Source organism: Xiphophorus hellerii, chromosome 12 (genome assembly GCF_003331165.1).
Source record: "Xiphophorus hellerii strain 12219 chromosome 12, Xiphophorus_hellerii-4.1, whole genome shotgun sequence".
In the NCBI taxonomy this organism is placed as follows: Eukaryota; Metazoa; Chordata; class Actinopteri; order Cyprinodontiformes; family Poeciliidae; genus Xiphophorus; species Xiphophorus hellerii.
The window spans coordinates 17,995,496-18,124,830 of NC_045683.1; the positions used below are offsets into that span (position 1 = coordinate 17,995,496).

The 129,335-nt window shown below is 38.4% G+C and overlaps 9 protein-coding genes and 1 long non-coding RNA gene across 11 annotated transcripts; 5 read left to right on the forward strand and 5 right to left on the reverse strand.

The window, feature by feature from the left end:
* Positions 1–8,760: 8,760 nt before the first annotated feature.
* rgmb (repulsive guidance molecule BMP co-receptor b) lies at positions 8,761–19,761 on the forward strand. The gene is made up of 3 exons (XM_032578208.1): positions 8,761–9,292; positions 13,497–14,038; positions 17,154–19,761. The coding sequence occupies exons 1-3, from the start codon at positions 9,175–9,177 to the stop codon at positions 17,910–17,912; spliced, it is 1,419 nt and encodes a 472-aa protein (XP_032434099.1). The 5' UTR covers positions 8,761–9,174; the 3' UTR covers positions 17,913–19,761.
* Positions 19,762–24,421: 4,660 nt separating this feature from the next.
* On the forward strand, positions 24,422–33,513 carry erap2 (endoplasmic reticulum aminopeptidase 2). Its single transcript, XM_032578207.1, has 22 exons — positions 24,422–24,537; positions 24,786–24,863; positions 26,040–26,398; positions 26,509–26,695; positions 26,770–26,939; positions 27,018–27,156; positions 27,235–27,369; positions 27,464–27,584; positions 27,668–27,822; positions 27,932–28,045; positions 28,132–28,263; positions 28,557–28,688; positions 29,714–29,782; positions 29,861–30,036; positions 30,138–30,217; positions 30,304–30,487; positions 30,577–30,733; positions 30,818–31,002; positions 31,701–31,862; positions 32,401–32,541; positions 32,755–32,836; positions 33,125–33,513. The coding sequence occupies exons 3-22, from the start codon at positions 26,229–26,231 to the stop codon at positions 33,269–33,271; spliced, it is 2,838 nt and encodes a 945-aa protein (XP_032434098.1). The 5' UTR covers positions 24,422–24,537; positions 24,786–24,863; positions 26,040–26,228; the 3' UTR covers positions 33,272–33,513.
* Positions 33,514–33,917: 404 nt separating this feature from the next.
* On the forward strand, positions 33,918–52,195 carry lnpep (leucyl/cystinyl aminopeptidase). Its single transcript, XM_032578282.1, is given in 24 exon segments — positions 33,918–34,328; positions 36,604–36,698; positions 37,850–38,052; positions 39,306–39,417; positions 39,500–39,757; positions 39,846–40,036; positions 40,206–40,344; positions 41,956–42,090; positions 42,225–42,345; positions 42,438–42,589; positions 42,673–42,786; positions 42,880–42,996; positions 42,998–43,012; positions 43,846–43,980; positions 44,807–44,961; positions 45,037–45,125; positions 45,210–45,393; positions 46,061–46,217; positions 46,415–46,599; positions 47,578–47,739; positions 48,430–48,442; positions 48,444–48,571; positions 48,684–48,765; positions 49,466–52,195. Coding segments are annotated over 24 exon segments (3,102 nt in total). The 5' UTR covers positions 33,918–34,300; the 3' UTR covers positions 49,598–52,195.
* A 5,782-nt stretch (positions 52,196–57,977) lies between these two features.
* On the reverse strand, positions 57,978–66,182 carry slc14a2 (solute carrier family 14 member 2). The gene is made up of 10 exons (XM_032578283.1): positions 64,678–66,182; positions 64,193–64,264; positions 63,939–64,110; positions 63,545–63,734; positions 63,299–63,427; positions 62,575–62,767; positions 62,278–62,425; positions 61,385–61,519; positions 61,175–61,224; positions 57,978–61,098 (listed from the first exon to the last, which is right to left on the reverse strand). Exons 1-10 carry the CDS (start codon positions 64,726–64,728, stop codon positions 60,727–60,729), a joined length of 1,512 nt encoding a protein of 503 aa, XP_032434174.1. The 5' UTR covers positions 64,729–66,182; the 3' UTR covers positions 57,978–60,726.
* A 6,732-nt stretch (positions 66,183–72,914) lies between these two features.
* Positions 72,915–79,588, reverse strand: LOC116729558 (gastrula zinc finger protein XlCGF8.2DB-like). Of its 2 annotated transcripts, XM_032578192.1 has the most exons (3): positions 79,039–79,588; positions 78,268–78,352; positions 72,915–73,081 (listed from the first exon to the last, which is right to left on the reverse strand). In XM_032578192.1, exons 1-3 carry the CDS (start codon positions 79,208–79,210, stop codon positions 73,048–73,050), a joined length of 291 nt encoding a protein of 96 aa, XP_032434083.1. In that variant the 5' UTR covers positions 79,211–79,588; the 3' UTR covers positions 72,915–73,047. The 2 variants fall into 2 exon arrangements, with proteins under 2 accessions (XP_032434083.1, XP_032434082.1); XM_032578191.1 differs by lacking the exon at positions 72,915–73,081 and having other exon boundaries at positions 77,014–78,352; positions 79,039–79,574.
* On the forward strand, positions 73,030–75,117 carry LOC116729556 (oocyte zinc finger protein XlCOF6.1-like). The gene is made up of 2 exons (XM_032578189.1): positions 73,030–74,919; positions 74,955–75,117. Exon 1 carries the CDS (start codon positions 73,057–73,059, stop codon positions 74,299–74,301), a length of 1,245 nt encoding a protein of 414 aa, XP_032434080.1. The 5' UTR covers positions 73,030–73,056; the 3' UTR covers positions 74,302–74,919; positions 74,955–75,117.
* An 859-nt stretch (positions 79,589–80,447) lies between the features above and the next one.
* LOC116729557 (zinc finger protein 570-like) lies at positions 80,448–82,966 on the reverse strand. The gene is made up of 2 exons (XM_032578190.1): positions 82,695–82,966; positions 80,448–82,151 (listed from the first exon to the last, which is right to left on the reverse strand). Exons 1-2 carry the CDS (start codon positions 82,891–82,893, stop codon positions 81,226–81,228), a joined length of 1,125 nt encoding a protein of 374 aa, XP_032434081.1. The 5' UTR covers positions 82,894–82,966; the 3' UTR covers positions 80,448–81,225.
* Positions 82,967–83,737: 771 nt separating this feature from the next.
* On the forward strand, positions 83,738–84,664 carry LOC116729560 (uncharacterized). Its single transcript, XR_004341172.1, has 2 exons — positions 83,738–84,079; positions 84,500–84,664. It is a non-coding gene; the product is annotated as an uncharacterized LOC116729560 (long non-coding RNA).
* Positions 84,665–87,845: 3,181 nt separating this feature from the next.
* On the reverse strand, positions 87,846–91,797 carry LOC116729555 (zinc finger protein OZF-like). The gene is made up of 2 exons (XM_032578188.1): positions 91,430–91,797; positions 87,846–90,122 (listed from the first exon to the last, which is right to left on the reverse strand). The coding sequence occupies exons 1-2, from the start codon at positions 91,431–91,433 to the stop codon at positions 88,588–88,590; spliced, it is 1,539 nt and encodes a 512-aa protein (XP_032434079.1). The 5' UTR covers positions 91,434–91,797; the 3' UTR covers positions 87,846–88,587.
* Positions 91,798–97,088: 5,291 nt separating this feature from the next.
* LOC116729559 (oocyte zinc finger protein XlCOF22-like) lies at positions 97,089–100,309 on the reverse strand (the record flags this gene model as incomplete). The annotated part of the gene is made up of 2 exons (XM_032578193.1): positions 97,089–99,312; positions 100,183–100,309. Coding segments are annotated over 2 exons (1,107 nt in total), but the record flags the coding sequence as incomplete, so codon positions are not given.
* Between the last annotated feature and the right edge of the window lie 29,026 nt (positions 100,310–129,335).

Consider the following 129,335-nt stretch of genomic DNA (forward strand, 5'->3'; position numbering starts at 1 on the left):
GATTGACACGGTGCAGGCGTCTAAAACACAACCATTAGATCTATAATGACTTTGCAGCCTAGTCCCAACAGAGAGACAACACACACACACACACACACCTGCACGCACACCCACGCCCACGCACGCCCACACACACACTCACACAAAAATCATCCCAGCCCCCCGAAATCGTCTCTGTATTATGCATTCCACCCATCTGCCTCTCCGTGAGCGCTCTATCCCAAGGGGAAGAGATGGGAGGAGAGAGGGAGGAAAAGAGAGGAAGGCACTCACAGCTGGATTTGGGAAGGATGGGGGGAGATTGGCGTTCAACCCCTCTCTGTGTCTGCCTCCCAATCTGTATGTCTGTCAGGTTTTCAAGTTGAAGGAATGCAAGGAGCTCACCTGTGTTTGTGTTTCCTCTTTACAGACAGGTATGAGCATATGGCTGTGGCGTATGAGTGATTTATAGTTACCTATAGCTTCTGTGAATATGTGTGTGTGGACAAAGCTATGTGTTTACTCCCCGAAGAAGGCAGGAGCAGAAGATGTAAGCTAACCATCTGTAGGTTAAAAACACCCACAAGGCTTAAGGGGGTGCACATGTGTGTGCTTGCTTTAAAAGAAGAACAATAAAAAAAGTAACCAACTTTAATTCGTATGGGTAATTGAGGTGTGTGTACCACTGGATGAGAGTAGAGAGTCAAAGAAAGCAGAATCACAATGATGTTCCTGTTTTTATGTGTGAACCCTGAAGAGGTTCACACATAAAAAAAAAAAAATGTGTTTTTCATCACTAGATGATTGTTGATAAAATCACAAGACTTTGGTTCCTTGAAGCTGGCAGTGAGTGACAAAACAAGTTTGAGTACAGAGCGAGCTGGAGGCAAGAAGGGAGAAGTTTTAATAGCACGTCTTTTGTCTTGCAGCTGCCAAACATTCAGCCTGAACCAAACCAAACTGCAACCCCATGATCCTCATCTGCCCTATTACATCCTTCAGCTGTTTCCGTCTTACAGCTCTGTGTGTGCAAATGCGGACGTGTGTGTGTGTGTGTTTGCTCAGGGAAAACAAAGGCCTCGTTGTGACTGCGCTGTCAGATGCAGCTGTGTACGCTTCAGATGTTTCTGCACAAAGGATTAAGTGAAAGACGAGTGAAGTCTTGAGGTCTACAAAACAGGACTGATGCAGAGTTTAATAAAATAAATAACTGTGTCCATAAAGTCTTTTAATCTCACTCTGTGGTCGGAGTGCTGCTCCTGCAAATCATCAGTTTATTTTCTTTTTGTCAAAAAGCAAACCCGCCGCATGCTAAAAAAGGAAAGAGTCTCTGGGGACCAAGGATACTTTCCATGTCAGGTGTTTCTGATACTGCTGCAACTTAAAGCCACATAATTTGAATAAAAATGAGCATTGAAGTGTTCATTATTGGACGTGTGACTAATAGAAGAAATCAAATGCCGATACACTGCTTCAGCAAGATGAAGAAATAATTTAATTTAAGCTATTTGATTTTATTAACACTCTTTTTTTTTTTTACTTGGTACCTTCCAAGCACCAGGTTGGACTCTTTGTTGCTTTTCTGTTTCTCACAACAGATTCAGAAGCATTTATTCAGACATTTTTCTCTAAACCTGAGATAATGGCTTCCCTCAAAATCTGAAATTTTTTATTGTTATTGTACTGAAGCAAAAAAAATCGTTCAGTTGCTGAAACTGTCATTTGCACACCCAGAATATGCAACTTTAAATCCCAAAAGTGCTTGATTAATTTGAGGTCTGTTGACTGTGGGGGCCATAGGAAAACAAAGAACCCATTCACATGTTGCATTGTTTGGCAACAATCACCATCAATGCTCAAAGTCACATAAAATTGTTTTTCTTCCCCCTCCTGATGCTCATTTTGAACGTCAACAAATTGTTTTCAGCAGGTTTTGGATGTTTAAATACATTGAGGTGTGATTAAACACATATTTGAACAGGAGTATGTTTTAATGTATGTTTCTTAAAAATTGAACGATCAATATCAACCAGGTAGGCATTTTTTGTTCGTGGTTTCTGTGACTTAAAGCTGCTTTATGTGCCTGCTGTATTAAAATCTCATTATTGAGTTGCTGCTTTGATCTGTTGGGACTTTAGACTTCTTTATGTCCTATGGTGTTGAGCACCATAGGATCATGTTGCCTCACTGTGGATCAGGGTTGTTCAAACACACCCCACAGATGTTTGATAGGATTCACATCTGGGAAGTACGGAGGTCGAGTCCAGGCCCTCTGCTCTTTTTCCATGGTCAAATCTTTAAGCAGTTCGATGCAGAACATTGTTCTTCGGTCATTTGCACATTGCACTGCAATGCATTTTAAATGTCTTAAAACATTTTCAAACAGGGGCGTAAATCCCGGAGGGAATCCCGGGGGGGGGAGAAGATTGGGGGGAACCCCAGCCCCCCAATCTTGGAAAAGTCTAGAATTGTCCCTCCCAAAAAAATTATTGAAAAAACGTTTGCATTTAAATAATATCAATATAAAAAGGCAAAAGAAACAAAGAACGAACTAAATCTGCCATTTATCTCAGAAAAAAATAAGAATTAATTTTTAGGCCCCCCCCTACCACTATTAGAACAATGGTTCAGTCCAAAGTGTGGGCTGACGGCCTGGAGTGAGGAGCTAGCTGTTAGCTGTGGCTCTGCAGCACAAACATAAAACCCTCCAGTAAGTAAATACTTACAGCAAAAGACATGCAAACCTTTTATTTACATTCACTGCTCTATAAGAAGAAACACATTAACAATAAAGATCAGACTGCAGTTCGTTATTTCATTACTTTGGCTGAGTCTTGACAGGCTGCCTCATTAGCAAAACTGCTACACTGCTGTATAGACTTAAGCTTTTTATGTCAAAGGTAGCAAACATCTCATTCATATTTAGCTCTTTAACTTTTAGTTAATTAGAAGAGTTTGAAACAAGAGGGACGGGCTGAGCAAGTGGCTCTGTGTGTGGGAGCCGAGAACAGATAGATAAAAAAAGAAAGCTATGCCTTTATTTCTCACTGTCTTCAATGTAGAGCCTTTAAAACCACAAAATGAAATCTGAATATTTTTCTATATAAACCCTGGTGCTTTAAGTGTTACGTTTAAGTTATAATACCCCCCCAGATATTCATGTCTATCTACCTGCTGTTTCTCAGTCATCCAGGACATGGTAAAACAAAAAAAAGCTTAAAAATAAAGCAACTTAAGTTATAATTTAAACACCCCATAACTTGTATTGAGAGGAATTACAATAAATCAATGTTTATGAGGAATTTTATTAAGAGTAGTTACTCATTAAAGCTTTTTTATTTAGAACGTTACACTTTTTGTAAATGTGTAGCAGAGCAACATCTAAGCAACATTTGAATTTTAGTTTTACTTCTCAACAGGTTGCTTACTTAGAAAAACACATTTGATGTGCATTACTAGCAAATCATTTTTGGTCCTGCAGCTTGAATGTGGTTTAAAAACTTTTTAAACCACATTTTACATTACATTTCACTGTAACCTTGCTGACCCCCCCAAATTGGTCTTCAGAAATTTTCCTGTTTATGGTCCCCCCCATTAGTGAGATGGGATTTGTTTGTTTTCAAACCTAAAAATGTAAAATACAGCTGAAGTAGCAACACTGATGCAACATGTACGGATAAAAGGGGAAAAAACTCTGTAAACTGTGGTGTGTGTGTTTTGTTACGGTCTTTGAGGGTGACGGAGAAACATTATTGTGATAATCTCTATGTTTCTCACACGGATCTGAGTTCTCTAAAGAGCTTAATCATTTTTATTTTTTTAGTTTTCCCTTTCTGGAACGCAAATCCAATGGAGTAAATGTTTGAGGACACAGGATGGCGTGATAAGATCCACTCAGGTAAAACACAAGACAAGCTTGGTCCTAGAGAGCCATAGCTATCAAACAGGCTATTAAAGGATGTTGTTTCCACTCACATTACTGCGGGCTTTGATACTTTGATGTTATCTGTCTGATTATCGTCTTACATCAGGAATTTAACCCCACACACCTGCAGTGCCTCCTTTTACTTTTACCACACGTGTTACTGTTCAGGTGGTTGAGTGCTCTGTTGTCTCACACCGAGAATGAAAAGATGGGCTGTGCAACTTAGCGCAATATGTGGGGTTGTGTGAAATAGCAGACCTAAGAGCAAAGTGTTTTAGTATTTAATTTATTATTATAGTTTATTAACATGTGTCCTGCCTCTTCCAGTGGCTGGTCCTGAGTTTCTCAATGTCAGGATCTGTGTTTTCTGTGTTCATTTAGAGTTTTTTGTGTCCTTGCGTCTCTTCGTTGTCCTGTCCTCCCCTTGATTGTTCCCAGGTGTGTCTCGTTCTGTCGTTACCCTCCCATGTATTTAACTCCACCTGTGTTCCTTGTGCCTCGTCGGGTCCTCGTCAATTATTCGTCAATGTAGAGTCTAGTTTGTCGTCGTCAATGTTCAGTCTTGTCCTGGTCAGTGTTTCCTTGTGCCTGCTGCTTGTTCCTGGATTTATTTACCATTAAAATCATCATTCGTTTTCATCTTACCTGGGTCTACAGCGTCTGCCTCACCAACTCTCACCACGTTTCATGACACTCAAAAGGGTTGGGGATGACCAACCTCTCCTTCTTATCAACTTAATTTTGTGAAATATTGAAACTTGAGTCAATATTGATACCTTAGGTTGTCCACATTGTTCAGACGTTGTTGATGGAAAACTCTTAAAACACGAGAAGCTCTTCTCATTAAATCTTCCATTTTAAAGGTCTTTCAAAATCCCTGTTTAGATTTTTTCTGAACTTAATTAATAGACTTTTTTCTTTTAGCAAATGGTCTTTTGCAAGAAAATTCTGCTTTTGCGATCCACTTTTTTTTTTCAAACTAATGATGCAATACTGAATGAATCACTCCACCTTGTCCAAACTCAGCCTTTGATGTGTTTGCAACAATTCAAGCTGTTAACATTTGCACACCCACCACACACACTCAGACAACACACACAGGTGCGTTGTGGAATTGTGCAAACTGTTGAGCGACGGTCTGTTTGGAGTAGGGGTGGAGTGAGGGGGTGAATACAGGTGGAGAAAGGAGGCAGAGGTGTGGAGGTGAAGACAAGCCCAACGTTCAGAAACAGACTGTCTGTGTGTCCGATGGCAGCAAATCAGCACGTGAGGTGATGCATAGGGAAGGGGGGTGTTGTTGGCATCCTCTGCTGCCTTGCCTCAGCTGTGTAAAACTGATTAGTTAAATTAGTACAGAGTATCGTATTAATCTTAATGAACAGGGCATCATTTGTTTTCTAGGTGTCTGTCCGTTTAAGCAGATGTGTGATTAGAATCAAATGTGAAATTAGTGCTGATTAATAGCATCATACATATGCATGTAATTGAATTAAATCCTTTGTGTTTAATGTGTGTGTGAAATGTTCACCTGTTTTTGTGGGGTTTTTTCGGAAGTGAGCTACTCAGCTTGCTGACATGCTGGAGAGAGAAAATGTCAATCTGTCAGATCATGGCTTGTTTAATGCAGGCCCCAATATTTGGTTTCCAGGATTTACAGCTGGCTGGCAAATTAAAGTTAAACAGCACTAAGTGTCTCAGCAGGGTGTCGGAGTGGACCACCAGGAAGCTCAGGCTGCTTTTACTCTGCTGGAAAGATGAACACATTTCTTTTATATGACACCCAAGTAGATCATTTATTGCCTTTACATGCTGTTGCTAAAACTAATGGATACTTTATCATATCTAAAATTTCCATGGGCTTGGTTAAAGGTAAGTACTTTTAAAAGATTACAAAGGAAAGACTTGTAATGACCTCTGCCACATGTGAAAAGTGAAATAATGTAGCATTACGCCCAGACTGACATACATTGGAAGGTGCAGTGCTGAAAGTTTTCAATATTTATCTGAGTATATATCAAGCTGCTGTTTTGTCTGAGCAAAAGGATTTTACTGCTAGCAATACTAGCAAGTCCAGGCAGATTCCTCAGACATTGTCATTGTCTGCCACATCAGCTCTTAGCTACTCAGACCCTCCTCAAGAAGACAACAATCTTCTTGGTTATGTTCTAGTACACTTTAATAAACAAACAAAAAAATAAAACAAGAGCGATACAAATTTGGCCCGCCTGCACAGGTGGTTGACACAGATGGAGACTTTTTATTTTTAATTTGGGCAAAATGATTATCAACAAATTGCAATGGGAAATGACAAATACACACATTTTACTAAAATGTGTGTATTTCTCTCTCTCGCTTTTTTGTAACGAGTAACTAAACCACACATTGAAAATGTATCGGAGTAAAAGTACGCAATTAAGTTCGGAAATATAGTGAAGTAAAAGTGAAAGTCATCAAAAATTTTCATACTCCAGGAAAGTATGAAGTACTCCAAAATATACTTAAGTAAAGTAGTGAAGTATTTTTACTTCGTTACTATACAACACTGCATTTTAGAGATCAATAGGTTAGATTAGGTCTCAAATACAGAGCCCAAAATTTCCAAACTCACTGACACTTTAACTTGATGACTTTGTTTAAGTAATGGTTGATTTCCAATCAAAATACTGGGTCTTGTCCTCAACCCTGAGGTATAGGCCAAAGGTTTGTTATTAGATTAATCAAAATAAATGATAGTGTGGATGTAAACAGTGTAATGGAAATCATTTTGTGGATAGGAACACATTGCTTAACACTATCTCTTGTCATTTTATTTATTCTACAAATTTTCCTAATTTTCTCATTAAAATGTCGTAGTTATTAGTTATTTAATTAAAATAATACAAATAATAACCTGACATATGTTTTATTTAATAACATTCATACCTTGAATTATTCCAGATTTGTTTGAAAGTATACATGAACATAGACATAATTTCTTTACACACTGACACACACATGCAGCCTTGTTTGCTGGTGAGATCAGAGAGTACTGCTGCAAACAGGAAGCAAATATAATCTAATAGAAGAGGCTGTTTGAGCTTCACACAGCATCTCCTCTGGCCACACTTACCGTGAAATCTCCACGAGCTTTAAAGTCACTCTGTGTGTGTGTTTATTTTTTTTACTGACATGCAGGAAAGAAAAAAAAAAAGAGTGACCAAATCCTTTGCCGGCAGTGATTTGAGTTAACATGCTGGTTGTGAGTCACATCAGAGTGAAACTAGTTGGATTTGGCTCACATAGACGCTCATAAACTATCAACTACAGAGAGGCTTTATTTACTGCAAAGACACAAGTTGAGCCAGGACGATAAAAGCAGAAAACAACCCTGAACGCACACACACGACACACAGAACCAACACAGATATGGACAATATATGGTGTGTAAAAGATTATCTAGGACTTCAGAAGTTCAGGGCTCCCTTTGATGCCTGACCTACTTTATATCCGTTAGTTGGGTAAGTTTTGGCACAACTTCAAGCCTCTGTAATAAAAAAACAAAAAAACATTTCATAACACATCCTAAAACACAGTGTGAAGTTATTCATTTATTCTTTAGAGGTAACAATAGTAAGGTAAAAGGTATTTCTGCATGTATTCAGTATCTGCAATGATCTCTGAGTGGTGTTTACACTGCCTGTGTGCCCTTTGGCAATCCTTTTGACTTGACTTTATGATTTATGAGGGGTGGCCATGTTGACTCTTTGGTGTCCCCGTCTCAAAGAACTTCTCTCATAGTGTGGATCATGAGGAGGAACATATTTTTTGTCTGCAATTTGTTCCAATATGATTTAATCAACAAACAAAAATATAAAAATATGTTCTTAGTGATGTAAAAGTAAACTAGTGAACTTATTTGGCTCCATAAATGCATCAAAGCCTTAAAGCAGATTATTATTAAAATAGGAATAAATTATCTTAAATTAAACTCATCAGAGCTGAACCAAAGCACTGTACATCAATTATACAGATTGAGAAATAATTTAAGTTTTTAAGATTTTAACCTTGTGTACCTGGAGTAAAGAACATTATATTGCAATATTGAAGTAATCTGTCAAGACATCAGCCAGGATGTTGAAGATGGGTCTTCATAATGAACAATTTCTCCATTATAGAGTACAATAATACCAAGATAGAAAGCAGCTTAAAGAAAACAAAATCTATTTCTACAAGTGGCCGTCACAAAGCCCTGATAAAATCTGAGGGCAAAGCAAAAAAGGTGTTTAGAAACAAACTTGATCAGTTATGTTATGAGAAATGAGGGCAAGCTACTTCAAACTATTATGAGAGACTTTTGGAGATGCTGTTTTTATTTTCCAGTAGAACTTGGCACCTGCTCTCTTTGCCAAAACTACCTGCTTTAATGCCCAGGTGAGCCAACAAACTCACCTGACCTATAAACCACAGAGGGAATATGGAGAAGAAGAGGAGCAGCGCATATATTGTACAAAAGATACATTTTGCAGTAGGTTGACATATTCTGTATTAAAAGTCTTGTTCTGTTATAAGAATATTAACAGAAATAGTCCTGAAATAAATCACTGGGTACCACTGAGTTTCAATATTCCAGTTGAAGAAATTAACTGTTCAATGATATTCCAAAATTATTGTTGCGTGCAATACTGAAATCATCGATTGTCACTGTTAATACTGTGAGTCTTCTCTGCTAAAGTTGTCTCCTCTTGACTCAGGGTAGGCGGGTTTTCCGCCAGCAGGGTTTGGTTGATTCTGTATTGATTTGTTGGAGAGCCAGAGGGGGAGGGGGGCGAGGAGGAAGAAGAGAAGGAGGAGAAAGTGAAAGGGGAGTGGAGTGGAGAGAGTGGAGGAGAAATCCCTGTTTGATGAGGGGAGGGAGAGATGTGATTGTTGGGTGTCGGAGAGGAGGGGAGAGCGATCATAATCAGAGAAAAAGTCGCACCGCCGAGCCAGCGAGCGCTCCTAAAACACGTGGAAGCTGGGAGAAAAGTACAAGTGTCGTCGGAGGAAAGTGACTTCGCACTTTGTTTTCTTTTTTCTCCTTCAGCCTTCTCTTCCTTTTCCTCCTCCTCCTCCTCCGCCCTGCATTCCGCGGAGCAGCTGTGCTTTAATGCCCCTACGCACCCGAGAAGGAGAAGACGGAGAAAAGAGTGAGGAAGAAGAGACAGAAGAGGAGGTGAAGAGGCCTGGACACCACCCGTCCCCGCTCCCTGGGACTCTGTCCACTCTCCCCTCCTGGCCCTGCATGGACGGGGATGGGGAGAGCCGGATGCTGTTACCGCGGGGCTGAGCGCCTCGCGTCCCCGTCTGCGGTGCGCCGCTTCCGGCCGCTGCTGCTGCTGATCATCGGTCTCTGCTGCGGTGCTCACATAGGTAACTAACCCTCTCAAATCTTTAGGTCAAACCCGAGCCGAATCTGTCATTTTACACTTTACTTGCGCACTTCACTGTATTTTTAGGCAACTTTACATTATAGCACTTCATTTCAGTCCGCGCTTTATTAAGACTTCCGATAATTTATGAGTTATTAAGCGTTTGTAAGCGTTTTGCGTCGGGGCCCAGCACGACTACTGCCTGACAAAGGCTCTCTCCAAAGCGGCAGTGCAGCAGTCTGAGCCCGGATCGAGTTTCTCCTCCTCTCTCCTGGGCCGTCATTCTCCTGTCTGCCCCTTAATGGCTCATGGAGGAGGGGAAGAGAAGGGGGAAACAGGGCTGCTACCTCTACTGCTGCCCATACATAACAGATGTATTGAAATCCAAGTTAACACCCAGTCTGTAGTGTTGCTGGACATAAAGCAAAAAACACAACAAAGTGGTATTTAATTCTAACTGGATCATCTAGATTGGAGAAGAAAGCATTAAAAGTAATCAAAGATTCATTTAGTTTACCATTATTATATTTAAAGTTAATCTTTTATTGTGGAAAGTGTTTAATTTGCACATATTTGAGCTGAGAATCAAATGTTCACCACAATCTAGCTTTTCGCCCAGCATTTTAATGTCTTTCTGTGTGTGTGTGCAGAGATTGTTTTGGCTATTTTTTGGCCAATCACACCTCCTGCATGTAGTTTAACGCTGCTCGGCAGCGGGACAATCCCCCACTCTCTTTCTGCACACACACTCAGCCCTGTGGAGCACACAGAGCCCAGCTTGCTTGAAAACCCTCTCAGCACCTCCTGCCACACATGCCTCACCGGGAAAGAATGTGTATTATTTGGTTTAGTGAGACAAACAGAGCGGTTTATTTGCTAAAAGGTGTGAATAATGTTTTGTTTGTGTTATTTTTGTTGAGACATATGTCATCGACTGACAGCTGTACGAGTGTTTGCACAGGAAAGCAATGAACGTCTGGATTAGTAGGAGCTTTTGTTGGCGGGGTTTAGGTGAGTGCGTGCTGGTAAAGAACGTGAGAGAGCGCTCACAACAAGGTGATCAATAAGCACTTCACAAGCTGTTCCTTCGGCCGAGAGAGAATCCCAGTAGATCAGTTTTTTATCTCATCTCTGCAGCTCAGAAAAGGTTAAGAGACAAAGAACAGATAAATAAATTTAAGTCTGGGTCTCCTGACCTCTGTCTGATGGTGGAGAAGCTGCCTCGGGATGCAGGGAGCTGGTAACCTGAGGCCGGGCCAAGTGCAATAATAGAAGAAGTAAAGAAGAAAATTGAAAATACTAGAAATATAGAGATATGGGTGTCATTCTGCAGAAGGTTCTGACTCCTTTGTTAGAAACTGTGTTGCAGGGGGATAATACAAACAAGCCTCTGAACACATGAGATCCTTACATAGAGGTTTCTTTATTCTCCTCTTAATAACATTTCTTTTCAGTATTCACCACCTTTACTGGCTTTAGCGTAAGTTCCTTATTTATATGCATAGATTGGCTTTTCTTTTGAAAGAACAGCTATGAATACCTAATAAGATTACGAGAATCCCCCGAGAACAAAGATAAGATAATTCTCTTTAATAAGTAACCGTAGATAGTCGGAACATATTTAATTATCACATGAAAATCTCCTTATGGAAACCCAGAATCCAACGACGGCGCTTCAGTGACTCATTTGGAACTGGTGCAAACTTTTCTTCAGAGGCTTCAGTCAATTGAGTTAATTGAATAAACAATAAAAGATGATTTTCCCTTCCGTTTATATTTATATTTATATTTGATCAAATATAATAAGGTAAAATTATGGTTCCAGAGTAAAGTGGGAAGTGTCTTTTATTAAGATTTATAGTGGGAAAGTGTTTGGAGTTGATCAGTCAGGCTTACCACACCTGACTTTAAATGCCGTTGTTTTTACTAAAGGGCCGTTTTCAGGTCTAAAAGCTACACAAAAGATGTCTAAAGGCAGAAGTTTGAGCTGCAGAACAAACAGCCTTCTTTGCAAGAAAAAACCCCTTTAGCTTTTATTTATCATAGCTTCCAAACCTTAAACCATCTGAATGAGACTGGACTCCGTCCCCTTAGAGCCCTTGCAGCAGCGTTCGGGTGCTGCAGGTCTGATAGGAGGAGAAAGAAGGCAGGCATTTGGACAGACACAATGCAGCCTCAGTGCTCAGACGGTCTGTGCAGCCTGTGCGTGTACGTGCGGGCATATCTCAGGGTTGGTGTCAGTATTTAACAGGCAGGGGAGAGATTCTGAAGCCTGCTGTGAGTGGGGGCTTTGCATCTGTACCCTGATTTTAAATTGCTTAAACTCGGAGCAGCACTGCCCTCACATGGTGGGACACAAGTGCTTCACACGTCCACAATCTGTGGAAATTGTGGATTTTGCTAATTATTAGGAATAATCTCTGTGTGAAACTGATGGAGGGTGCCTATTTTTGCCTGTTTTTTCTTCCTTTGCTCAGATATCAGAGTCATACCACCATTTTTTTTCTGATGATTGCTTGTGTTTGTGTGCAGCTGGCCCCCTCTCTCACCTCCCTCTCCCTCTCTTTCTCTCCGGGCTAATCTAATAGGAGCACGCCGTGACTGATGCATTAGGTCTGGTCTCTAATCTCTCTCTGGCTCTAACTCTCCCTGTACATCTGATGATCAGTGATACAAAAGGCTGTTTTGACCCCCGTTCCACTTGGAAATGTGGAAACAGATATAAAATCATGGACAATTTCAGACCAAGAAATCAGTTCCCGATGGTGTGATGGTGAATTTTTGATCATGTGTTTATTCTTTTTAAAGTGAGGGTTACAAACACACAACTTATCGAAGTTTCCATAAATCATGACAATACATGGCATTCATTCCCCATGAACTTTTTCTCAATTTGTCACGTTATGGCCGCAATCTTGAGTGTTTTATTGCAATATTTATGTGGCTGGCCAGCACAAAGTAGCACCTAATTGTAAAGTAGAAGGAAAATTTCACAACTATTAAACATATATGGTGTATCTGCGTACGTAAAAAATGGACCATATTTTTCAGATTTCTGTTGAAAAATTGTCCAAAAACATGACTAACAGACATTTGGGCTCAAATAAATTCTTTTCAAGTTTCTAGGTGAAGACATAGAAGGATAATTACCACCTATGCTTGAATAATCTCAAGTTTTCTGAAGTAGTCTAAATTAGACTTAGGTCTAGGCTTTGATTATGCCATCCTAACCCTGTATGTTTAGTGCCAGTTTAAGGTGAACTCGATGACATGCTTCCCAGATTAGTTAGTTCAAGTTCCTATCAACTTGCTGATTGTCTCCCAACAGCATAATCCTCCCTCCTCCATGTTTCAAGATGGCGATGATGTGTTCAAGGTGATGTTCAGTGTTGGACCCGAGGTCAATAAACTACATCTCTGTCTCCTCTGATAAGAGCACATTTGTTGTGTGTTCTCCTTTAGCCTAGCGCAAAGTTCAAAACTGGCTTTTTATTGCTTTCTTTTAACGTCTTTCAAACTCCTACCTATGGCTCTATTTATGAAGTTCATAACTAATAGTTGTTCCCACCTGAGCTGTAGATCTCGGCAGCCCTTCCAGAGTTACCATGGGTTTCTTAGCTGCATGGTATCCTGTCCGATTTTTATTTGTAAATAGTTTACAGTAATCATGTTTCTTTCTTTTCCCCACTCAAAGTAAACATTTCTTTTTGTTGTTCTATTATATTTACATTATAATTTATGGTTAATGTGACAAAATGTGAAAAAGTTCTGGGGTTAGGAATATTTTTGCAAAGCTTTGTACATGCAGCTTACCAGCTCTTTCCTTCTCCATCTCTCTGTAAAACTGTTTTAAACTCTTCTTGGCTCTCCATGCAGTATTATCTCACTACTGGAATGAAGTTGCTTCATCGTTCCTGTCTGGGCGCTCTTTGGTTTATTACACTTTAGGTTTATTGCACTCACAAAGCGGCAGTACTGATTGATCAAGACTTTTAATTGGCTGCTGGTTCTTTTTCTTCTTTTATTGGGTTGGACTGTAACACCGTAGAGCTTTGCGAGTCTAAGATCAAAGACTCACACCAACCTTCATAAAAGATCAGGTTTAGATCTAAGTGATCAGACATTTATGGTTGGCTCGCTAATGCAAACATATTCATTTTGTCTTTTATAGGGTACCTCTGACTCTCTTTGTTTGTCCCGTTCAGGTCAGTGTCAAGTGGCTACCCCCCAGTGTCGGATCCAGAAGTGCACCACCGACTTTGTGTCCCTGACCTCCCACCTGACGCCCGCTGTGGATGGCTTTGACACCGAGTTCTGCAAGGCCCTGCGCGCATACTCAGCCTGCACCCAGAGGACAGCCAAGGCCTGTCGGGGAAACCTGGTTTTCCACTCAGCCCTCCTGGGCATCTCAGACCTCATGAGTCAGAGGAGCTGCTCCAGAGATGGTCCAACTCCCTCAGCGCACCCCGAGATCCCCCTTGAGCCCTGCAACTATCACAGCCGCACCCAGCACACCCACACACACTCCCACTCCCACTCCCACTCTCACGGCCATGGTCACAGCCGCTCTCGGCCCGGGTACTTGTTCTGTGGGCTGTTTGGAGACCCGCATCTGAGAACATTTAAGGACAGCTTCCAGACCTGTAAGGTGGAGGGTGCGTGGCCTCTTATTGATAATGACTATCTGTCGGTGCAGGTCACTAATGTTCCTGTGGTTCCTGGTTCCAGTGCAACTGCAACCAACAAGGTGAGAAACTTTGAAAATACGACTATCTTGTGTGTTTTTCTTCAGATTTTTTTTTCCTTTGACCATTAAATTTTAGATAGTTCTGATTTCTCCAGCAAATTTTTGTTCCAGCCTTCCTGCCATTAGCATTAATTATTTATATCAGGAGCAGACACAGTGTCACACTGTTTGTCGGAGAGAACAGTTTTGTAAAAGAGTGCTAAGAAATATTTGATGACAAAGACAAAGTGATTACAGGGTTAGCATTTTAAACTGTGTTTAGCATCTTCTGCTAGCACTGCGACATTAGCTGAGACTCCAAGAAGGGTTCCAACATTTCCAAGTGTTATATAAACAGACAGATGTTGAAATAATAGTAATAAAAAAGATAAACAGAGCAACTTTTTCATAACACAATCTACTGATTTTCTTGTTCACTCTTTGGCTCTCTAGCAAACTAAATGAGCTTCAACTTCCTTTAAATTAGCATCTTACAACTTTGTGCTTTGTCTGACTTAATATTGAAAATGGGTACATTTGAATGTTCTAACCTCAGTAGCAGTGCCCACACTGAAGAGTGTTAAGTACATAATACAGTCCATTAGAAAAAGATTGGATTTTTTATTTCCAGCTCAAACCCAACTCTACACATCTGTAATATCCTGGTATTTAGAGAAAAAAATACTAAGAAAGTGAGGCAGACTTAGTTTTTTTCTGTGTGTGTTTGTTTTTATTTGTCACGTTTCTTTGCCACACAATAAGAAATCTTATCAGTGGGAAACCAGAAAACACCCTTGCTCTAGTTAGCTCTCTTCCAGACTCCCTTTGTGTGTCTCTGGCTTCCACAGGCACACAGGTGCAAAGCAAGCGTCCTCGATCTTGTGACCGCCTCTTGTGACTGCAGCAGTGCAGCAAACCTAACTTGGTTAACGGCTACATATAGCCTGACCGCTAATTTGGCGGAATGAGATGCGTGAAAGGAGCCACTGTTTACTTACAAGCGCATTTGGAAGCATTTGTGTGTCTATGTAAGGAAATATGGGCTCTATAAGTTCATAAGTAGCACTCCTTGCAGTCAGCTTAAAGCTCTGTGTGTGTTAAAAGGTCCCTGTGCAACAGCAAAGATTTACGTACACACATCTGTTCACAGCACTGCACGGAGGACGAGCTGCACAAGGTGATCTTTGTGGTGTTAAAGAAGCAATGTTGATGTTTCCCCTGATGATTTGCCCTCTCTAGCTTAGTGGATAGCTTTAATTATTAAAGCACATGCACACACACTTATTCACCAACAAAGTGGCATACACTCGCGCATGCAGAGAGAGCAAAAAGCAGGTTTTTTACACTTCGCAGCTAAAGGTTTGACCTTGTGTCAGAGGTGGGGCGAGTTATTAGTCACGACTATTAGACTCGAACACACACACAAACACACATTTTCATATACACCCACATTAACAGCCCTCCAGGCTTAATGGGCTGCCAGGCCTCATTCCTCACGGCTGTCATGTGAACAAAGCAGCCATTCACCGGAACTATGATGCTGGAGCTAACCGTAATGCTCACACACCACACCCTGTATCCACCGCTGTGTCTGCACACCCCTGGAGCGTGTGCGCGCGTGTGTGTGCGTGCATGTTCATGTGTCAGCATGTTTTTATAGCTGTGTCAAATTACAACTTGTTAGAAAGTCATCAAGTCGTTCCTGAAATATTGTGAGATGATTGTGGCTCACTGTCTATGGATTCGTTTTTCCTCATTTGAGTGATCAATGCCAAATCGAACCCAATATTTAGAATTTTTTTAGGTTTTGATTTGATTAGTTCAAAAATATTTTAAACTAATTTTATTCTGGAAAAAAACTAATAAACAACAGACACAGACAAAAAAAAATAAAAGAAAGAGTTAGCAAATGTGCACCAAATAAATCCTTGACAGTAACTACGCCCACAAATTTGACCTGATTCATGTTTATATTAAACAGGAAATTTAAATCTTTTCTTTTGCTTGATGTCAATCACTGCCAAGCTGGACGAGCTCAGGGTCAGTTTGACCTTTGACAATTTTGTACGTATGCTCTGCTATTTTATTGCTTTCTACTTCCATTTTGTGTCTGTAAACCCCTGCTAATTTTTTATTTTAGTTACATATTTTCAGGAATTACAGAGTTAAATTGTGACTACAATGGTCAGTCTCAACACTCTCTAATGCTATTCATTTTGACAGATTATGACCACAGATCAAACCAAACTCTAGACAATCTACTGCTGATTGATATTATGTACTTTTGGCAAGCGTCCACGTTTTCTAGTTGAAGCCTTTGAGTAAGTTACAGAAAATCGGTAAAGCTGGTACAATATGCTGCACCTGTTTTATTCAATTAACTTGGTTGGTGAAAAAGACCCAAAAAACGTGTCTAAAAACGGAAACAGTTGAAAAGACCTCTGGGTGGCATTTATTGTATTGTGTCGTAGCATATCATAGCATATTGTAGCATATTGTAGCGCATTGTCTTGTATCGCATCATTTATCATTTATCATTGATTGTGAATTTTTTTTAATCATTATAAGAATTAAGGTTTATTGTTGGCATGATAAATTTCAAATAAAGATGGTAAACAGAATAAATGAAAAACTGAGAGTACGATTGGAAATGTTATTTTTGCTATTTCCTCCACTATTAGTTCCATGAGAGTATCAATATGTTCAACATTATGGATAAATGCAGTTTCTGTGTAGAGTTCACTGATATAAATTATACTTTTTACAGCAAGTGGCGTCCTGGGGAAGCCTATTTCAAATGCAAATATTTTTCAAAAACAACATCAGTATTTGTGCTGCTATTAATGCCGTGGCATGCAGTCACAGCCATACAGTTATAAGTAATAAGTAAATAATATTTTTTAAAATCTTTATCACTATCAGAATAGTACCACAAAATATCATGATAATATTCTAAGTCCATATTGCCTACCTGCTCCCAACCACTGCTGTTGCAGAGCAGGTGGCCATACCAGAGAACTCAGATCAGTTACTAGTCACATCATAGAATAATTTGACAGGAATGACTCCTCGAATTTGTCACTCTGATTCCGAATCTTGACAATGCAAACTATTTCCCTCCTGTTTCTCACTGTAGATCACCATCATCTTCAAGCCTTATGAGGGCTGCACAGACCAGAGGGTCTACCAAGCCGTCACAGACAGCCTCCCTGCTGCCTTTGATGACGGAACGGTGAGCAGCGGAGACCCCATCCACACCTCCTTCGGGGCTGACGGTGTGGCCGGGAAGGTCCGGGCTCTGTGGATCTCTGAACGCAGCCCTGGGCGCCACGTAGAGCTGCATGCTGGCTACATTGGTGTAACTGTAATCATTCGCCAGCTGGGGCGCTACCTGACATTGGCCGTGCGGATCCCAGAGGAGCTGGCTCAGGCCTACGATGACACCCAGGACCTGCAGCTCTGCCTGAACGGCTGCCCCAGCAGCGAGCGCATCGACCAGGCAGGACACCTCCCTTTGCCGCTTTCTCCACCTGCACTCGGCCTGCAGCAACAGCAGCTGCACCGGCCCAGCTACGCCTCACAGACGCAAGCATACCCCCATGGTGCCACACATGTTTTTGCCATGGACGGGGCAAAGGAGCGCTGCAGCGAGCAGCTGGAAGTCCTGGACATCTACTTCCACTCTTGTGTGTTTGATCTCCTGACTACTGGAGATGCTAACTTCACATTAGCTGCACACAGCGCCCAGAAGGACATGGAGAGCCTTCATCCACACCGGGACAGATGGAGGATATACCCCCGCGGCTCTGCAGCTTCTTACTTCCACTCAGACTCTCAGCTTATCAAAAAGCTCGCTCTGCTCCTGCTGTGTGCTCTGAGCGTTGTATTCATGTGAGAATGGCAGTCCCTGTGAGCCTGAATGCATGTAGGCCCGAGTATGTGCACTACAAAAGGAGCTTAGAGAGGATTTGGTTAGCTGAGCACTGATACTGAGCACTGACGCAGAAGAAAGCAGCACGGGGAAGCCTGGCAGTACTACCTGCATTTCACCTGGCAGAGTCCGAATCATCGAATGCAACTGACAATGAGAAAAATTTTTCCGTGTGGGTGAATCATCTGTAAATAGTTAATTTTTCTTCCTTAAGTGCACAGTGTGATCGTGTATAGATTGTTTTGTTTATGTAATTTTATGTGACTTTTTTTAAAATACCTCAGTCAGAGGAGGTTTGTTTTTAACAAAAGCACTTTATTTTAACATTTTTTACACAATGCCAGTCAGTGTTTGTTTTCTTTTTCACTGAAAACCAATAACTATTCAAGTATTGGTTGTTCCTTTTTTTTTGTTAGATTTTTTTTGGCTCCTCTCAGAATGAATTAAATTCAAGGAGCTGCCATTGATGCTAAAATGAACCATTCTTCCAGCAGCTGATCTGGGTCAGTCAGCATCTCATCTAAAGTCATTTAATGTGAGCTTTTCTGTTGAATGTATTAGGTCTGTTGTTGCAGCAAACACCATCAGTACTACTTGTTTGTTATTTGATCCCAGCTGTGTGTGTGTGTGTGTGTGTGTGCGTGTGTTTGCAGGAGTTTTGGATGTTTTTTAACAGCTGATGAATGTTTGCTTTATTTTATGTGACTCACATTAGAGTTGTTTCAGCCTCTTTGCCAACATGTAATGATTTTAGTGTTTTGTTTAATCACACTACATAAAACAGCTTGTACTTTCCTGTAAGTAAGAACTTACCTTTCTGAACTTTCTTGGAACTTGTCGAGCACTTTCCCCAAAACTTTCCAAGCTCGAACTCAAAGTGTACTTTCTGGAACTTATTAGGCACCTACTTTCAACTTTCCTGTAGGATTTCAAGGATTTACCTGATACTTTCCTGCAATATTCTTGAAACTTACTGATTACTTTCCAAGAATTTACAAGTTTAAATTATTTTGCAAGTTTATTTCTGAAACTTACTTTCACAACTTAGCTATATTATGAGGAGACTTCTTGGTATTCTCCACAAAACATCCAGAGTAAGTTTCAGAGAGCAAGCTCTGTGATTCTTGGGGTACTTGGTAGATTCCTGGAAAGGAACCAGTAATATTATTAAAAGTTCCAGTAAAGGCCCTATCATGTACCAGAGACTGACATATGTCACAGGAAAATACAGACTGCATTACGTTGCGCTACCCGTTTTTGTTTTGATTTTTACCAAAGACAAATGGCATGTTATATGTACACATGAATCATGACTCCCCACCAAACCAGCACCTTCATCCCCCCTTTCTAAAACTTGGTACTGTAAACCAGTTAATCCTGCAGCAAGATGCTTCATATTGGGATAAAAGTAAAATACTTGAGGTATTTCAAGGATCTTCAGATCATGAAATGTGTCTGTGTAAGCACTGTGATGTGGGAATCAATGCCTTGTAGAATTTTCTGCCCCATCGAAAATGTAACATCCTGTATATTTATTCCCAGTTTGATCCATCAGCTTTAGTTTTAGCCATTGTGTGAACTCCTTTCTTCATGTGAGTGTCGGTTTGGTGAAGAGTGACTGGTCAGTGTTGAAATTCCTTAACTTATTTATGAACGTAGTGTCCTGTAGAGGATGTTAAGCTCCATATTCTTGATGTTGGATAATTATTTAAATAAAATGTCAGATGTGATTGTGCTGCCACCTAGTGGCACTCCCTTGCTACGTCAGTGTGTTACTAAGAGCGCTAAAAAACTACAAGAAAGGAAGAAACAATGTGTGTGCTGGTCTTTTATTTAAATATGATAAAGTCAAAACAGTCATGCATTGTTTAATATTTATAAATTTGAACTATATAATCAGTAGCATAAGGCTGCTGAGCTGGTTGTTAATGTCATAATAAACAAAACCTCTGCAGTCCATGAGGTAAATGTGACAGATTTAGATTTAATGGCCAGTTTCTTCTGCAGTCCTGGAAGGGTAATGATCTAAAACACATTTTAAACATTAAATCACTGCTCATTAAACTGCAAGATATTGAATAAAACGGAATTACACAAAACGTAAAAACAATAACAAAGGAACACACACATATAGCCAGTGCTACAATAGCTTAAAACTTAATCATGCTTTTGGAAAAATGCACAAACACAAGAGTACACCAAACATTTCAGACATATGTTTCCTGGTGTAATTTTTCAAAAATATAAAAATACATTGAATCTTTTGTAATTAAACCATCTGAAAGTTAAACAGAAATTCCATTCATTTCTATTTGTTAATTTTTAACATGTTTTTTCATATCTTGTGACTTATTAAAACTAGACTCAGGAGCTCCACACACATCTTGAAAAGTACACAAGAAAATGCAGGCATTAATCCACCTGTGTGAGGTTATGTTTCGATCAGATACCATCAGACTTGGCCTCACAAACAGGCTCTCGTTTCAACTGCCACAGTCAGAAACACCTGGGATGTGAAAAAAAAAAAAAAGGAAAAAAGGCGCCACTACCGATTCAAAGCAGTAAACTCCTGAGGATTACTTCTTTTGTTCCTGTAGCTTTCCCCAAAACTCCCTGTAAACCGTCTTCGTGAAGTCAACCATAAAGGAATGGAACGCTCCTTTCTTCTTCAGGCGTAGAAATCATCTCAGAGTTGACAAAAGAAGAAGCTTCAGTTGCTCTGGTTTCTTTTCAGCGTCACATTCTGTATCCAAAGCTCTTCTTTTCCAAATATCTAAAAAAAAATTGGAAATATTTTTGTTGAGATTTTTTTTCTCTCTTCATCCGGAAAAACAGATATAATTCACCAGGAACAGCTGGATTAACACAGAGACTTAGTGGTTTCTCTCTTCTCTTCATAAATAAAAATACTAGGTTTCGTTTGCATTTTGAAAATTGGTAAAATTAAACTATTTATAAGTTCTACAATAGTTAATATAGCCACTAACTCAATAACAGTGCTGCTGTTTTACCACATTTTTCTGAAAGAAATAAAATACAAAGGGTTTAACACCTATTATGATTAAAATAGCAAAAGAATGCAGTCTTAATCAAAAACTTAATTGGGATTACCTTGTAAACTGAAACTGAATCAATAAATTCAAGAAGGGTCCAAACCCTAAACTTCTTTTTTGAAAAAGGTTTTTAAAAAATGTTCCCAAGGTCTTTCACATCATACCTTTGACACCTACAGTAGCCTTTTAGAGGCAATAAATCACTCAATTTATTGCCTCTAAAATAAATTTGAAGTACAATGAAGTTTGGATACAGTTGAATTAAACCATTGAAACTTTACATAAAAGGGCAAAACAAATTAAGATCCTAATTCAGAGGCTTTATTTTAGTTCTTTTCAAAATTGACCAGACCAAAGGAAACCCTGAAGTGGAGATACTCAATTGTTAAAATGGCTAAATGTTCATAAATGAAGCTTATACTTTGGGATCTGATGTCTTGAATCGCCATTTGTTACATGCAGTGGTGGCTGCATGTGGGATTTCCCCCCCAGTTCAGGTTGCTGCTGAGCTCCGGTGGGTTAAGCAGACCCAGCTGGTTTCACTCTGCCTCTTGATGAGCAGAGTATAAGACTAGCTGGGAAACTGACTTTCAGGGCCTCTTGGCCAATTGGGCAGCATGTGTGCTGCAGCTTTGTGGTGCTGTGATTGAGGATTTTGTCTACTAGAAACCCTGGTTTTTGCTGTTATTCTCCCCTTTCTTTTCTTTTAGGTTCTCATTTTCACCTTTGAGACTTCTCCGGATCCCCCTTAAAGAATAAACCCTTTAATTTTACCCTCCTGGTTTTTGTCTCTTAATTTTTCCCTGGTTTATCTATTGTTACAGCCCCCCTCCAAAACCCCTAGACTGCCTTGGGGATGTAACACCATTGCTTTAATCTATTATGTCAAGGCAAAACTACCTGCCAGTGGCCCAGCTGCAGGAGTTGGGCATATTTGGATTTCACAGCATAAAAAAAAATTAAGAATAAATACATGAATGAATGGGTGCTGGGACCTTCTTGCATACAAAAGAACGTATTCCTCACTTTTAGATTACAAAAACCATCAAAATAATGAGTTTGGCCATTATTGAATTCACTGATTAAAATTTCCACTCTTTTCCATTAAATGTGATGTACTTCTTATGAAGACTAATGTTATAGTGTCCTGTTTAATGACTCACTCTTACCACTTAACAACAAGATAAACAGTCATTAGTGCATCAAAGACTATTATCTTCATCAGAAGGAGCCGCATATACAGCACAACCACAGCATTCGTCCTCACAGCAACATCTGGAGATCAAACCAGATGTAAACATGTTGAATCTGCTTAGCACACCAGCAAATTATCAGTGAGAACCTTTCACAATGTTTTACCTTCTCTCTCTTCATCACTGTTGCACATTTCATCTTCACCTTTAGGAATAAAAGATTTGGAAACTAACTCAAAGTGTTGTTGCACCAAGTTTATGACAAAATCCACTCAGAATTACCTGCTGAGGTGATGCAGTGTCTTTTTTTGGCTTTTGAGTGTTTCTTGCGGTGCACAGAGCAGCTGTAGGACGGCCAGTTGCTGGTGACAACCGTGATCATTGCCACAGCACTGTGGCCGCGATGCTTCCTGGTTACTGCGCCCTTGTATGGAGTGATGTTGGTGTACTCCTCATCAGAGGCTGACCTCCAGCTGATCTCCAGGTGACCTCTCCTGAAGTCACTCACCACACAGACCAGCAGGGTCAGGCCAAGCCTCTCCCCTGAGAGATGGACTGGCGGGGCCAGAGAAGCCAGCACAGTACCCTCCACCCCTCCTGAGGCAGGAAAAGGTCATAAAGATCAAAAAAAGTTAACTAAAACAAAACAAGGAAGATAAAGGAGGATGCAAGAATGAGTGGCACAAGCTCAAAACATGTCCCTTAATTGCAAAGATGAAGAAATTAATGAAATAATAGTTTTTGTAGAGCAAAAATCCAAGGATTAAAAACAGGCAAAGACAAACTAAATAAACTCTAAGCATTGAGGAAATACGAATAATTAAGAGTAAACTTATTTTAGGTGACATTTCTTTGAAGATCTGAGGAAACATAAATGGGCTAATAATAAGGAGATATTAGAGGGAAAATCCTTCAGTGACAATGAACACAAAATTGAGATGCTCAGAAGCAAAGTCCTGATAAAGAGCCTCACCAGTACAAGAGTGATAAAATGAGTAAATTAATCACAATAGAAGAAAATAGATGCATACAAAAAACTGTGAAAAATTAGTAGAAATTCAAAGCAAGAGATAAATAAAACTTAAGATATTATTGGACTAAGTGAAGGTTAAATTATGATTGCTTTATTTAAATAAGCAACGCTAAACACCAAGTCAAAAATAAATAAGTCTTAATTTTGCTTCATGAAACATCAGTGGCTGTTCCCCAACAATGTTGCCTCACCACAACTTTTTGTTCTTACTTTGGGATAACAACTCTATTAAATACATACAGCTGAATAATAATTTTGAACACCATTAAAAGCATCTTAAAATCGATTCCAAAAATGAACAATTAGTCAATGCAGACTTGAAAATTGGCGCAATGTGATACCGCTACACTTAATTGTGCATCAAACATTATCTCTAAAAATAAGATGCACAAAACACAGTTTTGAATTGGCTAAATAATGTAGCACAAAGAGAGAACACTGTAATAAGCAGCAATACACATTTCTGCAAAAACACATCGTATATTTTTTTTGTTCACTACATAAATCAATCAATCAAATTTTATTTGTATAGCACATTTCAGCAGCAAGGCATTTCAAAGTGCTTTACATCATATCAAACACAGAAACACAATGCAACATAGAATCAATAATCAAAACACAACATTAAGTCAAGTTCCATCAATAAATTTGTAATTGATTACGTTTCAAATACAATCCTAAACAGGTGGGTTTTTAGTCGAGCTTGCATCCATAAAAGGTTTACCTGTTACACTCCTACTGTGTTATATGGAACAAAATACCTATTGCTATTTTTATTCTCACTCACGCTCACAATCACACAGTTTAAAACGATGTAGACAGCATTTTAATGGACTTCTGGCATAAAGAGGATAGTTAAAGGTCTTACCTGTCCATAGATAGATGATATGAAGATAAATGAGTCCTCTGGGTGGCTCAGTCATTTCTAGCCTGTAGTCAATCTGACTTTTATGAGCCCTGGTCACTGCTTTCTGTAGGCGTGAGTTTGTGCGTGTTTGTGTGCCTTGTGTGCGGGTGCATTAAAAGAGGGCTTTGCCAGGAGCGTTGCATTGTGGGGGATTGGCATGTCTCATTGTTGTGACCTTATACTAACAATGGAAACTCCATACACCATCCCAACACACACACCCACACCCACAAACCCCAACACCCAGAAATACAGACGGAGGAAAGGAGAAAGACAATATAACACAAGTTAAACATGTCAAGCGGTGTTAGGATTCATTAAGCTACAGCAAAGTGAGGAGAAGGCATTAGGAATAATACTGAAACACCTGGACAACCGCCTGCGTTTGGCTGTTACATCTGAGGTGAGATAATATCAGTAACACCTGCGCACACACACACACACACACCCACACCTACACACACACACACACACACACCGGTCTGCAGAACAATAAATATGAGCACATAATTAATTTGGCTTCTTTCCACAACAATTTTTAATTTATAAGAAAACATTGTTGCCTATATCCTTACATCTAAAACTCCTCTATCTCTTCTCTCTCACACACACACACCCACGCACTCATATAAGCAGTTCTTTTATTTTCAGTGGGCGGCATCTTAGAAGAGAAAGTGAAACTGAACAGCAGGAGCATCAAGGAAGCATGATGAAGCTAAACTGATCGAGGTAATGCTTTTTTTTTTGGTAATTCTACAAATCTCCTGCAGCAGGAGCAGAGATAAGTTCTAGCTCAATCCTAAAAATGTATTCAGGCTGTGGAAATATCAGAGGCTGTAACTGATAGCTTTAAATAGTAAGTTTGGTACAGTGCAGCTTTAAGTCTGTTCCGGCAGCTGCTGTCACCTTCTTCCCCCTTGCTCCGTCCTCTTCTTTGTTTCTGACCACATGGTTCGTTTTTGCTCACATGTTTGAATCTCTTAAAGGAAGAGACTGGCTATGGTCTGTTTTTCAGCCGAGCTCTATGTGCCATAATTAACTGAGCATGTGCTCAGTACGGCCCAGTTATTCTTAGCAGTTTTTTTCCACCTGCTCCAAGAGAATAATTTAGTCTACTTATTTTGGGCACTCAGAAATTTGTTTCATAGCTACACAAGTGTCCAAAGTAAACAAAATATCTAATACTCATATGTTTATGGCACCATAGTTAAGTTATGTTTTGTTTATTTTTTTGTAATGTCACTTGAAGACAAATCAGGTCAAGTCACATCCAGTCTTACACACAAAAAAATAGTTTGGTGCATTAAAATTGCCTAATTTATTCAAACATAATCCAGTCCCATAGTCCAATTTATGACACGGTCCAGGGCAGATCATAAAGTAATCCGAAGCAAATATGTGGAGACAATGGAGAGGAACATTACCTTTTAGCAGAGCCATGCTCCATGTCTGACTGAGGGTCAAGGAGACAGGAACAAGATGCAAAAACAGAATGAGTGATTTTCTTTTGAAGGAAAGACTGTGTACAGTTAACGGCTGCAGTAGCTATGTAAATTTCTCTGACAAGGAAAGAAAGACAGCTAAACATGTAAACACTGAGCCAGGAGTTTTTTCTGCAGGAAGGAAAAACACAAAATCAATTCTGTTCTTTCTTTGGTGGAGCAGGAGCTTTGCCACAGTGTATCCTACTTTAGAACAGTTTGATACATTTTCCATAAACTTGTTCATAAATGTAGCTTTTTATATCTTTACAATCTTAATGTCAGTTCACTGAACCTCCTCTAAAATAGTCTGAAGTCCTCAGAGAAGAGAGGTTTGTTACGACAGTAAAATTAATACATGTACAGATACATTTTATTTCAAGAGACATATTTTACTTTTTCTTCCATTGTTTGTATCTTTCAGGTTCAGGAGAAGAATCCCAGAGGATTGGCCATTTTATTTTCATTTCATCAACCATTGATGTTGGGTGGTCCTTCCCGTGGTTGACTCCAGTGTTCGGGTTATGATTAAATGAGTTCAGAGCTAAGAGTCGACCTGTCAAACGGGTTGGCATCATTTTAATCAATTTCGTTCACAAACATTCCCTTAACAATGATTCCAGTCGGGCTTTTAGTGCTGCTGGCTTTCAATATTCATCTGGTTGGGTCTCAGGCCTCTCAGAGCTCACAGCAGGTAGCGAGTCCCCCCAGTCCCACGGCAGAACCATCTCCTCTGGGTGATGGTAATCTGTCCTTCCCCTGGAGCCGTCTTCGCCTGCCAAGGTAGGCTCTACATTTTCTATCGCCACACTACAGAAACAGATGGGAAAAAAAAAAAAATCATCCGTATTTTGACTAACTCACTAATTAGCTGTCATGTTTCTGTGCCTCAGGTACATTGTTCCTCTTCACTACCACCTGCTTCTGCACCCCAACCTCACAACTCTCAGCTTCACTGGCACTGTGCAGATCCAGATCGATGTCCAGAACAATACAAACTGGGTTGTTCTACACAGCAAGGGTCTTCAAATCTCAAAGGCCACAATTTTAGACCAGAATCTTAATCATCTGTCTGATCAGGTAGTTGTAAATATAAGGGAGGATAAATTTTATTTACTAACTCCTGTTGGCTTAACAATCTTCTGCTGTTTTAGGTTCTTCCAGTTCTTCACAACCCTTCCCATGAGCAAATAGGCATTTTTTCTCCACGGGTTCTCAGCAGCGGCCAGAAGTATTTCTTGTACATAGAGTTTGAAGCAGAGCTAGCAGAGGGATTTTACGGTTTCTATAAAAGCACCTACAGAACCAGTAAAGGCGAGACCAGGTGAGAATAGGTTTTCTGTTTCTCAGCATCATTGGAAAACGTAGCCAGCACACACTGTCTGCAACAATCTATTTTCAGATACCTAGCTTCCACTCACTTTGAACCCACAAGTGCTCGAAAGGCATTTCCTTGTTTCGACGAACCGAGCTTCAAAGCCAATTTCTCTGTGAGGATTATAAGGAGCCCAGAGTATATTTCTCTCTCCAACATGCCAGTAGTGAGTGCTGAATCTTTGAAAAATGTTGCTGATGTTGATTGATGGAAAAAAAGACCTCAAAGTTCTCCTGGGTTTCAGATCAAGACAGTACAACTGAATGGTGGCCTTCTTGAAGATCAATTCGCCCCGAGCGTAACGATGAGCACGTACCTTGTAGCTTTCATCGTTTGTGACTTCAAGTCTGTCAGTGCAACAACTTCGTCTGGAGTGAAGGTCTTCATGATCCTCTACCCTGCTGTCACTTTTCTTTTTCCTTGAACTGTCTCAACCTTGAATTCTGGTTCAACAGTTGGTTTTGATTTCATAGGTTTCCATCTATGCTGCGCCTGAGAAGTGGATGCAAACCCACTATGCTTTGGAGGTTGCTGTAAAAATGCTGGACTTCTATGAGGAGTACTTCAACATTCGTTATCCTTTGCCCAAACAAGGTAACCAATAATAATTCCTTTTCTGATTTCTTATGTATAATCTGTTACTTTTGTTTATTATTACATATTGTTTTCTCTTCCAGATCTGATTGCCATTCCAGATTTTCAGGTTGGTGCAATGGAGAACTGGGGCCTGACCACCTACAGAGAGACCAGTCTTCTCTATGATCCTCTCACATCCTCCATTTCTGATAAACTCTGGGTTACTATGGTTATTGGTCATGAACTTGCCCATCAGGTGAGAACATAAAAGTGCAGATCAATGATACATAAGAATCATTGTCTAATGTTTCTTAGCTAGATTTGGACACGGAATTTGAAATTAAATTTAGTGGTTTGCCCTGCAGTGGTTTGGGAACTTGGTGACCATGGACTGGTGGAACGATCTCTGGTTGAATGAAGGATTTGCCAGATACATGGAGTATATTTCAGTGGAGGCCACCTACCCAATTCTCAAAGTGGTAATTTTTTAAATTCTTGACTAATAGACCACAATAGGTCCCTAAAAATAAGATTGATATTCATGTTATCTAACTTCTTCTGGCAGGACGAGTATCTACTGCACACTTGTTTTGTAGCAATTGGTCTTGATTCTTTAAACTCTTCTCGGCCTATTTCGAGCACAGCAGAGAGCCCTACTCAGATCGAAGAAATGTTTGACACCGTTTCCTATGACAAGGTACAATCTCTCTGTTTAGGTCACAATTCATAAAAGCCCAGAGTTGAGGATGTGGCAAACACAAAAATAACAAAGTAATAATTTTCATCACATATAGTTGCCTTAATTTGCAACCATTAAGGCAACTATTTTGAGTTAAAATGTTCAAATGATTTGAACATAACAGTAAAATTATTAACATGATTGTATTTGTTACAAAAACACTTTGTACATACTTTGAGAAAACAGAACATCCACACAATTTCAGGCTTGGCGTGTCATGAAATCTCATATTTAATGTCTAAACTCTTCAGGGAGCATGTGTCCTGCATATGCTGCGGCACTTCCTGACTGAGGAGGTGTTTCAGAGCGGGATAGTGCGATACCTTCGCAAGTTCAGCTATGGAAATGCCCAAAATCAGGACCTGTGGGACAGTCTATCTAACGTAAGGCGCCATGTTTTTTTTCTCTTTTATTCTGTGATCTTAAGGAACAGCTTGCTAAACAATCACCTTTATGAAGCAATGCTGTGTGTCTGTGTCATTTTATAGTTACAAGAGGACAAGTTTAGATTTGCAATTCTGCTTTTGCAGTTTTCTTCTTCATGTAGAAAAAAACATACATACATTCACTAGTTAGGATGAAATCCAAGGTACTGCTACCACTCATTTTTTTTGTTTACTAAAGCAAAGCACTTGATTAAACTACAAAAAAATAAAAAATTCTTAAGAAGATTGTGTGTCTCAACTGCACTGATGTTGCATTGTCTGTATGTGGCATCAAAGTACAGCTTGATTTTGAAAAAAATGTGGAAAACACTGATGTAAATCAAAAACCATCTTGGATTTGCAAGCATTTAAGAAGAGTAGAAATTCCTTCTTTGGACTAGAATCTACTAGTTGTGAGCTAAATAGAAGCTCAAAAGTTAGCATCAGTGGTGAATATTGAAATGCATTAGAGCAGGTGGCAACATGAACGTCTCTGAAGACATTAATAGTATGTGTGCCTTCAAAATATGTCTCATATTTACCAACTTCTCCCGACATTGTGGTAACTCTGGGTGTGAATTTGCATATAACATTTTCATCAACCAACAGAGGGACATATTTCAGTCTACATGATTTACAAATGTTATTTTTTATTTCAATTTCAGTGGCAGATTTTGTCATTAAAACAATACATTTTTCTGTTATAAATGGAAAAAAATCTTCCCGTGAAAGTGGCACTTTTTTAATCCATGTTAATAAATTACAGACTTAAAGCAAGCTCCTATATCTTGTTGAAGAGTTTCTTATAAGTTTTGTCTTATTGAAAGTGTACTAAGATATTTCCACTAGAAAGTAGACAAGCAAATACTTTAAGATTTTGTGTTATTGTAGTGTTTGCAAGACACTGGCAATGTTATTCAAATTATCTCCATCCAAAGTGAGATATGTCATAAAAAACATAAATCTTCTCCATCATTTTTCAGACATGTTCAGAAGATGACTTCACCTCAGGCAAACACTGTTACAGCAGTGACCAGGCCTCCAAGAATGCAGTGAGTAAAACATCCTGATGTTACAACATTTACACAATATTGTGTTTGCTGGAACTGACAGTTTATGTCCTCCTACAGTATCTGTTTGCAGGGGAACACCTCAACCTGACAGCCATGATGAACACTTGGACTTTACAGAAAGGGATTCCTCTGGTTACTGTAACGAGGAAGGGGCCTCGACTGCTTCTTCGACAGGATCGATTTCTGAGGACAGTTCTTCCCTCTGATCCTCAGTGGCAAGCTGTACAACAAGGGTAACTTCATAACTATTTGTAGCTTAATGTGCCGTTCTCAGTTTGGGTTTATTTTGTAAAATGAACACAATTTAAGGTTTACATGCATCTTTTTTTAATAGGTTCCTTTGGCATATTCCTCTGACGTACAAGACTGATATTTCCAGCACCATCCACAGACATATGATGACTTCTCCCACAGGTAGGAGATAAAAAAGCATCCAATTTGAAATTCTGTTGGTTTTAATTTTGCTTTGTAATTACTCAATACTTCCTCTTGTTATATAGACAGTGTACACATTGGAGAAGAAGCCAGCTGGGTGAAAATAAACTCAGATATGACCGGCTATTACGTGGTTCATTATGCTGATGATGGTTGGGATGTGATGGCTAAACTACTGCGGGAAAATCACACAGCTCTGAGCTACAAGGACAGGACTCACTTGATACACAATGCATTTCAGCTGGTCACGTAAGGAAGAAAGTTTGCACGTTTTAAATAATAAAAATACTGTATGCTTGCAAAAAAACTAAAAGTGTTTGTTTTCTATCTTTGTAAAGAGCGGGGCATCTCCCACTTAATAAAGCTTTGGACCTGATTGGTTATCTACAAGTTGAGAAACACACAGTGCCTCTCCTCGAAGGACTGGCTTATCTGGAAGTTTTCTACCACATTATCGAGAAGAGAGATGAGCTCACTTTAACTAAAAACCTGGAAGTAAGAGAGCAAAACATAAAAGTATTTCCTAAACTTTGTCATCAAACATTATCTGAATGTGACTGTTTTCCTGTCTCTGAGCAGAAGTACATCCTGCAGTTTTTCCGTGCCGTCATCGACCAGCAGACATGGAGTGACAGCGGCACAGTGTCTGAGCGACGCCTGAGGTCGGAGGTCTTGTCTCTGGCTTGTCACCTGGAATACCCGCCCTGTCTGGAGCGTGCAAACCAACATTTCAAAGACTGGCTCCATTCCAACGGAACATTAAAGTCTGTTTGAGTTGAACTATAACAAATGCTATTCTATACACACCACTCACTTTATTAAGAATTTCTCAGAGATTTTGGTCCATATTGACATGACACTTTATCACATTTGCTCTGGATTTGTGGGTTGCATATGCGTGATGTGAATCTCCTTTTCCACCACTGAAGGTGCTCTGTAGGAGTGAGATCTGGTGACTGTTGCTGCTCAGGGAGAACAGTGACCTTAATGTCATGTTGTTAGTTTGAGAGGTTTGAGGATGGTGACATGGTGCAGTATATGTGTTAAAGGGGTATGGACAGCAACAATATTCAGGTTGGCAACCTTAATAGTCGACACAAGATAGAATGGAACATAAAACAACATGCTTTCATGTTGTTCATGACAAATTATGGCCCTAAAATCTGAACATTTCAGCTAAATCTAACACTCATTAGACCAGGCTTCCAATCTATTATTGCCCAGTTTTGCATATATTTGCAGCCTCGGCTTCCTCTTCTTACCTGACTGGATTTGCACCTGTTAGGGTCACAGCTCCTCAATATCCACTGCTTCTGTGTTGATACGTTTGCATTCAAATATGGTACTCGGCATATATTAGTATTAACAAGTGGCTGTTTGAGTTTCTTCTGCTTGACAATCATGTTAAATTCAAAGTCACTTCAGTCTCTAACTTAACTGTCTGTGCTTTTGTTCACTAAAGCTTACCTACAGATGTGGCAGAGACGGTGTTCTCAGTAGGAGCTCAGGATGACCATGGCTGGACCTCGCTCCTAAATACGTACAAGATTTCCCTCTCTGAAGCCCAGAAAAATAAGATCCTCTTTGCTTTGGCAACGACCAAAGACACAGACAAGCTGCAAAGGTGCTGGAGGGCTTTTTCTTGCTTTGTTTTTTAACTGATTGTGCTGCCATCATGTGGCAAAATAATTATGCCTATCACTGTGCATCTGCTTAGGTTTATATCAGTGGTCCCGAACCCTGGTCATCAGGGTCCACTTACTTGCATGTCTTAGATGTGTTCCTGCTCCAGCACACCTGCCTCAAATGATTGAATTACCTCCTTAGCGGTGTGCCTTGTCTGCAGCAACAAGAAAACACCTAAAACCAGATTTTGAGGGTTGGTGTCCTACAGCTTTTAGATGTGTTTCTGCGTTAAAACACCTCAGCCAAATAATCAGATCACCAGGACTCCAGAGAACCTAACTGCATGCCAAGGAGGTAATTCAGTCATTTGATTCAGGATATAGGACCTCAAGGCCTGGATTTGAAAACCCCTGACCTAAAACATGCAAGACAGTGGGCCTTGAGGACCAGGGTTGGGGAGCTCTGCTTTAGAATACACAAACGTTATGTAAGGCTTGGTGTTATAAATGCTGGTCTTGTGTATATTTATTTTGCAGACTACTGGCAATGGGTCTGGAAGGAGAAGTGATCCGATCACAGGACCTGTCTCATGTTGTTTGGATGGTGGCCCGTAATCCGAAGGGATATTATCTCGCCTGGAACTTTGTCAAACAGAACTGGGACACATTGGTTGAAAAGTCAGTATGACTCATTTTCAAAACATGTGATGCCATCAAGGTGCCCCTCTTGTTTTTTTTTCTAGGAACTGCTTGTTGCCCATCAAGCATCTCAGATGAATGATCTCTAAACCCGTCTGCAGTACAGTCCATTATTTGCTGGAGCAGACCTGAGTTTATTAGTCTTAAGTTTTTGGATTTCTGAAACATTTCTCCTTTCTTTCTTATATACAGGTTTCAGTTAGGCTCCACCTGCATCAGGACCATGATTGTTGGGACCACAGGGCAGTTTTCATCTCCAGAGGAGCTCACTCAAGTAAATTATACCTTTGTGTATTATAGAATGTGATAGCTTTATTTTAAAGATTATTATTTTATTTTTTATTATTACTTTATGCAGATTTTCATGTTAAATTGACTTCAGATACAAAGCAATTCCAATTAGAAATTGGTCATTCTGTGGGAAAGCATTTACTTGGACTGGTCCCTGCTGGAACTTGTTGAGTCTGTCTTGACTATAATTCTTGAACATAAATTAAGCTGAAAACTTGGTGTGAAGCTACTTATTTAAGTAATTTGTCTCTATATGTGTGTTGTCCCTTAGGTGCAGTTGTTTTTTGAATCCATCAAAGAGCAAGCTTCTCAGCTGAGAGCAACACAACTTGCCTTGGAAAATGTGCAGAAGAATATTCGCTGGGTTCAGAGGAACTTGGAAACACTAAGAAACTGGCTGAATGAGCAGATGAAATGACAGCTATCTGGGGAGGAAAAAAAGCATAAAATATTTTGAGAATTTTTGTAAGTGAAACCTATATTTTAGGTAATGAAACAGTTTTGTAAATGGGAAATTGTAAATGTCTGGAATGATTTTTGTTAGAGTACAAGAGTTATATGGTAGATGACAGGCTGTGGGTATCATAAACATTTTGTTGCCATTGTGTTTCAAAGAGAAAGCAAAGTTTAACAATTAGACAATAAATGGATTCACTACAACGTGTTGCATCTTTTTGAGTTGTTTTAACTGGGGTTTATTTTTTTAAAAGCAAAGGCACTCGAATTAAAGATGAAAACTATAAAAATAGCAATATTGAAAAAAAAATAGCATAAAATAGGAATGATCTCAATTAATGTTCTGCTCAAAGATGAAAAATGATCAAATGTATGTTAAATTAAGCATAAACAAGTGTAAAAACTATATTCTGTATTGATCTTTAATTTTTTACAATTACCTGCCTGCCACCAGAGGTAGATTGTTACATAGTCTTGGTGGAAATGGACGGTAACCCACTGTTTGTACGCAAACCCTGCAGATGCTAAACAAATGCATTGACCACTCTGGTACATTTGTATGTATGGCGCTCTAGCTCCGCCCCCTGATAGTATCATCCAATTAGATGTTAGCCCTGCAACTTGACGGAACGTCGTCAACAACTGGTCAGGATAGCAGGAAAAGAGTCATTTAATCCAACTATAGCTAGCCTAACACGCAGAACTGAGGTTTGTTTTTGCGTTTTTAAGCAGCAAAGTACAAAGACAAATCTATTCTGCTTACCCGTTTTCCTTAACAAGCCAACCATGATGGGTAAAGTTGGGAGCGGCTAACGTTAGCCGTCTGAATGCTGTTCAGCCTGTGACAGTGGGGGGAGGCTGCTGATACCGACTGTGAGCCTGCGGCGGGTTGTGGCTAGCCAGAAAACATCGCCTCGGTCGGACGTCCTTGAACGTCCAGAGTTTTCCCAGTTATTTCTGGACAAGAGGGAGTTTTTCCAGATAAACCACCATGGATTTGTTTGACAGTAACACTGCAGGTAAGAACGGAGGACGGTGAGTAGCAGTGTCTTTAGCTGCCACCAGCAGGCCAGATAATGACTGTCGGGTCAGTGTGCTGCGGTGACACGATGACAGCTACATTGACTGACTTTGCTGGATGCTAAGCAGACATATTTAGATATGATGAGCTAAACAACGTTGTGATTAGGATTTATAAGGTAGCTTATTGGGAAAAAAAACAAACAGAAACTTGTTTTCCTGTTCAAAGTGAAAGCACTGCTGCGGTGTTTACTCCTGTATCTACTCAGGTTGAAGCCTATTAGTTTATAACTGGAAATGTTCTGTAAAGAGTTATAAAAGAGTTTCAACCCACTTATGTTGTCCCTGGGAGTTATTAAAGCAAACAGTACATCAGCTATAAAGCAAACTGTGAAGCAGTCAAATCACAGCAGTTCAACTTCCCTATTTTGTCTCTATCAGATCTTAGTTGTGTTTGTCTCTTTTTTTTGTTGTTGTTGATACAAGAGCAAACTTGTATTTCACAATCAGATTTTTGATCAGACAGTGAAAGAATGTCAAAACAAAACTCTAACTATATGCCTTTCCTCTGCAGCATGTAGTGTTTATGTTGTGTACTCATGAGCTGAACATAGGAACAAACTGTAGCTACTGATCCATACGTAACTGTGGGTTATTGCAAAAGTAACCATACCCTTCAAGGTTTTCCACATTTTGTCACTTTAAAACCATAATTTTTAACATATATTGGAGGTGATTTTATTTTAGAAATAAACACAAATGTCGTGTGTTACTGTAGGGAAAGGAAACACCTCTCTGTATAGCTGCTTCCATCGTCTCATCAACTCTTAACCAACTTCCTTGTCTCAGCTCAAGGCCCTACAGCATGATGTTGCTGCCACCAGTATGCATTGCGAAACTATACAGTCATGTGTGTTGGTGTATTGCAAACCTCTCTCTTCTCCAAACAAAATGCATCATAGTTTGTGGTCATAATGTGGTAAAACGTTAAAGCACCATGAATACGTTTGCTGGGTTTGACAGTAGGGTAAAGATGCTAAATGTTTTGAGTAACATGAAAGCCACAGTCAGCAATATGGGCCAATATTACTGCCGCATATTTACATATTTCATTTAAATTGGTGATAAGAAGCCTATTCACTCCCTGTCACACTCTCACAAACATGTCTTTGTGGTTACATTTGTTGTATTTTACCGTGATAACGTAGCAATACTGCAAAGGTGTTAAAAGTGATGGCCTCCATAGCATATTGTGACTGACTGGCTATTATTTTTGTCATAAACTCTTCTGGACATTACACAGCACTGAACTACTTAGCTCCTTGCCTATTAATAGATGTTCATACCACAGCAGCGTGGTCCAGACAGAGCGACTGTGTTGAAGTCATGTCAGAAACACTATAACTAAGCAAACACAGACTCAGATAATACTGCTTTCACTTGCCTTGGCTGCTGACATATTTTTGTGGAGGTAAACGCTGTGTTTGTCGTCATCAGCCTAAAGTGAACTGCGTGTCTTAAGAAGGTGTTTACACTTTCTGCTTTCCACTGGCATCCATCAGATATATAATACAATGCACTGCTCATCACCTACAAAAGCATGGCTAGATTGTCAGGACATAGTGCATAGTATCTTAGTTATGGAGTTATTGAATTAGGAAGCTGACCATGCTTCTGATTGTTTCACAAATTACTTTGGGAGTAAAGAGTCTGTCTGGCTGAAAATGGCATGCATTTAGTCAAACAAAGCTTTATTCTTTTCCTGTTGCTGAAGATGCATTTTGGTTTGAGGAAGTGAAGGTTTTTTCTGTTCAGCCTTTGCACATGAAGAAACAGAGACGGTGAATCTATTGCTTGTGCTTCAGCAATCGAGGCGTAGCTGCTGTACGCCTCTGTAGTCGCTCAATTTTGTGGCAGCTAAATAAACCACCTCGGTGAGATTTGTTCAATGATAGCCATCTTATTTATATGGGAACTAAAATGTCTGTGCAGGCTGACAAACCTGTTTTATTTAGCAGGGGGAAGAAAGGTAGAAAGTGTGCTAACAGGAAACTGTAAAAACGCAGAATCAAGTGTTTATATTAATACTGCATATACAGTATGTCACCATGTTATGAGAAAATTCGCCCCTCAAAGTCTGCAAACATAAACAGATCAAGCTCACTTTGTGCCGATGTAATTCGACATTTGTATTCTGCTCGGGTATACCTCTCACAAGCACAGCTCAATTTCCCGTTTGAGAATCACTTGTTTTCTTTTCTTTGTGCTTCACAGAACGAGCTAACCTGCCGAGGAACATGATCGAGAACAGCATGTTCGAAGAAGAGCCTGATGTGGTGGATCTGGCCAAAGACTCCAACACATTTCCAGTATGCCGGTTCATATTTTCATCATTGAAAACAGTTAAAATTGCACAAAATTGCACATTTCATAACATGATCTAGTTGTTACCAAACAGATGTGCTGGTGAATATGATGAATGTTTGTAACAGTTTGCAGAACCAAACAGCATAATGCCCCCTCCTATTGTTTTTTTTTATGCATTTACACTGAAACTCGATCCTGTGTTGCCTTGCAAAAACTTTCATACTTCTAGTTTGTCACTTACAACAAACTAGATAATCAAAATATTTTCTTTGGATTTTACGTGAAAGACTAACACAAAGATGTGCGTTCTTGCAAAGCAGGATGAAAATGATACCAATGTTGCTTGTATGTCTTTTCAACCCCACCCACCCTCCGGGACAGTACTTTGCAGAACTATGTTTCACAGTAAGAGATGTAAATCTTTTAGACTCTAGAGAGTGAAGTTTTTCCCCTTTCTTGTTTGCAAAACAGCTTAAGCTCAATGAGTTTTGATTGGAGACGTCTGTGAAGATCAGTTTTTAGGTCTCTCCACTGATTCCTAATTGGATGTATTCTGTACTTTGACTAGGCCATTTTAATACAAGAATATGCTTTGATCTAAACTACAGTTAATGTTCTTCTCTCTGCTCTTTATTTCCAAGTCGTTTGCAGTATGCAACAGGCTTTATTCCAGGATCAGTTATCTAATGAAACCAGTTTCTTTGTCCCTGCTGAAGAAAGGCAGTCTCACAGCATGATGCTGCCACCACCAGAACTGTCGTATTTACACAGAGATTAAATTGCACACAGGTGGAGCCTTTTTTCTACACTGCTGGCATCTGAAGGCAACTGGTCGCACTGGATTTAATGTCAGTCAAAGTAAAGAGAACAGAAAACCTTTAGGATTTTTATTTGTTAAACTTTCTTAAAATCCATTCCTACTTTTCCTTCCACTTCATATTTAGTGCTCATTATGCTGGTCTGTCACAGAATCCCAATAAAATAATGTGTAGTTTGTTGCTGTTATGTGGAAAAAAATAAATAAATACATAACAAAGGCAGCACCTGTAATTTAGTTATTATTTTTATGTGTCCGTGCCTGTTGTCTTTCCACTGTTAGTTTACACTGGAAGGCATTTTTTTCTGAATAATCACACAGTGATTTGTCCTGTAGACATTTCCCACTCTTGACCCGGATGAGGTGGCATATGAGCCTCGCAGCTCACGGTTGCTGGTGCGTGGCCTGGGAGAAAACGACATGGATGATGATGAAGAGGACTGCGAGTCTTCTGCACGTCTCCTAGGAATGTCCTTTATGAACCGCAGCTCTTCTCACAGGTCCAGCTCGTCCCCTTATGTCAGGCAATCTCCACCAAGGTAACACTCAGCTCTTTGCTGTTGATATCTTAAATAATTTCTTTAGATTTATTATCTTCTCTTAGGAGTTAGTCATGGTTGGATCCTGGGATATGTCATTGTTAAGTGAATGTTCATTTCTTTTTCAAATATCTGTATTTGAAGTGATGGTTAGAGATGCACGAAATGTAATTTTGTGTCCAATTTCTTGCAGCAATTTCTTGCTGTCCAGGGAGTTTTGCTGATTATGTCTTTAAATACATGCCTAATATATAAGTGAAGATTCCCACTTCTGATCCGGACTTACTGTTTGAGATTACTTTATCTTCTACTAACTGCTTTTTTACGAAAACGGCTGTAATTCATACAGTTTAGTTTGAACACAGGCATTTTATTTGACTTGTTGGCAATTACTTCAATAAATAGAGATATTGATTATGAGTTTTCTGGCTGACACTGATTTCAGCCAGTGTCAGCCTTCTTTTGAAGTCTGACCTGCCTATGTCATAGCAAACACAAAGAGTGCCTCGAAGTGCATGCTGTTGGTTGATGCATTTATTTACCAAAAAGAGTGGGACTTCTTAGTTTTTATGCACTTATTGTCTTGGAAAGAATATTGAGACTTTCTAAAATTTAATCTGCCAATCATCAATCTGAGCCGATCGAGGAATAACTGTCAGACTCCGAGCTCTGAGTGATTTATTGGTGGGTCTCTAGTAATGAAGCTTACTGAATATAAATGGAGTTGAAGTTGGATCACTAAGGTGTTAAAGGAAAATTCTCCCAAGTAAATGTGTTATATTTTTTGTTATAACGGTAATAAGTAGATTAGTAAGAAAATGCACGGTTTTGATTTAGCTTTCTTACAACAGGATCAAAACAACAAAGTGCTTAACAGTTAAAATATAAATAAATAAATCATGGAAAAATGTAAAGCATGTGATAAAGTTATCCCGTCATCAGGGCTTTAAAGGAGTAAAACATTGAAGTCAAGTGGATATAAACTAAATGGCGAGCCAATGTAAAATGGCTAAAACAGGATTTATATGCTGTCTGAAAAAAAATATTATTCATTATTAGGTTATTTATTAAGTTGACATAATATTTTTGTTGTCTTCCATGTGGGTCGTAAATTTTTACAGCTATTTTAAACCGTTTAAGACATCTATGCAACTAAAACACTGTTCTACTTTGAAAAATTTCAATCATATGACATACACATATGCACTTCAGTTGATTAAAAAGGTAATATTGATATTTATTTTTGTTTTCAGGTCATGTTCACGACCCTCAGCTCGTACAATGGTTGTGTGTGTGTTTGTCCTGGTGATCGTAGCCTCGTTGACCATGGTGCTGTACTTCCTACCTGGCTGCACCTTCACCAAGGTAGGGAGAATAACTCTTAAGAAGTATACACATTTACCTGTTTGACTCTCTGGCTCACTCTTTAACCTCTATCCTTCTACAGGCTGGTTGTCCTCAGCCAAATAAGACCACACCCCTGGAGCCAGTCTACCCTAATTCCACAAACGGAGAACTGTTTCCATGGGCCGAACTCCGACTGCCTCACAGCATACGACCTCTCAGCTATGACCTCACCTTCACCCCCGACCTTGACTCCATGACCTTTACCGGCAAAGCTGCCATTGAAATGTCTGTACTTCACAACACAAAGCGGATTGTGCTCCATGCTACTAATCTCAACATTACCAAAGCTACGTTTAAGGTTGGGTTGAAAGGGGATTGGTTAAGTTATTAACTTTGGACTTTTCTCTTTCCGTCTTGTTGCTTATTGGACACGTCTTCTCTTCCAGCTGGGCAGCGGGCAGGCCCGTGACGTGACTGTACTGGAGTACAAACCCCGACAGCAGATTGCTGTGAAGTTCCCGGAGGAGCTGAAAACAGACCAACAGTGTGTTTTGACATTTGAATACAATGCTAACCTCTCACACAGCTACGATGGTTTCTACAATAGCTCATATACTGATCAATACAGAAACAAAAGGTAAATTTTATGAATAATATTTGTGTTAAATTTATTCGTGGAGGACATTTTGTTAATGTCTCTTGCTGGGACACTAATGAAGGCTATGAAGACCACAATAAAAAGCATGTTTGACTTTTCTTATTGATTTGAAAACACGTGCCTAATAACCTTCATCTTCTATTCATAGAGTTCTTGCAGCAACACAGTTTGAGCCGCTTTCAGCCAGGAAGGCCTTCCCTTGTTTTGATGAGCCGTCTTTCAAAGCCACCTTCCTGATAAAAATCAACAGAAACCAAAGCTACATGAGTCTTTCCAACATGCCTAAGGTATTGTTCAATTAGTGATTTACCTGTAAGATAAAAAGGGTCCAAGTAGAGTGCTCTGCTTCCATTTAAAGGAAGTGAAAAATGAGATCAGTAACTCAGATGAAAGTCTAAATTGAATAAGAATAAGAGGAATTTAACTTAAATGCAAAAATCTTCTTAAATTTACTAATTTAAAACAATTTGCTAAATAGTGTCAGTGCATTCTGTGTGTGATTCTGGTTCAATTTGAAGTAATTCATATTTATGTATAAAACATTTTAAATTAGAATTAAGTTGTTTGTTATAGTTTAAATATTTGTGTGCTTTCTGTCAAGGGAGAAATATTAAGAGTTTTAAAAATAAGCCCAACACTTGGCGTCATGTCTCATAACCCCACATAAAAAAGTCTCTGCATCTTGCAGCACAGAAAAAACCCCCATAAAAATATAATCCAAATTAATCCTTTATTTTATACATGAGAACTTGTTGAAATTCTTCTTTTACCACCACCTACAGGTATGATTGCCTCAAATTGTTATCCTGCAAGAGTTTGACGTGTTCAGATGACTTTAGTTGGTTTGATAAATCCTGTAGTTTATGATCCCTCCATGTCCAGTTGTTCAGTGTGTGATCCCTGATCTGAGTCATGAAACAAAAATCTGCAGAACCAGTCTGCTTGTTCAAAAGCCAATTATTTCTAAATCCATGAAGATGGCAAAAGTTGTGTAGTTTATCTCCATTTTTCCAGTTTGCTTGAAACAATGACAACTTATATTTTTTTTAGAATTATAAATTGTTACAACAGACAGAACTCAGTTTTGTGTTGCATATGTTTTGTTAAACTGCTTAAAAATCCTTTACAAGATCTACAGTTAAAATCAGTGTTTATAGACTGTGTAGATAAACATAACCGTATTTTCCTCACTGACATTAACTCAAAATGTACTTTTCTTGTTTCAGAACATTTACAATTACCAAACTTTTTTATATTTGCTGAATGCCAGAATAATGAAAGACATAATTTACTACTTTGCTCGGGTGTAGGTATTTACATGCACTAGGATTAGTATGTCTTTAAACAGTTTGGGAAAGCTTTTTAAAGCTGATGAGAACAAGTACCAACATGGGCTGAAAGGCCACCTGGTGATTAAAGAGGCCATTACTCAAAACACAACATATAAAACAGATTAGTCATGGGAGACATGTCTCCTGGTGGGATAAATCAATAGTTTAAATGTTCCCATGAAGCCCAATGACCATTGTTATATTTGAGGAAAAAGGGGAAAACCTGTGGCCGTGGCAGCATCATGTTCTGTGGGTGTTTTTTTTGCAGGAGTGACTAATGGGCTTCTCAACGTAGATGACATACTGATAACATTTTGTGGAAACCTTAAGGCAAAATTTTGGCACATCAGTCTGAAAGTAAAAGCCCAAGCCATACATCCGGCTGATGGGTTGTACCAACTAAAATCTTTTTGTAGTGTGCACTACTGTCTATGCAATAAATAGACAGATTTGCAGCTCCTCATGTGGACACAGTTTTTATTTCCTTACTTTCTGATTTTCAAAACCACCTTTATTTCCCTGCATGTTGGCCTTGTAGTTATTTAACTCTAGCACTCTGCGTTTCAGGCCAAAACCACACTTCTTTCCAGTGGCCTTGAGCAGGATGAGTTTGAGAAGACCAACGTCAACATGAGCACTTATCTGGTGGCCTTCATAGTTGCTAACTTCACCTCTGTCAGCAGCAGTGCTTCAGGAACAAATGTAGGTTTACAAATGGCCATGTTTGGCTGTGGGTTCAAACCATAATCATCAATAATTAATTTGAAAACATTGCTTTGGTGTTGTATTTTACTTTGTGTCTATTTGTGATGCATATTCACATCTGTTGGTTGTAGGTCTCTGTATATTCTGTGCCAGATAAGAAAGAACAGACTGGCTTCGCTTTGGACACAGCTTCCAAACTGCTGCAATTTTACAACAAATTCTTTGAGATTGAATACCCACTAAAGAAACTAGGTGAGCAGAACCACTCACCTGTACAACTTTTATCTTTCTACACCTTTTTGTTATCATCCTGTCACACTTTTGCTTCATTTCTGTTTTGTCAGACTTGGTGGCCATTCCTGACTTCCTGGCAGGAGCCATGGAGAACTGGGGGCTCATCACTTTCAGGGAGACCACCTTACTGCTGGACAACAACTCCTCCTCTTTTGAAAAACAAGTAGTAGCCTCTGTAATAGCCCATGAGATCGCTCATCAGGTAGTTATTTTTATTTTTATTTTTTTTTGACACCAGGAGCAGAGTGTGATTATGTTTGGTTTGCTGGTCCATCTCTGTTTCAGTGGTTTGGAAACTTGGTAACCATGAGCTGGTGGAACGACCTGTGGCTCAACGAAGGCTTCGCCACCTACATGGAGTACATGTCACTGCAGGAAATAATGCCCAGTTTTGACACTGTAGGCTTGAACATTTGACCTCTGTGTACATAATATTTCTGGTGGATGAATTTGAGAACTTTTTCAATGAGTCTTGCTTGAATTGTTTTGCAGGGTTATTTATTCCTGACTGTGCGGTTCAGAGCCCTGGACAAAGATGCGCTAAACTCCTCCCACCCTGTGTCGACAGAGGTTAACACGCCAGAACAAATCGAGGAAATGTTTGACTCAGGTCTCCTATGAAAAGGTACAGCTTTGAGTGTTATATAAAATACAAAAAGGTCTTTGACCAAGATTTCTTTGTCTTGCTTCCAAGAAGAGTTCACTTTTTTTTTGTTTTCATGTCACAGATGTTCTGATCTGTATTTGATTGGGCTTGCTAAATGTTTTTTGCTTTTTCTTTAACTAATTTTACACTTATTCTAAGTTCAGAACCTGATAATCAACAGAATAATATACGTTTATTGTGTTAGATCCTTAGGAATATACATGTTAATGTGTTTAGGGATTAATAATCTCTTATTACTCTGATAGGTCACTTCTTCTATTACATTTAAAAGGTAATAAAAGACTTATCTCTCAAGTTTTTGCTGGATTATTTTCCAGTTTCTTGAAGAGATGTCCTTCACATATTATTCATCTGCTGTTGATGCTGGCTTTTTACCTTATGCTGATTCTTTGTCCTCCATTTGCCTGCTTTCCTATTTTTAAGCCAACTCATCACAATTTGCAATTATGTTTAATTACTTTAAAAAAAAAGTGAACAGGAAACTGTTTAAAAGCAGCCAAAGTTCAAAGAAAAACTATAAAAAATGTTTAAAAAGCACATAGAACTATTGAACAAGATAACTTTTAAAGATTACCAGAAAGCCTGGCTTCGTAAACGCAAAGTATAAAGATACATTAGGGTAGTTTATAACTTGTTTAGTTTACTAGAGGCTCCGTGTTCTTTTGCCAAATATTCATATCCAATTTCTTACTTAAGAGAAATTTCTCTGCTGGACCTCACAGTCAGCTGCAGCTGTGGCTAATGATCCATCTTGGTTTTAATTGTTGGTGTTTTGTGCCTCTACTCTCCAGGGTGCTTCAATTCTCCTGATGCTGAATGCATCACTGCCAGAGGAGCAGCAGTTCAAAAAGGGCATTATTCGGTATCTGAAATCATTTAGTGGATTAAATACAGAAACGGTGGACCTTTGGAACAGCCTTACACAGGTATGCGTTTGCCTATACATGGGGTCGATATGTGCACGGTTATTTAAATGATGTCTTAGTGGGTAATCGATTGACTCTTATCCTCAACATGCATGTCCAACATGGATACATCTAAATTTATTTCATTTTCAATGGATGCATTAACACTGAAAGCTCCCATTTCAGTTTGCAAACACAAGTAGTAGATTTTCTGCTGGATTTAAAACTGGTACTTCTGTCAATTTGCCTGCAGCTTTTTGCTTTTATCAGTCCTAAGTTGATTAAATATTAACAAATGAGTTGCTTTTAGTGCTTAAAAAGAAAATAAGAATGAACAGGTTGGCCCTTAAAGAAAAACTGGAAGAGGAACGTAAAAACCTCATCACTGCATCTCTGGTCAGAGATCTTTGTCATCACGTCTCTTTCATGCAGACCGAAAACAGTACTTTGTTTCCTGTAACAAGAACCCTTTTTTGTTAGTTTTACCATTTGGAATAACTAGATTAGTTTCCCAGGAGCTTTACACTTCATATACATATGTTTGTCATGTGAAATATTTGGTAATGACTTTTGCATAATATCTCTGAGGCTTTGAACTCTGAGCCATCAGTTTACTGATTAGGTGTCTGCAAGCGTAACGTTTCCTTCCTGCTGCCTGTTCATCACTTATTGATCCTTATCACCCAGTTTGGTTTTAAACTAAAGCTGCATTAGAGGATCTTGAACTCTGTTAGCAGATGTTTGATTTTTTCCTCTATTTATATATTCACCAAAATCTTAATTATCATTCACCTGTAACACTTCAAATAACTCCTTCTGTCATTTTACTTATTTCCTGCATGTTGAGGTTTCCAACCCGCGTAAGAATATTTCTGAGATGATGAGTTCATGGACATCACAGAAAGGCTTCCCATTGGTCACTGTGAGTCGCAAAGGCGACATGGTGACCTTCTCCCAGGAGCCTTTTCTGCTCACATCTGACAACACCACAAAAGCACCCAGGTGAGTTTCATCAACACACTCATCAGTAAGAGAAATGCAGCATGAAACCCAACGGTGCTGCGATCTCCATTTCAGACAGTGGAATATTCCCATCACATTTGTGAACGACAGCTGTAGCTTGGCCCCGGCGTGCAGACAGATGTTCAATCTGAGTAAAAAGTCAGGTACAGTGTAACGCTTAACCCTGCCGTAACACTCTCTGTCACATTGTTTTGGACTCTGCAATGACAAATGTTTGTGTATCTCAGAAAGTTTAAAGGTACCAGAAAGCGTAAAGTGGCTAAAGTTGAACTACAAGAATACCGGCTTCTACATTGTCGACTACGGACACGATGGTTGGAGTGCTATTCATGACGCTTTGTCCGAAAACATCAACGTTCTCACAGCTGAAGACCGAGCCTCAGTCATACATAACATCTTTGCTCTCTCCAGGTAAACATCTGAATATTGTTTTCTTACTTTGTGAGTGCACCAAAATAAATTATGACATCAAATAGTTAATTTGCTTCAGTAATTCAAATGATGAAAATCATTGTCACAGAGGTGATCAGTCTTTGCCCGTTTGGCTTTAACTGCGCACCTCAGCTCATCTAAATTATAGTTACTGATCAATCAAGTGCAGATATACCCTGGATCATTCAGACAGGCATTGTTACTTTTGGTAGGGAGGGTAGATGTCAAGTCTTAAGTCAGCATGTCCATATACAGTAACTAACATTTCCTGGTAAATGCCTGCGCTGAATTTGGGCTTGATAAAACACAGCAGACCAACACCATCAGATGACTTGTCTTCCCAGATAAACACTAATTGTCAATTCCTCCAGAATCTGTAACCTTGATTTACAAATTAAAATTTAATTTCATCTGATAAGAGGGCTTTGAGCGCCTGAGCAACAGCCCAGTTTTTATTTTTTACCTATGGTAAAACGTGTCTGCTTTCTCTGGTTCAGAGTTGTGTTGATTTACTTGAATAAATTAACATTTCAGTGATGTTCTACATAGCTAACATGCATGCATAGTCTGTGATTAAATAAGCAATTTTACTCCAATATTTCACTTCAGTGTTCGATCTTTTCTCCCTGCTTTGTTTGGTCGTTAGACTGGGACGTGTCCCTTTTGTACAAGCATGCCAGCTGTTGAGCTTCATGCCTAACGAAACGGAGACGGCTCCTGTGACAGAAGCTCTGCTGCAGCTGAACAGCATCTACAGGCTGCTCGATAAAAGGCAGGAGTCTGACTTGGCAGCTCGAATGAAGGTACTTTGCAAATGAGTGCTTTGGAAAGTCAGTTGGTGTTTAAATTTAATCTAAACAGTAAAACAAATTTTTTTTTATTGTCATCCTGAAATTTAAAGGATGAGCACTTTAAGTTATAAACTACATTACTTTTGTAAAATAAGTCCAAATGTTGCTGTGGAATCGAGTTATTTATTATTTTTTTCTCTATGCAACAGGATTACATTCAGCATCAATTTGGTTCTCTGATGGAAAGTCAAACCTGGGAGGAGGAGGAGAGTCTATCGAAACAGGAGCTGCGCTCAGCCCTCATCTCAACGGCCTGCGCTCTGAATAATGAAGGCTACGTTGCCAAAGCCAAATCCCTGTTCAAAAACTACACAGACTCCAATTTTACCAGCAAGTAAGTAAAGAACTCAGGAACTCGATCACGACCACGACAAGAAACGTGGTCGTGGTTTGTGATCGCTTCACAAAAAATACCTTAACATCCTTTTGCAAACAGAAACAGGCTTTTAATTTTGTAAGAGTTCAGAAAATGTGTAATGTTCAGAACAGAGGACCCGAAATTTCAGCCAGACAGAAAATTGAAAAGCAAAGGGTTTATTGATAATCAGGTGTGGGACAGGCGACCACCAGCACTAGGACAGGAACCCGAGGGCAGAGAACCAGGTTAGTGGGTTTTAATCTTGGGTGTCAAGGCTCAATAGAGAAAGCCACTAACCTTCTCAAGGTGCTGTGGAGAACACAGGAAGGTTCCTGGTTCCTCAGGAAAGTGGTGGTGAGCCATTTTCTCAGGGCTCGGTTGTACAGAACACCTCTGCAAGATGGAGACTGAGCCAGAGGTTGAACACTGGTAGCAGGTTATGAGCTCAGGGGAAATCAGAATTCGGAGGTCAGGGGACAGGAAACAGGTCAGGCATGTGAAGACAATCTCAGGCAGACAAACCCAGGGGCGAGGCAGAGGTCAAGAGGCAGAAACAGGGTCGGGTCCAGAAATCAGAAGCCAGTGAAGTATCCGACGTGGGCTAGGCAAGGCAGGGAAATCCAGGAGACAAGAATTGTGATTGTGGTTAGGCAAAGGAGGTAACGCTGGATATCTACTCACACTGAAGGCTTTCACAAATCTGGCACCATCTGCCTGCGGAGAGCTGACTAAAACTGCTGGTGAACAGGTGGATGACATGAGCCTGATTGTGCTGCAGCGCAGCAGCATGCAGGTCAACCAGATGAGCCTGATTGGAGAGGTGAAGGCTGAGGAGAAAAACAAAGCAGGCAGACGGGCCAGAATCATGACAAAATGTGTGTTAGTAGGAAGAGGAAAGCAAGAGTCCTAAAAATAAGTATTCTAATGTTTGTGTTTTCATATTTACTTCTGTAGGATCCCAGGTGATTTGCAGCAAGCTGTGTTTACAGTGGCTGCTCAGTCAGACGACAGCTGGCAAACTTTGTTCACCTTGTACGCAACTACCACCAATGATGCGCAGAAGCGAAAGATGCTAAAAGGCCTGGCATCCACTCAAGACCCACATCGTATTGCATGGTAAGGGTCTGTGTGATTTTATATATATTTAAGCTGAAGTTCACAGCAGTTCTTTAAAGTCTTGCACATTTTACTTTATAAACTTAGACTTATTTGGATTTCATGTCATAGACCAACACAAAGTAGTGCATCATTCTTTAAGTGTAAAAGAAATGATTAATGGTTTTCAAAAATCTTTGCTTGAAAATCATTTTCCTTTTCTTTGATTCTGCTAAATAAAATCTAGTGCAGTCAGTTGTATTTAGATGTCAACAAATTAGTAAATGGAGTCACTCTGGTGGAGCTGCAGAGAACAAATCGGTTCACATCACAACTATTGCTCTTCCACTCCACAAATCTGACCTTTATGGACAAGTGATGAGAAAAACATTGAAATAAAGTCGAGTTTGGAGTTTGCCACAAGCAACAAACATGAGGAAGTAGAAGGTCTTTTGGAAAGATGAAACCAAAACTGGACAGTTTGTTCTATATACAAAACAAGACAGAACCAAGTCTACAGCAGTGACAAGAGAACCGGGTCAGAGTTGTCAAGGAGATAAAAAGAAACTCAGGCCAATCCTGGAAACAAAAGCTTTTTGCTTATTTTTATTCCTCTCCCAATATCCTTCTTTACAAACATCGTGTTGCATTGTGGTCTCACTTAGGGTTGCATTGTTTGCTGCTAAAGTCTCTTTATTTTGATCTGTGCAGGATTCTCAAGGCCAGGTCTGAGAGGGAATATCATCCAGACACAGGAGCTGCCTCTGATCATCAACACTGTGTGTAACGGATTTGCTGGCTATTTGTTTGCTTGGGATTTTATACAAGTAAACTGGGACCGCCTCATAGAGAAGTAAGTCTCATCAGATCCCTGTCTTAAAATACATCCCAGGATTAATTTACCTGCTAATTAAAGGATCTGGACTTCTGAGTATCATTATAGCTTCCTGTGCTTCTGGCTGCAGGTTTCCTGTGGGCTCCTTTGCCATTCAGACAATCGTCAAATCCACTACCTCCCAGTTCTCCACACAGGTGCATCTTGATCAGGTATGTAAATATTGGAGATGTACAATATGGTTTCATGAGATTGACAAACACAGATTAGCGCACAATTGTGAACCGGCTCTGTTCTGATACCCTGAGATAAAACCAAGTGTAGCTTATTGGCTTCACAAGTCACTTAATTAGTCATTTTTCTCTGGTGGGATCAGAGTTAAAAGGGAACCTGTAGATACTGCAAAATACTTGACTGGGGTGGAAGTTTAATGACCCAAAACACACAACCAGAGCTACAATGAAACTGTTTAGATCAAAGCAGATCCACGTTTAAGATTGGCCCAGTCAAAGCCCAGACTGACGTACATTTGGACTTTTATGGCAGTTGTTGTCTCCTGTTAATCTGACTGTGCTTTAGCTATTTTTGCAACGATGATTAGGTAAAAATGAGTAAAGATGTTTGTAGAATTATTTTCAAATTCGGTAAAAAGAAACACAAAAATACTTCCAGCAGTGTCTGATTTACAAAGTGTTGACTCACTGTGGCTAAATGCATATTCACACCACACTCTTCAGGGGTTTTAATTGTTAAAACCATGTATGAGATACATTTATACCCTACTTGTTATGTTGGTCTGAGTTTTGAGTTTGTAATGTGACAAGAACAAGTTCAAAGGATATTAATACGTTAAAGTCTGTAAACCTGCTTTGAATGACTAAGAGTCCTTGGATCACTGTGTGTCTCTTGCAGGTTCAGGCGTTCTTCTCCAGCCTGAAGCAGCGCGGCTCTCAGATGAGGAGCGTGCAGGAGGCTCTGGAAACCATCAGGCTGAACAAACGGTGGATAGAAAACAACTTAGAAGCTATGAGAAAATTGTCTTAGGAAGGTTAAGTCAACCTGAATCCGCCCCGATAGCGAGCAGGTGGGGGTGCATCTTCAAGACAGCAGCAGTGTTTGCACTATTTTTGGACTCTGTCCCTTAACTCCCAGTATCCAGATCAGAGCAATAATCAAAAGCTCCTTCTGGATGAAAGGTTTCTGAGATGAGTCCTGTCAGTTTTACTTGATAGCTCAGGGTGGTTCTAATTGTCCGTCTGATTGTTGTCAGACTCACCACACACTCCTTGTGTTTTATGCTGTCGACCAAACCTCCTCCGCAGTTCTCATCTAAACCTTGTGCTTTATTAGACAATCATGGTTCAAAGATTGAAACAGACCTCCTTCGCCCCTGCTGCGTCTCAAACACCCAACCATTTAGGCTATAAAATATTTCAAAACATCCGATTTTATGTACGAAGACGAGGCGGCGCGACGTTCCTCAGCAGTGCGGAAATAAGAGATGCAGTTTTGTGAAATGGATCCCCATCACTCCTGTAACTAAAGAGTTTTGCCATGTTGATGCTAGTCAGGCTAGTTGATTAATTGATGGTTTAAAATGCCAAACTGTTTTGGTATCAGTTGAATGTAGTAAGAAACCTTCCCACTGTGTGCAGTAAAGGATGTACTGAAAACCAGTGCAGGTTTAAATCACCCAATGTGTCTTACAGCAGGTGAGAGCAGGCAGCCAACACTGGAGCCAAACGGTCTCTTTATTTAGTTTCAGCTCTGATCCACCTGTTTTACTCTACTTTTGTTGCCTCTAATCTCTTCTTTTTTTTCTTTTTTTAGTCCATACCTGTGTAAGGCTGTAACAATAATGTAAATACTGTCAGCAATGTGCTTTTGGAAGTACTATTTTAGACATATTGACTTTTAATATTTTACAACTTTGATATCTGTTGTGTTTGTTTATAGTGTAAAGTTTTATTTTGAGTCCAGGTCAAAGCTTTTTTTTTTCTTTTTGTTATTTTCATATTTCCTTACTTAGACAACCAAAAGGAGGTCGTTTGCTGATGAATGTTGTGTTACAAGGGCTACTGTGCATATTAGAGATATCAGGCATCTGTGTTTATCTGTCGATACTTATTGATAATTTGTTGTTTATTAGTCTAAAAAACGCAGAGGTTGCGTGTCACTCCTCGGAAGTAGTTATTTATTAACAGTCTTCACATGTGACTCTTTGTTTTCTGAAATGTTGTTTAAAGACAGATGCATGTCCAGAGAGGTACTTTCTTCAGATTCACTTTCCTGTTACGTTTATCATGGTTTCATTTTGTTTCACACGTTAAAAACGGTGGAGTTACGTAATACTGAGTGTCATTTATGCCCACAAAGGCAACTCAAGATATCTGTGAAATGCTCCTCCTAATGGTACCTTTTGGACAAGGCGATTCGATGAAACCTCTGTTATTGATGGGTTCTGTGGTGCAAAAGGTTCTTGAAAAGTATGAGCTTTGTAGCATTTTCCAGATCTGGATAAGTAAAAAAAAAAAAAAAAGGAAAAAAAAAAAGCTTGATCTTACTCTTTTTCTTTCTTACATTTTCAAAACCAACCAATTGACATTTATCTATATTAAATTCCCATGCTTTTGTCTTTGACTTGCCAAATTACATATTTAACATTTTAGCCATGGGTATCTTGGTTTTGCATAGTGAAGAATTATTATTGAACTCCCTGTTTGGTCTCCAGACAGCATTAAATTCAGATTAAACTGAACCAGTGGTTCCTAAACTGGGTTTAAAATATTCAACAAAGCACAATAGCTGATATTTTTTATAGAAATCTCTTGAAACAAAATGAAGACACCAATTTTTTTTTTCTACTGTGCTTTAAGTAATCTGTTTTTAGTCTAGGATTTTACATTATTGGAACCGTCCAAACATTTTCAAAACGGAGCTGATCGAAATTAGTCCAGATCCTACAAATGCATTATGCTTATGTTACTCCAAAAATCAGTGTTTGAGCCTACAGATAACATGTGACGACTATTCAACGGGTACAAATAGATTTGTAGTAATTTATTTAGAAATGTAGAAAAGTCAAGTCTTTAAAAGTGTGAAGTTATAAGTTTCCAAAGTAGAAGAAATTAAGACAAAAACAAGTGACTGGATCAAACTTGGTAAAGCATCTCATCACAGTTTAAATCTGTGTAAAGATTTTTAATATTTCAGCCAATTATTTTGTCCTCTCACTGATTCTACTTGCTGGAAGGATTTCGTTCAGTTTTGCTCAGATATCTTTCTGTTACGTAAGAGCGCCATGCTCGCAGTGAAACTGTAAAACATTTTGTTTTTGCACTGAGATGATGTCCTTCCATATCCTTTCAGGATTTTATTGCTTGAAATCTGCACAGATTGTTCAACTAAGCTACTTAGGAAAAACATTTAAAATTGAAAGAAATTGAAAGGGAACTCCATTTTCATCAGTCAGATTTTCCCACATTGTTCATCTGTCCTTTTTTTTTTTGTTGCATTGTTTTTTTCTTTCTGTCAAAAACTGCCCAAAGTTTAAGTTCCTGTGCTTTACAAGCCTTTTTCATGAAGCAAACTGTTTCATTTATTATCATTATTGACACTCCAAATAAAGCTAATTTGAACCCAGCTCTTCTTTAGTGACTTTCATTGTACAAAACCAAATGTTTATTGTAAAATATAAAAGAAAACTACATATATTTACATGTAAATATGATCACATGCATATATTCTTTCAGTATAAGAGTGTTTTTAGCATCACTGTTGAGATTTCTTCTTGACACTACACAATTTTTATATCAAATTCTTTAATTGAGCGATTTTTAATTATAATATTTAAAATTGGTTTAATTTGCTCATCTTTTCATGGCTTTTCCTTCAGGTGTCATTAATGCATTGGACATTTTATTATTTACAGATGTTCAGCACATTGTTACTGATTTTAAGTTGGTTTTATTTATTTTCTGTGTTTGATGTTATCACACTGATCTGCATTTACCATCCTTCAGAAACATGCTGGTTCTGGTTGGGGTTAAATAGTTTTGCTTTTCAAATCTACTCGCATCACTTTTGCTTATTTCACATGCAGTTGTAGCCAATCCCCTTCACTTCAGGTTTGATGGGATTTTTCTAAATTAAATAATTTAAATCAGAAATGTAAATGATGTGAAAAATTTCTATGTGAAAGCAGCAGAACCACAGAGTAACTGGATACAGAGACACATCAGAACATATGAAACATCAGAACCACAGAAGCCCTGTCAAAAAAAAACCCCAAAAACATTCTGTATCTGAACAGTAGATGGCAGCGATGCTCCTAAAAGATGTCATTAAGTTTGGAGTAATGTAAGTTGGAAGCATTTTTGAATTGTACCAAATGCGTTGACCAGCAGAATAATCATAAATGGTGGCTTTTGTTTATCTTTTACAACAGTAGATAAAAGAGAAACAGCTATTTTAAAAAAAAATAGATGAAAAGAGCTGACCTTGAATATTCACTAGAATGTTGAAAAAGTCCTCTGGTGACATTAGATTAAACTTAATCATTTAAATTCATATGGCTGAACTCCTATTTTTTTGTTTGAAGGATGAGCTTTACTGGTCTGTCTAAACTGACCAGTAACGCACAGACCAAAGTACCAGCTCCACTGGCAGATTATTTCGCTTATTGCAAGAGATTTTTGCTGTGTTAAAAGTGAATTAGCACTTTTTCTTTAATATTAAGAAATTACTGACTTAAAACAAGCTCCTATATCTGGCTGAAAAATGACTTGTAAGTTAGTTTTGTCTTATTTCAAGTGTACTATTTGCTCTAGAGACTAGATAATAAATACTTGGTAAGATGAAACTCCTGAATTAATTTTATTTGTTTCAGTTTATGTAAACGTAAAATGTTTTAAGTGAAGTTGATGAAGCGTAAAGTAGCTATCCTATTAATCGCTTTGAGATACTTTGAAGACATTTTTCTCTTACATTGTTGAAGACTTATGTCTTGTTTGAGAGCGTTAGCCTTTGACTCCACATCTAGATATTGTGCTTGACCTCATACTTTGAAAGCCACTGCTGACGTGTTGACATTCTCCTCTACACTTTAAAAAATATGATTAAAGATAGCATCTTGACCCAAATGATTAGCCCAAAGAGAACATATCACACAAATCAGTTGTAGAGTTAGAACTGCAGAAAAACTAAACTTGAGCACAAATATTCATTCACTGATTCGGAAAACGTCATCCTAATTTTGTGTCCTGTCTTTGGCGTTTCAGACATTTGAAAAGATGGCTGCCTCAAGGCCGACCCAGTGCTTTTGGGGCCCCTACACCAACATTTGAACACCAGATGCTTCATCATGTCTAGACTAATTCATGTTTGCAGCGTACCTGATTTCATTATCATCATTTGTACTTAACTTGCATCATGCCAGGTGATCAGGTGATTAAAAATAACAGATACGATGTTAAGTAGGGCAGCGATGCTGCAGCGCTTCAGATTGCTGATCTCACGTGATTCCTGATCAAAAGAGATTAGCAGATTCCAATTGATACCAGAGATTTCCTCTCTTAAATTACAGAGCATTTTAGTCATTTAAAGATGATGTGGCAATAATCTGACCACTGTTTAACTTAATAAATCCAAAAACCTAATCATCATGCTTCCTCAGTGGCAGTCAGAGCAGATCACCTTTTCATCTTTATAGGATCTTGTAAAAGTGTTCATTTGAATTTAAAAGTGTCTTAAAATTTAAGGCATTCCTTTGAGTTCTCAGAAACACCAAGCCTTGTAATATGTGGAAGAAAATAAGTTTATAGGTATGCCTAGTTTGTTAAATCTACATTGAATAAATTCACAATTAAAAATAGACCTAGGCCTCTCAAACAGGTAAATATGTTCTGAGTCAAACCATTCCATCATAACCATGAGTTTATTGATCGACTGGAAATGAAACGTGCTTTTAAGCCTTCCTCAGCCTCTAAGAAGCTGCTTCTTTCTTAGGTCTATCTTGTGTTCAGCTGCTGCACTTAACTTCCATATAGGCTTGTCAAAATATTCAGGACTGAAAACAAATGCATGCTGCAAAGCTCAAGATTTTATTCTACAAAAAACAAAAGAGAGATCATGCAATTTTATAATTTTCTTTCACTTGTGTTGTTCTCTATTTGGTGTTGGTCTTTCATCCATTTGTCCTTCCTTTCGGCTTTTGGTGACAACCCTTGTTAGAAGCACAGCAGAAATCCAAACAATGTGGATCATCATCACCATCACCAGGTGACGCTGACACTGGCACACAGTGTACCGTATCAGTGGCATTAAATCAGATTATATCTTATCAGATCAACCTGCACGACGAAACGGGACTGGTGTGGAAAAAAACAGTCTAGGAGGATTTTTTGATTGGAATAAAGTGAGCAATATGAACACTAACTCTTTTTTATGAACTGAAACACAATTAAACTAGATTTGAATGTATTTGAAAACATTTCATTGACTGAAAAGTGATGAATCTTCAATTCCAGTATGCCCTGAGAAAACTTTTTGTGAATTGGTACAACGGTGACTTCCACATTTATTTTCACCCCTGATGTTTCTTTACACCCCTCAAATTTTTGCCACATTACAAACACAAACATCAATGCACTTTTGCATTTTCATGTTGTGCAGAAAGTAGTGCGCAGTTTTGAAAAGAAAGGAAAATTATATGTGGACACAATTGCAGGTATTTTAGGATCTTTACTAGCTTTACGTATCCGGACACTAAGTTTCACACTCTAGCCATCTTTACTTTAGCTCAGGAAAGCAAAGAAAGAAAATCATCCTCACAGCATGATGCTGCCCTGCCACCTCATTATTATACTGACTATATGGGTTACACAGACGTAAAGTTTTAGTTTTGCACCACACATGAACCTTCGCATGTAAGCCAGGACATTCAGTGTGTATTCTGATTAGTCTTATCAGTTAAATGACTTCTAAAAGTGATTAGCTAATAGATGTAATTTGTGTCTGATCCAGACTACAACAGGCTGCATCATTTATATATTTATTTCTACCAAATATTTTAAGCCACAAGTTATTTTTGTTCCATTTTCTGTTGGTCTAAGACATGAAATCACTCTAAAATATATAAAAGTTTTTGTTTGTAGTACGACGTTTATTTAAAGGTTTCCCATCCCGTGCAGCTTTATAGTGACTGAGTTTTTTCCTAATTCTGTCAGTACATCTTTAGCACAGAGCTCATCATGAAATGCTGTAACCAATATGGTTTCAGTCAGCATGACTGTCCAACTGTAGGCTTGTCAAACTGCCTTTTCCACTGGAGTTGTATAAGGCTTCCACGAATGTATGATAACCTTTGTCTTACATGCATCCCTGGATAGTGCACCCAGGTAACAGTTTATACTTTGTACTCATAAATTGTGCAGCAGCTTTGCACTAATGGAGTTGTCTCTTCCAATCATACTCAGGGTTTTTCTGTAATGGCATCACATATTTCATGTCCATGTAGCGAGGGAATAAAAAGCTCTCATCTCGACTGGTTGGGCAGAAACGAGCTCCTAATCTGGCACAAGTCTGCTAATTGAAATAATAGAAATGATCAGTATCCTGATCCAACGGCATCACTGCCAACAAACCATAAAATCATAAATTCTGCTGAATGAGGTCCTATAGTTCCCCAAAGGAAGCAAACAGCTCTGCAGTGTCCACTCTGCGTCATGAAATCCTGAAAAGATATTTACTATGATTACACAGATGACCACAAAGGTTATGATTATGATGCTTATGTGGTGTTTATCATATGAACATTACAATTCTGTTGACATTAAGTAGGGTTTTAACATTTTAGTCCTTTGTGCTGGCTAACTGAAGAAAGGAAATTGACACTTTATTGGAGTCAAAACACAGCAAACACTTTTGTCGCTCATGGATCCAAGTTGCTTTTAAACAACTCTGTCATACAAAGTGCTAAGCAACTATATCTGTCCTGAAAAATGGACACACTGATAAAACTTAATTTATAGTCATCAATTAAACCAGCCTCTTGATGTCACTTTGGACTTTATCTGCTCGTCGACAGCCGTTATGTAAGCTGAAACTGCAAAACCTGATGCTGTGGGATAACCAGGCTGTCTTATCCATCTAGCCTCCTTTGCTCTTTATTCAACAGCACCTAAGAATAAAGTCTTTCTACTTGAAGACAAGATAGTAATGTTTCAAAGGATGAATCATAGTCATGTTGAAACACTTGTAAAAAATTATCCAACCATTGCTGTGAATCGAAATGGCAGACGGATGTAAGAGTCAGTTGACAGAGGAATGACACTTGTTGAGTGTGATGTAATCTCTCTGTGAGCCGTGTGACTGAGAAACACTGCAGTTTTAATACTGAGTTTTCTCCAAAGGCTTCTGGAAGCCGCTGGCATGCTGTGTTCTGATCTTGTCTGGCACTTATCACATTTTTCTATCTCAAATGTTTGGATTGACGAAGGAGGCGCAACAGGTTTCCATAAAGGTTGCTGTTGCATAGTTTCACTAGAGCGAAGCTTTTACCTGCACCTGGCACAAAAGGTGTGATCTTGTGAGGTTCCAGAAATTTGACAAACATGTGTAAATCACTTACATAACATCGACATACGTAACGTCAACTGACAGGAAAATGAAAATGTAATTTCCTCAAATGCAGTCATTGTCGACAGTAATGCTGAAGCTGATGGATTTTGCTATATGATCATGCCTGACCCCATACAGAAATGAGGTTTCTTTAGCTCACTTCTGTGTTTAGACATGAGCTAAAGATTTAGGAATTTTTTTTAGGGCAAACTTAGGAGGCATACAGAAGGAATCATTTTCTCCTCAGTTTTTGGTCTCAGTTTTTTGCATGATTTTGCTGTTTGTCGACGGGAGATGTAGCAAATATGCAGAGAGAAGCTGCAGCTTTGAAGCTTCATCTTAATCTAACGTGTAGATAGTGAAAGAACAAGAGAACTAGAGATGTAATGTAAATTACACCTCTAGTAATTTACGTTACTAGAGATGTTGTCACCTAACATGCTTAAACAGAGTCAAGATTTTATCAAGTTGATTGCCTAACTAAAGTTTTAAAAAATGATATATTACTACTGTAGAGTTATTCATAAATAATCTTTTTGTTTAAGCCTTCCTAAACTTTCAGTATTTAGCAGTTATTCAATCTTACTTTTTCTTTTGACTGTGTATTAATAGCTTGAATAACCAAATTGAAGCTATTGAAGCCAAATCCAGTCTGCTCTGACTTGATGGGAGCAAAAAAGGTCAAAATTGACCACAGTTATAAACGCAGTCTAAAGTTTTTGATTTGATCTTCAAATTCAGCCATGAGGAAATTCATTTTACATGAGCAAAACCAACAAAGTAGAAGAGGTTATGTGATTTTAAAAAAAATTAATGATATATGTGCAGACCTGGAAGAGACATGCCTCCAAAGACTTGCAGCAGTACCAGCAGCAAGAACTTCACAGGCACAGGCAGTTTTTTTTTTTTTTTTATTTTATTGCAAAACAATAATTTAAAAATAATAATTTTCCTTATACTTCTGGATTGGGCAGTACTTTGATGAGCATCTATCACATAAAATCTAAATAAAATAATACTGAAGTTAAAGTTTAAAAAAAATATGAAAACCTTTAAACATCCAACAAGTTAATCCATGAGTATCCTGATATCCATGAGTGTCAGGAGTCTATTAATTGTGTCTTGCTGTAATACAAACATTCTTTGATTAAGAAAATGAAAACACTAAAGGGGCTTGAGAAACAAATTTGGAGTTAGGCTTTTTTTAATTTCAGCACTTCAGTGTGCTGGGCCTCAGATCATATTTAATCCCATTCTCTGACCATTTAAATCAGGAACTGCAACAGTCTCTGGAATCTCTCAGACTCGTTGTGCAAGTCCCCTAAGCCAGATTAATAAACGGACAAATCTGCTTTGTGTTGCAGTGAGCAGGGTCATATTTATTTACATGTTTTTATGCAGTCATGGGGGCCTCTCAAAAATTTGCAATGCATCTTGTGACTAAACCTATAATAACATAAAGTAACTCTGTGTTTAAAGTCACATCATGATGACTAGTTGCAACCAGGCAGAAACTTATCTCTTTGTGAGCAGAGCCAAAGCTTCAACTGATTTAGGTGTGATAGAAATTTAATGGGGAAGTACAAACATTAAATATTTAAAGTTTCGGGTTCATTCTCAATGAACGAGCACAAACATCACTGGAAAGGATAAACCAATAAGAATAATTCATCAGTGTAAAAGAGTGAATCATTCTTACCAAATAAAAGCTTAATGTGCTACATTCTAAAAACTTGATCTATATCTACACTTTGACTGGGCCATTCAAACAAGTGAATAAGCTTTAATCTAAACCAACCTGACGTACACTCACCGGCCACTTTATTAGGTACATCTTGCTTGTACTGGATTGTTGCCTTCAGAACTGCCTTAATCCTTTGTGGCATTGGTTCAATAAGGTACTGGAAACATTCCTCAGAGACTCTGGTCCATATTAACACTACGGCATCATGCAGTTGCTGCAGATTTGTCGGCTGCACATCCATGATGCGATTCTCCCGTTCCACCATTTCCCAAAGGTACTCTATTGGATTGAGATCTGGTGACTGTGGAGGCCATTAGAGTTTAGTGACCACATTGTTCAAGAAACCAGTCTAAGAGGATTCATGCTTTATGACATGGTGCACTACCCTTTGGAAGTAGCCATCCGAAGACGGGTACACTGTGGTCATAAACGGATGGACATGGTCAGCAACAATACTCAGGTAGGCTGTGTCGTTGACACAATTGGTACTAATGGGTGCCCAAAGTGTGCCAGAAAAATATTGCCCACACCATTGCCTCACCACCACCAGCCTGAACCGTTGATACAAGGTTCATTTAACATTTCAGTGTCACTCCTGTTTCATGTTGTTGAAGCCAAATTCTGACCGTACCATCCAAATGTCGCAGCAGAAATCAAGACTCATCAGACCAGGCAGCATTTTTCCCGAACTTCTGTTGTCCAATTTTGGTGAGCCTGTGTGAATTGTAGCCTCAGTTTCCAGTTCTTAGCTGACAGGAGTGGCTCCCGGTTGGTCTTCTGCTGCTGTAGCCCAGCCGCCTCAACGTTCGATGTGTTGTGCGTTCAGAAACGCTCTTCTGCATTGGTTGTAACGAGCGGTTATTTGAGTTACTGTTGCCGTTCTATCAGCTCAAACACATCTGGTCATTCTCCTCTGACCTCTAGCTTCAACAAGGCATTTGTGCCCCCAGAACTGCTGCTCACTCGATCTTTTCTCTTTTTCGGACCATTCTCTGTAAACCCTAGAGATACTTGTGCGTGAAAATTCCAGTAGATCAGCAGTTTATGAAATACTCAGAACAGCCCATCTGGCACCAACAACCATGACACATTCAAAGTCACTTAAGTCACCTTTGTTCCCCATTCCGATGCTCTCTTTGAACTGCAGCAGATCATCTTGGCCATGTGTACACACCTAAATGCATTGAGTTGCTGCCATCCAATTGGCTGATTTGACATTTGCATTAATGAGAAGTTGGACCTAATAAAGTGGCTGTTGAGTGTAGTTCTGACTGTATATTTAGTCATTGTCCTGCTGAAAAGTGAACCTTCCCCCTAATCTTAAGCTTTTTGCAGCCTCTAACAGTTTTTCACCAGTATGGTGGTGAAAATATCAACGGGGTGGTACGTTCATGACAGTAGACAGCATTATATTTCCTACACGCTTAACATTTCGCATATCAGAAACAGAGTTTACATGTTTTTTATGGCTTTGTAAACAAAACAGCTTTTCTTGTGCCACTCATCCACAAAGACCAGCTTAGTGGAGTGCACAGCTAGTTATCCTGCTGACAGAAATTCCCTGTTTTTGAAAACACCAAAATTTATTGTTCCAAAAAAAATTACAGTGCAAATAAAAGCTTAGCACCCACATTAAGACAAGTGTATACAAGAAGTACTGGTTGCTAAATTGAACATTACTCTTAAAAAACAATATGAATATTGACAGCAGAATAATAAAAATATATATATATTTACAACTACATATTTTTACATTATTCAAACATTTCACTCCTTATTTTCACATCTTCACTATTTCCAAGAATATTGTTCAGACATAGTCAGCAGGAACAACCTTGGTGGAATTATCTTCTCCGTTTGTTCTTTCCACATTAACGCCCTCATCCATTTCAGTACTGTTGTTGTTTTCACTTTCTTGTCTCCCCTCCTCTATTCGTCGAAGTTCCAGTTTTAATTGCTTTTTGTCATGCAGGGTTATCTCAGCGTTCAGCTGCTCCTGACTCTCTCTCGCTGCCTTCTCTGCCTTCTCCTGCTTCCTCAGCCTCCAGTAGAAGGCCAGGTTTTTCTCAGGGTAGGTGACTTTGGCCAGCGGGAGCTTGAATATCCTCTTGGTCCCCGTCGTTAGGAGGAGGAAGGTGAGGGCAGACAGGCAGAAAGGCCAGGTGCACGCCGGCAAACCCAGCTGGAATACATAAACAGAGTGTGAGATACAAATAAATGGCAAATCAAAATCTGTTGGTGCAGATCTCTATACCAACCGTGGACATGACGTTGGAGATGGCTGAGCCAAGGTACGCGCAGAAAAAAGCTGCAGAGGAGAAAAAGTCTTCAAATCCCCGTGATATAACAAGTGTGATTATCAGAACATATCAGAAATACCATATCTACGCTTGACTCGGTTTCTTACAGTTAAGTGACGCACCCACACCTTTTAGATGGAGGCTTTATCTTGGTGGCTATCTACTCACCACATGTGATGGCGAGCAGGTGCACCTGCCAGGTGAGAGCGTAAAACATCCCTCCTACAGCGATGCAGGCTAAGACGCAGTTGTATCCCCAGAGACCAAAGTAAATGTCCTCAAAGGGAGCTGATAAAGCCAGACCTGTGAGAAGGAAAAGAAATACGCAAAACTCAAAGAACCGGAAACAATAAGTCAAAAGAAAACAGTATCAACTCAGAGTTCTGCTAAACTTAATATTTGCCCTATATGTTCTACTGGATCAATTACAAGCATGGGGGTGGCAGCATCATGCTGTGTGGCTGCTCTCTGTTATGTCAAACTTTGTTTTATTTCAATCAATCAAGCAAGCAAGCAATTTTATCCATGAAGCACCCTTCACGTTGGAGGCAGCTTGCTGGAAACACAAAATAACGGGTATTTCTGAACTGGGTTTGAACCATCCAGGGTCACATTCTGTAAATACCAGAGTAGTGAAGTAAACTCAAACTGGTGGGATCCTCCCTTTTGCGCCCTCTGTAAGAGGGCTGGTGGATATTAAAAGCAATGTACTTTCATCTTTTCTTCACTTCCCTGGACTAGCTGGGGGAGTCATTGCTCATATTCTTTGCTTTATTTCTTAATAAAATAATATTCAAAATGCATTTTGATTCGTTCTTGATTGACTCAGTGTTTCAGCTTAAGTAAGACTTATTTATTTCCTCAACATCTCCTTCAGCAGAAACTGGGAAGTTAATCGGCATTATTGGGAAGACAGATGGAAAAGTATAAGGAAGCCTTTTGGGAGAAGCTAAAGATTTGAGATTGGGATATTGTTGTCTTGATTCACAAGGACGCAAACATAATGTGTGGTTGATTGTTGCTGCATTAGCCTCAATAGAGACTTTGTTCGAATCCCTCACCTGACACCATTCCCACAGCAGATCCCAGGACAGCATGGACACAGGTGATGGGTGAAGAGATGAAGAGGGAGATGATGAAGATCCCTCCTGTCCAAGGGTTGTCGCAGCCATACACCTGTCCTATTCCCACTGGTATGGACCTGAACAGCTGAAAAGGAGATAAAGAAAATATATTTTTCTAAAGCATTTCAAATGACAAACTTTGCCTTTAAAGATAAACACTTGAAAAGTACTCTGCAACAGATACAGACACAGAGCAGAGAAAGAAACAGAGGAAAAAAGGAGACTGCTGCTGACCTTTGCCACGTCGATTTCAGACCAGGTGATGTTGGGCAGCTCTGAGCGTGGCTGGATGAGGACTTGGGGGAAATGGTGGTTATAGTGGCCTGTGGCGACCATGTGGAGACACACCAGGATGTTGAACGGCAGCGTGAACACCGGCAGATCCCAGCGGGTGTTAATAGATGCCAGGGCACTGGACACAATCGGGCTGAAATAAAGCAACCCAAAACATCCTTTGTTAAAAAGAATCAGGCTCGTGAGGAACATCTGTCTGCTGCAAACCACTACAAATCTATTAAAGCACCTAAAGCGCTGTCTTTCTTCATCACTGAATGAAATAGGGTTAAATATACAGCTGCATATGAGAAATGAAGAGACTGCTGAAGTTTTCTGAAATGAGAATATCTGCATAACAGTAATTACATTATAGAGTTTGTTGATTTCCCATATATCCACTTAATATTCTTGTTAAGGAGGTCTGCTCAGGTGAGGACTTGAACCCAAAGCCAATGTGAATGATGAGTGGACAGCATGCTAACACGAATTAAACCAGATGCAAAATCCAGGTCATTCCATCAAATGTTGATTCCTAAGTTAAACATTTTGATTGTTTTTTCAGCGATAGGTTGCAAATAAAAATGAAAAGTATTTGGATGTTTTAATATCTTGAAGTTGTCTTTTAATAATTCTCAGGGTTGTTTCAGAAAGTTGAAGCCTGCATGGACACGCCAATGCTTACCACATCATGGACATGAAGATGTTGGGCAGCAGAAGCCACCAATACCAGTCACCTGCATTGGAGAACACAGCCATCAGGAGACCCACCAGGATGCCGTTGTATCCATAAAGTCCTGCAGCTATTGCACTCCTGAAAGACAGTAACCCTAACTGATCACTACTGTTCATATTTTACTTTACGTCACTTAAGTACTTTTATTTATATTCCCACATAATGACTTATTCCAGATTAATTTTACTTTCTCACCTGCTTTGTTGCAGAATGAGAGCAGAAATTGTTGCAAAGAGTGTCCCCACGAAACCATTGAGGGCCCACCAATAATTTTGCAGGATGAGGCCAGCAAAAATGACCAGGCCACTCAGAGGGTTGTTAACAAACATCACTTGAGCTGCTCCACGCAGGACCCAGTCCAGGAGCTGCAGCAAAAAAAACTGTTCTGAAAGGAAGAAGCACAAACTAGTTCATTACCCCAATGAAAGGTTGGACAATTATAGATTTAGACTTGTAAATGTTTGTTAGCTGTATCTCAGTTTTTCTTATGACTAGATTATTCTAACTTTCAGAGCAGTCTGTGGACCATTTTGTTCTTCAGCACTGCTCTGTTTTTAAAGTTAAGGACTCTGTGTTAGGTTTGACTTACTCTCCATCCATTTTCCAAACACCTCCATGTCTCCTGAGAAATAGGACACCCCCTTCAGGAAGTGGGTCCAGGCCCTGTGCAGGCTTGCTGGTCCTGCAGGCCCTGATTGGCCCTCCACCCTGTCTTCCAGGGAGGGGTTGTTCTCATGGCTAGCCATGAGAGGATGGAGCTCCTGGATTTAAATAATTGCACACATTGCTTCTGTCATTACAAACCAGGATTATTAGTGAAATTAAAGAAAAATACAAACTTACAGTAAAGACTGGAGAAGAAGAGCTGACTGGAACAGGTGTAGAAGAGGAGCTGCTGATATTCTTCTGAATATCCTAAGTAAGAAAAATGACTTTTAATATTTGAGTACAAAACCATTAAAAGCTTTAAAACTAAATATTGTCAATTCAAATGCAAGTTATTGTTTCAAAGCAGAAATAAATTGCTTCATTATTTTATTTACTTCTGTCATACCCAACCTTTGTACTCATCAGGTAATGATTGATTTGTAAGGGAGTTTACACTCTGTGCAATGTAAAAATTGACTTTGGTAAATTTTTTACATTAAAGATTTTACTGAAAGCACAAATCAATTCATTCAAGCACCAGAACAAAGAGCCAATTGTTTTCTCTTATTTTCTTTTAATACTGGCTCTATTAAACAAGTCATTTTATTTGTATTTCGATCATATCTAACTGTTTTGGTACACAATGCAGATTTCTGCAAGAATTTAAAAAATGCTCCTACCTTTGTGCAGTGTAATCCAGTCATATGTCCCAGAACAGGCTGAGGCTTCATGCACTCCCAGCTTCTCTGGAGCAGCACAACCAGAGCTACAACAGCTTTTATGCAGAAAAGACATGAGAGAAAAACTCCACCTCTATTTCACACCCACTCTTGGAAAAGTTATTATCTAAGTTCATTTACTTAAGAGTTTATTTGAAATGTTATGTTTTCATATCATTATTCTGTGTATTGTTTACTTGGCTCCTATCTTTTGTGGTACATTATTAAGTGTTTTTTGGATGTTTGCCTGGAGGTTAGAAACATTTACACATTTCTGTGTTAACAGCTTCCTGATGAAGCTGATTTGTAACGGTCAGCCTTCAGCGGCATTACAGTTGATGACCACAATAACTCTCCTTACCAACAACTACTAAAAAATATGTTAATGTCTGGGTTCCACCCACACATCGCTAAATGGATTAGAAAACATCTAGTCATATTTAACACCTCCACCGTTCAAGAGTTAATGGAATATGCACGTCATGCTGAGAAACATGCCAAAAAAGGAGGAGGAAGTGATAGTGCAGAAGATGCACAAATTTTCTGGGCAGATCCCACCTCTGATCCAGAGGAAGTGTTCTCATTTCAAGCCACCCGACCTCCTCAAGGAAATAGAGGTGAGTTCCAGGGGGGCAGGGGCGGCCCACGGGCTTGGGGGTTTCTCGGTTTAGATATAGAACACCACAAACAGAGGAGGGATGCTGGATTTGAGGGTCACCAGACCACTGGTCTAAAGAATGTCCTAATCAGAGACAGGCTCCATACCATAGAGGAAGGGGACGAGGTTGCAGGAGCGGTTTACGACCTTTTCAAGCGTGACTAGATAAACCAAATGCCACAGATGAGGTTTCAGGCCCAAATTGTGAATGTGTATGGGGCATGGGAACTGCTAAATGGATTGAAAGAAAAGCCATATGTTGTTCTGACTGTCCATGGTCATCCTGTGACCTTCTTATGCAACTCTGGAGCATGTAAAACTTGCGTTAAAAACAGTGTAGGGCATAAATCCTCCAATACCCCTATATTTGTAAAATCAGCAAATGGTCAAACCTCACAAGAGTGGATGTCACTCTCCATCGACATCTGTGACCTCCAGACAGGATAAAGGCTGCAGGCCCCTGTTGTAATTCCACCTAGCTGCCCCATTAACTTCTTAGGGCGTGACTTCATGGAAAAATTAGGTATTGCAATTTTCCCTAGAAAGGGAGGAATGAAAGCTATAAGAGTTGAAAGCATTATGGCCACACTAACTGAAAAACCCTGTGTATTACGCTCTGCAGCTGCCATTTCTTAAACAGATAAATGAAAAAGTGAACTCTTAACCAAAGCAAGAGAGTCTCTGTCTGTCCCTGTTGATGAAACACCATTAGCTGAACTACGTGTTATCATGAATGTGTGTTTAACACCAGATGAAAAGTATGCAAAAAAATTCTTAAAGCAGGAGCCAGTGATTGTGGCTACAAATGCTGGAAACTCATTTGCACCAGCATCTGTGTTTCTGCCCACACAACACCTATCCTCTTACTGCCTTCCATGGGTCCCACATTTATCTTGGCTTACAACTGATAACACACAATGGAGAGACACAGGCCCTCGCTTAAAAGCAGCAGAAATTACATCTGATTTTCTGCCCTGCCCCCAAAAGGCAAGCTGGATGTACAGACCAAGTACAGAGCTCTGGAGAATGTCATACAGAGTTCTCTTTGATGCAGAACCAAAGGTTAAAGACTTGCCCAGACCCAATTTAGATTCTGCAGTCCTACTATCGCAGTCTGATGAGGATGACCTACAGACTCTGCCTAAGACCTTATGGTCCACAAGGCCTGACAGATGTAGGACTAATTACTATAGTGGAACCTGTCACCATTACCCCAAAATCACAATGTAGACCAAGAATAAAACAGTACCCACTGAAACCGGAAGCACAGGAAGGAATAAAACCTGTTATAAAAGACCTTTTGGATGCTGGAATAATTAGACCATGTCCTGACTCACCATGTAACACTCTAATCTTTCCAGTACAAAAAGCTGATTGGAAAACATGGCAGATGATCCAAGATCTCCAGTGCTGTAAATGCAGCAGTTCAAACTCGAGCCCCAAACGTTCCAGATCCACACATATTGCTTAATTCCCTAGACCCAGAGAGCAAGTTTTTCACCGTGATCGATTTAGGTAATGCTTTTTTCTCAATACCAGTACATCCTGACTCACAATACTGGTTTGCTTTCACTTTTGAAGGTAAAAAGTATACTTATACATGCTTGCCACAGGGCTTTGCTGACAGTCCAACTATTTTTACACAAGCAATCATGACTTGTCTGGAAGGTTTTACCCCGCAAGATGGCAGTCAGGTCCTGGTGTATATAGATGACCTTCTCATAGCATCCAAAAGCTATGAGAAGCATGCAAAGCAGATTCTCTGCAGCTTTTACATCACCTTGCATCTACTGGAAACAAAGTCAGCAAATCAAAAATACAGTGGATTCAACAACAAGTCCGTTATTTGGGACATCAGATTTCTGAAAATGGCAAAGAAATACATGATGAGCGAAAATCTGCAATAGCGAATGCTCCTAAAACCCGTAACAAAAAAACAGATGATGGCTTTTTTAGGCCTCTGTAATTATTGCAGAGCCTGGATCTCACATTTTGCAGAAAAAACACAACTGCTACTTAATCTCATTTATGAGACTCCCATGGCCATGTCTGATGAGATAACATGGACACCTGAAGCTGAAAGACAGTTCACAGATCTGAAAACAGAGCTTATCTCATCCACAGTTCTCGCGCTGCCTGATTACAGAAAGCCCTTCATTCAAACTGTTGATTGCAAAAATGGGTTTATGTGCTCAGTCCTGTTACAATCCCATGGAGGAAAATTAAAACCTGTTGCATATTATTCCAAACGGTTAGACCCAGTTGCATCTGCCCTCCTACCCCGTCTGCAGGCTGTGTGCAGCTGCTCTAGCTGTGGAGAGCTCAGCAGAAGTGGTTTTGTACCACTCACTCACTCACTCACTCTGTTGGTTCCTCATGCTGTTGATGTGCTGTTGCTGCAGGCGAAAATGACTTTCCTGTCACCTGCTCGACATCTCTCCTACACAGCACTTCTGCTTTCTCAACCTCATTTAAGGATCCAGAGATGTACTGTTCTTAACCCTGCTACTCTCATTCCTACAGACGGTGTTCCACATGACTGCATGGTTGAAACTGAAAAGTGACAATTATCGCGTCCGGATTTGTCCGACGTTCCGCTAACTACGGGCGATGTATGGTTTATAGATGGTTCCTGTTCTAAAAATCACAAAGGGGAGACTCAATCAGGTTATGCAGTGGTGACCTCTACTGGTGAAATAGTTGAAGCCAAACAGATTAAAGCACATCATTCATCCCAGGCTGCTGAACTAATTGCGTTGACTAGATTCTGCGAGTTGGCGCAAGGCCAAGATGTAACTATTTACACTGATAGTCAATATGCATTTTCTAGTTTTCTTTTTTTGATAAGCAATGGGAATGATCACTTAGTACCACTTGCTACACTTCTGTCATCTCTACTCCAGGCTATACGTTTGCCATCTAAGTTAGTCCTTCTCAAATGTGCTGCTCACACTAAAGGGACTGATTTAGTGTCAACCGGTAACCGTGATGCAGATGACACGGCTAAACTAGCTGCTACAGGCGCTTTTGGTATGTCAGAAATATATCATGCAACATCACAGGAACTTCTTATTGACCTAGAAATTCTCCTATCACACCAACAAACTGCTCACCGCGCTGAACAACGCTCATGGCTCAGTAATGGTGCTGTTATGAACACAACAGGCCTTTACACACAACAAACCTATCCTTCCCAAAAGCCTTTTTAATGCTGCAGCAATCAAGACTCATAGCAGTTGCCATGTGTCGACAGGTGGTATGGTCCACATAATTCAAGAGGTATTTTTCAGCGTTTGGTTTTAATGTATATGCTAAAAATTTATGTAGAGCATGTACAATCTGTGTAACACACAATCCACAGGGAAATATTCGACCAAAAAGGGGCCAATTTCCACAGCCGCAATATCCATTTGAGACAATGCACATGGATTTTATTGAACTTTCTCAAAGTGGTCCCTATAAATATTGCCTAGTGATGATAGATGCTTTCTCTAAATGGGTTGACTGTTGTCCCAGCAAAACATGCAGATGCACTAACTGTAGCTAAAGCAATATGCAAAACTATCATACCTAATCATGGTATTCCACAAAAAATCTACAGTGACAATGGTCCACATTTTGTAAACCAAGTTATTCAGATCAAAGATGCCAATTGTTTTCTCCTTTTTTTCTTTTTTTTAATACTAGCTCTCTTTAACAACTCCTTTAATTTGTATTTCGATCATATCTAACTGTTTTGGTACACAATGCAGATTTCTGCAAGAATTTAAAAAGTGCTCCTACCTTTGTGCAGTGTAATCCAGTCATATGTCCCAGAACAGGCCGAGGCTTCATGCACTCCCAGCTTCTCTGGAGCAGCACAACCCAGAGCTACAACAGCTTTTATGCAGAAAAGACATGAGAGAAAAACTCCACCTCTATTTCACACCCACTCTTGGAAAAATTATTATCTAAGTTCATTTAGTTATGAGTTTATTTGAAAGGTTATGTTTTCATATTATTATTCTGTGTGTTGTTTACTTGGCTCCTATCTTTTGTGGTACATTATTAACTGTTTTTTGGATGTTTGCCTGGAGGCTAGAAACATTTAAACATTCCTGTGTTAACAGCTTCCTGATGAAGCTGATTTGTAACGGTCAGCCTTGTGCCCTGGTAAGGGCATGTCCACAGAAGGTTCCAGAACATCCTATTGTAGAGGTCTCTGATAAATTGTGTGACTGTGTGAAAAAGCCCAACCTCTTTCCTTGTAATCATAATAAAAGGCAGTTGGGGACTGAGAGTTGACCCCAGACAGTGTTTGACAGCAGTTCTCTACGTCTGGCTCTGCTCACCCTCTTCTGCAGAAAAGCAATTTATGTCTCTGGTTGATTCCTTGCAGGTCAGGAACTAAAATAGACCCAACACCCACCTCGTTTTTTTTCTCGTGCTCATCAATGACGGGATAAGATAACCTTTCACTGTTTGTTAATCTCTGACGACATATAATCTTCTAATTTCAAAAAATATTTTTTTCTGACTTCTTTTACTGTGAGCAAGGTGATTATGAATGTATGGCAAATTGCTACCAGTATAGCAGAGCTGTAAAATGTAACCAGATGAAACAGATTTATTTTTTGCAAAGCAAATTAATACATATTTAAATTTTCTATTTAACTAACAAATATTACAACATTTCCTGAGGTATACTGTCGCTAAGTCCTTCTCTACTATTTATCTACGTAATTTTACTGAAGAACTCCAAAAAATTCAGAAAACTCACCTAATCAAGTCTTTTTTTTTAATAAATGAAAACAAATTAAATAAAATTCATGAAGACTTATGCCTGGCATATTATAACACAAGACAGACAGTTAACTGAGTGAGACTTCTGGTGTGATTAAAAGAAGAATGAAGTAGAAACAGGTCCAGTGAAATACATCATACGTCTCTCGATCTTTCCAGGAATATTTCTAGGAAGCTGTTCCTCATGAGCAGCAGGCAAGCATTTGATGTTTTTTATTGTGCAATTAGAATGAAAAGTATTACTGATAAGATTAATTTAATAAACTATATAAATAGAGATCACTATACTAAGGACTGTGAGAATCTGTTTATTTCTAGAATGTGTGCCTATTAGTAATGTCTGCAGGAGGAGATAAGCATGCCAAAGTGGGAGGAGAGGCCAGCCACTCCCGGAGAGCTGGCCTGACAGAGAAACACCCAATCTATCTTATTCTTCCATGTATCCCATACTGCCAGAGTTGTATTTTCAGCAACAAGTTGTACGTTTCTTTATAGTTATTTTCTAATTTGATACATAAAATGTATCATTTTTGGCTCTCTGGACTTGAGTCCTTCTATAGTCATGACAGTAACGGCATCAAATTAATCTTTTCTCCCAAAGAAATTCCAATTTTCGAAAACTTTGAATGAGTTTGTATGGTTCTCAGTCCACATCTGCCACAGGTTGCATTGTAGACTCCCCTGATATTCCTCCATGCAGGTTGTGGGACAACATGGAAGAGGTTTCCTGAATCCACCAGACCAAGAAACACCAAGTACAGTGAGCTCCTCCCCAGACTCCATTAAATCTATTATCATACAAGTAATCCAGCTTCTGCAAAGACAACCCAAAATGCCAGTTACTCAATTTACTTGAGTAACTTTTAGAAGTGTTTTACTGTAATGTTCTTTTTGCTTTAACTTGTGTAATATTATTATGGAGTATCACTATTCTTAAGTAAAATTTCTGGATACTCTACCCACTTTCCAGTTTTTGTTAAAATTTTATATGAAAAGAAATTTATTTTTTTTTAAATATATTTTGCCTGCTTTTGTTTTGTAGTTGTTATATGAATTATTTTCTTTTTGGTCCTTGAAATACCCAAATATTCACATAATTTTATATCTTGGGCTGACTGGTGATGTAATTTTTAAACATTTAATAATTGTTTTGAGCGTTTTTAGTTTGTTTGGTGTTTTTTTAATGACTTGTTACACTTGAGTAATTTCTTGGATGGCTATTTTTTTTTACTTTTACTTTTATTTGAGTAAAATATGTTAAAGTAGAACCACTCTTCCTTGAGTAAATTTTTTGGGTACTCTACCCCCTCTGTAAAATGCATGAATATTTGAAGAAAAGTTGCCACACGCCGTGTTTTCCAACAAACTATGTTCCATTGCTTTGATGCAAAGAAGGAAAAAAATCCTGATACCAAACTCCAAACTGTTGGTTGGTCAAACTGATACTGACATCTTGCAGAGAGGACACAGCTACACTGTGTGCACAATTATTAGTCAAGTCTTATTTTTGAGGATTACAGTATATTAATGCTGCCTAATTATCCGCCGCGCACTCCCGCCCAGTTGGTGGCGGTAGTGCGCCCATAAACTGGTCTGACAGTAGCCGGAAGAAGGCGATGAACGACAATAACAACAACTATGGCGGCTGCGGGACGGCTCTGTACCCCAGGTGTCCACTCAGGACATTTCCATTTCCCGTGTGGACAGCAAAGTTGTTTTGGAGCCACTTATCTGAAACCGCCGACAGGGCTGCTGCTTCCGCTGAAGAAGGCGATGAAGACACGCAGCCCAGCTGAGTTTCCAGGCCGACCCAGTCCCGAAGCAATGCGGTGAGTCGCTGGCTAACTAGTTAGCGATGTTGAATGGTTAATATGGGCCAGAAAAGAAAAGGTTTGCATAGAAAACTTTAATAAGTACACCGCTATGAACTCAATCACTTTTTTGAGATTGTGTTCAAATTGTCATGAATGATCACCTTATGCATGAGTTCCATCACAAAATGTTCACATCCGGACTTATGAAAGCAGTTGTACAGCTTAACTTTTTTTCCCCTTCTTCAAATCACTGTCCATAAAGGTAATGTTCACTTCTAAATGATTAATTCACTATCTGATAAACAAAATGTTTCATTTGAAGCAGTAGTGTACAAGAATTGTAGATTGCTAAAAAGTTGTTGAAAGCAATTCATTTAAGAACATTTTAAACTTCAAACTTCTCAAGATAAAATAAATGAAATAACGTAAAATCTTAGTGCAAATGTTTTAAGGATTAAACCGTTTTGAATATCTTAAACTAAATATTTCATTACAACTAAGCCAATTTTCTTAGCAAGAATTATTTCTGACTGGATATCATTGAGGGGAAGTTTTTCATTTTCAATATTGTTGGCAACATTGAACTAGATTATCATCCTGGCCTCATGTGATGATCCATCGTGTTAAAAAGTGAAGGTCTGCCAAGAACAGATCACCTGCTGCTGTGGTATGAGACACACAAACCACATAACTAAGTGTTTTAAAAGAAAGGAATAACTTGTCCTTTACATTTAAAATAAAGCCCAGGTGAAGAACTATAATCCACCAGCACGAGTTTATAGCATTAGAAGATGTTTGCTATAAATGGATATCTGATACTTCTGATTTTTATTTCTAAAGATGTAGTCATGTATGTATTCATTGCTTACTGGACATTTTGAAGATTCAGTGGCTTCCAAATCATCCCTTTTTTCTATGAAATAAGAACTATGTTTTTGTTACAGTCACATTAATCATTACTTTTTATTCTTTCGCTTGTCCAGACCTCCCTCAACGCAGTGCCTGAAAATAAAGCGAACTTCTCACTGATTACCAGTTCTACAACCAGACAAGAAACTCCCAAAACAGACCAGGACTTCAGCAAATATGGAGAACCACTGCAAAGCACAACCTGCATGGGCAAAAGAAGAAAAGGAAATATTAGAATCTCTGCGAATGAAAGAAAATTATGGAGAACTGGTGCCTCTTTTCATTAAAGAGGAGCTAAAAAAACTAGGATCACAAATAAAGAGTGAACAAGAAGAAATAGAACTTCAGCAGGTAAAAGAGGAACCAGACCCTTTGCAGATAAAGGCCAAACAAGAAGAAATAAAACTTCATCCAATGAAGGAGGAGAGAGCAGAGCCCGAACCTCCACAGATAAAAGATGAACAGGAGGAACTCAGTATAGCTTTAAAGAAAGAGCGGCTAGAACTAAAACAGCTGACTGATACCTGTACAGTGAATACCACTTATGAGGAAAGGGACCTCTGGGAACCAGATTCAAACAGGGAGCTTCTTCTCGAGATATCTTTAGAACCTGAGAACAAAGATCATGAAATGGGCAATGATGAAGAACTGAATCAAAGTGAGAGGTGTCAGAAAACCATACATCAAGATGACAATGTAAACAATCCAAACACAAAACGATTGACGAAAACACACATGAATGATAATTTGTCTTCTTGTAAAGTATGTGGTAAGTTATTTGCACGGTCTTATTTGACAGAACACATGAGAATTCACACAGGTGAGAGGCTTTTCTCATGTGCTACCTGTGGAAAAAATTTTATTACTGGAAGTAAGTTAAAAATTCACATTAGAACTCACACGGGTGAGAGGCCTTTCTCATGTTTGACTTGTGGAAAAAGTTTTAGTGATAGAGGAAATTTGTCAAAGCACATGAAAACTCATTCAGATGAGAGGCCATTCTCATGTTTGACTTGTGGAAAAGGCTTCACTAATAAGGGAAATTTATTTCAGCATGCAAGAACTCATACAGGCGAGAAGCCTTTCTCATGTTTGACCTGTGGAAAAGGCTTTGCCCAGCAAATTCATCTGAATGACCACATGAGAGTTCATACAGGTGAGAAGCCTTTCTCATGTACAAACTGTGGAAAAAGTTTCAGTGAAAGAGGAAATTTATTTCAGCACATGAGAACACATTCAAGTGAGAAGCCTTTCGTGTGTTTGACTTGTGGAAAAAGTTTTACCCAGCAAATTCACTTAAGTGATCACATAAAGATTCACACTGGAGAAAAGCCTTTCTCATGTTTGAGCTGTGGAAAAAGTTTTCGTCGTAGTAGTCATTTGACTGTTCATATGAAAACTCATCCAGGTGAGAATTTATAAGTCATAAGATTTATTTTTAACAATGGAAGTACCAGATGTGAAGTACTTCATAGAAACCTGCCTTCTTTGGATTTAGGCTTTAGCCAATAGTTGCTGGTTTTCTCTAACATATCAAAATGTTAGACTTTTGATCTGGTCCACTCAAACAAACATGACCTCCAGGGTTTGTGTTTAAAACTAAAATTAAATAAAAATTTAGGAAATGGTTATTTTGGCTATACAACTTGATGTTATCTTTTTTTACATTTAGAATGTAGTTAAAGTATTTTTGATAAAACTAGTTTTATTGAAAATACAGCATCTTAGTAGATGCTCGGAATAGTTGTTATGGTTCACACTTCAACTTCTGATTGGTTGAGCAGTATCTCTTGATAACTTGGTACTGTGTAGTGCATTATCTGGGTGATCTAAGTCCATAATCCCAGTTGCACTTTAGAAACCATCAAGAGAATTTTGCCTCAAAAGGTCAGAGAAGACTTACCAGATTTCAAAGACTTAATTGAATTAGTTGATTTGTCTGACCTGTCCTTCCAGCCAAGTGAGACATACATGGGAGAACAGAACGTGAACAGATAAGTAAACAGCTATATTTGTATCTGGTGGTTCTGGTTGTGTCTGGTTTAAAACTTTACTTCTAAAGTAAAGTTTTATAGGTTTTTTTGTTGTTGTTGTTTTGGTTTTTTGCTGTTTGTAATTTTTTTTTTATCAAAACAGGTCTCTCATGAACATTGGATCTCAACTGGACAACCTGTATAAATAAATGCCAAATTAATAAAAATAATAAAGCAGGTAATGGAGCACAGAGCTATGTCTAGACTTTGATCTTCTCTTTCTCATTGGTTTGTAGATTAGTTTTTCTACAGTTAGCAATTTTTGTTTCTTTTATTAAATTATTAGGGAGTAAGTATTAGTTTAGAAATGTATTTATTTTTTAATTCTAACAGGAAGTAACTCTTGTTGAATTTTCTCCAAAAATAAACGGTCAGTGTTGGTGTTGATTAAAAAAAATGTAAAGGTGATAAATCTCCTGAGTCTTCTTTAATGTGATTAGGATCACCTACAAGAAACTTAAGCACATCATCTAAGAAAATTATTTATTGTATGGTATGAACCCCCAGAGGAACTGATGTTGCTTTACTGATCATAGAATTGCACGAAAGTCTGGTAGCAGGTGTTTTCTATTGACTTGATGTTTTTAAAGGATAGGTGGCTAAGGTGGCATCGGTGTCTGATCAGAGTACTTCCAATTAAGTAAGCGATTAAAAAAATAAACGTTTCCTATTACTTTTAGGTGCATGAAATACTTCTTGAACTTACACTAAGCAAAGATATTTTAAAAGTATTTACAGAGGAGACCTCTCAGAACTGACACCAATTTTACTCATGGTTGCAGAAAATGCCAATTATGATACCAGGTGACTTTCTCCAATGAATGAAGTCAAGCTGGTCACTATAATATCAAGTTTTAAATAATTGCAGACTTCACAGATGTGAGCTCAATCTTCGTTGAATAATTTTATGCAATGAAATATGTTTTTCACTTATAAACAGTACAAAAGGTTTGGAAATCTGCAGACTATTTCTGTTTACAATAGACCAGCTAAATGATGAGATGGTTTCTTTTGCCCACACTAATAGTTCATTTTTTTCTACATAAATTCATCAGGTTACGTCAGTTCAAAAATACATCATAAATGCCAAAGGGTAATTAAATACTTGGCTTTAAAGCTCAAATCCCAAAAGATGGCTTGTGTTACTCTGACAATATTCAATTGGAGAGAAGTCTGGATTTCATCAGCTGTGAAAAGATCCATTGTCTAATCTCAACAGAAATAATTCCCTTTTATATGCGTCAGTAAAATTGTCTTCTTCAGTCAAACAAGAAGACTCCAGTTCAGGAATCTGAGAGAGATCACATTGTATTATAGAACATACTGTTTATAAGTAAAGAGGCCATTTGACTAACGCTTCTCATGTTTATTTCTGCAAATGGACCTGATTCTGATTATACATAAATTTGAGGGATCAACAGTTTCCAAAATATTTTCAATTGCATTAAGTCATCAAAGCGAAGTGGTGTTTTTAATGGTCACATTAATAATCAGTTTTGCCTTTTTGTCCATCCAGATTTCCCACAGTGTCTCAATGACCAACAGTTCTGTAATCAGGAGAGACACTCTGGTTTGGACCAAGAAAAACTACGACTTCAGCACATGAATAAGTTTCAAAGTGAACAAGAAAGTTTGGTAAACATCAAGTACAAGAGGGAAGTAGAGCCAGAAGACAACCAGAATAAAGTGGAAGGTCTGGGAAAAAAACAGAACAAGATGAACAAAGATCCTCTTGCATCAGGAACTTTGCATCAGCCTGGAGAACGAGCAGCTTGAACTGAAGCAAGGGAATTCCTTTATGGTGAATCCTACTTATGTTGCATGTGGAACCAGAACCAAACAGGGGACGACCCCTTGTTCAGATCTACTGTGTATATCAAATGGTCCTGGAATCCCATAGAAATACAGGGCTGGAGCAAAAATAAGATGCCTCAGAACGAGAAAGGTCCTGGTGAACATGTTGATGATGCTGAAGTAAAAAACAAAAGAAAGCAAACGTGAGAGTAGAGTTCTCTACGTAGTTCAAAAACTGTCAATATTCTAACAGCTAATTTTAGGAACTTTATCACAAAACATTATATGGATCAATTACACACAGACGGATGTTTGAAAGACTTTATTTCTGTTAATTATGATTTTCCACTTACAGCTTATAAAAGCATGGCATTTAAAATTAGAATATTACATCAGATCAATAAGAAAGTAATCCAAAAAATTTGGGCTTATGGAAAAGTATATTTAATACCTGCTTAAAGGTTATTTTCAAAAATACTTTTAATCTGACAACAGGCCTCCTCTGAATAAATATTCTAATTTATTAAATAGTACAGTAGTTTTCTGATACTGGGATTATCACAAAACTAAACCAGCTCACCTCTGTGAATTTTCATATGAACAGTTAAATTACTTTTTTGACAGAAACGTTTTCCACAGGTTCTACATGAGAAAGGCTTCTCACCTGTGTGAATCCTGCTGTGGTGAAATAGACTTCCTCTTTCGCTAAAACTTTGTCCACACGTCAGACATGAGAACGGCTTCTCCCCAGTGTGAGTTCTCATGTGACCAGACAAACTACTACTTTGAGAGAAACTTTTGCCACAGGTCAAACATGAGAAGGGCTTCTCGCCTGTGTGCGTTCTAATGTGACGAGTCAAATGGATTTGCTGAACAAAACTTTTACCACAAACCAAACATGAGAACGATTTCTCACCTGTATGGGTTCTTATGTGCTTAGTTAAGTTTCCCCGTTCACTGAAACTTTTTCCACAAGTCAAACATGAAAAAGGCTTCTCACCTGTGTGAGTTCGCATGTGCTGATTCAAGTAATTCCGAGCAAAAAGCCTACCACACACTTTACAGGGAGACAGATTATCATTACTGTGTGTTTTCTTCTGAGTTTTTACTTTTTGATACCCTACATTGTCACTGTGACCTCTGATTTTCTGACGCCTCTTAATTAGCTTCAGTTCTTCATCTCTACTGGATCCTGAGTCTTCATTTTTCTTTTCACTCATTTCCTGGATTTGGTTGTGGGCAAAAAGTTGGTCGGAGTTTGGATCTGGTTCCCAGCAGTCTCCTTCTTCATAAGTCGGATTCACTATGATGGCATCAATGTCTTGTTTTTGTTCTAGCTGCTCGTTAGTCAGGCTGATGTAGACTTCCTCCTGTTCATCCTTGATTCTTGGTGGTTGTGTTTCTTGCTGTCCTTTTGTATAAAAACATTCTTGTTCCCCATGGCTCTTTTGCATCTGCAGAGGTTCTAGCTCTTCTGGTTCATCTTTTATCTGTGATACTTCAACATTTCTCTGCTTCTCTAGCATTTGCTCCTTTTCTAGTCTTTCTAGTCTCTCTTTACTTCGCTGACGGTTCTGGATTATTTTGTTGCAAACCGGGACTCCTCTCCTGGTGGTAAGTGAGAACCTCCTCTTCCTGTGGGAAGCCTGAGGGAAGAGAAAGAGCAGAAGAAAAATACAAAGGTGTGATTATCCTAAATACAAAAAAAAAGTTTTATAGGCAATAAAAGCCTCTCTAATCTCAAGGATGCATTTGAAATAAGTATTATTACAACATTATACATTCTAAATATTGATGACCCCTTCATTCTTTACAGTATTTTCACCACATTTTGACGCTCACAGTAGCACAGAAAAGCAAGGTTATATTGAAACCCAGTGTATCTAAGTGGTAAAGTTTCAAAGCAGTTTCTGAAGGAAAATGGTGACTTCCTATTATGTAAGCACATGCAATTTCCATAATGCTTTTGTCTAAATATTTTATTGGCTCTGTTTAATCACCTGTTAAAATTGGTCTTGGGTAAAATTACCTATTGATTCTATGATATCAGGTGTTAAATGAGCCAGGTTCTTCTGGAGGTGTTTTCATCTTAAAGGGGAGTTTTCCTTTCCACTGTCACCACATGCCTGCTCAGCATGAGGGATTGATGCAAACTTAACATCATGTGATCCAATGTTTACAGTCGTTTATCGTTTATTTAGCTTTCGCCGTATTTTGATCAGGCATCGAAGTAACCAGTTAACCCTTTAAGAGCCGCAGCAGTCAACCTGAAACAGCTTCAACCAGACTTTGTGGTCAGTAACACGACATTAATTCCTCTGGTGGTTCATACCTATTCTATGCAGGTTCATTTGGGGTTTCCAGCAGATTTCCAGCAGTCTCCGCTGACGATCCAGCTCTTCCTCATACTGGACGATGGTTTTATCAAACTGTATCAAAATTTCTTCAGCAGCAGCGGCCAGTCGCTCCCTGATAAAGTCTCTCAAAGACTGGGATAAAGACATTGTTACTGCAGAGGCACAATATTCATCCTTACACCCTTAAACATAGCTAACTCTGCTAACAGACCCCATACGATCTGCTTCCTGGTTTAACGGAGACTCGAAAGAGACGTCTTTGCTCATCATCGCCACCTGCTGGAGGAAAATATATCATAACTGAGCAGAAATACAGAAAATATGAAAAGCGTAATCCATTTATTTTACTTTGCATGTTTAATATATCACCAGATAAATAATTTCTTATCCTGATAAATGATACCGAGTGTCTCTCCTTTCTTCTGTGGCTATTCTTATTTATTAGGTTTTGGTTTTTTTTTGTTTTTTTTTTACCAGTTATTTGTTATTTCTTACATTGTGTGTGAATTGTGAGACAGTTATTTTTTGTTTTTAAGCATATGCACTGACCGATGGCACTTTTTAAATTTCGTTGTTCTTGTGACAATGACAATAAAGACTTATCTTTTAACTTGTATTTGCTTTCAGAAGATAAACCTCTTGACACTGACAACCTCAGAGAACAAATCAAAGTTTATTATGTTGTTTGCGACAAAATACGAAATAGAATAATGGTTAGATAATACATTTATCGAGGTAAACTGATGCAAATTAATTTTTTGTAGTTAATTTAAAGTTCAGGGAATACATTAAGGAGCACCATGAAGATACATGACAAGTGCAATTTTAACTTTTCACTAGATGTCAGTTTCTTTCTGCTCTTTCTCCAGACTATTCAGTATGTCTCTTTATACTTAAATTAGGTGGTAAATTACATTTTTTTTCCTGCTGCTCTTATCAAAACTTGAAATTTTGGTGGTTCCTTCCATAAATTTCATCACATGTATTGTTGATTTTATTGTTTACATAGCAGCACAGCGTATGCCTGAGGTTATCTGGACTGCAGGTTGAAAATACTGATGTAAACAAAATGTAGGATGCGTAGGACCAAACAGCTGAGCTGCTCAGTGAAACACTGCTCAAAAAACATGTTTTTTTCTGTATAATAGTTTTTATTTTATTACAGACAAATAGAAAAAAAACCATCCAAAATTAAACCACATTTAACACATTACTTCACACTTCATGAACCTCACTGATTACTAACCATAACATTGTTCATTTTCTGAGCCGAAAACATAAAAGATAATTAGAGTTTATGAGGGCAAAAAAACGTATTCATTTTGCAGTCATTTAGAAAATGTTTTAAATCAAGTGGAGGGAAAAAAGAACTGTTGACACACTTAGTGTTATACCTGTTTGGCATTTTTTTATTAGTGCAAATGTTTTACAGTATTCACACTCTTGAGTTTCTCATCTTTTTTTCCCGCACACTTCTCTCCACTCAACTACTTCTGCATACTTTCTGATCTTTCAACTTTTACCATATTCTGCTCATTTATGACATTACGTTACATGCAGCACATTGTCAATATCCTAGTGATAGCCCTCTTGCTGGTACATTGCTATTTGCATAGTACATGACTTAAGTCAACATGCAGGGTAATGGTATGAGGGCTAAAATTATTTTGACTGCATTTCTTAAATATCTACTACATTTAGTTAATGTTTAAACAGCATGCTAGTCAAACTCAGCATGCTGCTGACAGCATTTCATCTAACATTAGCTTTTTAAGCTAACATTTTAAACACTAGATGGAACAATTTCATGTTATGAAACATGGGAGTGACCCACGGCCATTAGCACGATCTATAATACACTTCAGCTAATTTCAGTATTATGAGCTTCTCTGCAGTAAATGAGCTAAAAATAATTTTCCTCTTTATGTTCTTCAACATATGATAAGCAAAAAGTTTTGCTTTGAAGCTAGATTGCAGACTGCTTTACTTTTTTAATGTTTCTGCTAATTACATTTATGGGTTTTTTTACACTGCACAGAGTATGTTACTGTAAGACGTCAACATGACAGTGCTAGCCTAGACGCTATCATTATTATTTTAGCTAGTTTTCTTCACTTTAATTGTACATGAGAAAGGACTCGTCTGTGTGCAATTTAATGTGCTTATTCAGTAAGAATCGTCTGGTAAACCTTTTTTTCACAAATTTTGCATGAGAAGGGCTTTTCACCTGTGTGAGTTCTCATATGAACAGTCAAAGTACAGCGCCGATTGAAACTTGTTTTACAGATCATACACGAGAAAGGTTTCTCGCCGGTGTGGATTCTCATGTGAACAGTCAAATTACTTATTCGATGAAAACCTCTTCCACAGATAATACATGAGAACGACTTCTCATTTGTGTGAGTTGTAATATGCTGTGCTAAAGTTTTTCTATTGGGGAACCTTTTATCACAGGTCATACAGCAAAAAGGCTCCTCACCTGTGTGAATTCTCATATGATCAGTCAAATAACCCGGAGATGAAAGTTTGCCACAAACGTTACGAGGCAGTTTCTCATTGTTTGTTTTCTTCTTTCTTTTTACCCTGGGACTGTCTTGGTGTTCACCGTGTCTTCTGATTTCCCAACCCCTCTTACTTTGTCTCAGTTCTTCATCTCTACTTGACTCTGGGTCCTCGTGAATGCTATATTCTTGGTTCTGGTTCTCAAGTTCTGAAGACATCTGGATGAGAATTGGGTCCCGGCTTGGTTGCTCCTCCACATCGTCTCTTTCTTCATAAGTAAGGTTGTCGGCAAAGATATCGGTCTCCTGCCTCAAGACCTGAGGCTCTTTTTGCAGACTGACACAGAGTTCCTCCTGCTCTACCTTTACCTGTGAACGTTCTGTTTCTTCCTGACTTGCTTCTTTCATCTGTGGCTCTGTTTTCTCCTGTTCCCCGTTCATCTCCTGAGTTTCAAATTCACCCTGATTCCCTTTCATTTGCAGGGGATCGAGTTCCTTCTGGTGTAAATTGGAGCTCCTCTCCTGGTTGCAGAACTGCTGGTCATTGAGAGACTCTTCCCCGCTCCAGACATAATGCTGCGGAGAGTCTGGATAGGCAAGAAAAAATTACATATCGATTATTTTTAGAATGAAAAGAGAGCACTCAATTTTTTTCAATTACCTGGCTCATCTTACAGGTTTAATCACATTAAATGAAAAGGTTATCAACACAACTAGGATCCCCAGAGTCCTGCAGTCTTCAGTTTGACTGCTGAAGTTGGCTTTAACAGGTTTGCTAAAAGAAAACTATTCGTCTGCTTAAGTCAGTGTTTCCCAACCTTGATCCTCGAGGCACATTGTTTTAGATGTTTCCCTGCGTTACTACGCCTGATTCATCGGATTGCAGTTCAGCAAACCCTGTCAATTGAAATCACCCAGGCTGAAGCAAGGAAACACCTAAAACATACACGGCAGAGAGCCTTGAGGACCAGAGTTGGGAAACACTGGAAACATAGCAGCTTACTTGACATATTTCACTTCAGTTTTGTCACTTAGCTTTAAAATGATTTTAACAATAAAGACCCTCCACCAACACTTCCCCGTTTCTCTGTGATCAGTAAAACAACAGCAATTCCTCTGGTAGCTCATACCTATTCTCTTTCGGTTTATTTCGGGGTTCCAGCAGATTTCCAGCAGTCTCCGCTGACGATCCAGCTCTTCCTCGTACTGCACGATGGTTTTATCAAACTCTGTGAATATTTCTTCAGCAGCAGCGGTCAGTCGCTCCCTGATGAAGTCTCTCAGAGACTGAGATAAAGACATTGTTGCCGCAGAGAGTAGCTCACACATAGCAGAAAGAAGCTAACGCGGCTAACCGACCCAAAAATCAAAAGGCTGTCTTTTAGCAAGACTAGCGGAAGTCACAAACCGGAAACACAAAAGGGAACTGGAGGGACCGTCGACATGATAAAGATTTGTTTTATTTATTTTTGAATTTATTACGTCTATGAATATATTGTCACAAATAATATTAAGAGAATAAAGCGAATAAGTCGTTATATTACCAATTTATTCCCGTAATACTACGGCTTTATTCTGGTAGTACTATGACTCTTGTAATATTGACTTTATTCTAATAATTTTCGTATGTTTTTCCTCTGCCTCCTCCCAGCGCTCCCATTGTTAACTAGAAACAACTAATCAGACCCAGGAAGAGTGTCTTAGAGCTGCCCATCCTCCCCAGTTGGCAGTTTGGACAAATATGTAAAATATATGTTTATAAAACATACATACTGCAGCTTTAACAGAAGGCAGACTTGATTTTCTTAAAATATAGTGAGAATAGATTTAAATATCTATGTCTTCAACTCAGAAACTGTTTTCATCCAATAGACCCTTTTCACATGACGTCACACAACTTCCGTTTTGGCTCGAAGCTGTGTATCCTTAGTTCCGGTGTACATAGTAAGTAATGATAAAGTTGTCTATTTCATATATATATATATGTCATATACAGTGTTGGGTAGTAACGGATTACATGTAACGACGTTACGTAATTTAATTACAAAAAAAGAGTAACTGTAATTCGTTACAGTTACAATGAGAAAATATGTAATTCAGTTACAGTTACTTCCGAAAATATTAAGAATTACAAATTTAGTTACATTTTAAAAAAAATATGAACAAAAACCTTTGCGAAATATGTAACGATATTTTTATTGCTTTGCGCCCTATATCGCCGTTTCCCGCTACGGCTCCTTGTCTCTATCATATTTGCCAGCCGCAATGCCTCTGATGGTCCATCCTGTGCTGGCGGAGCCTCCTGGAGGAACAGGAAGCGAGCGGACGGTTCCATTTCAGCTCAAGCAGCGCATCAAAAATGACAACCTTCCAGCACTGGAAATATAAGGAGCATTTCATTTACATATGTGAAAATGGCTCAAATTTAACCGTGCAGTGCAAGAAGTGTTTGCCGGCTATCAAGAACTTGTCCACGTCGAAGCAATCTATGTCAAACCTGAGGAAACATTTAGAGGTAAGTGCAATTCACTGATAGACGAAGCGTATTGTTTTACGAATATTTGACTGTTTGGTGTTGATGCATGACAAACGTTGGAATCTATTCTTTCCCATGAGACATTGTATGCAATGTGCCAGTGTTATGGTTTTCATGATGAACATAAAGTAAACTAGAAAATTCCTGAAGAAATTTAACTGGGGCCTGCCAAAGTGGGCCCGTCGGTTTGGACCCAGCGTTCTGATGCTAAAAATTAGCATCAATGCTAAGCTTAGCTAAATAGTAGTCATTAGCTTGTGGAATTTTATCACTTGCTTCGCAAGTCAGTCACTACTCTCCTTATGTATTGCTATGGGCAGGCCCCAATTAATGCTACTTTGAACATATAATTATTAATCATAGTATATTTTTCTTCTATCTTTTTTTCTCTCTTTTCAGAGGAAGCATCCAGGCGTTCTTCTGAAAGGCACGTTTAGTCCATCTGATACTCGGGACCCATCGTCCATCTTAATTCTTGATGCACTGTATTGTGCCGTGTTTAATTTTACAAGCAAGGGTGTGCAAAGAAAAAATCAAGAAAAATAAAATGTGATGTAAAAGTCTTACTTTGCTTATTTATTACTAAACTAGAGCACTTCATTGTCATTGCACATGTATGAAGTAATGAAATGCAGTTTGGCATCTAATCAAGTGCAACGTGTGCAGATTGTACAGCATGCAGTATTTAGAGATAAAATGCAGTTATTCACAGCTAGGGTAAGGAAAGATGGTTGATAGATATGTGCAGCAGAATAAATAAATTACCCCTAGGGAAATGCATGTATGTGCAGAGCCACTGTAGATAGGGCTATACAAGTGCGAATTGAAGAGGAACACTGTACAAATGTTGGGATGGTACAGGAAGGTATGGATAGAGGGGAAGGAAAGACTGGTCTTTGGGAAGAGTTCAATAAGGTGACCGCTGTAGGAAAGAAGTGGTTTCTGAACCTGCTTGTGTTAGTCTGCAAACTGCGTAAATGGTAGAGCCTGGGGGAGGAGCAGAAAAGAGTATGGCCCGATGAGAGGAGTCTGAGAAAATCTTACATGCCTGGTGCTGGCATCTCTTCTTGTGGACCTCCTGTGATTGCCTGTCAGCAATTCCCTCTCAGCTTAGTGCTCTTTTAAGGTTCCCACTCAGTTCTCAAAAATTAAATGTTGAACATGGGTCAATACTCATTAAAACCTCAAGTATCAAAAGTAATCAAAAGTAATTAGTTACATTACTTTTTAAAAGTAATCGAAAAAGTTACACTACAATTACATTTTAAACAAGGTAACTTGTAACTGTAACGGATTACATTTTTAAAGTAACTTACCCAACACTGGTCATATATATATATATATAGAGAGAGAGAGAGAGAGAGAGAGAGAGACAGAGAGAGAGAGAGAGAGAGAGATGTATAAATCTGACAGCATATGTTGATCAGACAGATCACCGGAGCATGGAGTTTACACAGTCTCTAAAACATTTGCCTAAAATAAGATTTGAAGATATATCACGATTTGCAAACCAGTTCTCTCTGACAAAAAAAATCTAAATTAGACAAAGGCTACAAATTCTTCACCGAACAATACCTGTTTGACTATGAAGGTAGGTATTTTTGTTTTGCGTAACCGTTAGCTTAGCATTAGTGAATTTTGTTAGCTAGCTAACTACGTGACATAACTGTTCCTTAACCAGAACTTTTTACTGTTTTTGAACTATAACGTTTTAGGCTCTAATCTTGATCAGATTATTAAATTATAGACTGGAGTTGCCACTCATCCCATAAAATAGGGATTTGTTTGTTATAAGCAGAGATGTCCGGTGCCGCCGCTGCTTTGTAATGCCTTTAATCGGACCACTTTTTCGGTAACGAATAATCTAACGAGTTCGTATTTCAAATCCAGTAATCAGATTAAAGTTATTTATCCAAATCATTGCACATTAATATTTTCTTGTGTATTTATTTTTATTCCTTCTTTGCGTCTTTGGGAGAGACTCTGTGACAGTTAGCAGTGACAGAAACATGAACAGTGCATGGAGATGCGCATTTTGTTGCTGGAAAAACAGAAATATCGTCAAGCCCAACTGTTATTTGTGGCTTTTGTCTTGTTTTTTCTAAACTTATAAAAAATAATGATTCACCGGTAAATGAACCTCTAAACGTTACATCACTGACAGGCGGCGGTGTATATGTTTCCTAACTGTGGCTAAAGCTGCTGCTAGCTGGTTTACTCATGATCGGAAGCTGGTTCCTTTGAATACAGTTGGAGAATGGTAAATTGACAATGACTGATAACGGTTATCTAACACGTAAACACCGTTTTATAAAATACAGAGAGTGAACCTCTAAACGTTACAGCGCTGACAGAGAGTATATTTTTCCTAAATGTGGCTAAAGCTGCTGCTAGGTGGTTTACTCTCCGATCGGAGGCTGTTTATTTTATACACAGATAGAGAATGGTGAATTTACAATGATTAGTAACAGCTATCTAACACTTAAATGCTGTTATTATTAAACTTACCTTTTATTATATCCTTAAGATTATGAGAATGCGGGAAGTTTTCAGCTTGGTTCCCAAGGCAAAATCACACCGGAAGTAAAGATACCCAGTTTTGAGTTATGGCGGCCATTGTCTGACGTCACTGTGAAAAGGGTCTATTCTTAGAGATGCAAATCAAATCAAGTTTTAAAATGAGGCACTTTCATTTGATAAAATTTTATATGACCCAATATGCAGAAAGATTACAGGCTGAAAGGTATTGGTTTATAGCATATTCAGGTGCAGTAATTTTTGAAAAGTAACTAAGCAATTAAGTAACTAATTACTTTTGAAAATAAGTAATTACATTTAGTAAAGCAAAATTAGTAAATCATCTGGATTACCTTTTTGGGAAGTCATTCGTTATTAGTAACTAATAACTACTTCAAAGTAACTTGACCAACACTGATAAACAGTAGTCTATTTCTCAACCTGTCATTTATTTGCCTTTGCTGTCATGTGACTCGGCACACATGAGTTCAACAGGGCAAAACAGAGGAAGACTGCCCTATGTTCCAGTTGTACTGCTCCTGTGACGTATTGCAACAATAAAAAGTGATTTAAGCATTCTTCCAAAGGTAAAAGAAAAACCTCAGAGAGACGCACACACCACATTCAAAGGTTAGTGAAAGCAGGGGGTATCCAAGTGATTTTAATGTTGTTTCTAATTCATGCCTGACATTCATGAATAAAGGTGAAAATGTATAATAATTTTGTTGATGCTACTGATAAATATGTTGACATTCAATTCAAAAATTAATTCAGCCATTTATAATTTGTAAAATTACATTATTGGAACTGAAATATATACTTAAAATCTGACGTATACAACTTCAAACTAACTGCAGGAGTAACAGCTGGATATTTGGAGGGAAGGAGAAGAATTATACAATCAAAACAGTTTTAGCCTGGAGTCATGACTACCAACCTACTTTGTCAGACCGTCAATATGCTGGCAGTCAAACCCTTCTGTAATCTGATTGGATTAACCAATCAACTGCAAAGGAGAAAATATTGGTCAAAATTTATTCTAGCAGATTCAATTTCATGGGAACTTGAGAGCAGTTCAACACCGTTTTAGTTGTAAAAAGACTTTTGCAAAAAATGGAACATGTAATTATTTGATATAATTTTACAGTTTTTCTACAGTACACATCTTTTTTTTAACTCAAATTCTAATCTACGAATGTACGATAAAATAAAAAAAATATTTAAGACATTTTGGTTTACAAGGTGGCAAAATTTATTTAATACTACATATTTTAACTAAAAAACCCAAAATTTATATAATACAGATATTTTACTTACACACATTTCCATCTACATGTGCACAAAGTATAAATGTTCAACTTTTACATTTTGGGTTACAAAACTCAATTAACTACCATGGAGTATTAGAGTCAGACTAATATTTTTTCAAAGTTATGAAAATAAAGTAAAAATATGAGAAAAGTCATATAATTAAAGTAAATGCTTACAAGAATAAAATTGCTGTAATGAGAATAGAGACGTAATAAGACAATAACATAATACTAACATTAGAGCGTGAAAAATTAGGGGGGAAAGTAGTAATGTAGTTAAAATTAGCATCTTGTGAAGTTTTACTTTAGTATTGGTTTTACAGTACAAAAGAAATACCAAATCTTTTGACACACCAGAATCAAATAATCAGTTGCAAAATATCTATAATATACAGAAATATAATGATTTTGCAGAAAGAACCGCATGGTCTTGCGTCTATACAGAGTTTGACAACACTGTAGAAGCTTTTTTCTTGTAACTTTACAGTTCATATATAATTTATATTGTGCCTTTATTGTCACATTATTATGACTCTCATAGTAAAAAAAATGTTAGTCTGGCCTTAATACTCCATCATAATTCACAACGATGCCGTTTGATTTACAAGCACAAACTATTTCTGACTGGAATGTGTGCTCTTTGAGCAGATTTAACACCGCTTAGACAGAGTTCAAACATGAGATAGGCTTCTCACCTGAATGAGTTTTTAAGTGCCGAGACAAACCTCCTTTCAGGCTGAAACTTTTTCCACATGTCACACAGGAGAACGGTTTCTCACCTGTGTGAGTTCTAATATGCCGAGATAAAGCTGCCCGTTGCCTAAAACTTTCTCCACAGGTCCCACATGAGAAAGGTTTCTCACCTGTATGAGTTCTCATGTGTCGAGATAAAGTTTCTTTTTGGCTAAAGCTTTGTCCACAGATGATACATGAAAAAGGCTTCTCACCTGTGTGAATTCTCATGTGCCCTGATAAAGCTCCTTTTTGCCTAAAACTTTCTCCACAGATCAAACATGAGAAAGGCTTCTCACCAGTATGAGTTCTCATATGCCGAGATAAAGTTTCTTTTTGCCTGAAACATTTTCCACAAGTTGCACACGAGAAAGGCTTCTCACCTGTGTGAGTTTTCATGTGCTGAGATAATGTTTGTCTTTCTCCAAAATTTTTTCCACAGGTGACACAAGAGAAAAGCTTCTGACCTGTGTGAGTTTTTAAGTGTCGAAATAAACTTCCTCTCAACCTGAAACTTTTTCCACAGGTAATACATGAGAAGGGCTTCTCACCTGTGTGAATTCTCATGTGATGCAATAAAGTTTCTCTTTCTCTAAAACTTTTTCCACAGGTAATACATGGAAAAAGCTTCTGACCTGAGTGAGTTTTCAAGTGCCGAAATAAATTTCCACTTGAGCCGAAACTTTTTCCACAGGTCAAACATGAGAAAAGTTTCTCACCTGAATGGGTTCTGAAATGAACTATTAAATTACTTTTTTTAACAAATTTCTTTCCACAGGTCAAACATGAGAACGGTTTCTCACCTGTGTGAATTCTCATGTGTTCATTTAAATAATTACGGCTTAAAACTTTACCACAAAGTTTACAGGAAGAAAAATTCTCATTCTTGTGTTTTTTTACACTTGATCTGTCTGCGTTGTCATCGTCATCTCGGATTTCCTGACACTCACTACTCACACTACTTGATCCTGGGTCTGTGCAATCTTTCTTTTCCTGGTTTTGGATATGCAGTTGGACCCGGTTTACTTCTGGTTGCCTATGTTCCCTTTCCGTATACGTAGGAGTTACTGGGACGGAATCAGTCTCCTGCTTTAGTTTAAGCTGTTCTTTCTCAAGATTGAGACAGAGTTCCTCCTGTTCATCCTTTATCTGTGGAAGTTCTGATTCCTCCATTTCCCTTTTAACTAGAAGTTCTGGTTCTCCCTCATTCTCACTTATTAAAAGAACTTGTAGTACTTTCTTTTCACATTTTATCTGTGGAGGTTCTCCTTCATCCTGATCATCCATTACCCGCACTTGTTCTGGTTCCTCCTGTTCAACCTTTGTCTGCACTTGTTCAAATTCATCCTGGTCATCCTTCATCCATTGAGTGTCTTTTTGACCCAAACTGGAGTTTTTCTCCTGAATCCACGTTTGGTCAGTGAGAACCTCCACTTTCTTTGAGACACAATGCTGTGGGAGCTCTAAACAGGCAAAAGGAAAAGAAAACAGGCTGATTAATAACAGCATAAAGAAATAAAAACTCACTTTTGTGATTTCATGCAACTAAAGCTGCATTAGAAAGTATAAGCCCTCAAATTAGAAATGCAAGTTATCAATTAATGAATTAATCTAAAGTTGATTGATCTTTCTGATCAACTAAGGATTAATAGGACCATTTTTTTCCATGACATGAAATGCTACATTTTTCATTGCTGAATTTTAAAAAAGAAGTACATCATTATATTTTAATAATTTTTGTGTCAGCTTTCAAATACTGACTGAATAAACAGAAAAAGTTGCTAAATAGAAAAACAATAGATGAAAAGAATAAAATATGTGAAACCAGTGGCCCGCATAGACCACTGGAAAAAGGTCTATGCGGGCATTATTATTTAATCAACTGGATCACAAAAATTTTACAATTCATCACAGAATTTTACTTCGGAAATTGATTATTGTCATAAATTACAAAAAGGAAAAGGTAAAGAAATTGGGCATGTAGTTTGACACGTGCTCTCCTTTGAGTGTAAAAGAGATAAAGACTGCATTTTATCATCTGAGCACTGTCATTGCACTGCAGTTCAGAGGTGGGATCATTTAATTCAGTCATCAGATCTACACAAAAGCACAGATCAAGAGGCCATACCTCATTTAACAACACTTTTTTCCTGTGCTATTGTTCTTTGCATATATGCAAAGTGATGTCTCAATCTTAACTTTACTTGGGCCATTAAAATATGTTTTTTTAAATGTATATCCACATACTTCAATGCACTTTAAAAACACTTAGTGATACACAGTGTGTGATCCCTTATAGAAATGGTGTATCTTAAATTTTTTACTACTGAGTCCACTGTTTTGATCAGGATGTTAATTTATCCTGCCCTCTTCCAGCTGTTTTTTTTTAATTCCTCCGATGAAAGAATTTCTTTAATATATGCCCAAATTTCAAAATCAGCTAGAAAAAAAAAAAGATCTGACAGGTAACAAGTCAGGGTGTCATACAGCAAAGTCAAACAAAGTTTATTATGGTCTGCGTATTCTTGTCTAACAAGAAAGCATGTTAATCCGTAACAAGGGCGCAGAGCTCAACCAACAGGAAAACGCATATCAACACAACAGGAACGTCACCTAAACTTACATATTGCGTATAATTGACAGCTATATTACTTGATAAAGAATGTTTTGCTTTGTATCAGTCATTCTACAACCCGCTGCCTGCAGCGGTTTCACTCGGCTTTAAGAACGATAAAAACAAAGACACGACAGTGGAGTGGAAATTACGTACCCATTCAGCCCCCTGATTTCGCCTGATCAGAAAAATCCAGACTGCTGGGAGAACTTTACTGTGGGCGAGTCCTTCAACTCAACCTACTAGCTGAAAAAAAAAATATTGTATTTACAGAGCTGTTCAATCGCTTCATACGTTATTTTCCACGGGGAACCCAGTCCAGGTAACTCTCCTGTTTGGATGGAGTCACTTTGGGTCAGTGGATGATCCTTTAGTGAGTCCCAGGACGGACTGCGTTCAGATCGCCACGCAAAATACAAACGTCTCAGGCTAACTCAGAAGGTGGTCTTGACAAAGCCATATTCAGCTCACACAACATAGCAAAGCTACCACTGCTAACCCTACCAAAAAAAAAAAAAAAGTCTTCTTCTTGGTTTAATGAAGGTTAGTAGCGTTTCTTACTCAGTATTGACACCTAGTGGGGAAAATAACACAAATGAACCGAGAGAATGGCAAAAAAAAAAAAGTAAAGGTGTATTTAAACAGACACACCTAATTCTTGTTAATTTTTCTAATTTTACATTAGTGGCTGTACGTAAGGTCACTGTCTCTCTTCAAGTTACTGAATGAAAAAAAAAAAAAAATTAAGAACTGACATGAAATGTGTTGAATATAAAATATTTGGAGCACACAGACCATGGCTGAGGATACATCTGTACACTAGATGTCAGCATCTTCCTGTTCTTATAATTTTGGTGTTTTTAAAAACTTACATTAATTTATATAAAGTTTTATATACTTTCAAACACTTTATGACAGATATGCAAAGCTGCTCAGTTTTTGTGTTCCAGCATAGCATTGTAACTGAAGTCAACTGGACTGAGAGATTAAAATATTGTTGGAAAAATAATGGAGGACCTGTGGTGCAAAAACCGAGCAGATGAATGAGGCGCTGCAAGAAAAACTACTTTGCCTTTATTTTCTTAAAGAAATATAGAAAGAATACATAGACAATGAAAACATCCATTTATTTTCACAAAACACAGTGCAAACATCTTTATTTTACATAAAGTGCATTACTGGATATCAACTAGACTGGCAATTCAAGCAACAGATGGAAACGAACTGAGCAGGACACTGCAAGTAAAACATGTTTTCTTTTATAATGAGCCATTTGTACAAACTTTAAGAGGATAGGAAGGAAAAAGTTATGAAATAATAAGTTTTAGTTTGTCCCACAAATCTAACATTCATATTGTGACACTTGTTGAAAAATTAATTGCCAAGCAATGTCAGGAGAAAATGATCAGGCTAGTTTATACCATGCATGAGAGCCACAATATCAAAAACTCATAAAAAGATCAGATTAAAGCTCCAAATAAGCCTTTTGGCTTGGAGATTCTGATAAAATGCTAGTATGTAAACTTGTTAGTACACATCTTCATAAAAGTTTATTAATTTGTTGTTTTGGGAAGAACTATAGGCTCTAACTAAGTGAACATATGGTCATAGTTTAGGATTTTATTTTACTTTTTGTCAACTCACAGTAACAGTTTTACACACATTATGCTTTGGAGACAAACTGTTCCCTCTTGTTATCAGATTAATGAGATCATCCTTCTTCCTCCCAGAGTGGTCTGACAGACACAGTTCTTTAAGAAACACCTTTTGATTTCAGCGTGACCATCTGTGCAAGTGCTTATTTAGAGGTGGATTTGGCCTGAAAGCTGGAGATCATCTTTTTACTCAAAGGCCCAATGCTACAATGAAATCATATGTTCTCCATTATCCTGAGACATATTGTATATACTGTAAATAATATGGACAGAGTAAAGTCAGGAGACAGTGAATTTAAAGTATCTTTAAAGACAGAGCAATATATAACAGTTACAGAAAAACTATCTACAAATTCATGCTATATACAACAATTTAGTTGGTAAAGTACAGCATGCAAAAGCAGAATTGTATACCCATGTACAGAGGCATCAGTCCTCAACGTGGCCGTCATAGGTTAAACTCCTGGCCTGTTGACCTTTGCTGTATGTCTTGCCCCTCTACCACAACAAACTTACTATCAAAGGGCAACACAGCCAAAAAAATTCCTTATGAAATAAGAAAGTAGTAGCCTACTCAGGGCAGAAGGGAATAGGCAAGGGAAGTTACTGATTTCAAGGTATATCAATAGCATGAGTTTTTCCACAAAATTTCTCCATCACACCCTTGACAGAGGCAAAAGTGTTTTTTTTTTTTTTTTGTTTGGTCAGAGATAAAGTTCACCGGTAATGTGTGTAGGAGATTCCACAACCAACAAAGATGTGTGCTAAACATTTAACTTGCTATGTCTAGGGTGACAGTTGCACCTTTCACTACAATGGTGCAACTGGGTGCATAAAAAAAAAACAACTTTCTGGCATGATTTGGAGTTTTACAAAGTAACAGGGGCAACACTGGAGAGGGGCTCGTCTTGGTCGACCCAACTGCTTTTAAACAAGACATATGATTGTACAAATGGACTGAGCTAAATGTTCATATCTAGAAAGTTCTCAGAACCGTGTATTAGTCAACCTGTCATGATCCATTATGTACAAATATGTCGACACGTCAGCAAATGTCAGACCTTCACCCTCATGAAGGTCAAACATGCATTGCATAACTATACAGATGCTTCGAAGACCAGTAAACAATTCACATCATTGTTTGAGAATACTACAAGATTACACCTTCTTACCTTTGTGAGTTTTCATGTGATCCGTCAAGTCAACACTCTGAGTGAAACAAGCACCACAGATTTCACATAAGTACAACTTTTTAACTGAATGAGTTCTCATATGCACAGTCAAATGACCTCCTTGACGAAAGTTTTTTCCACAAGTTGGACACGAGAAAGGCCTCTCATCTGTGTGAGTTCTGATGTGTCGAGATAAATTTCTCTTGTCACTAAAACGCTTTCCGCAGGTTGAACATGGGAAAGGCTTCTCCCCTGTGTGGATTCTCGTGTGCTGAGATAATGTCCCACTATGCCTGAAACTTTTTCCACAGGTTAGACAGGAGAAAGGCTTCTCACCTGTGTGAGTTCTTATATGTTTCGTCAAGACCATTTGCAGGGTAAAGCTTTTTCCACAAATCACACAAGGGAAAGGCTTCTCCCCTGTGTGAGTTCTCATGTGTACAGTCAAATGATTTTGTTGCCGAAAACTTTTTCCACAAACTGTACATAAGAAAAGCTTCTCTCCTGTGTGTATTCTCATGTGTTCAGACAAATAACTTCGAGCTAAAACTTTATCACAAACATTACAAGAGCACAGATTCTCATTTGTGTGTTTATTCTTCTGGTTTTTTACTTTTTCGCTATCTTCGTTGTCACGTCTACCTCCAGTTTTTTGATACCTCTTATTTTGTTTCAGTTCTTTATCTCTATTTGATTCAGAGTTCTCATGATCAATTCTTTCATTGCATTGGTTCTTTAGAAGCCTGTTGCTGATTGGATCTGGTTTCTTATTATCTCTTTCAGAAGGAGGAGTTATATCAAAGGTATCTGTCTCCTGCTTGATTTCAAGCTCTTTCGCCAGACTAATGCAGAGTTTGTTATGTTCATCCTTTATCTGTGTAGATTCTGTCTCCTCATGTTCATCCTTTATCTGTATAGAGTCCATCTCCTCGTGTTCATTCTTTATTTGTAGAGATTCCAGATCTTCCTGATTCTCTTTCTGCCAGAGAGATAGTTCTTTCTGTTTGTCTTTTATCTGTGGAAATCCTGCTTCCTCTTGGTCCAAACTTATGCATCTCTCCTTGTTGCAGAAGCTCTGGTTAAGATTAACTCCCTTCTCCTCCCGTACCACCTGCTGTTCAACATCTAAACAGGAAAAAAGATAAAAATGTTTAATAATGCAAATATAACAGCAGTTTTTCTTTATCTCAAAGTATTTTTTCTTCTATTAACAACCTCAACTGATCAAAGTGAGTCACAATAGTTACAGCATTGCAAATTGAATTGAAATAAAACCAAGAGCTACAAAATAATAGTTCTATAAACTTCATTCAATTAAAGATGTTTTTAGAAAGAATTGACCCACGGGTGCAAAGTGTGACCCTCAAAGGTGAGAGGATTTTTTTTGCAGCCCTCAGAATGATTTCAAGTGGCCCATCACCACAAAACAAAAAGATAACTTGAATTTAGGAGTGCACCAATTTTATTAATTTTGAGAGATCGGTCGATACTTTCATAAAGCCGATCTTATCTTATTTTTTAGGCAAAGCCTTAAAATTAGCACTGTCCATTTCTGCTCACTCCATGACAGAGGGATGACAGATAAACTAGGCCACAACGTCATGTCTACACATTTACAGTTAACGGTTGCCAACTCAGCGACTTTCTTGCTATATTTAGCAACATTTTAGACAAAAGATGGTCCAGAAAAGCTAAAATTGCAAATTGGCGCACCCCTACTTTAATTAAGAAATTTCACAGCAAACACAAATTAATATTTTAAGTGACACATAGAGGAAATTGACTTAATCGACAGTTTTCTCTTCATAAAATTAAGACTATATTGAGCTTTATATTTGACAGGAGTCCATAGGGTTCAATTATGAAATTGCACGTACAATTTTGATGCCACATTTTGAACCATTTTGAGAAATCTTGTACTGCTTTCCTAAAAGGAATCAGTTTGTGACAATAAGAACAGAACAAACATAGAATAAACAGATATACATGAAATTGAGGTAAAGTGAATTTAATCTGTGATAACAGGGATTTTTCCTTCAAAACGACAGTGGCACATATTGATCTTACCATTTTAATAAGACTACAATTTTAAAATGTCTCATCAAATATAAAAATTGATTTGAGTGAGCCTTGGAGATTATGCATTTCTTATGCTGACAGGAATTTAGTTTCTTTGAACAATAGTATAAATTTTGTGACTGTTTGAGGGGTATAGATTTGGCAATAAATATAAGTGCAACTTTTAGAGTAATAACTATAACAGTTGAACTCGTAAATTAAATCAGAAAGTAAGAACTAAGAAGTCAATTGCTAAGACGGTTCAGGGTATTAGAAATTAATACACCAATAAATATTTAAGGTTATATTAATAGACGTCTCAGAAGTATGTTTTAATTTCTAACGTGAACGCAGACCGTGTGCAAAAATACCGTAATATTTTATCTTTCGCCCAAAAACCCTAAAACCCCCCAAAACAAAACACGAAGTGAAATGGCAAAAGGACGAAATAACAAGCCACCGCCATCACAAAAATGATCACCTCGATCTTGTCATTAACCTGAAATTCAGATTCCTTTCATCTTCGTTTTTCATTTAGCTTCTGAAATAATCATTTTAACGTTAAAATCTCCCCTACTATACTTCTTTGCACGTCTTAGATCAACAGAACATCAGCACCTCTTATTCTCTGTAGGGCTACTTGGGGTTTCCAGCAGACATCAAGCAGTTTACGCTGGCGATCCAGCTGTTCCTCGTACTGGACGATGGTTTTATCAAACTCTGTGAATATTTCTTCAGCAGCAGCGGTCAGTCGCTCCCTGATGAAGTCTCTCAGAGGCTGGGATAAAGACATTGTTGCTGCAGAGACGTCAGAAGACATATCTCAACGCTAACTCTGCTAAGGGGCCGACAATTCTTCTTTGTTGTGTGCTGGATGTTGGGAAGAAGCGCATTTACTCATTAATGCCACCTGCTGAAAAGAACTAGAAATCACTTTGCTGTTTTTATTCTAAAACTTTGACAAACAGAAAAAACACTGCAGCAGGCGACATTTAGCTACAATTGCATAGGTGGGTCAGTATAAATTAATTACACTCAAGATAAGACATAAACAATGTTACAAAAATAAGTGGGCAAGATACAAATACATCTTTTAAAAAATGTGTGAAAAAGTCTGGTATTTCAGTCATTATATAAATTCATTACAAAAAGTGAAATATATCAAGACTTTCTTTCTTGTAATTTTGATGACTGTGGCTTAGGGAGAAGGAAAACAAAGAATTGTATCGCTCAGTAAATTTTAAGTTTACATGAGGATGTCAAACAGAAATACCAAGGCTCATTTTCAGTGCAGTCTATACTTGGTTGGGTCTCCTCTTGCATGAATTACTGCATCAATGCACCGTATATTACAGGCAATCAGTCTGTGGCCCTGTGTAGGTGTAATCGAAGCCCAGAGTGCTTTGATAGCTGCCTTCATGTCATCTTTCTCTTGATAACAATTAATGGATTTTCCATGGGGTTCAGGTCAGTGGAGTTTACTGGCCAATCAAGAACAGGAACATTGTGGTCATTTAACCAGCTTTTGGTACCACTGGTTGTGTGACTGGTGACTCAAGCCTCAGTCCACTTCTTATGAAGCTTCCCTAAATTCTTGAATGGATTTTGTTTCACTAGCCTCTCAAAGGTGTGATTATTCCTGTTGCTCCCTTTCCCATCACTTTTTTACTTCCACTCAACTTCCAATGAAAAAGCTTGAATAAAACACCCTATTGACAACCAGCTTCTTTAGCAGTGACCTTTTCAGATTTTTTGAGTTAATTAGCTGATTATTGTGTGACACAATGTTTACAACAAGTAACTTTGTCACAATATTCTACTTTACTGACAGACTGTCATCTGGGTTTTCATGATCTATACACCATAATCATCAAAATTACAACAATTAAAGGCTTAAAATATTTCACTCTAGGTGTAATGAATCTTTATAAGTTTCACATTCTGAAATGTTTTTCACAATATTATAATTTCCTAGATGTACCTGCATTTAATGTCCTGCTTGATAATCAATATAGTTTTACATTCATTACACTTCACAGACAGACCTTTCTTTTTAAGATAACTGTTAAGTGATGAAAAGCTTCTCCTAGCTGTTTTGATATTCCCCTTAGTTTAAGAGCATAATGAAATTTACAATATTACACCTGCTCACCTTGGTGTGTTTACTGAAACAACTAACGTGTATGGGTTCTCATGTGTCGAGATAAATTTCCTCGTTCGCTGAAACTTCTTCCACAGATCATACACAACAACGGCTTCTCTCCTGTGTGACTTCTCATGTGCCGGGTCAGAGAAATCTGCAGGGTAAAGCTTTTTCCACAAGTCAAACAGGAGAAAGGCCTCTCACCGGTGTGAGTTCTCATATGAACAGTCAAATGAGTTCTTTGGCCAAAGCTTTTTCCACAGGTTACACAAGAGAAAGGCTTTTCACCAGTATGAGTTCTCACGTGACGCGTCAACGCAATTCTCATGGTAAAGCTTTTTCCACAAGTCAAACAGGAGAAAGGCCTCTCACCTGTGTGAGTTCTCATATGAACAGTCAAATGATATCTCTGACCAAATTTCTTTCCACAGGTCATGCAGGAAAACGGCTTCTCACCAGTGTGCGTTCTCACATGCTTAGTCAAATTACTGCGAGTAAAAAGTTTACCACAAACTTTACAAGAACACAGATTGTTATTCAGGCATGCTTTCTTCTGTCTTTTAACTTTTGGGTTGTCTACATCGCCACTATGACCTCTGATTTTCTGACACCATGTTTTTTGCTTCAGTTCTTCCTCTCTAGCTCTACTCAATCCTGATTCTTCATGGTGGCTTCTTTCCTGGTCAGAAGAGATCTGGACGGTGTCTTGGTCCCAGTTTGGTTCTGGGCTCGTCAAAGAGACATCTGGTTCTTGGTTCTCTCCTTCTTCATCAATAGGACTCACTATAATGATATCAAACTCCTGTTTCAGTTCAAGTTGCTCTTTATCCAGACTGATGCAACATTCATCCTCCTCTTCTTTTATCGGTGTTAGTTCTGGTTCCTCTTTTATCTGGGGAGATTCTGGTTCATCCTGTTCATGTTGGCCCAAACTGAAGTTCTTGTCCTGGTTGCAGAGCTGCTGGTCAGTAATAACCTCCTCCTTCTTCCAGACAAAATGTTGTGGGAGGTCTTAAATAGCAAACAGGTAGAAATGCTAGTTAACATGATTATGAGAAAAAGTAGGTGGTTTTCAAGTTTTTACATAAACTCTAGATATTTTGGAAAGTAGTGGCCATATGATTACAATAAATAGTACCAATCATTAGCAGGTCATTTTGAGTTACTATAATTTGATCACACCAGTTGACTGATCCAGAAAGTGATCAAAACCACAAAAAAAGAGTTCGCTTTCTTTTGTTTTTGAAAAGAAAGTGAAGAAAAGAGACATTTCTTCATCAACTATCAGTCAATATATCAATATAACTCAAAAATATATTGTGAGTTCTGATGGGCCTTTGTGAATTATTTGTCACAACATTGATGTATGAATCAGTTTTAACTTAAATATTAGTCACAACATTAATCTATGAATCTGATAACTGAAATCAAGGTAATGGTCAATTAGATAATATTTCCTCAATCTTAGCTGCATTACGGAAATGTTTTAGTAAACAGTCAGAAGAGCCAACAGAAACAAACTACTGATTTATTTCAGCTGCAGCTTCTCAGCCTTTCATATATGACAGCTTTCTCATTACTGGGGATAAACTCATAATGACAGGGGGGGAAATCCCAAAGCTTTTACTCAAACTGGCTTTATTCTTTTAAACTCATTCACACACTTCTGAAAATATGACTCCTTTGTTGGGCCATATCTTTAGATACCACAGAAGCGATTTTCATTTTTATCAGAAACATTCATGATGTTATTAAGTTCACTAGACTAGACTGATTTAATCAGACTCAGTTTCAATTATTTTACCCAGGAAGTCCTCAAACCAGCCTGTTGTGCATCTCTGTGATAAGTAAAGCAACATTCGTTGCTTTGGTGGTTCATACCTATTCTCTGCAGATCTATTTGGGGTTTCCAACAGATTTCCAGCAGCGTCCGCTGACGATCCAGCTGGGCCTCGTACTCGACGAATGGTTTTATCAAACTCTGTGAATATTTCTTCAGCAGCAGCGGTCAGTCGCTCCCTGATAAAGTCTCTCAGAGACTGAGATAAAGACATTGTTGGTGTAGAAACCTAAATATTCAGCTCGTAAGACACAGTAGAAGAAAGCTAACTCTGCTAACAGACAGAAAGTCTGTTACCTAGAAGGAAACATGTTGACTCATTATCGCCACCTGCTGGACGGATGCATTTAAGGTAAGGTAATTTCATTTATATAACACGTTTTCACCAACAAGGCCATTCAAAATGCTTTACGTGAATTAGGACGAAATACAAACAAAATAACAAAACAAAGGGAAGGGCAAAAGAAAAAAGAAAGTAAGAAAAAACACATATTAGTTCGTTCCCCATGTTTAAGAATAAGTGGTCTGTACTTTAGAAACTGGTAGGGGGTTTCTCTGCCTTTAAATATATCTTCAAATCTGAGCAATCAGACTATTAGCTGCTGCCAACAAAATTTGAAAGAAATATAAATAAATAAATGCTTGTAATATAGAAATAAGATTAAAAAAGGGTTTTTCCACATATAAAAATCTTTATAAATATTCAGTGTGAAACAACCCAACCACCTTACAAGACAGATCCTTCCAAAATTGGCAATAATTTAAAAAATATGTATATTTCTAGTTTGTGTGATTATATAATGTGACATAAATGAATATTTGTTAGTAATTTTTAACTGCAATAATTTAACATTTTCACTATTATTTAATTTCTAACTTTATCAATCTTATTGTTTTATTAATTGTTTTACTTCATAGATTTTACTCAATATTTTCCTACTCTAGATTCAGGATACGTTTCTCTCATATTGGTCATAGATCAAGATCCAATCCCTGTGTGCAGAAATCAACTCCTACAAGACACATTTGCGACTTACTTTTCTCACAACATTAATGTGCCAAAGGTTGCAATAAATGTAAAACACAAATTATTCTGACAAGGTGGAGCTATTTATTTGTCTTTGATACATAAAAAGCATCCATACAAGACTTTCTCATGGAGGGGGGTTAGTGTTATATTTTTCTGAGGAGAGTGACTGTCCAAACCTCATGGTAAAATATGTTTTGCATTTTACAAAATGCCTTTTTTACCCCAAGCTCTTATTACTCTGTACCCTGTGGGGTTGCATTGATCCTGCACACGCTTTTACAAGGATTTTTGTGTGTGTGTGTGCTTTTGGTGGCTGACACCAGACACCTTTCCCTGTTCTCCAACTGTGACAGACTGCATGAGGGTAAAACAGATCACCGTAACAATATTTAAAATAAAGACAAGTGTGATCTCAAAACACTTTTATCCTCAATTCTTTTGCAATAAATCAACAATGTAAAATTTCATTTTCGTATTATTGGGGTTCTTCATTAACTTGTTTCTCTGAATCCGGTAATTTCTACAATGCAAAATAATATGTTCTATTTTCTCATCTTCCCCACAATCACATTTCCCTGTCTAATATTTTCCTACAAAAATATAATGAGCTATTCAATCCATTGTGTCCGATTCTAAGTCGGGAAATAATTATCTCTTCTCTCCTATTTCTTTGTGTTCTCCTCATTTGTCCAATTCTCTTTTGGATTTTTTGAAACCATCTCATTCTTCTTTGTAAAAAAATATTCTTCTTCTTATTGCTTACCAATCACAATTAAAATTAACATTTTGGTGCATTACTGCTACCTAATAGAATTGTGGGTCAGGATGCTAAATATGTGACAAAACATAGCTATTTATAAACGAAACAGAACTAAGACTAAAAAAATCAAGAAAACAAGCTTAGAAAAAAGAAAAACTATATTCCTTCCATTAATTTAATCTTTTAAGGTATCTCAACAAGAAAGAATAAGATTGAGAGGGAGATATATAGGCACCCTTCTGTCAAATTTTAATCTGATATTCCTTCACCTTCTGACCTCTGTGTTTTAAAAATAATACAATTAAAGAATGAATAAACATTATGAGTTTTAAGAGTAATACAATAAGCGTTAGATAATTGAGAATAATTTCGGAAAACAAATTTTCAGTACAACTTAAAACATCAGCTCACATACCTCAACCGTCTGGATGGGCTGTGGTCATTATGCTCAACGGTTATCAGCTCTCAGGATTTGCGCGGGAGAGGGTATAAGGCTGGACATGGGTTGACCCCCAGCCCCTGCCATCTGTGTGAGGCAGTGTTGTAGTTACCTCCGGTTTTAAACAGAATATCTTCCTGATACGTGAAGCGGGAGATACGGTCCTACCATCTGCGTGAGATGGGATAAAAGCCCCTCAGGATGATGACCTCCTGATCATCATACTGGTTGACTATCAGCCATCAGCTCTCAGGATCTGCAGCACTCCATCTGTGTGCCAGTGGCACATGTGACCACTTGTGAGTAAATTAAAGTACAGTACAATTAGAGCACAAAAAACAATAAGTGATCATCAGTATCAAGATTAATACATAGATTGTCACCTTTCCTAGATAAGTTTAGATTTATCCATGTCGGCGTGTGGGGGTGTGTGCGTCCAGGTGCAATAGTAAACACATACCTCTAAAGAAAACCTGCAGTTTAACTGTTTTACTGTATTATTTATGGTAGCACGACTAGTCAGTGCTGACTATAAGTTTGTGATTTCCTTCATCACTTAAATTTTAAACTCTTATAGATTTTTTTTCTGCAACACTTGCTAGTGTGATACATGTCAGTAAAAGTTCCTCATCTGTACATGTACTTCTTAAGAACATGTGTCAGACAGTAAAGAGGCCTATGTGAGGCTACTAAAATTTAACTTTTATCTTTCCGCAGTTAAAGAATTTGTCCAGACTTTTCCAGAATTTGTCCTGGCATCATTGTGAATGATTTCGTTCAGTTTTTTTTCTTGCTGTTGAATCAACACTGATCTTCCCACTGCTTCATGCTTTCTCCAAAATAGTAAATCTTGGTTTAAATACATTTGAAACTCTTTTTTTCTGTTGCTAGTGGGAAACATGTTAGTAAAACTTCCTCATCTGTAAATTTATTTCTGAAGAATATCTGACAGGGACAAAACAGGCCTCGGGGAGGATACTTATATGTATCTTTCAGCTTTCCCTACAGTTGAAAATTTTCATTACTAAAGCTTTTAAATGATCAATGTGAACCATCAGTCTGTATTAAAATAGTTAATATAATTCATATTATTTATTTAGATTTGATGTTTTAATGTGTGCCCTTGGATTTCTATTGATTTATTGAATGTGTAAATATTTATCAAACTGAATGGCCATTCAGTTTTATATAGTTTTTTTTCTTTTGGTGTTTGTTGCACAAATTCAAATATATGCTGGCTATCAACCAACAATTTAATCAGTGAATTTGTATTTTTTCTTAAATACTCCCTCTCACTGAGACCTACTTACATCTTCTGACAACTAGCCCAACTTATAATAACATTGACTATTGGAGCAAACAGGTACTGAGTTTGAAGCGTGGATCAGACGCCTTCAGCCATCTGCTAAAGCTAGACTCCAGCCTTCCTCACTGTAAAATAAGACATTAGACTTAAACAAAAAGTTCAAGTGAACATCACTTAATTATCATCAACTTGTTGTTTGTGCTCATCTTAAACAAGTGGCAGGAACATTTGGATATATAAAAAAATGCTTTATAAGTTAATCTATTTAAGTTAAGTCCATGCAACAACTAAAATAAAATAAAAAGTGAACTATTTGAAAGTAGTGAGGATTTTGGGTGGTAAAAGTTGAACATTTTAAAATACCCAGACACTACGCCATTTCTGCTCAAGCAAACCAAAAGGTTTTGAACAGAACAACCGTGTCACATATGACACCATGTATCTTTAATCTATGTAGCAAATATATTGCTGCTGCTGTAGGCAGAAAATAAAATAAGTTTCGCAGAGAATAATATTTTGGATGAGTTTAAGAATATTGTTTGCCAAAATCACACGGTGTAACTACACTTGTCTTTTATATGTTGCAGTAATTGAATCTTTTTGAGGCAATTGGTTTGCATAAATTAAAGTAAATACGACCTATTTTCCTGCTCCACATACTTAGTTAGCAATTTGCCAGTTAGCTTCCCAGTCTGAACTTCTGGGCAATGTCTTGATTCAGTCAAATCTTCTATCCTGTATCTCCTGGACTCTGATATTCTACTATATCCACTCTGTGAATGTTTTGCTTGCTGGTCTTCATCATGCTTTGAATGCAGTATCTGGTGTCTCTTACTTTAACCCGCCCAACTTGCACCTGATTGACATGTTAGCCTTTTGATTCCCTCCCAGTGAGGCGGTGCTTCACAAAGCAATCCGTTTGTCAAACTGTTGATCTGCCTCATGGCTGTTTTAGAAGATAAGGTGACTGAGTTTTAGACAGTACTAGCCAGCTCATGCAGCTTGTTTTTACTAGATGGCAGTCCTAAAAGTACATATCTTTAAAATATGAATAAATACGTACAATTCCATAATTATTCGATCCAGCGGTTATAGAAGTTTTGTAATAATGCAATTCAGGGATTTTACATTTTCTGGACTAAAGGAGGATTTCAGTTCAACACCTGTGGTTTCTTAATGTAAGTGTTTCTGCTAGTGGACAAGAAACAAGGTTAAAAGAGGATTTAGAAAGAAAAATACAAAGATGATAGTTGTTTTTACCGAGAGCAAGGCTGTGACTAGTTATCAGGACAGAATGAGACCTGAAAAACTGTTGGGTCCATATGACCAAGGAGGGAACCAGTCATCTTAAAGATGGAAAGAGTCAATTATTTTTTCACCCATGGAAAAGTGTAATGTGTTCATTATGAGTAGGATGAACCAAGCTGAAGGAAAACGAAGAAAAGGGAGAAATAAATATTCATTGATACAGAACCGAATCAGCAAATATGAACTTATGAATTTTCAAGAATTTTATGTTGTGCAAGATATTTAAGAAACTAATACTGAATCTGCGCTCATGAATTTCTTTATTTGGTCGTTATCTGTAAAATACGTTTACCTTTTGTTTTGTTGAACACCAGACATCCCATCTCTTTCCCACAGTTTTTCACTTAGTTCCACTACTGCTGTGGATTTTATAGTCAATGTTTAAAGCCAGCACAGTGTCTGAAGCGATGGAGGAAATTTACGTCAATATGGAACCTGTTGGACAAACTGCATCTAATCACACAGGTAAGAACAAAGTTACAGAGAAATCTAATGTGTATTTAATTCAATTTTGCTAAGGTTGAGGTTTTTGTTAAGGTTGGAGCAGCTCCAAAGAGAGGCTCTGCCTCCGTGCGGCTGTATGTTTGGGAATCCTGAATGTTTTACTTTTGGCTGAACTCATCGCCCTCAGTGTACACAGTGAGTCTTGTTCTAGTCATCTTGAAAATGTAAAAAGAGTAAATTTTATGTTTCTGTTATATTAAAAAAAAGTCATTGTTCCCCTTCTAAAATCAAACTGATCAAATAGCAAGGGTTTTAAACAGAATAAAGCTTAGTGACTCAAATTTTTGCAGAGAGGTCAAACATTACACTAAGACAAAACATTACAGCATGAGTCTGATTCATTTTCAGCAATGGTTGCATTTGCATGCCATTTAGGTTAGCATGTCATTCTTTAATTGTATTATTTTTAAAACACAGAGGTCAGAAGGTGAAGGAATATTTCCGGTCACCGGAAATTAAAAGGAATTAATGATTAGGGTCATAAATCACTCATCAATCAAACTCCGATTAAAATTTGACAGAAGGGTGCCTATACTGTATATCTCTCTATTGAGAATTAGAACATTTGTCCAAATGTCTTGTATGTCCAGCTTGCAATTTGTTGTCCCTGTAAATTTTATGTATTTATATTTTTGTTATGTAGAAAGACATAAATGGCTTGATAAAGTGATCAATATGCAAAATATTGCATCCAACAAACAAAATATAAGAATCTACCTAACACCTAGTATTCACTGGAAGATTATTCCTGAGAGACCTCTATGCTTAAGTGTACTTAATTGCTTCAATTTCTTTGTGAGCTGAATAGCTCAATGTCCGTCCTGAATGATCCCTTCATTTTCTTACAGCGCAGCTAAATCTTGGTTTGAACGGACTCAGTACGCTCTGAGCACTGTTTTGTTCAGACCACCTTCGGAGTCGGCCTAGGACTCGGTTTATATGTCTGTATTAGTTGAAATTTGTTTTAAAATACAGTATAAAGCAATTAAACAGCTATCTCTCTCTAAAAACAGTTTTTCTCCCGATGAAAGGTTGAGTAGTGGGGTTCTCTCGGTAGCCTGGATTTAACTTATAAATAGAAATCAGGAGGCTGAATGGATAAGTGGGTTATTGATGAATATCCCAGTCAATTTGCTGCTGTAGCAGGTTCAAAATCAAAAAGGCAGAAGAAAACCAACATGCATAGGAATCTGTCTTCTTGTAAGGTTTGTGGTAAAGTTTTAGCCCAGAAATATTTGAGTGAAAACAGGAGATTTCACACAGACGAGAAGCCTTTCTCATGCTTGACCTGTAAAAAACATTTCCATCAACAAAGTAATTTGACTGTTCACATGAGAACTCACTCAGGTGAGAAGCCATTTTTGTGTAAAACCTGTGGAAAAAGGTTTATAGGACACAGAGTGGTGATGAACAAGCACTTCTAGTGGAGGAAGAGCAGCCAGATAGTGACATCTAGTGGAAAGGAGCTCGAATTACACATGCATTCTGTCCTGAGTCATGTATCTTAATGTTGCTGGGATGAATTCAGTGTCGCATCACTTCTCTCTTTAAATGGGAGCCTATAGTACTTGTGAGGTTTTTGGTGCTACGTTGGGTGTAGCTCAGGACGATTATTAAGTTGTGTATTCTGCAAATCTGGACTTTCTAGAAGAGTGGCAAACATCCAATAGTTTGCCACAAGTGATATGGGGACATGTAGAAAACATGTAGTAGGGTGTTCACACCGATAATCACGTCACACAAGATTCAGATGTGATCAAAACTGAGCTTTTTAACAAATATGTAAAGCATTTGTGTAAAATCAAACACTGCACAAGACCATCACCAACATGTTTTACAGACATCTAAACATTAGAAGATGTTCAACTTACAAGGACAACTTAAAAAATGTGTCCTGGTTTACAAACACATGAACTCAACTTTATGTGACTTTTTTTTTTAAGTGGTAGATGTATCTAACCCCTAAAGAAAAACCATACCATTGAGATATGGAACAAATTATCGATTCATAGTTAAAATACTCCTGCATGTCTTTTTTCTAACCAAATCAAATCTCCGTAAGAAGCAGCAGAAATCTAGATGTGATGTATGAAAACTGCCAGTGGAGGAAGAGAAGATGAATCCTGACTTTTAGTGGAAAAAAGGACAGTTTACACATTTGTCCACTCATCTCTTCCTGGTGCCCATTTGTCTGTGAGCTCCACACTTCAAATTTAGCAAAGTGTTACTATTTTGTTTATGATGGCGTTAACATTTTGTGTTTTGCTGTGAATGTTGCTTAGGATTGATTTTCATTGTAATAATGATCCAGCAAGTCTACAAGAAAGCATTTAATACTTAATTAAATGATTTTAGGTGGTCTGAAATGCTGTATATTTTTTCCTTCCTACCGGTTTTATCAATTCTGGCCTCTGTTGTACTTCCCTCCAGTAAGATGGCGATGATAAGCACACGCATTTCTCCAGTTGCCTCTCCTTGAACCAGCAAACAGGATTTTTGTGTCGGATAGCAGCGTTAACTTTCTTCTATTATATCTTCTGGGATGAATATTTGTGTTTCTGCAGCAACAATGTCTTCATTTCAGTCTCTGAGAGACTTTATCAGGGAGCGACTGGCCGCTGCTGCTGAGGAAATATTCATAGAGTTTGATAAAATCATCGTCCAGTACGATGAAGAGCTGGATCGTCAGCGGAGACTGCTGGAAATCTGCTGGAAACCCCAAATAAAGCTACATAGAATAGGTATGATTGTACGCGTTTACAGAAATGAACAGGCCTAAAATATTAAGACTTAAGGTTGTTTATAAACATTTAAGTAAAAAATGGAGTACTTTTGTGTTTTTGTAGGATGTTTTGTTTGTTTACTACATCATCATACATCATCCGCATTTTTAATGCGGTTAAAAATGACTGTCTAATTTATAAACCTTTATAAATTATGATGTGGAAGAGAATTTTCAAAATGTAAACAAAAATCTGAAAAATGTGGCGTGCTTTTGTAACCAGCCCACTTGAACCCGTGATTTATAGAACCTTTGCTGCGATAAGATCTACAACTCTGCAGGAGTACATCTCTACTAGCTTTGCACATCTGAAGTTTGATGTTTTTGCTCATTCTCTTTTGCAAATAACTTAACCAATTGACCTGGAAGGAGAGCATCAAAGCATATAAATTTAAGTCTTACTTGATGTTTGGTTTTTTATTCACGAAAGTGTTATTAGTTTTCCTTTCCACACAATGAATTGTGGGTAAGAAAACTCCCAAAAACTAAGCTTTGGTCTCATCTGACCAGAGCACCTTCTTCTACATGTTTGGTAAAGCACCTGAAATAAAAAAAAAACATAGTATTTTTGTTTTCTACTTGCATTAATCAAAATGTTTTTCTTTCTTTTGCCTGTCCAGACCTCACAAAGCCTTGTGTTTGGAAGGAGGATAATGTTCTCGCTGACCATCAGCTCTCCAGCCTAGAGATAAACTCCAGTTTGGACCTAGAGGAGATACAGCCTTTATGTATGCATGAGGAACTGGGCAAATCAGATCCTCAAAAGATGAAAGAAAACCAAGAAGAACTCGAACCACCACAAATTAAAGAAGAACAGCAGAAATCGGTGATAAAGGATGAACAGGAGGAACTCCATATCAGTCTGGAGAAAGAGCAGCTTCAACAGTGTTGGCCAACTGATTCCTTCACAGGAGTCAATATTCATGAGAAAACAGAGAAGAGGAAACCAGAGTCAAACAAGGACCAACTCACCATCCAGACTTCCGCTAAGCCTGAGAAACAAAACCAGGGAAGGAGCAACAATGAAGAATCTCAATCAAACAGGGCTGATGAACTAGAAGAAAAGAGTTTTCAGCATTTCAGAGTTGAAACTGGGAATGTTGTCCGTCCAGAAGCAGAATGGCAGGAGATAATGCACACAAATTGCAATATTTCAGCTTGTAAAGTTTGTGGTAAAGTTTTTGCTCCCAGTTATTTGATTGATCACATGAGAATTCACACAGGTGAGAGACCCTTCTCATGTCTGACTTGCGGAAAAAGTTTTACAATGGCGGCTACATTGAAGGTTCACATGAGAATTCACACAGGTGAGAAGCCTTTCTCATGTATGACTTGTGGAAAAGACTTCAGTGATAATTCCTGTTTATATCGGCACATAAGAACTCATACAGGTGAGAAGCCTTTCTCATGTTTGACTTGTGGAAACAAATTCAGCTCAAAAGGTAGTTTATCTCGGCACATTAGAACTCATACAGGTGAGAGGCCTTTCTCATGTTTGACTTGTGGAAAAAGTTTTAGCGATAGAGGATGTTTATCTCGGCACAAAAAAATTCATACAGGTGAGAGGCCTTTTTCCTGTATGACTTGTGGAAGACGTTTTATTCGAAAAAGTCATTTGACTGGTCATATGATAACACACCGAGGTGAGCAGGTATGAGCTTGTGATACTTCATTCTCCAACGTACTTCAGAACTGCCAGGAGGGAAATTGAATGTCAAACATAACCATTTAATAGGTCTTATTATTATCATCAAAATTTTCTATCATAGTATTTAATGGTGCTTTCTTCATTCATATCTGTGTGTTAACTATATTCTCTACGGACTGAGTGAAAAATTAATACAGCAGTGGCTAGTACACTGTCATGTCCATACAAGAATTATTACAGAGTTTCTAGAAGTGATAGTTCTCAGTGCAGTGTCATTATTGAAAGAATCACATTGCATGACTGTAGTGTAAATATAAAATAGGGTTTTTTTTTTCCCCAAAAAAACATTAAAGCTCACAATTTCTCTTAAAAAGAACTGAAAAAGTCCAGTCCTCAAGGGGTGATGTCCTGCAACTTTCAGATGTCTCTGCATTCAGCACACCTGGCTCCAATGTTAGCTCATTAGCATAGCTCTGTAGTGCATGACTGCATGCTAGACAGGCAATCTCACCACTCTGGCCCTCGAGGACTGTAGTTTGAAAGCACTGATCTAAATCTTAATATATGTAAACCACCTCTATTGATTTATGTTTCTACTTTACTCTTGTTCCCTTCTGAAAGCAGTGAAGACAAAAGCATTTTAATGACTCTTCCTTGTACTTTTGAACTCCAATCTATAGTTTTTAACACTTTTACCACAAAATAGTTTATTGCATTTTTTTTTTATTTCAAGCTATTATTACCCATAAAAATCTTTTATCATTGAAAATCAAAACTTGTGTTATCCTTCATCTAGGATGTAGATAAGAGCTTTTAGCTAAATTCTGTCTCATCCACATCTGGGGTAGTGAATAATCACCTACACTAGCAACTAAAAAAACACTTCACATGACTTTACTTTGATTAAACAGCTGTGGTGCTTCGTTATTGTGAGATCTCATGCAAATCAGAAACATCTTTACACCTGCCATCTCTCCTAGTCTCTATTCTTGTTAATCATTTGTTCTTTAGTTCTGAACAGAAAATACTTTAGGGAAGTAGTTTTCAGATTTGCATTCCTACTATTCCAGTTCCTGACTAACATGCTGTCACCAGCTTGGAGCCTTCTATATTTTTTTTCGGCAGTAAATTAACCCCAAGTTCAGTTAACTTCAGGCCCAAGTTGTGCTGGCACACAAACACAAAACTGAGCTCTAGATGTCTGTGGTAAAATGGTTGGAAATAACTCTCTCACCATAGGTATTTTTTTAAATGTGAAAAGCAATGATTCAGTATTTTTGAACTGGAAGCTTAGACAGATACTGACATCTAGTGGAAAGAAATCAAATTACATCTGAATCAGGGTTGTGTATCTCGATGGTATTTATTTTTTAATTGATGCTCACATTGCTATTTTTATGTGTTTCTTGATTCTAATGCACTTCATGTTGTTTTTATTTTCCTGTAAAGAACTTTAAATTGTGCATTAAAGGTGTTACAAAAATAAACGGGCCTTGAATCTGTGATATTTCTCTGTTTCAGTTCATTGCAAGGATGTCAAGACAATTTATGTAAAAGAGGAATAGGGACGTCTTACTAGATTGCTGTGGACCCTTCCAAGATATTTGGTTTGTCTTTGAGACAGCACCTCTAATAAGGGTGGAGCTGTGGGAAATCTGAGTGACCAGTATCTTGGGAGTGACCAGGATTAGAAATTCCAACATTGGAGAGACATGTTAATTTGATCAGTTTGGACACAAAGTTAGATAGACATGGCTTGAACATGTGCAGAGGAAGAACAGTGGATAAAGTTAACCGTAGAGCTGCTGGGCAGGAGGACAAAAAACAAAACACAGAATGTTTATGGGCAGAGTACAGGAGAACATGCAGGAGTCTGCCTCTGCTAACCTTTGTATTTTTTTCCTCCTTTGTTTAATCTCAACCACAATAATCACAACTATGCCTACTGTGCTTGTTCTATTCTTTTGCTTGATATTTGACCCTTTAGGCCCTTATTTCAGTCTTGTTTTGATAAGCTCTATTTAGTTTTTTTACCTCTTTACTTTTTAAATGTACTCTTTCTATAATAATTAATTCCTCTCACTTCCCTGGTTGAATTAGGTTTTACTTTCAGCCTTACATATGTTCAAGTGGATGTTTGTTCTATAACAAATTCACACCAAATTGTGCAGGAATCCACATTAAATTCAGTTCTGTTCTGAATCCCGTGATAGTTAACATATTTTGCCTTGTATCTGAATACACATGACGGATAGTTATTCATAAAAAAGATTAAACAGCATCTTATCTCAAACTAAGTTATTTAAATTGCCAAACGTTCTGGATAAACACCTACGTTATCATGAATTATGATGAACCTGACTTAGCTTGAGCTATTTTACAGAGAAGACGTCTGAGTCTTTGAATAAATGAATAAATGCAAAGCTCCTGTAGGAGTTAAAGCGAAAATAAAATATGACCATGAGAGGAGGAGAAGGCTGAAATGAACTAGATGTTCAACCAGCGAGAAAATGTTTGGCATCATCACGCCTCGTGACGGAGCTTTTAGGTCAGGGTTCATTCAAAAAATGTTTCCTCTCTAACATTGGGAGTAGATTTCTACCAACATTTGTCTAATTTAAGCCATGGCTATTGAATGACAACAAAAAAACACTCAAGAAAACTACCTTTTCCTTAAAAGGCTTCCTTCAGTGAAGAAACACTTTTCTTTCACAAAGCAGGAAGTAACACCAAAAGACTTGCAGATATATTTGCTGTATGAAATGGTTTCTATTAGGTTTTGACTCAGGGGGCTGAACACATCATTAATTTTGTTTGTTCCTATTGGTCCAAAATATTTGAAAACCATGCATTTACTTGTCACTTCACCATTATGCACTACTTTGTGGTTGTTTATCATCTAAATGCAAATCAGCTTCATTGAAATTTGAGGTTGTAACATGACGAAGTAAAAAGGACAGAAAGGTACTTTTGCAAGGCACTGTATGTTGCTTCTCACATCTTATCTATGCCATCAAACCCAAAAGCTTGCAGACTAAAAAAGTATGTGGCATGAAGCTAGGGGTGTTCAGCCTGTGTGTGCGGGTGCGTGCGTGGGTGTGTGTGTGGGTGTGTGTGTGTGTGCGTGTGTGGGTGCGTGGGTGTGTGTGTGTGGGCGTGTGTAGGTGCGTGTGCGGGCGTGTGTGTGTGTGATGAGGGCCTCCAACTCCCTCCACAGTCTATGGAACCTGATACTTGATGACTCCTCATCACAAGAATGTGAGTTTCCTTCTCTTGGAGCATCTGGCCCTATGCCCGGCCACATCTCCATCTTTGTGTGTGTGCTTGAGAGTATTACTTGTTACAATTTGCCCCCCTTTAATGAGTGGCCTCTTTGTGCACAGTGAGACATTCTTTCTATGATGGTTGTGCTGTCACATTTGGGAGGAGAAAAAACAACCTCTTAATGTTTGTTTTTAGCAAACTTATGTTGATACTGAAAAAAAGAACTCCATTACCTCTTCACTTTTGTGATTATAGAATCCAGGTCCATTATTTGGTTTCTCATCCACCTGGTACATACAGCTTAATGCTGTTCATGTAAAGCCTACAATGTAAATCACCCTGGTTGGATGTTTGGCAGTGAAACGCTGATGTTTATGTTGTTATATAAAGACCTGAAGATTCTTTTTTGTGCATTAAACGGTAACATTGCACTCATGCATATGGTCAGACTGGCCATTGACTTTATATGCAATTCTGCTTGATTCTCATCTCCCTTCAGTGCTCCATCTGGGATTTGTCCCTTTGAGCTCGATTTCTCAGGATGCATGCTATCCTGGCCAATCACCAAATGGAAAGAGGAGTTGTGAAAAAGGATGTTGACTTTCTGTGCTGTTTTTGAATTTTTTTTCTTCCATGGTTGTAGCTTGACAATGGTAGCAGGTGAAATGAATGAAACCATTCAGTCTGCGTTGGCCACGTGCCTAAATACCAATCTATTAAAGTCGGAGCAAGAAAAATGTTTAAAATACTTTATTGCTGCCAAAGATGTTGTGGTCCTTCTCCCCAGGGGTTGTTTGCAGAAAAAGCCATATCTGGAAAGCTTCATTGAGCTGGCACAGTGCATACGCCACGTCCAAACATTAGTTATTGGGTAGCATGTTAGCCTGTTAGCATGTTAGTTTCAAATGAATCAGATTCTGATTCATTTGAAACTAACAGGCTATTTGGAAACAATCATTTCCAAATAGCCTGTGCAAAGCAAAGCATAGTAAAAGGGCTGTTTTTTTTTGTTTTTTTACCAGGCTAGCATATGGCTATATTCATGTAAAATATTTTTAGGCCAACTGCATAGTTTCCAACCTATGAATGAACATTTTCATTCCATCCTGATAGGTGGCAGTAGTGAGTTTGGCCTTCACTTGTAGGAGCTACACATTCTACTGTTGTTACCTTTTTAATGAGCTTTCTCATCAGTTGTAATTCAAAAACAAACTCTCAAGAAAATTCAGTTTCTCTTTGTTTGAGTGAGAAAAAGCTCTATATGTTGGGAAAACAACGCAGCCTCGTAAGACAAAAGTGGAGCATTTTATTAGCAGAGTGTGCTGTGTTACATCTTTCAGAAAACTAATATTTCAGAAAAAGATCATTATACCTGCAGTCAAACATGGTGGCTGTAGAGTGACATTATGGGACTGCTATGGTGATTAAAACCCTGAACAACTTTCTTTAACTGATAGAAACATCAACTCTGTTTTTTACCAGAGAACCCTGGAGCAGAATGTGTCCTGACCAATTCATGGCCGTAATCTAACTTGGGATATGCAGCTGGACAGTGATCTAAAGCATCTAAAGATTCATGCACCATCATAGTCAACCTCTGAATGACTCAAAAAATAAATAAAAAACTTACTACCATAATTATTGCAAACACTTCATGGTAATTGTTGCTTCAAAGGACGACACAAGTGGGCATTACTTTCCACATATGGCTATTTTGGTATGATTCCTTTCATAAATTTCAGAAATGAAATAATTTTTTCAAAACTGCATTTTGCAGCCACTCACCTGCTTTTTGTGTGATATCAACATTTGTTTTGTTTGACAACAAAAAAGATCTCTCAAGAGGGAAAGCGTTTCTCCAGTACTGTAAAACGGCTGCAAACTTATTTGATTTCAGCTGTTGTTTACTCCAATACCTCTGACCTGATACGTCTACAGCTTTACCGCATCCTGCTCTCCATCTTCTTAATGACTCAACAGCCATTTATTTTTCATGTTTATGTACAAGATTCCTCCGTGTCCTGTGTGTATGAGTTTCGGAGAGTCGGAGAAAGCAGCAGGTATAATTGAAAACAAAGGGCTTCTTGTTCACAGCAGTAATTCATTCTCATTATGTTCATCATTTGTTTACACTGTTAACCCCCTCACTTCCTCCATCCCTCACTGTGGTGACATGTTCATTTAGTGCACAGTCTGTAATCAATGTTTACACCTTTTCTGCCCTTCACTCATGACACGATGTGCGGCTCTAACCTGCTGCTGTAAATTACCCTCTGACAGAGGGAGCTGGTTAATTTATACAGATCCAAACCTAAAGATAAACCTATCTGAGATCTCAATGAGGAGGGTGTAACTGGAGTTAATGTTGGGAACCAGGATGGATGAGGTGAGTTTGATCATGATGACTTCCAAGTGGGGAAGGAGCAGGCGAAGGCCAATCTGAGAGGTTAATGTTTGAGGTGAGCTCTTGGTTTACAAAGAGACAGTGCTGAAAAATATTTCAGACAGACATAAAAAAAATAAGGGCAGAAGGAAGAGAGAGAGATCAAGTGAGCGGCAAAGAGAGAGGAAGAGAGAGAGCAGGAGACAGAAAGTAATTGGTGCTATGATGGCTTCCAGCTGCATGGCACATGGCCAAACCAAGTTTTCATGCTGTGCACATACACCTACGGTCACACTGCTGCATGAAAACACAATCTTTGCTTTTCCTTAACATGTGAGCTAAAATATTCTTGTTTGTTTTAATCTGAAAAAACAAACAAGATTAAAATACTAAGGGTCACTTAATAGAGGTTGGTTTCCATCCCATAAATTACAATATTTCATGCATCTCATGATATATAATCATGATGTGAATATAATCTGCTTTCATGCAGGATTGAGAAATAGAAATGTGTTTTTTTTGTTTATCTGGATACGTTTCTCTAACAGAGCATGTTTAGATATTAATTAACCAGTAATCCAGAGCAGATGAGATTGAGGTCCACAGCAATGCATGGCTGAGATCTAATGATTGTTGACATGGGCATGCACAGCTGAGCTGATATGAGATTCTCTCAGTATGCTAACCTGGAGTGTAAACACCACACTGTTGCACTGTATTTACACAAAATCTTAAAACAACAACAATAATGACATAACCTATTGGCTTTATAAAAAGTAAAACAACTATTTACACAGCTTCAAAAATAACCTGACGTGATTATGCAAGCTTGTTGTTAAGGTGACACCTTACAGGAAGAAGATACAGGGTTTGAATCCTGGCCTGGGGTCTTTCTGGTGTTTCTGTAGGGTTGCCACTCGTCCTGCAAAACACGGGATCGTCCCGAATTTGGCTGTTAAATGTTGAGTCCCGTATTGAAATGATACAGGCCGCGATTTGTTCCGTATTTCTATAAATGTCCTATAGACGCGCCCATCACACACAAATCAATACTAAGAGCAACAATACTGACCAACATAAAATAAAAACACAGGATCTATTAAGGTCAGCTAAGGTGTCACGGCGGGAGCTACAAAGGATCCCCGGCATGCTATGGACTGACACTGCTGAGACGGACACTATGCAGCTGTGGTGAGCTGAAATCAACCCGCATCTTTTTAAAATGTCCTCGATATACCCGGGTCCTTAGAAGCAAAAATTTGTGTAATAATACATACAGGAAGGGCCTGTGCACATATGGGTTTTCTCTGGGTTCAAAAACATGGCTGAACAGTTAATTGGTCTCTGTAACATGGTTGGACTAGAGTGCAACTGTGGTTTCACTACATTCATTTTCACACACACCCTTTAAGGTCCGAGCTCATGTGAAACCCGTCCCGCTGCAGTGTACGTCATGGCCTTTTCCCATAGGTGGTTTACAACAGCATAGTAAGCACAGATCATGGCAGAGAGGAAAGACTGTTATGTGTTCACAAGTTCAGAGCAGGACAAAATACTAATTGCCAAGCTGTAATATCTAATTTTATTTTCCATGTAACAAGGAAAAAAGAAGAAAAGGTGTTGGTGGGAAGTTTGTGTGCTGTATCAAACCAGAACTGTGCAGGGATTTAATGTTTTGGTCCGATGTTATGTTCCTCTTCAAGTTTTTGGATAATCGTTCCTCAAATTTATCCATCCTCCTATTTTCTGGCTGAAAAACTGGCTTCTGGAAGTTGAATTTTTGGGGCTGTTTTCTGCATAAACAAGCACACCCACAAAATTCAGACCAGTCACACAATAGTTGCAGGGGAGGGCAAAAAGTTTGCCAGGAGGGGTTGTGATAAGAGGGGCAGACAGCATGACACAGAGAACAAAATGACGCGACTGCGACAATGGGAATTGTTTTCAGCAGATCGGCTCAATCTTGCAGCGTTCTTAAATTGCCTTTAGGATTGAGTGCGTGCATGGTTGTTTGTCCTGGGTGTCTCTGAGTTGCCCTGTGATGGACTGATGACCTCTTCAGGGTGTAGAGCACCTCTCACCAAGTGACTGCTAGAGATATCATGGAGACCTAGCTTGGTTGATCGGTGCTTGTTCTTGAATGAATTGCAACCCTCCTCAGCTTCTGCCACCTTTATCCTTTTACACACATCACTAATTTCTCTCTTTTGTGGGTCTTCTATGATTCAAACAGCCACAGAAACAGTCACAGCTTGTAAAGACCTAAAAAAAAAATAATCCTCATTAAGTATAGCCAAAGGTAACACCCAACCAACCTTGCTCCACCTGGCATTGTGTGATTGACAGAAAAACACAGAAAGCAGAGGCCAGCATTTCAATATACAAGGTTGTCAACTCTATCCAGATTAGTCTAACTAGTAAAAAAGTTATATTTTTGATGCGGCGCTTCTGTGTCTAATTTTCTAATACCACCCTGGGCAACTGCCCACATCTTCTTAAAGGAAAATAACCCGATAAAAAGTTTTTCCGCCTTTAAATAGACTTTTATCCTGAAAAATTCATTTTTAAATCAATCAAATCTGTAGGAAAAATATGGAAATTAATCTTCAGGAGCCTAGCCGCAGTAGGAGATGCCAACTGCTCGAGACCAAATCTCCATGACAGCCGCCCATATGGGCAGATGTGAGCGGGGTCTCGGCTGGGATATGTACTTGAGTGTAAAACAAAACCTGACATCTGCTTGATAGACGATAAATTAGCAAGTTTGTCTGCAACTGAGGAGTGACTCTCAAAACTAATTGCTGGCACACACACATATACACACAAGGCTAGACAGCAAATATAAATTATGAAAAATATAACCACACTTTATTGAGACAAGCTGTCATAAAGACAGAAAGTAACAGTTAACTCTTTCAAGTTTTTTTTTGTTGTTGTTGCAGTTTTGCCATTAATGTTGGTTTAATTCTATTAAATGTTAAAATGAAATTTAAAAGTGAAATAAACATGAATATGTTTTTTTTGTGGTTTAATTTCCAAGCACCCAAGCACTGTTAAAATGATTTAACAGCATTAAATCATTTTATTAAGAAAGAAGATAAAGGGACTGCCAAGAAGTGGCTAATATTAACTTACTGCATATTTTATGACTCTGAACATCAAAGTGCTGAGCAGTTCTAATTTATCAGACATAAAAAAAAAACGTTTTCTCATGAAGGGAACATTTTTATTTATTTAGTTATTAAACAGATGTTTCAACCAATAACTCATAAAATGGGATCTCGTCCTCCAACTTTTCTCCATCACAGTGTCATCACTGAATGATGATTTGCCAAATCTGCTCCAACAATCTGGTTACGGACCAGAACAAACAAAAAATAATTTAAAACATTTGCAAACCCTAAATGGATCAGGCAGACCTGTCAGCTTGATGGCAAAATGATTTAGTTGTAATTGCATTCCAGTTGCACGTCTGCCGGTGACCCGCAGGAAGCAGAAATTGAGAAAATGCATCCCAAAATGCTGCAAGATCATTTGACGAGTCAGAAGATTGAAAATGCAACACCACTAGAGACACAGAAATGATTTACAGTGCCTTGCCAAACTATTCATCGCAGCCAAGCCTGGTTAAAAGGTGAATTTTGTTAGAAAGGTTCAGAGCTTACTTTGAGCTTTCATCTTTTTCTGAAAAGAATCTTCCTGCCAGATATTCAGCCGACTCCTTGTTTTACACTGCAGGACTGTTCAACAACAGTGTAGCTCCTAAACAGGGCTTCAAATGGCTAACCTCTTTCTTCATGTTGTCAAACTGGCTGCTGTTTGACATTCTCTTAGCTCCTTCCTCTGTCTTTCTCCAGTTCAACCTGATCAGAGGCTGCCTCCACTAAGCTAAACACTTGGCAGCTTCAGAGCTTCAATTTCCTCTTATTAAAAACTAGATTTTCTTCTTATGGCTCATCTGCTATACCATGTGGCTGTGATTTTAAATGCCATTGGAGTCTGAGATAAAACCCAAATCCTTGTTTGGCTCAGAGAAACTGGAAACAGGAGGTTTGTGTCTCCCTCTTGCATTGACAGAAGCCCACTGTTCTGCATTTAGAAGGCTTTACGACGGGAATCTTCGCAAACATGAAAATTAAAATTATTATTATTGACATTTATTACCCCAGATACATTCAAGCTAATCTAACTTTCTTTTTTGTGTTTAAGCTACTCGGGTCGCCGCTTGTTGAAATTATCTTACTGTACAGCGTGGAGGATCCACCCACACAAGGAGTTTCACTCTTGTGATGACATTTAGGCCTTCAGTCGTTGACTGGGAGAGACTATATTGTTCCTCATGGTGTTTATTCTCTCAGTAGGAGACGGGCCAAATCCCAGACTGTAGCACTGTAAATTAACATTGCATGAGTTGACTCTTCACTTTCACAGCCATATGAGCAGCTATCAGAGTGACACAAGAGAGTCTTATTATGCATGGTAGTAAATGACTAATCTTTAATGAGACCCACATTTAACCTTCTAATGGCTCTTTATTAGACTAACGAGCTATGCCCCAGTGTGATGTGCATGTGTGGAAAAGACGAGCCGTGTGTGTAGGCGTGTGTGTGTGTGTGCAGTGTATGTGAGAGGAGTAGCGAAACACTAATTAAGCTGTCGGATGGTACGGCAGATCAGGCGGGGCCCCCTGCAGAGTTTTCGTCCCCTGTAGGCAAACAGGCTCCATCTCTCAGCCAGCCAACCCAAATACATCCGAGCTCAGGAGCAACACACCTCCGCTCGCTATGGTTAAAAAAGTGAAGCCCAGACAGGCTCTGTTTTCTCACGAAACATCTCAAAGGTATTTTGCTGGTATTGTTGTGATGCTGTGAACCTTTGCCAGCTTTGTACATTTACAAATAGAATTAGCTCACTTTTCTTTGCAAAATAGCTGTCATTCAGATTTGATGGAGAACATCTGTAAAAATCAATTGTCAAGTTTTTAACAAGAGCTTCAGCTGAACCATTCTAACACGTAAATATAATCTTATCTTTATTGTGCTAAGAGTGTGTCTAACGTCTAATATCACGGGCAAGAAGAGGGCCCTCTATGGGCCACACGAGGAACTACAAGTCCAACAGCAGACCAGCCATCCAATGTCCACCATCTCCCAGTGCCAATGGGAGCTGCAAGCTCCTGATCTACATTATAATGCAGCTTCTGCATTTTTAGACCATAATATTAGGATTTCTAGGTGTCGTCGACACAAGCTGGGATCGGGGTCGACTGTAGCAGCGTAACTGGTCCCACTAACACTGAAGCATGTCTACCTGTCTACCTTTCTTGGTGCAGCTGGTTGCCAACTTTTAGGGATTATTCCCTTACCGCACATCTCACTGCATCTTCCTGGCTGCTTGGCAAGTCAAACTATGAACAAATGAAAGTGTAGGTCAACCTGTGGATCCCCTCTCTTCCACTAGCAACAATGAAAGAAAACTACTCAAATCAGAACATTAAAATATACAACCATAATGGACCAAATTTTACTAAAATTATGAGTAATGTATAGTGTAAAACTAACTGGAGAGAATGTACTAGAAGTATGCAGAGCTTTTGTTCCAAGTCTACAGGAGGCCAAATGTTTCCAGCATACCTATATACTATGATAATGGGTGTTTTTATTTTTGCATCTCCTTCAGATCTACAAGTTCATCTGTTTGAGAATAACAAAGATAAAAGTAAGCCAAAGATAAAGGGTGCGACAGCTGCTATCACTGAGTTTGTTTTAACACAGAGGGCTTTTTGAGCAAATGACTTGCCCCACTCATTTATTAGATTATTGGGACTAAATAACTTCTAACTGCACTCTAGAAAAATTCTCGTCTGATTCAGATTTGCACATTTTGTCACATGTCAAATCTTAGTTTATTCTCTCTGGGCTAAACCTGTGGAAGTGGCTTTCATGTATGTGTCATTTTTGCTTCAATTATACCGACGCACTTGACTCTAATTGAATGGACTCATAGCTTGCCCCTTTTTCCCACAGGTGCTCATGAATGCTGTTCGCCCCACACGCAAATAGTAGTTTCCCTTTTCAGTTGCACGTACCTTTGTGTTTCATAGTGTATCCATGTGAAATATGTGCATGCATCACAGCATATGGCATCCTGCAGTGGTGCTCTGCAGGCCTCTTAAAATGGCTGCTGGGAGGCAGAGGGCTCCTTTTTATTAATGGTACACCTTTGATTGATCTCAGCAAATCTGTTCCCCATCCAGTGGCCATCAAGTCTGGTTCTGAGGCACGGAAATACACACACACACACACATGCACACCCCTACGTACATATATATATATATATATGCACACACACATACTGTCAGTGAGTGTTGACACAGTCCAGATGTTGGCAGCTCAGTTCCAAATGAAAGCAGGGCAGTCGTCCAACAACCTGAACCACTCGCCCCATCAAATGATATGTTTACAATAATACTGTTCAGAGACTCTGGAGACACATGCACATGTGCAAACACACGCACATGCCTAAACCCACACACGTGCATCTAACACGCACGCTTTAGAAGCAATGGGAAATGAACTAATGGAAATCCAGTGTTCCACCAGTGTGTGAACTCTTACTGAGACACGAGAGACGGGCGACAAGAGAGGAGGCAAAGAGAAACATCTTGCTGGGACAAATCGTCCCATCTCGTAGTATTACAGTCCTGTTTGTCTCTGTGCTTCTTCTGAGCGCCGGTGAGACAGTAACATTTAGGGAATGGAAAGGTTATAGTCTAGGTATGTTATGTGCCTCACAGTGCTGGAAACAACACAGACAGAGGAAAAGTAATACACCTCTGCTTCCACGGAGAGGGGCTTGCACAGATCAGATGGGAGCTACTGTTTTCTATAAAAACGGCACTTAAATATTTACCTCTACTGGACCAACAAACACAAATTTTTGACTAATTTTACATGTTGTAAAACCAAGCATTAATTCCAGATGCTGAGTTGTTGACATTCTTTTTACTTGGGAATTGAGTAATTAATTCCTATGGATAGCACACAAGCTTTATTTTCTTACAAGAAATAGTACAGAAAATACACAAGAAATGTCTGCTGCTTTACATCAAAGGTCTGAATAGTAACTCTTGTGTATTAATTACCATTTATATTGGTATTATGTGTGAAAAAAATCACATTTTATCACAAAATACCTAAATAATGTTACTTTCTCACTGAGAATGAAACCATTCACTGTTTTTTTTAACACCTATTGATTGTTTGTTTATTATTTGACCATTTTGGTAAAACTTAACCATGTTTTGATTTGAAACAGATGGGTTTGGATAAAGAGGAAATATTATGTTTTTCCTAGCCACACAGTGCTATTTTATAGCCCAATCTAGTAACTTTGTTACATTCAGTCGTCAAAAAAATGCTGTAAATATCAAACATTAAAAAAAGGATGACTCAGCTCCACCAGACTAGCTGCTGTTGCTAGTCTGGTGGAGCTGAGTGGGTGGAGGAGTGGGAGTGGGGTCTTCTCACTCCAAATGGGTGCCAGGGCAGATTCAAGGATTTCTCAACATTCATGAAAGAATCAAGGCAACACTTTAGGTGGGTTTGTGATGAGTGGATAACATTATGACATCATATAAAGCTTAAAAACAGTTGATTTTATATAATTCACCCCAATCCCCTAAAAATATCAAAACACTCCAGTCCAGTGGGTGGCGGTAGTGCACCCTTATGATGTTTTGCCAAGTGGAAGAAGTTTTTACTTGAAGCCCACTTCCAGCTAGGCTGGCAGGAGCAGCGAAATGTAACGTATTGTTTATGGAATAGAACTGGTAGATCTGCCTGGGAAAGTCTTGGAGTGACCAAGACTTTCTCTGATATCTTGGAACATGAAATGATGCAATGTTTCTCCTCCTCCAACTGTAGCTGCACACTGCTGGTCAGCTTGCTGTAAAAAGGCTATTACAATACTCTTAAAGGAGTGACAAATTTGACTATTTGGAAAAAATTTTGGGAAATATGGTGTGAAAATGGTCTATTAAGTATTTTACCGCAGGCTGACCACCGGAGCAGACAGCCCAACTAACTAAGCAGATAATTTTGTTATAGCAATACTTTAATTATTTTGTGCAGGAAACAGTTGAAAACTATTTTTAGCAGGGTACTCAAGGTTATGAAACTATGTGAAACTCACACCAACACAACTTTAAAACTTGACTCTCTTAATCTAACTTTCAAATTATGATGGATGTCCATCCTATAAATTCAACTAGTACATCTGGAAACATGTTCAACGTAAATTAAGGTGCTTTTGGGAATCACAGGCCAGCAGGGGGCCCTAAATATGCACAATGTTTGCTGATATCTAGGACTATAAACTAACTCTTTGCTTGATTTATTGTTTCATTGCCTTTAAAGCCTAATTTGTTGACTTCTTTTATGGACCAGAATGTAAAAAAATGTTCAATTTTCTTTCCAAAGAAAATAAGGAAACCTGCTGAAAGCTTCCTGTGTCTCTCTGGTTGATTCAAGAGGACTCTGATAGGTCATGAGCTTTAAACTTTCAAACTACTCAGTAGAGACACAAAACTCAGTTACCAAAGTCTGAGAACATTTTTCATACACGATGCTGGTACACAACTGATTATCGTCACATGAGGATGCTACTGAACTTCTCTGAAAAGAGATTCCTCTGAAACACAAGCAACTTCAGGTGAACTTTATCGCACACTCTCTTTAGATAAACAAATGTGGGCAAGAAGTATGCAGACACTTATTTTCAGAAACATTTTCCTCAAAATGATCATTTTCATAAAGTAATGCTGCAAGACATTCTTTGAGAATTTCTAATCAGAGCAAGTTTTGCTGTCACTGGAGACAATAAAGCAAAGAAAATGTCTGATAAAGAACTTGATATAATCATCTGTTCCAGCAGCACAATTCAACAAAACAGGTGCTATCTTGTACTTTCTAGGATGTTGTTACTTATAAAGCACAGATTAAAATGACACTCCCACAGGATGTGCATGTTTTTAAAGAACTCCATCAAACATATTTCAGTAACTACTACCGCTGATGTACCTATTAAAAATAATTATTTATTTATTGCAACAGAAAATCTCAAAACTAAAATCTGCTTGGCTGCACAACATGAGGAAATATTAAAAACACTGTGTTGTAATGTGAAATCATTAAGACTCATGGTGCCTAGTTTGGCACAGGGAAACATGCTGTTTTAGGATATATTGAGAAATTAATAAGCAATTAAAGTTGAGCTTTAACTTTTTCTGTAAAATGTTTAAAAATGATGCAATTTTACCTATAATATTTACATATAGTTATATCTATTCTATTCTATGAGTTTAAACATAAAATAATAACTAAATAAAAGTAAGTTTAATATCAGCATAACAGTCTACATGGCGCCAGGACCAGTAAGCATCACCATTCCAGGCATATTGTACTTCCTGAAAAAAGGGATTCAAACAAAATGATCTACTATCAGGTGAGTGTCAGTCACTAACATCCTGCCAAATTCAGTTCCACAGGAAACAAAATTAAAGCAACAGTTTTCTGATAGCAAACACGTCTGCAAGTCTCTCTAGAGGTAACATTATGTGTCCGTTTGTCGGTCCCGCCTGAAAAGTTGCAGGCTAATGGGCGGATTACAACGTAGTTTCACAATCCCCAGAGGACTAATCCTAATTAGTCTGGTGATCCCCAGACTTCTCCTCTTGTGGCTCCATGAGTTTTACATTTGTGGTTTAAAGTGAAACATCTCAACAACAGCTTAATGGGCTGCAGTGAAATGTGGCATACAGATTGACTTCCTGTCAGTAAATGATGATTTTGGTGGATTTTGGTACGTTTATTTTACACTTAATGCAGTTGGGGGGCGGGGGGAGGGGGGGAGGGGGGCGGGGGGGTTAGCATACAGACTTAAGAAGTCTGAGTTTGATGCATATTAGTTTGCAATGGTATTCGAATATGAACTCTATTGTTCTGTCAAGCTAAAGCCACTAATTTCAAGAAAACATGTCTTTCAACATTGTCGTTGAAAACATTTTTCAAATCATATTACCCTCTAGGTCAGGGGTCTCAAACTCCAGGTCTCGAGGGCCGCAGTCCTGCAGTTTTTAGATGTGCCACAGGTACAAAACACTGGAATGAAATGACTTAATGACCTCCTCCTTGTGTAGATCAGTTTTCCAGAGCCTTAATGACCTAATTATTCTGTTCAGGTGTGGTGCAGCAGAGGCACATCTAAAAGTTGCAGGACTGCGGCCCTCGAGGACTGGAGTTTGACACCCCTGCTCTAGGTTAATATTTCCTACCTTTTGCTGCAGTTACATCTGGAACTCATTGGTTGCTTTGTCTCTACTCACTTTTCACATCTTTAATCTGAAATTATTGCCCATTTGCAAAATAGTCTAAGCTCTGTCAGACTGAATGGACAGAATCTCATGACATCAATTTTAAAGTTTTGTTTTTGAGTCTCAATTCCATTTAGGATTGCATTTTGACATGAGTATGGTTTGATCTAAACTATCTCACTGCAGCTCTGCTGTTACGTCCAGCATTGTTAAGTGCCTATATAGAGGAACTTAACTAGTAGCACCTTTCCTATTCCTGCTGACGGAAAGCATCCCCACATCATTACACTGCCACCACCATGTTTCCCCAAGGAGATAGTATGTTCTGGGTGTCACTTTTTTTTAGTTTTCCTCAGTAACCTTATCCCTGACCTGTCTGATGTGTTCTTTAGTCTTAATTTTAGGGTAAAGAGGTCTGAATGCATTTCTATTGAGTGACACCACTGCACACCTGCCAAGACACAGCTGTCTCTGTCGTCCACCTAAATAGAAAAGGAGAGCATTAATAAGAGAAGCAGAGAAAAGATGCAGCTGGTGGAGCTGAAAAGATCCACAACTTGGTGGGAACATCTGATGATACCAGAACTATTAGTTGTGCAAATTCTACAGATTTGGCCTTTATGGAAAGGGTTGGAGGAGAGCAATTAGTGAAAAAAAGGCTTGTGACAAGCCACGATGGGGAGACAGTAAATATGTGGAAGAAGGTGCAATAACAAGGTCAGATGAGACCAAAATGAAACGCTTTGGCCCACATGCAAAACGTTAACGCTACAGATTTTACTGAACACACAACTCCACTGTTAAAAATGGTTGTGGCATTATGTGGGAAAGCTTTACTTTCACACAGACAAGGAATGTGGCTAAAGCAGGTGTGAAGATGGATCAAGATAAATACATGGCAATGCTGGAAGAAAATCTGTTAGATGCTGCAAGAGATTTGAGACCATTGTGGACGTTTGCCTTTCAGAAGGACAAGTCTATGCATACAAGCAGCCAGCTAATCTGCAAAGACAAATGGACAAACAGTTCAGTCTTTTATAGACTGAAATACCCCAGAATATTTTTCCCTTTAGATACAGCAAAAGGCAGTTCTACAAAGTATTGGAAAATGCACACATCGATTTTCTAGATTTTATTTGGAAAACAACAACAAAATTGAAGAGTCATTAGTCTTTTGCTTTCATTTCACAATTAAGTACTGCCTTCATTTTCTATCACATAAACCCCCCCACAAAACACAATTAAGTTTGTGGTTGTAACATGACAAAATGTGGAAAGGTTGAAGAGTTACAATAGTTTTGCAGAGAGTGTAAATGAAATGAAGGGAGAATACATAGGACCACGATTTTACAACAAACAATGTGACTTTCTTTGGAGCAGTGGGCTATGGAAACAATGTGCTGTTTGTGGAAAAAAATATATATCTTTGGAGGAACAAACGTCACCAGGATTGCATAAAATGGCTGGCACTCCTGAAAACATGTGGTATGAATTATCTGCACAGCGCTGTGGGAGATAAAGACAGAGAGAGAGAGAGAAAGAGAAAGACATGAACATTTCCAAGAAATCTCCTTGTCTATAATTGAACGCTGTCTTCTGTTTTGCTGTTTTCTGCCTTTTGAAGCCACACTGCTCGGCGCTATCTGAGAGCTGATGGATGTGTAATGAAGTGTGGAGGAGAACGACGGCAACTTCAGCTGAAATGCTTGTCGCTCAGCCTCTCAGCCCCACACACTTAACAACCAAACAGACAAACCTTGCAGATGAGAACTGAAATCATTTTTTTAACACAGAGACACGCTTCCCGTGCGTCACATAATCTCATCCATTAAAGGTGCGTGTGTGTTCGCTGCAGGGAGTCCATTAATAAAATATGACTGTACCATATAATAGACTTGTCTGCCAAATTACAGGAGACAGAGAGGTAGCTTGTTAGAAGAACTGAGGGGGAGGCATGAGTGTGTACGGGAGAGAAAGAGATGAAGCCTAAATGGACAGATTAAGTGGACCGCTCTCATCAAAAAGGCGCATTAACTAAGTGTTGGTATCGTTAATAAGACACAGGCACAGGCAGGTCTAACAAGGGCTTTAAATACAACTGAGTGGACAATAAAGTGATGGATAATTGCTATATGTTTCAGCTTGTACTTTTACTGAAATGTGCAGTGCAATGACTTAGCTCCTTGCAGATTTCTTCTGTCTTAAATTGAATCTATTTAAAAGGCAGTTTTCACAAAACAGTTTCATTTATTTAAAAGAAAAAATAGAGTATTAAATAAACATTGCTCTGTGTGAAAAATTAATTCCTCAGCAATTGTCATCAAGTAATTGCCTTAACTGGCAATGAGGCTATTACATCGCTGTGAGGCCATTTGGTTCACTGTTCTTCATGGAACTGCATTAATACTCTCATATTGGTGGGTTTTCTGGCATATTTAAAGTCATAAAATGGCAACTCCATCAGATTTAAGTCTGAACTTTGACTAGGTTATTCTTCAAACCTTACTATAGTTATTTTTTTATATCCATGCAGAGTTGGACTTTCTGGTGTGCTTTGGATAATTTTCCTGAGGTTTTACACAAGTTTCCTTTACCGTACAGTCACAAACTGATGGTATTCTTCTTCAGGATATTATGCCAGAGCGCAACGTTAATGGAGCAAAAATGTGGTCATCGTAATGCTTGTGGCCATGATGTGAGACGGGCCCTGGTGACGGGCCTGTGATATGGGTCAGCAGTGTGTCTCATCTATTTCCACCTGGTTTCTTCCTTGTGATTGAATCATGATGCTTTAGCCTACTTCATGTTGTCAGACAGGTTCTTTTTAAGTAATTTCTTGTTTTTACAGGTCTGGCAGCAAACAGATCTGCATGACACTGAACTCAGCTTTCCAAGAAACACGGGTAATCATCATTGTTTGAATAATCTAACAATTACTTTTCACATTGGGCCAAATTAGTTTGAACAGCTTTTATTTGAAATTTGCATTTTGTATACACTCAAGTTGTCTTTGTCCAATATTTACGTTTGTTTAAAGGAGGAAAGACTCCTTCACAGCCCTGTGGATCTAACACTGGGAGCTTGTACACACAGAATGGAGAGCGCCTCTCTAAATCCAAATCAAACTGCCATGAGTCACACTGTCACTGTGGCAACAGTGGCCGACTCCATGCAGAACACATTCTGTCATCTCTCTCTTCATTTCCCCGTGCGCCACACACAGTCACAACCATCGTTCGGCGGCACTAATTCCTACACAGATCCCTCAAGTGCATCAATGCATAAAGCACTTCAGGTGTTCACATGTGACTACAACAGGTTGGGGGGCAGATTTATGTCCCTCATATCTCCAGAAAGCTTCTTCCTTTTAGACCCCGCATAAAAAGGGGTAACATTTT

What these genes read in the sequence shown, in the direction of transcription:
- rgmb (XM_032578208.1), top strand. Translation starts at nt 9,175, where the DNA reads ATGGGGAGAGCCGGATGCTGTTACCGCGGGGCTGAGCGCCTCGCGTCC. An exon ending in CTGCTGCGGTGCTCACATAG is followed by an intron (nt 9,293 to 13,496) that starts GTAACTAACCCT and finishes TGTCCCGTTCAG; the next exon opens with GTCAGTGTCAAGTGGCTACC. An exon ending in GTGCAACTGCAACCAACAAG is followed by an intron (nt 14,039 to 17,153) that starts GTGAGAAACTTT and finishes TTCTCACTGTAG; the next exon opens with ATCACCATCATCTTCAAGCC.
- erap2 (XM_032578207.1), top strand. Translation starts at nt 26,229, where the DNA reads ATGATTCCAGTCGGGCTTTTAGTGCTGCTGGCTTTCAATATTCATCTG. An exon ending in GTCATGAACTTGCCCATCAG is followed by an intron (nt 27,823 to 27,931) that starts GTGAGAACATAA and finishes TTTGCCCTGCAG; the next exon opens with TGGTTTGGGAACTTGGTGAC. An exon ending in CATTCCAACGGAACATTAAA is followed by an intron (nt 31,003 to 31,700) that starts GTCTGTTTGAGT and finishes TGTTCACTAAAG; the next exon opens with CTTACCTACAGATGTGGCAG.
- slc14a2 (XM_032578283.1), bottom strand. Translation starts at nt 64,728, where the DNA reads ATGAAGCCTCAGCCTGTTCTGGGACATATGACTGGATTACACTGCACA. An exon ending in ATCTTCATGTCCATGATGTG is followed by an intron (nt 62,768 to 63,298) that starts GTAAGCATTGGC and finishes GCTTTATTTCAG; the next exon opens with CCCGATTGTGTCCAGTGCCC. An exon ending in TCTCCAACGTCATGTCCACG is followed by an intron (nt 61,099 to 61,174) that starts GTTGGTATAGAG and finishes TATGTATTCCAG; the next exon opens with CTGGGTTTGCCGGCGTGCAC.
- LOC116729556 (XM_032578189.1), top strand. Translation starts at nt 73,057, where the DNA reads ATGGAGAACCACTGCAAAGCACAACCTGCATGGGCAAAAGAAGAAAAG.
- LOC116729558 (XM_032578191.1), bottom strand. Translation starts at nt 78,232, where the DNA reads ATGCTAGAGAAGCAGAGAAATGTTGAAGTATCACAGATAAAAGATGAA.
- LOC116729557 (XM_032578190.1), bottom strand. Translation starts at nt 82,893, where the DNA reads ATGTGTGAGCTACTCTCTGCGGCAACAATGTCTTTATCTCAGTCTCTG. An exon ending in AATAAACCGAAAGAGAATAG is followed by an intron (nt 82,152 to 82,694) that starts GTATGAGCTACC and finishes TTGCCTATCCAG; the next exon opens with ACTCTCCGCAGCATTATGTC.